The sequence below is a fragment of the Kogia breviceps genome, chromosome 2 (assembly GCF_026419965.1).
Source record: "Kogia breviceps isolate mKogBre1 chromosome 2, mKogBre1 haplotype 1, whole genome shotgun sequence".
Lineage (NCBI taxonomy): Eukaryota > Metazoa > Chordata > Mammalia > Artiodactyla > Physeteridae > Kogia > Kogia breviceps.
In genome coordinates this window covers 12,231,534-12,375,712 of record NC_081311.1, presented here as the reverse complement: position 1 = coordinate 12,375,712, position 144,179 = coordinate 12,231,534, and the positions used below count along the sequence as shown (strand labels likewise).

Sequence of the window (144,179 nt, the reverse complement as noted above, 5' to 3'; positions counted from 1 at the left end):
CTAATTCTGCTCTTTGAAAACCTCAAGAGCATTGGTGACCTTCTCAGCTAACAACCTCCTTCTCGGTGGCTTGTCTATCATTTCATCTGCACAGGGATATGCCTGGATGCGGTAGGGCCTCGGGTCACGTGGAATAAAGTCAACGGTTTGAGGAAAGGCACCACAGAGCCAGATCTTACAGAGGGACCGCAGGGATATGAGGGGAGTAAACAGAGAAGTCACGGCTATGTGCAGTGTCTAGTTTAAAAGACAGGGGAATGGTGTTCCCAAAGACTGGAACAGGTGCTGGTTGGTACTGTACTATTTCAGTTTTGTGTCTTCCATGTTCAGCACGGTGATAAGTACCTAGTAGATGCTTAATACATCTTTTTGGTTGATTCAATAAATAAATGAATGAAACTGAAGTCAGAGTGTGCTCTCAGGGAAAGTAAAGGATAAGTCAGGGGTCAAAGCCCCGCTTCTTTAGGGTTCTATTAGTCAGGGTTTGTAGGACCTTAACTATACTTACACCCCTACCCCCCTGGGCAGAAACCGTTCCGAGCAAACAACAAAGGCCTGGAAAACAGGACATGTCTGAGACATGCCCTAACCGCGAGCAAACAACTACGGCGGGGGGGGGGATAAGAATGATTAAGCCAAAGAGTTTAAAGGTCGCCCCAGCCAACCATAACTCATGTGACTCAACCCCCCACCACAAAAACACGAAAATGTAAAGTAGGCATCCGACAGCTAACCAATCAAGGAACTAGAGCCAAGACCCCCCCCCCCACTCCGGTAAATGTAAAGTAGGCATCTGACAGCCAACCAATCAAGGAACTAGAGCCAAGACCCCCCCCACTCCGGTAAATGTAAAGTAGGCATCCAACAGCCAACCAATCAAGGAACTAGAGCCAAGTCCCCACTCCGGTCCGGAACAAACAAACCAATGAGAAAAAAACCCTTGATATATCCACACTTTGCATAATGAAAAATGAAAGCTATAAAATGTATGTGATTCCGCTTGAGCGGGGTTCCTCTTCGGCCTCCTGCGTGAGGACCAAGGAACCCCGGTGCACCGGCTCCTAATAAACCTCTTGCGTGTTGCAGCGACTCTCGACTCTTGGCGGTTCTTGGGCGAGCTGGGATCCCTCGGAGACCGTTCAGGTCTAACAGGTTCAGTTGCAGATAACAATAAAAGCATTATAGCGAGTTGAAGCAGCAATGAATTTAATGCCAGGAATCGAGTGCTTACGGAGTCATCAGAACGGATGATAGAATCAATGATCTCTAGTCTGAGAAGAGATTCCCCAAAACGCACAGAACTGGTCCACCAAGGGCAGGGAATTGCTACTTCTGCTACAGTCAGGAAGCTGCAGCTGCAAGAAGCAGTTGCTGCCTGGAGGTCTACACCACCAGTGGTCAGGGGCCAGAAGCGGCCCCCAGCACTGCTGGCTGCAGAGCTACACCGTGCCTGCTGGAATCCTCTGCAGCAAACAGATGCTTAATGCAGTTCTGAATCCAAGTGTCAGCAAGTGCATCTGAGAGTCAACAGGAATCACTTCTGGAGCCATACCCCGCAGGGAGTGTGGGAAGTTCAGATCTTAGCTTTCCAGTCTCTGCCATGGAGGAAGTTATCCTAGATGGAGGTTGCAACAGAAGTCTGGGGGTTCAGATTCTAAAGCTTTCAAGAAAATCATGCTGGCCAGACAAGACACATCTCAGCCACACCTGCCTCTCTCTGCAAGCATGAGAGTCCTGACAGAAACAAAAATTGGAGAGGCCGGGCAGAGCCTGGGACAGGGAGAGAGGGGAGGAGAAGCCAGCAAAGGAAGCAGGAACAGCAAGAGTGGGCGTGAAGGGGAGAGAAGCCGGGAAGGTGGGCGTGGTCGGTGATCATCAGAGAAGGGGAGGCTGGTCAGTGGCCCTTGGATTTGACCCCAAGAAGCTCCTGTAAGATTTGAGGAGGGAGCAGCAGGGGAGAGATGGGACGGAGAAGATAAAACAACGGTGGCCATTTGGCAGGATCTCATAAAGCTGGAGAAGCACACCCCGAACCCTTCTGGGGGAAACTCACACACACGCTCAGAGAGACAAGTACAAGCACGGGGACACAGAATTAGGGGAAATTACAGCGTGAGGGCTGCACAAAGCACTCTATCTATACAGTGAATGCTCTACAGAAATGAAAGGGAAGCATGTGTGTTACCTGTCACACACACCAGTACAGATTTCAAAAACAAAACGTTGGGTGAGAGAAGCAAGAAGACAAACGACATGTACAGAACAATACCACTTATTTCATTTTTTTAAATGCACACACAAAGAGCACTGACCCTGCTTATGGACACACAAGCGTGTGCTCACTACAGTGCAGAAGGGTCCGCAGCAGTCTCGCTCGACATAACCGGGGCGTGGAAGAGTGAAAACTGGGAGGGATGGGACCCGACAAGATGGCGTCATTGCTAACGTTCACTGTTTTTTAAAAAAGCGTGGAAGAAAATAGGATAAGATGTTGACAGCTATTAAAGTGGTGACAATATGGTCGCTGATATATTCTTTCTGTACTTACTTTTCTGTGCAATTTAAATTTCTCACAAAATAGATTTTTTTTTTTTTTTAAGAAAAGGAGGTGGGTGATGCCGAAGTGGTTTTGCACATTTAATGCAACTCAGGGAACATTTGTTTCTCACTGACATGTCTGGATCCGGTGATTGCTGTCCAGTGGGGCCCAGCAAATCCTGCTTCTCCGAGGTTTAGGCAGATTGACGGGGCTTCAGGCAACTCATCTCCTCATATGAAGATGGAGTTTAAAGTCATCACAGCTTCCGCTCCTGGTGGCGCATCTCTCCCCAGCCCGCGAAGGCTCAGCTCCCCACCCCCTGCTCAGATGAGCAAGCCCAGCAGCCTGGGGGGCGGGGGGAGGGAGTGGACGGGAAGCCCAGCCCACTGCCCCCTCCAGAGCAGGAGGGAGGGACACCTCAGGATCCCTGGTCCCTCTTCAAACCCTCCCCTGAGCCCACCCCTCACCCTAAGGAGTCAGAGGGAGTCAGAAAAGGATGTAAGGAAAGCAGGAGAATCAAGGCAGGGAAACAGCCTCGCAGCAGACGGAGCCTCACCCGTGGGGTGCTCCCCACCTCATGTCTCAGGCTGTCTCCTCCACTTCCAGAAACTCTGCTCTCCTGGGCAGAGACGGAGCGCCCCCTGGCCGAGCACCCAGCAACGCCAGGCTCTGAGGCCGGCTGTCTCATCTCCCAGCAAGCCTGTGGGTGACAAGGTTCTCTGGTTACAAGCAAGAGAAATTAACCCTGAAGAATGAAAGCACAAAGGAGTCTATCGGAAGGAGACTGGTGAGCTCATGGAAGTGACAAGAAGGCTGGAGACATGTGCTCAAAAGAGGACCTGGAACCCAGGCAGATCCAGGGGTCTAGGAAGCAGCTCTCGCAGGGATCTTGTCAGGGCTTGGCTGCCAGGATGAGGGGCAGCGGTCATCCTGAGGCTGTCCCCACCTGGAGTCGCTGCGGCCCGGTCTGGTCACGCGATCACTATGGCCAGGGGAGTGCGGGACACCTTGACTTATGTTCCTCAGAGATTTCACATGGTGGGGAGGTAACTCCCCAAAAGTAAATCAAGGAGCTGTTACCAAAGCAGGGAAAAGAGACATTGAGCAGCCAACGAACAGCTCGTTTTTAGGACTGTTATAACAACATGCATTTTACAGATGAGTAGACTGAGGCCCAGAGAGTTTAAATCATTTTCCCAGGGGCACGCACTTACCGCAGAACTTTGATTCCAGCTCCGTCCTGTGGGCTCCCGAGGCCATGGCTCCCCACACTGTTCCCATGACTCCAGAGACCACAGCAAGTCGAAGGGAACAAGCATCGCCCCCAAAGTCAAGGCCTGACCTGAATTTCACCACCATACACCGGTCGTCTGAAAGCTACAGCTTCTCAGAATGTCCGTGCATTCTCAACCCAGAAGGGAATTAAGGCCATGACCAAGCTCAGGACGTATTGCTGTGATGCAGCACGCTGCTGGAATAATTGTCTTCTTACAGCAGGCCCAGGGATGTGATTTCTCAAACCACCTGGCTGGAGTACGTGACTGGGAAGGACAAATTAAGATGGCCCTGGAGAGGCTAATCAAATAATAAATGTCAGACACGCTCCACGAGCTCAGGTTCATGGAGAAGTAGCCCTGGAAGCTGTTAGGGACAGCTGAGCCAGCTGGGCCTGGGCACCAGCGCTTCTGCCTGCCCCTCTCTCAATGAGGAGGCACCGTCCTCCTGGTGGGGAGCGGGGGAGGGGGAAGGAAACTGGGTTCCCAATGGGAAGCTTTAGGCATAAATGAAACGAGCTTGTTTCTCTCTTGAAGGGCCCAGTTGATCATACCCGGGGTAAAACATTTCAGATACAATCTTGTCGACATGATAATAACCAGTATTTAGGCTGTGCTCTTCTCCCAGAGACACTGGGAAAAAGCAGGGATGGCTACACTTATACGAACATCTTCCATCAGAGAACTGCCTTCTGAACACGGAGCGGGCAGCTTGGGCCTGAATGTGTTTCAGATGAAGAGGTGGCATCAGGCTAAGTGTTAAGGGACAGTCCTCTTCTGCCTGGCTCCCTAACTCGTGCGTGCCTGCCTCTGTGTGTGTGTGTGTGTCTGTCTGTCTGTCTGTCCTACAATGCACAGGACAGCCCCGAACAAGAATCATCCAGCCCAATACACAACAGGGTTTCTCCAGCTTGGCACTGTGTCATTTGGGACTGGTTAATTCTTTGCTGGGCGTGGCCAGGGGCCTGTTCTGAGCATTGGAGGATGTCTGGCTACATCTTGGGCCTCTACCCACTAGATACAAGTAGCTCCCAACCCCTGCCTCTCTCCAGCTCCCTTATCCTTCCCAAGCCTAGTCCCACCAGCAACTCAGATAACCTAGGTCAGAAATTGCTGAATTGTGGGCCAAACTGGGCCTGTTTTGTTCAGTTCGCTAGTGTTTAATGCTTTTAATCAGCTACCTAGTGGCAGAACAAGTCAAATTTCCATCTCATCCTGAGAATTCATAAAGCGAGAAAAAAGCCGACTTTCCAGGCTGGAGCAGGGTGGGGAGCAGGGGCTCCAGGTGCCTTGTCACCATGGCAACCCTCCCTCCTGCCCACACTCACTTCCACTCCCCCGAGTGACGTGACGGCACCAGGTCAGCCTACGCGCATTTGCGGACGTGCTCGTGGTCGGTGCAGGTGCTGCAGCTGAGACCTGGAGCTCTGGGCATCTCTGGAAGACACCTCCTCCCAACCTGAGGTGGTCCTGAGCGTCAGGGGTTCCCTAATACCACTCCCAGCTCTCCTTACCTCTCATTCCAAGGCACCTCACCATTCCCAAGGCTCTCTCACAGTCTCGAGGTCATCTTCTTCATCTTTGTAACAGTCCCAGAAAGTGAGAGGTAAAGGTACAATCTCCCCCAGAGTACAGGAGGGGAAACTGAGGACCTCAAAGAGTCCTCATGTCACTACACCCAAGTGACCCCACATGCAAACAGAGGACCTGCTTGGAGCCCAGGGTTTGCTCCTTGTTATGAGCTGGATGTTTGGGTCCCCCCACCTGCCAAGTTCACATGCTGCAACCCTAGCACCCAGTGTGGCTGTGTTTGGAGGTGAAGCCTCTAAAGCCCTAATTAAGGTTAAATGAGGTCATGGAGGGGCGTCAGCTCTGATAGGCTTAGTGTCCTTATAGGAAGAGACACCAGAGAGGACCATCTCTCTCTCTCTCCCCCTCCCACAAGCCCCAAACGCGCATGACCATGTGAGGATCATGTGACAAGACAGCCATCTGCAAGCCAGGAAGAGAGTCCTCAAAGCAACCAAATCGCCCTTCCCTGGTGGCGCAGTGGTTAAGAATCCGCCTGCCAATGCAGGGGACATGGGTTCGAGCCCTGGTCCGGGAAGATCCCACATGCCACAGAGCAACTAAGCCCGCAAGCCACAACTACTGAAGCCTGCGTGCCACAACTACTGAAGCCCGTGTGCCTAGAGCCCATGCTCTGCAACAAGAGAAGCCACCGCAATGGGAAGCCCTTGCACCGTAACGAAGTGTAGCCCCCGCACGCCGCAACTAGAGAAAGCCCGTGTGCAGCAACGAAGACCCAATGCAGCCAAAAATAAAATAAATAAAATTTAAAAAATTTTTTTAAATCGTTTTTTAAAAAAAAAAAAAGCAACCAAATCTGCCAGCACCTTGATCTTGGACTTCCAGCCTCCAGAACTGTGAGAACATAACTATCTGTTGCATGAGCCACCCAGCCTGTGGTTCCTCAGCAGACTAAGATATGCCACACGCCATTTTATAAACTGCTTTTTTCACTTAATAGTGTAGAGTGGACATCTGATGGGGTCCTTCCCCGTAAGGGCTACCTTGTCACTTTTAATGCCTACGTTCAGCTTCTACTAAGCGTTTCTGAAATCGAGGCTATCGATGTGTCAAAGCAATGCCTTCTTTCTGTCTTGGGGCAGGGGCTCCCTGAGGTCAGGATCCTGAGCCTGGCTGAAGTGAGACCCAGGAAGGGCCAGGACCAGCCTCGGGCAGAGAAGTGAAGGCACCACCCGGATAAGACTGCCGTCACAGCGCCTCCTTCCTGCGGCCAGGGAGGGGCTCCCTTCTCCCCTCCCTCAACACGCCATCACTCTCAAGCTGCTGCCTTGGGAACTCGCCAGGCAGAGGTCGGTGCATTCTCAGCGTGACGGAGATAATGGTGCTGAGTCACACAAGAAGTCTGACTCTTTTTCAGCTCAGTTTTTCAAATCAGGGCCGGGAGAGCGTTCTCACCACCACCCAGGCTGGCTGCCTGCAGTACCCACCCCTCCCCTCCTCCTCCAGGCACAAGTCCCCCTTCCAGTTAGAGGGCATGAGAGGCCCGGCTCCATCCACGAGTGCTCTTGACAAGAGTCTGCCCGATGCTGAGGCAGGCCCGCTGAGCTCCCGGGCCACCTGCTCGCAAAGCCCTGGTGCCTATGCCTGGCCCAGCTGGGAACAGGGACCCTGCGGCCTCCAGAGCATACGCCCGGTGGGGGGAAGAAGAGCAGGCCAGGAAACATGGGATGCAGGCCTCCCTCCTCAAGCTGAGTCCTTGCGGTGTAGCTGAGCCGGCAGCCCTCCTCCCTTCCCTCCCCGGGGGCTGCCTCTAAGATCTCCCCTTCCTCCCGGTTCCCAAAGACAGTGCGAGGACGAAGAAACACTCCCTGAACAGCTGCTGTACCCAGGCATCACCCTGAGCCTTCCTCACTTGACGCTCAGCTTATCTCTGTGTGGCAGGTCCTAATGCTGTCCTCCTCCACAACGAGGGAAAGGAGACGCAGAGAACCTCGGGAGATTGCCCAGCGAGGAGGTGGTGGCAGTGGGCTTTGAGCCCAGCGCACCCACTCTAAAGCATGGTGCAGCAGGGCCTGGCCGGGTGGGTGCGGTGGAGGAGGTCCTGAGGGTGGGCGAGGGCAACGGTAGCCACGCCCCGATGCTGCTCTACGTAGGTAACCCACGTCTCACGCTTGGATCGGGCCCTGGTGGCCCGAGGGGGCTCCCCACGCTCCTTGTCAGCTCTCGGAGGGCTCAGGGCGTCGGGCAGACTTGCCTGGTGTGGGTCTTTATACACCCCTTTGAGCTCTCGTGCCCAGATGGAGCATCCGCTGCAGAGGCCCCCCACCTCCCACAGCTGGGCTGGGAACATGCCTGGCCCTGCCGCCTCCCCCAGCAGGCCGGCGGCCCTCAGCTGAAGCCCATCCCGGGAGCCTCCGCACCCCCTATCGGTCTGAGCTCAGCCACGGGAGGTACAGGCCCAGCCCCACACGCTAGAGGCTGCTCCATCCCCCAAAGCCCGGCAGAAGGTTCCTGCTCATTTCCGCTCCAATTTCCTGGCTTTCTTCAGTCCTTGACACCTGCTCGTCCAGCCTGTTCCTGGCAACCAGGGAGGGGGAAGGGATGACAAGATGTGAAAGACACCAGGAGACACTAGTCCAGCCCCAGCCCTCCATCCCCGAATCAGAAGGCAGGAGATCAGGTTTGGGTCTGTCTCCCTCCAATCCGGATCAGCTCTGGGGTTCAGCTGCCTCATCTATGCGACGGACATGAAAGTTACTGACCCACCCGGAGGCAGAGGCCTGGACCACAGGAACTCCCGAAGGTATGTCCTGCTCCCCAGCTGTCTAATGGGCTGATGCTGGGGCCCGGTACCCTCCCTCCCAGGTCACAAGTAGCACTGGGGATCTTCAGGTGCACAGAGAAGGCTGCAGGCTCTAATCCTTCTCCTGATTTCCAGGGCGGGGCTTGTCTGGCCAGTCTGTGATGCTGGCCGTGGGGTGGAGTTTCAGCAGCCCCTCCCCTGCTAAGGAGGCTTCCCCATGGTGAGGTGGGGCAGCCCAGCCGCACAGGAGGGGATGCTTCTCCTCCAGGTGAGAGGTTCACCCTTGGGCTCCTGGGCGCCGCCTTCAGTCCAGCACATGGTCCTTCATCACTGCAGGAGGATATTCTCCTTTAGGGAACAGGCAGCCAAGCAGCGGCAGACGCAGGCCTCTGTTCTCTGACCTCCAAAGGCCATGATGTGTTCAAGTTTAAGAAAAAGCCTTGGATCCTCCTTTCTCGCCACTGCCGCGGAGGGAGATGGAGAAGGAAACCCTCAGGGGCAGACAGTCAATGCCACTAGGGGAGTAGGCGGAATGAGGGTGCTGCGTCCAAACTCCTCCCCGGCCCCACCCTCGGTCTGGGCAGTCTGCCTGCTTAGCCAGGGGCCAGGCTTTGCCCCTGACTTGATAATGTAGGGCCTTCAGCACCTCTCTGGTCTGATGGCCTGGCTGTGCAACCTTGGGCAAGTTGCTTAACTTCTCTGAGCCTCATGCTTCTCAACTGTCAAATGCAGCATTTAGATTAAAAAGATTCTGTTTTCAACACTTTTAGCAGCAGAGCCCTCCAACATATAAGAAGTGAAGGCAGAGGCTGATAAATCTGGGGGGTTTAAGAACAATCGGGGGCTCAGCCAAAGGCCTATTTTTGTGGTTCCTCTCCCCAAGGCTGGCTGAGAGACTCTTCCATGGACACTAAAAGCAGCCCATTCACCAAGAATCATTTTGCCAAATGCCAAATCATCCGAAGGAATTGAAAACATCTTACATGAAGAATTAGCATGAATGCTAAAAATCTCAAATGCAATGCTGGTGATAGTCTTTCTGCTGATGAAATATCTTAAGCAAAAGCAAACTCTCCAGTAATAAGCTACTAAATATTGCCTTTACCAAATCAAACAGGAAATCTGATGATGTAGACAAATCGGTCATTTGGCAAATTGAATGGTGAGTTTTCTTAGAATTCAGATTCTTGGGCCTCACTCCAGACTCACTGAAACAGGGTCTGCATTTTTTTTTTTTTTTTTTTTTTGCAGTACGTGGGCCTCTCACTGTTGCGGCCTCTCCCGTTGCAGAGCACAGGCTCCGGACGCGCAGGCTCAGCGGCCATGGCTCACGGGCCCAGCCGCTCCGTGGCATGTGGGACCTTCCCAGACCGGGGCACGAACCCGCGTCCCCTGCATTGGCAGGCGGACTCTCAACCACTGTGCTACCAGGGAAGCCCAGGGTCTGCATTTTTAAACAAGGTCTCTGGAATAGTCCGACTTGTCTTCAAGTTTGAGAAATGCTAATTTAGAGCAATGATTTTCGGCCTTGGTTACACATTAGAATCATGAAATCATGATCTTGAAGAGATATCTGCACCCCCATGTTCACTGCAGCATTAATCACAATAGCCAAGACATGGAAACGACCTAAGTATCCATCATGACAGATGAATGGATAAAGAGAATGTGAACCATAAGAAAAGCAGGACATTCTGCCATTTGCGACAATATTGATGGGCCTTGAGGGCATTATGCTAAGTGAAGCAAGTCAGATGGAGAATGAAAAATACTGTATGATACTTATACGTGGAATCTAAAAAAGCTGAACTCGTAGAAACTGAGTATAGATTGGCGGATGGGGGAAAGGAGATGTCGGTCAAAGGGTACAAACTTCCAGTTATAAGATGGGTACGTTCTGGGAATCTAGCGTACAGCGTGGTGACTATAGTTAACAATACTGTATTGTACACTTGAAAGTTGCTGAGAGAGTAGGTCTTAAATGTTCTCGCCACCACAACAAAAAATCGTATGTGAAGTGATGGACTTGTTAACTACCCTTACTGTGGTACTCACTCTGTAATGTGTACATGCATCAGTCCATCACACTGTACACCTTAAACTTACACAATGTTGTATGTCAAGTATATCTAGATAAAGCTAAGGGGGAAAAAAAAGAATCATCTGAGGAGCTTTTAAAAACCGTCGGTGCCCAGGTGCCAGCCCCAGAGGGTATGGTTTCATTGGCTGGGGGTGAGGTCTGGGTTCCCTGTTTTCCAGCTCCACAGCTGTCTGGGGCCTATATTTCTCCACCTTCTCCTTCCCCTCTTGTCCTCCTGGGGACCTGGGAGCTCCAAGCCGTGGTACATGCTCTCACTGGGACCTGATTTCTATCATCTGAAGCTGACAGTCAGTCACAACAAGCCAACAGCCAGGGAGACACGCCCCTTTCAAAACAACCCATGAGTTGCGTCCCTGTCCACACCGCTTTTTAAGAGACTAATTCCTGGCAGGATAACAGTCCAAGAAGCAACCCCTGCAGATTGCAGATCAGTGAGACCCAACCAGGAGCTGCGCCAGCAGCAGTGGGGACAGAGGCAGGGCCAGCACTCACTGACCACTTACTTCCTGGCCTGCTCTCAGGCCCATGAGTAGGTCTGGAAAAGACATAGATCAGGCAGCAGCCAGGGCCAGAGAGAGGCTGCTGGGCTGGGAGAGAGAGTCATGTGGGGTCAGGGGAGAGAGCCAGAGCTGCGACCGATTTCAAAGCCAGGATTTTGAAGGCCCCTCGAGCGTCTACTTTTTTCAAGCTCTAGTACCCCGGCCTCACCTGGAGGGCTTCTTAAAATGCCAATTGCTGGCCACACCCCCCGAGTTGCTGACTCTGTGGTTCTAGGGTAAAGCCTGAGAGTTTGCATTTGAAACATTCTGAACTGACGCTGATGCGGCTAATCCAGGGAGAGGCTCTGAGAACCACCGCCCCCGAGAAGATACTTTGAAGCAGCCCCTCAAACACAGACTGCTTGGGCTTCCCTGGTGGCGCAGTGGTTGAGAGTCCGCCTGCCGATGCAGGGGACACGGGTTCGTGCCCCGGTCCGGGAGGATCCCACATGCCGCGGAGCGGCTGGGCCCGTGAGCCGTGGCCGCTGAGCCTGCGCGTCCGGAGCCTGTGCTCCGCAACGGGAGAGGCCACAGCAGTGAGAGGCCCGCGTACCGCAAAAAAAAAAAAAAATCACAGACTGCTTGGCGTAACGGTTAGTGGAGCAGTCTCAGGGGGGTCAACCAAACCTGGGCTGGAAGCCCAGCTCCACCACTTCCCAGCTGTGTGACCCAGGACAAGTTAACCTCTCTGTGCCTATTTTTCTTCGTGCCTATCTGCCAAGTGGAGCCAAGGACAGTAGCTATGCCTTAGGGCTGTGGCGAGGAGTAAGAGGAGGTATACGTGCAAGGTACCTGGAGCACTGGGTGTCGGCTTAGCGCTTCTTGCCTGAGCTGTGGCCAGGACGACTCCCGAGAGGCATGTCTATACCTCCTGTGAGCCTGGCCTCTTCCAGCGTTCAAGTGTACTTTTCCAAATTCTTTCTTTTAATCTTCAAAACAACACTTAGGAACAGATGCTAGTAATACCCACCCCCATCCTCAATTTACAGATGAGGAAATCTGCTCAGAGAGGCCAAGTAATAAGTCCAAGTTCACACAGCTAAGAAGTAGTGGGGCCTGTGTTTGAACCCTGGCTACCGACTCCCTTGCCCTCCTACCATCTGTTCAAAGGCACGGAACTGATGTGACCTCAGCCTGTGAAGCCTTACTGGGTACAAACACGTTGTGTCCAACGGGTCTTAAAACACTGAGAATGGCTCAGAATCTCCTAGAACATGGGGCCCTCCCGTTATCAGTACTTTCCTTGCTTCTAGAGCCGTGCTGCACAATACAGTAGCCACCAGCCACATTTGGCTACTGACATTTGACTTTCAATTCACTAAAATTAAATAAAATTAAAAATTCAGTTCTTCATTTGCACTAACCACATTTCAAAGGCTCTATAGCTACACATGACCAGTGGCTACCATATTGGATAGTGCAAATCTAGAATCTTTCCACCTTCACATGAAGTTCTATTGGGCAGCACTGCTCTAGAACCTTGATCTAATTATTCTCTGTATTTTCCTGTATTTTTTTTTCTAAATAAAAAGAAAAAAAGGAAGGGTGTCGGGGAGGAAGGGACAGAGGGAGGGAGGGGCACGAGTTGTGCAGTCTGCTCTGGGGGTCGTCTGTCTCCTGACACGGATCAGGCATTGCTGTGTCTCTTCCTGAGCTAGGCGAGTGGGAGGCTGTTCTGGGGAGGGTTAAGCAAGAGTCAGGCTAAGATGAGGAGAGTCCTTAACAGCCCCACAAGCAAGAGCCCAAATACTGCCTGGGGGAGATTAGAATCTCCACCAGAACAGATGAGAAGCCCATCCACCGGCCTCTGCTGGGACCAGACCTGCCTCTGCTGGTTTTCCGCCTGTCTGGCAGCCTGGCTCAGAGGGCAGCTGGGGGTGACAATGAGGTCTTCCCTAGCAATTTCCCCGTCTGAGCCTGACAGGAGGCCTTTGAAGACCATTCGTCTGCCGTGTTCCATAGCCCGCGGTAGGGCCACTTACCTCTCTGCGTGGCGCATGTCGCCGGCAGAGGGACACTGCCAACCTCTCCAGGGAATGGGGCGAAAAGGGTGGGATGGGGGCTTCCCCGGTGGCGCCGTGGTTGAGAGTCCGCCTGCCGATGCAGGGGACACGGGTTCGTGCCCCGGTCCGGGAAGATCCCACGTGCCGCGGAGCGGCTGGGCCCGTGAGCCATGGCCGCTGAGCCTGCGCGTCTGGAGCCTGTGCTCCCGCAACGAGAGAGGCCGCGATAGTGAGAGGCCCGCGCACCGCGATGAAGAGTGGCCCCCGCTTGCCACAACTAGAGAAAGCCTTCGCACAGAAACAAAGACCCAACACAGCCAAAAATAAAAATAAATAAATAAATAATAATAAAAAAAAAAAAAAAAAAAAGAAAAGGGTGGGATGGGACTGATGCTAGGGTCCCAGACATGCTCAGAGGCTCTGGGGCTCCCATGGGTTTCGAGGACAGTACCTGCAAAAAATAAGACACTCAACAAAGAATTGCTGAATGAACATCTACCTTGATGGGTGCCGATTCTGCAGCCAGACCACCTGAGATTGTACCCTGCTTGCTGGCTGTGCCACCCTGGACCGGTGCCTAACCTCTCTGAGCCTCCTAGAGCTACGGCGAGGATGAGCCAAGAACACGCAGGCAAAGAGAGAGCGTATGTAACGTGGTGCTCAAGAAATGGCGGCAGCTGTGATAAGGGTGAAAAGTCCACCTGCCCCTGGAAGATTGGCTTCCACCTAACGGGCCTTTGACTTCGGCCTGGTCTTATCATCATCCATGCTGGGTCAGCAGTGTGTCTACAGAGAGAATTCTAGCAGCTGGTACGGTGGCTTGACACCTGCCTGGGCTCTGCTCACCAAAGGTCCCCTTCCCAGTGCTCCCAGCGTCCTGCCTGGCTTGTCCGTAGATGCCGTCTGCACTCCCCAGCTCCCGCTCTACATGCCTCTCAAGAGCCCCAAGGGTGGGGGGGCACAGAGGGAGACTCTGCTCAGGCTCCCTGGCTCCCGGCCAGGCCCCCCCACCCACCGCCGCCAGGTGGCCTCAAATCCTCTCAGGGGCAGTGCTGCAGAGACAATGCCCCTGTTGTCTTCAAATGTCAGAACAACTGCTGCTGGTATTCAAGGGCCCTAGCCCACTAGCCCAGAACTCGGAGGTCACAGAGTCCACACCAGACCTGCCTTATTTCCCCTCATACCAAGAGGCCAGTGGACCCCCTTGAATAACAACCCTCCTCTCACCATCCCAGAATCTATCCACCAAGGCCGCGTGAGTAACATCCAGGGATGAGAGTTCAAACATCTCTTGGTTAATGGCTGTGGGTCTGCCATAGCCAAGAGGTAAGTTCTTTGCCTCCGGCGGGCAAGGAAGGGGTCTCCTTGCTGTTGCAGGCATTGCGTAGAGAACGCATTGACCTTAACAAATTTAGTGGTTGCAAGATTCTGTATTACCTCATCCAGGCTGGACTGAATGCTCTGCCTACCCCAGGCTCACGGATTGCAAAATACAATGGCAAGAACAGAGATCCTACCAAGCTCACTCCTTCCCCTGGATAATGAATGCAGCCAGGCCTGGTTGCCAGAGCAACCGTTCAAAATCCATTTATTTGAGGAAATTAAGAATCCTGTTTATGCCCATTAATCTATATTAATAAAGCGTTTGATGGCAGAGGGCTCTGGAGGAGGGGGTCCAAACCAAAGCTTCCTGCCGTCCTGTCCCGTCCCGTCCCTCCCCAGCTAGCTGGGGTAACCGCTCCACCCTAACGGGCCAGCAGACAACGGGCCCCCGGGGCTGAGGGGCAGCAGAGTTCACAGGGCTTGCTGGAGGGGGCCCCCAATCCGGGGAGGCTGAGGGCGCTCAGGGAAAAAACCATCACCACTTGCGGAAAACGTACCCTGCATGCTGGGCCCTCACTGAGGTGCTCAGCTCCTCCCAGCTGCCACCAAGGGCTCTGTGTGTAAACCTGCAACACCAGGTGCCCCCTCAGCCCCGCACCCCAGGTCCTGGCACCAGCACGGGTGCCCAGGGCACAGTGACGGAACTGAATAAAAAGATCAACTAAATCTGGGATTCTAATTTTAGCCCTAGATGAGAAAAGTTGAAAGATGACTTAAGAATTAGTCTTCAATTAGAAGACTTCATAGAAGTCCGAACCTTAGACTTGCTCGAGCCTGTGTCCCCGCGTGGGCTGGGCCCCACGCGCATCTGAGTCACCTGGAGCGTGTGGATGAAATGCAGGTTTCTGGGCCCTGCTCCAGACCTACAGAATCAGAACCTCTGGGGTGGCAAGGAACGATCCCCCTGGGCGATAGCTGTGCTCGCCCACGTTCAGGAACGCCCTCTTTTCACCAGTGAGAAGAAGAGGGGCAGCCAGTTGGCCAGGGGCCCCCAGTAAAGTAATGTCAGGAGGCGGCCTGGGGAACAGCTCTGAGAAACGCTGCCATTGCTGAGCGGGGAGAGGGGTGGTGGCCAGGCCTTGATTCTTCGGGAGGCAGGTAGATGGAAGGTTCTGGACCTAAGGGGACTTGGGCTCTCTGGCAGCTCTTTCAGCCTGGCAGGTGGAGTCTCAGCCCAGGGGGTCTTCGGGAAGGAGCACATCCACTGGGCTGGGCTCCGCTGCCACAGGGCAGCCACCGAGCAGCAGAGGTGACAGCGCAGGGAATGGCTCAGGTGGGGCTCTGCTTTGGGTCTGGCCACCTTGGCTCTGCCACCCAACAGCTGTGTGACCCTGGGTACTTCTCTGCGTCTCAGCTCCTCATCCAAAAATTGGGACTAGCAGCGGTTCCCGCTCCCTGGGGAAGCTGAGGGCGGGGGCGGGGAGGGGCGAGAGATGATGCAGCTGTTCAGTTGCGTTTGCTCTCAGGTCCTTGCCGGTCCCCCGATGCCCACCCTCGTCTCTCCCTGTTTCTGAGCAGACAAAGGGGCGGAGGGGCAGACGGGAGCTCCCACTCTGCTCCCAGCGCTAAGGCACCCAAACCTCCCGCCTGGGGGCAGAGCCCCATCACTTCCTTCCCGGTTCCTGGCCCCCACCAGACTCCTTGCTTGGGAAGAGGGTTCCCACCCTGCAGTTACGTGCTCACTCATGCGCTGTTTTAGTAAAATCACACCGTTAACTGCCCATCGGGATCAGTTAGACCGCAGCGAGACTGCCAAGATGGCCACTGCAGTTAATAGCGTCCCAGCTGACAAATGAGCCCATCTGGGCAGCATTTTGGGGGTAAATGATTGGTTTCTAGTGAGGGTCCTAAAATGCTGAGGAGGCTCAAAGCCTCCTTCCCAAACTGGGGTCTGCAGTGTGGCCCAGGGCTGAGAGCACAGCCTCTGGGGACAGACCCAGGTTGGACCATAGCTCTGTCCCCTAGTAGCTGAGGGACTTTGAATAAGTTACTGAATTTCTCTGAACCCCATTTACTCCATCTGTAAAATGGGGCTGAAAATGTTTGTAGCGCCCTCCTGGGCTGCCTTGGGGATTAAACGCCACAGTGTATGTAACATGCTTCACCCACGGCCTGACGACAATCAAGCTCAATAACTGAAAGCTACTGTTTCTACCCAAGGCCGTCCTTCCCGAAGCCTTGGATGCCTAGGTATGGAGGTACTAAGATGGGGCCGCTTCAGATTACCATGGAGATCCTCTAATCTAATCTGTAGAGGCTGCTCAGTGGCTGTTTATTGAGTTAAAAGAAAACAGGAATCTTATTTTAGCCCCAAGAAGAGAAAGTTAAATGGCCACTTGAGTAATGGGCTCTGGCCAGACAGCATGATAGTAACTGTGGCCGGCCGTTTCCAGCACTTACTATGTAGTAACTGCTTTCCCTTAAAGAAAAAGTCACTTACATTCACTATAATTGTAGCTACTTTCATTTTCCCCAGGACAATTACTAGCCCCACTTCTAGTACAAGCCCAGTGTATCTACAGGTGGGGAAACGCCGAATTGAGTCACAGCTCTAAGTGGCAGAGCTGATATGTACCTGCCTTCCTGGAACCATGCTCCTTCCTAACAAGCACTGTGCCCTGAACGTCAGGAGGAAAACCCAACGGCAGCTGGCACGGCACCAGTTCTCACACCTCTGTGTGTCCCCTGGGGAAGGGAACAGAGGGATGTGGCCCAAAGCAGCCCTCCAACATCACTTGCTAAGTGAGCGGACACCATGATACCACCACGGCAGGCGCCGGCAGTGTCCAGGTGCCTGGATGCGGCAGCGTCGGAAGGTGGTGGCCCTGTGGGAAAGTGGGGGCACTTGGATTTATCGCCAGCTGGCTCCCCAGGGCCACCGCATGATCGAAGCCGCCGCGGAGCCAGACAGCCCCAGTCGGGACCCAGGTCTGAGCCTCACGTGGACAACAGGGGTAGTAACGGTAGCAGAGTGAGGACACGTGACACCAAGTGTGCAAAGTGCCTGGCACAGTGCCTGGCACAGAGCAAGGGCTCGCTAAAGGGGGCTGTATTCCTCAGTTGGCCTCATTCCGAGAACAGACACCGAGGCCTTCAATTCAGCGTCCTGCTCAGGACACACTGAGGCCTGGGGCCAGTGGGATCTCCTTCCAGATCTCGCCTGGCAGAGAATGAGAGCGCCATTAGAGCCCGCTGTGTATGGGGCCAACGGTCAACAAACGGTGCCTGTCACCCGCCCTCTCCATCCCCCGCCGACCTGGCTCCCACTCTCCCAGAACATCACCTGTACTCTGAAGCCCAGGTGACCCAGCGCCCGGGACCCAGCCCAGGATGTCACGTTGCCCCTGTGAGCTCAGAAATGCTGTGATAGAAATATATACACTAATATGTACAAAAGAGGTAACTAATAACGTGCTATATACAAAAAAATAATAAAATTCGGAAAAAAAAGGAAAAAGAAAAAGAAATACACCTACCGCTGCCTGGAGATTGAAAATGCGTTTTTCACTGTCAGGCACCAGGGCAAAAGCAACTTACAAACGGTCAGCCGGAGGAGAGTGCGGTTGGAAGTGTTTTGCAGCTTATTAAACACTGCTGACCGGCGCTATGAGACGTGCAGTGAGTGTCTGAGGTGAGCCTACATTGGGGTTTCTCTGCAGGTGGGTGACCAAGGATGGGGGCTCTTAGGGACTGCGTGCCTGGTTACTCCACCCTGGGAACCTTGGATTTGGGATCAACTGAGACATCTCCCATTTCCCTCCAGAGAGGAAATGCACAGGAGGAAGAAACCGTCTCCATCTTTTAAATGTACTAATTTATTTGTTCGCCACTTTGTTTCAGAAAAGCTCCAAAGTGGGTAACAAAGACCTCATTTACAGGCAAGTGATCACACAGAAGCAAGAGCCTCCGAGAGATCTTCTGGAGGCCTTAGGGCACTTGGGCTGCAAGCAGCAAACACTGACCTTCACCCCTTACGGTGAAGGAAGGGTGGTCACCCAGTGGAAGGCAGGGCCAGCCTTCGAGAGGACAAGAGCCCAGCAGCTCCAGGAACTCACCAGCCTGGTCCCTGGGGTCTCCACCCTTGGGAAGAGCCAGCTCCTGCCCCTTCAGGCTTCAAATGGCTCTATTCAGGGCTTCCCTGGTGGCGCAGTGGTTGAGAATCCGCCTGCCGATGCAGGGGACACGGGTTCGTGCCCCGGTCTAGGAAGATCCCACATGCCGCGGAGCGGCTGGGCCCGTGAGCCATGGCCACTGAGCCTGCGTGTCCAGAGCCTGTGCTCCGCAACCGGAGAGGCCACAACAGTGACAGGCCCGCATACCGCAAAAAAAAAAAAAAAAAAAAAAAAAAGTTAAAAAAAAAATGGCTCTATTCACAATTCCATCTTCAGGGGAGAAAGCTGATTGGCTCAGGCAACATGCCCATCCAAAGCCCGAGGAAGGCGGGACAACTTCACGTGCCCGGTCCAAACACTGTGCTGAATGGGGAGGAGCAATTCTCTGAAGTAGATTACAGCAGAAGGGGAATGGAGACCGAGCAAACCCAAACAACGGTGGACCACCCTGAGCCAATCTCTTTGTTTTACATGAGCCTGGAGGTCAGAGTGGTTCAGTGACTTGCCTGGTGAATGAATGGTGGAGCCAGAATTCCCAGCTGGATCCCGATTCTGGGAAGAGGTTTCCCTACAACAGAGTCCAGCCTCCCTGAGTACCTTTGACCTTGGCCTACATCTCTCTCCCTCCAAACAGCAATGATTAGCCACTCAATCGTGTTTTCTGGGTGTGCTGGCAGGACAGTCATTTTAGCTTGGTGAGTGTCTCTAGCCCTGCTGACAGCACCCACTCTTGACAGACCCGTCGGGCACCTCTGTCTCCGTGTGCCCCAAATGTCCCCTCTTCCCGAGTGCTGGGGCACTAGGCCGGGGCTCTGTCTGCAGGCCCAGGGGCCACTCGGAGCTTAGGGGCAGAGAATGCTGCTGACACGGAGAGGCCCTGCAAGCTGAGGGCTCAGCACCCATGACGACGCTGTCGGTCTCGAGGTGGCTGAGTTCATACCCCTTGGACACACCCCTGCCATCTAGGCAGCTCCCACAGGACGAAAGGAGGCCCTGCTGGGCGCCCACTCTGTACCGGGCCCTGTGTTAGGGTTACGTCTTGAAGCCCTTACATCAGCTCCTGCCAGTGTGTGATCATTAAGGACCAGCTGCTTTGCGACGGCTGGCTGGCCTTGGACAGGTCACTTCACGCCTGTGCGGTCCAGCTTTCTCACTGGAAGACGGAGCTGTCACGGGTGTCAATTGAGACAGAGGAATACAGTGCTCCCCACCGTGCCAGGCATGCAGTGAAGACTCGGTCAACGTACCAGTGGAAGCAGTAACAGTAGTGGAAGTTGTTATTCTGAGACCTGAGGATGAGAAACATCGAAGCCATGGAACAACTGAAGGTGAGAGCACACTTTGCTTTTACAGTAGAGGAAACTGAGACTCAGAGACCTGAAGTGACCTACATGGGGACACATAACATGAAGGACGGGGAGCTACTGACCCCAAACGCATCTGAGTCCAGAGCTTATGTCGTCTCTACTGCACCACACGGCCTCTCAGAAGTCCTGGTCCATGTCTGCACTTACCCTCTAGTCAGTCTGTGTCTCCAGGTCCCCCAGGTATCTTGCCCACGAGAGCTCACCCTGGGCCAGGGCCCGAGATGGCCTAATGCGACTGGCAGTCCTGGGCCCTAAAAATGCTTCTACATCAACCCTCCCCAGAGCACCTGCCTTGCACCTGAATTTTCCCATTTCTCTTTCCAAGGCCCCCCCGCACCCCCGATAAGATGGCACCCCATAGTGGAAAGCCCTTTCAACGCCTGCTTTCTTCTCTTTGATCTCATTTCCTGTATTAGCAGATGGGTCTGGTGCCTTTAATCTTCTTGCTGTACTTGTAGTTCTGAAGTTATTCCCCACTTCACAATTGATTTAGCATGATTTTCGGTAGACTCGAGAACTCCAGGTCTGTGGGAACTTGGGAGGGTCTGACTCTAACCAGGTTATCCTTGGAAAGCCTGAGAGCAGAGAGTGTGAGGGACCCGGAAGAGAGGGGGCCCCTTCAGTGCCCGGGGACAACCTCCAGCTCGGAGACCGGGGCGCCCAGGATGTCAACTGCCCCTCCATCAAAACTTCCTCTGATGGGTTGCAATGACATTTTCTCCGAAGTCTAGCCAGTGATACCAATGTCAATCCAATTCTCTAACCCTGATTGGAAGCCAACATGTACCATCAACGACAGCAAGAGGATGCCATGAACAAAACACAAGTGATTCACACAACAGCTTGTGAAGCTCAGACCTTTCAATTTGAAGATGAACACTTTAACTCATCTCAAAACACACTTTTGATGCCAGAGCTTAGAAATGAGCCACCAGCCCCAATAGCCACGTGCCCACTGGAATTACTGTGGCTCCCTGTACGGCTTCTAAAAGAGGAATTAGAAGCTCAGGTTCCTGCAAGAACTATTATTTCCTGCCCCCTTATAATTCTGAGAAACCCATGGGATTAAAAAAACAACTCTCTTGGAGAAACAGTTTTAGATTTACATATGCAAGAGTTGCAAAGACCATACAGCGTTTCTATAAATCCTTCCCCCAGCTTCCCCTAGGGTTAAAACCTCACATAACCAAGGTACACCTATCAAAACTGAGAAATCATCATCGGTGCAACGCCATTAACGGAGCCACAGATTTTATCTGAATTTCTCCAGTTTCTCCACTCACATCCTTTTTTGATACCAGGATCCCACATGGTGTTTAGTCACTATGACTCTGTAGTTACCTTCACCTGTGACAGCTTTTTGGCCTTCCCTGGTTTTTCATGACCTTGACACCTTTGACGAGGAGCAGTCAGGTGTCCTGGAGAAAGTCCCCTATTTGGATGTCTGACTTTTCTCATGTGTAGACTGAGGTTATGGATTTGGGAGAAAATACCACAGAGGTGAAGTGTCCTTCTCAGGGCATCATATCAGGGGGTAGGATACCAACATGACTCATTGCTGGGATGTGAACCGTGACCACTTGGTTAAGGGGCTGCCCCCAGGTGTCTCTGTGATGAAGTTAGTATTTTCTCTTTTCCATACTCAGAAGCCAGTCACTGAGTCCAGCCCACACCCAGGGGAAGGGTAATTAAGCTCCATCTCCTGAAGGCAGGAATATCAAAGAATTTGTATACATGTGTTAAAATGTAACTAATAAATATTTGGGGGGGGGGTGGGATAACTTTGAACTTATGCAACTATCCGATTTCTCCTTAAACAACATCCATCCACTAATTTAGCATCCATCAGCAGATCTTGCCTATAGCAATTATTACTGTGGTTTTCTGAAGGGTTTTCTTTTTCCCTCATTCTATTCTATTCCCCCACTTCCCCATGGTTGGTTTAAGGAAAAAAAAAAAAAAAAAAAGCAAGGTATCCTAAAACGAACGGTGTGACTCCACAGTGCTGGGACTCCACAATGCAGAGGACTGACGATGACGTCATTCTCTTCCAGAAAATTGTAGTCTGTGTGTTCCCACAAGGCAACCAGACTTAGACTTTATTATCTCACATAAGAGTGTCTTTACAACATTTTATGAGATGGAGAAATTTAAATCCCCAAAGAGGTTTGTTGGTTACAGCAACATTTTAAAAAGTATTGTCAATATTAAATGTTATATTTTTTTATTGATAAAAACACAAACGTCTGCAATTTGCCAACCTTTCTTGCGGTGACAAGTCCCTGTCAGTAATATGCCATCAAGAAGGTATTTAAAAAACAAACAAAAGGGCTTCCCTGGTGGCGCAGTGGTTAAGAATCCACCTGCCAACGCAGGGGACATGGCTTCCATCCCTGGTCCCGGAAGATCCCACATGCCACGGAGCAACTAAGCCCGTGTGCCACAACTACTGAGCCTGCGCTCTAGAGCCCGCGAGCCACAACTACTGAGCCTGCGCTCTAGAGCCCACGAGCCACAACTACTGAGCCTGCGCTCTAGAGCCCGTGCTCCGCAACGAGAAGCCACTGCTCCGCAACGAGAAAGCCTGTGTGCAACAGTGAAGACCCAACACGGCCAAAAATAAATAAATAAAATAAATTTATGAAAAATAACCCACCAGACTTTAAAAAACAAAACAAAAAAACCCACAAAACACAAAAAGACTTTATCCGACCCTTCAAGGTAAAGATGATATACTATGAGTAAGAAAGCAGCTATTTTTCCTAAAGAAATTCACGTTAAGAGCATCTTAAAAATGGCTAGACATGTTTCCAGCTTTATGAAAATGTGTTGCCAAAAACTGTCACCTATAAAAACTCTCATAAGGGTCTTCCCTGGTGGCGCAGTGGTTAAGAGTCCCCCTGCCGATGCAGGGGACACGGGATCGTGCCCGGGTCCGGGAGGATCCCACATGCCGCGGAGCGGCTGGGCCCCTGAGCCACGGCCGCTGAGCCTGCGCGTCCAGAGCCTGTGCTCCGCGACGGGAGCAGCGCGTCCAGAGCCTGTGCTCCGCAACGGGAGAGGCCACAACACTGAGAGGCCCGCGTACAGCAAAAAAAACCACACCAAACACCTCATAAGTGCACACATCAACTTGGGAACTAAAATTCAAAAGTGAGTTTCAGTAGGTTTTGAACCCATTTGTTAACAATAAAAATACCACACTCGCAATTACTGAGCCAGAACAAGTTAGTGACAGTGAGAAAGATGGAAATTTATTATAAAGGTTTCAACAAACACTTTAAGACTAGTAGATGGAACTGAAAACTGAGTACTGCTTTTCAGAAAGCAGAGTCATCTGGATCCACAGATCTTAATGAGGTGGCTTTTTCAGCTACAATAGCCATTAAAAACTAGCATTAAAATAAACTTACCTTAGAATCAGGCATTAAGTTGTTTTTATCATTAAGGGTTAAAACTAGGAGTTTCAAAAATAATGAAGCATTTTTAATCATATGGCTCTCACTAAACTTTTCAAAAAAAGTAAAAGGTTGTTTTTTTACCACAATACACACAAAAAATATTTTAAAACATTTTCACCTCATCTTTTTTCTTTTCTATTTTTTGTCTTATGTGTATTAGTATAATGCACAGACATTAATTTAAAAATATATATGTATATACAAATACTGGGGGTGGTGCTCTACATAGTGCAGTCAGGTGACTGGTTTACACAGGGTTCTGTTTTCAGACCATTGCTTACATTCTTAAAACAAACTTCTCCCACCTCAAGAAAATATAAGTGCATCAGCTTCTAGATTTTATAACTTATTTTTCCATTTTTAGTCCATCTGGAATTTCTTTTTGGCAAATAGTGTGACTGAATTTTCTCCAGTTGTATCAGCACCTTTTACGGAATAATCCATCATGATCAGAATCATTTCAAAAAGCCACCTTTAACGTACTAAAACTCTTAAAAGCATTTGAGTCCTTCCATTTTAAACCATCTTCTATTGTCTATTTTTATACCAGTGTAAAAATTTAATTGTAATTTAAAAAAGTTTTCTTGGTACAGCAAGTTCCTCTTCTCTCCCCCCCTCTTTAGATGAAGACTTTCTCATCAGCTTATACTTCCATAGGAATTTTTAATTTATATTTAAAATACTTTGGGCATTCGGATTGGCTTTGTGCTAAATTCAGATATTAACTCAAGAACTAACACATTTACAACAGTCAAAATGTTCCTATTCTCAAATGCTTATAAGCCCACGTTCCTCTCCATTCTCACTCCCGTCTACCCCACTCCCAAGGAAACCATGAGCTTGAACGTTAATAATTCTTTCTCTACAGTTTTACTACTTATGAATCCCTAAACAATATAGGCTGACTGGACTCTTCCGACTTGCTTCTTTTTAACTCAACATGATTTCTGAGACCCATCCACTCTTGATGCACAAAGCTCTACGCTGCACTTAGGGTTCCACAGAATCCCACTCCGCACATATACTTCATCTATTCATTTTACTGTAGATGGAGAGCTGGCTCTCTCCTTTCCCTCCTTTTTGTTATTGCAAATAATGCTGTTGTGACCATTCCTGGGCGTGTTTCCTGGGTATATACACCTGACATGAGTTCCTCTAAAAGCAGAAATCCTGGGCTATAAGATACATTCGTTCAACTTCACTAGCTAATGCTGTTTTCCAAAGTGGTAGTACTGACTTACACCAAGAGTAGCAGATGAAAGTTCCTGTTCTCATAATCTCTCCAATTTTGGGTATTTTTTGACTTTTCCCCTGTTTTTTATTATAGTTGATTTTCAGTGTTGCACTACTTCTGATGTACAGCAAAGTGATCCATATATATATATATATATATATATATATATATACACACACACACACACACACTTGTTCATGTTCTTTTCCATTATACTTTATTATAGGATAATGAATATAGTTCCCCGTGCTACACAGTAGGACCTTGTTGTTTATCTATTTTATATATAGTAGTTTGTATCTGCTAATCCCAAACTACTAGTTTATCCCTCCCCACTTTTCTGACTTTTTAACTGTTGCCAATTTGGTGACTAGGAAATGGTATTATATTTATGGTTTCAATGTGCGTTTCTGGTTTACTAATAAGGTTGGACACCTTTTCATGTTTATGGGCCATTTCTGTTTCTTCTTCTGTGATATGCCTACTTGTGTATTTTTTGCCTACTTCTCTCCTGAGTTCTTGCTTTGTTACTGATTTGCATTCTGGTGCTTTTTTTTTTTTTTTTTTGTAGTACGCGGGCCTCTCACTGCCGCGGCCTCTCCCATTGCAGAGCACAGGCTCTGGACGGCACAGGCCCGGTGGCCATGGCCCACGGGCCCAGCTGCTCCGCGGCATGTGGGATCCTCCCGGACCGGGGCATGAACCCGTGTCCCCTGCATCGGCAGGTGGATTCTCAACCACTGCGCCACCAGGGAAGCCCCATTCTGGTGCTTTTTAACAGTTATGTATACATCGTGATTATCTGTATCTTATTCCAGTTCGGGCTTATTTTTTTCACTCTGTGGGCATGTTTGGTAAACAAAAGTACTTACTATCAATGCAGCTAAATTATTTACCTTTTAACTCATGGTTTGCACTTTCTATCTCCCTTCCCCAAAGTCATAAAAATATTCTTCTGTATCATCTTCTAAGTTTTACAATTTTAACTTTAATCCAGTAAATCTTTAATCCACTTGGGGACTGATTTTGTGCCTGGTGCAAGGCTGAAGTCCAATTCATTTTTTTCCTTTGTGAAGAATTACTGAAGCCCCATTTATTAAATAATCCATCCTCCTCCCCACTGCTCTGCAATGACTACCTTCAAAAAAATTAGGGGCTTCCCTGGTGGCGCCGTGGTTGAGAGTCCGCCTGCTGATGCAGGGGACAGGGGTTCGTGCCCCGGTCCGGGAGGATCCCACATGCCGCGGAGCGGCTGGGCCCGTGAGCCGTGGCCGCTGAGCCTGCGCGTCCGGAGCCCGCGCTCCGCAACGGGAGAGGCCACAACAGTGAGAGACCCACGTACCGGAAAAAATTAATAAATAAATAAAATAAAATCTTAAAAACATTAGGTTCTTGCACATAAGTGGGTCAGTTCCCGAGCTCTTTATTCCTGTCCATTCATCTACTTATAACCTCTGTGCCAACTCCACAGTGTTTTAATCACTCACAGTATTCTACAGTAAGATTTATACTCTGGTAGTGCTAGCTCCCCTCACACTTCACCTTTTTTAGGAATATCTTGGATATCCTTGGTCCTTTGCTCTTCCATTTATATGTTAGGATCAGCTTGTCAAGTACCACTGGGATTTTTTGCTGGAATTACTTTAATCTATTAAAAAATTTGGAGAAAGAGTTGAGACCTAGATGATCTTACCCATCACAGTCTCTCCATTTATTTAGGTCAACAAAGGTGCTTTTTAAAAATTATCATTTTCTCATTAAAAGGCTTATGTACATTTTATTAAGATTTTTAGGTACTTTATGACTTTTTCGTTCCTACTGTAAATTCTATTTAATAACATTAAAAAAATTTAAAGCCATTACTGCTTGTGGCTGCTGCATGAAAATGTAATTAACATTTGGATATTGATTTTGTTCCAGCAACCTTGATAAACTCATAAATCTTCTAATTTGCCTTGTAGATATTTTGGATTTTCATAGATAATCTGATCATACAAAATTAATCTGTTAATAAATGGAGTCATATTAACTGATTTCCTAACATTAACAAATCTGCATTCCTGAGATAAATCCAATTTGGTCATCATTCATCATCTCACACACACACACACACACACACACACACACACACACACACACACAGTTTATCACTGGTACAGAGGTGAAGATGGACACTCATCCTGAGGGCTAATTGACCGTGGTAGAATACTGAGTGTCGTTATCATTTATGAGGCATCATGAATGTACTGTAAGCAAAACCATATATTCTATATTAAAACAAAGTTCTAATAAACCAGGTATCGACATAACAAGGCTAAGGACATCTGTACAAGATTTATTTCATTAACCACAATGTTATCAGAGTGATGGTATGCACCCTAATACAGAAGGAGTGATTCGAAATCCATCAAGAGTTAAAGGTCAGCGCCAAAGTCAGTGGCTTTGAAACTCCAGTCAATAAGAGTTTCGTCCATCACTTTGTTTTTCTTTGATTAATAAAAGAGTTGACGTACAGAACACCCTGTTCTAAGCTCCACTATGCTTTCCGACAAACAAGGACCACCAGGGACTAGACTTCATTGCTTCATCCTTGCTCTGGCTACGCTGGTGGGTGGCAAAAGCCTCTTGTCTGCATTTAGCCTCCCGTTTATTCTTAAGCATTCCCGTCTCCAGCCACAGCTCCCCACAACATCACGTCTGAATCGCACAGGTGTAATATTGACAAACAGGACTAATGAGAGCAATTCAATTGCCATCTGTTTAACAAAACATACCCTTCTAAGAGAATATCCAGTCTTACTGTGTTTAGTACATAGTCACAACATTGAAATGACATGTGAGAATCAATACAAAATATTTATTATTTTTTTCAAACCACAGAATTCACCCCAGAGCCACACCATAAATTTCCCAGAATTGTAAGCCATTAACATTGCATTTCTAAACAATGCAATCCAACCAGAAATGAGATCATTTCCAATCAGCAGGGGTACAATATATACTAGGGTCCTAGAAGAATGTATCTCTGACTAGCATTTTCTTTAATTCTCCCACAGCCACTCCACCAACATCAGTAGAAACAGTATATGTACTTGTGCCACTTCGCTCTGGAAAGAGGTTCAAAATAGTCAGTAGAGGTGGCAAAGTGTCAATGACTTAGTTAAGAAACAGTGGGGACAGAAGAGGAATCATTTCCTTTGGAAAGAACAAGGGTCCTTTCATATATCCTGGTGGCCAGAAACTGGGGCAAATTTCAACAAGGTAATGAAAATAACAGCAAAGCCATTTCTCCACAAACTCCTATGACCTGTATTTTAACTTCTGATAAACATGAACTTCAACTTAGCAATCTTACTGAAAACAGTAATCACAACCAAAAACGTCCTTATAAACCTCTTCTAGGTGTCAGTCAAGGGATTCATATTCCGATCTTAAATTTTCAAGTCTCCTTAAGAGGCCTAGACCTGGGTTAAAGTAAACATAATACTCTGAAGCTCAAAGAGACACCATAAAAAAAAAAAAAAAAAGAAAGAAAAAGAAAGAAACCCAAAACATCGAAACAATGACTGGATAGCTCATGTAGAGGTTCTGTTTTGTTTAATTGAAAAATTTTTTTAATATCTCAGATGAGTGTATATTCATAAAACAATGTTATCTAATAATAGCTGCTTTATTAGACAATTGAATTTTAGCTCAAGGGCAATCAATGCCTCTTGCATAATAATCATGGAAATAATAAACTGCAATAAAACAGAAGAAACATAGAAGAAAACAGAGCTAGTCTCAATGAGAAGATGACAAAAATCTGGAAGGGTTACCCTGGGAGATTAAACAGGCTTATTTAAATACTATGATACAAGTGCTCCTGTTCACTTTTTAACTCCAGAAACCAATCGTGTTTGTCAGATCACCATTACCTCTGCAAGTCCATGCGCACAGACCACCACTCTGAAGTTCTCCTTTCGTGCTGAAAAACTTTCAAATCCCTTGTTCGGTCAGTACAGAATATTGCGAGGTGATGCATGTGCAAACTCTTCCTGAGGAATTCTTTATGTGTGCAAATTTGCAACCTGACAGAAAGCATGGCATGTAGCACGGGGAGTGACAGCTTCATGGGGCTTTAGTGCTGGAGACGCACGTGTGGTGTTTAACAACCACGAGGCATCCGGTCTCCCGCAGTCTCACTCACTCACAAATTGGCTTTCATCCCATGCCCCTAAGAAAGGGAGGGGAACCTCCTCAAACTTGCAAAAGGGACAGGAAAAAAAGTAACTTTTCCACAAAATTTAATAATGCACAACTCATGCGCCCAGGTTTTTGTTTCTTCTCACTTACTCTACCTAAGAACTAGTAGATTAAGAATCACAACACCAGGATTTGCTCTCTGTCCCATAGAAAACAAAGCAGTTGGGTTAGGGTGCAAGCTGTGACAACAGACGATATGAGATGACACTGTTACTGAAGCTTAACGCCAACCTTTAAAATAAGCACCGTCTCGCAAAACAACGATCATCTACTGATGTTACGTGTCATCATTCTAAGGCGAGTGAATTGGCTTTCTTTGGAGGGTCTGGTTTCAGGCTGCACACACACACTAGTCAGTATGGCCAAACCAACTGCAGGTGTTGACTCATGAGACAATCAACCTGCTTTACAATTTTCCGCCTTCGATGATTTGGACCCCACAAACAGCCAGTGTTTAACTGGAGTGCAGAAACTATACACTGTACTGGCAAGAAGAATACAAGTAAACACGAGAAGAAAATACTTTTAGGCAAACAGTGCTTAGTCAATACAAAATGGAAGCAAACCTTATTCCCCTCATGTTGCAAACTAAGACCTTTGTTAAGAATCCCAATTAAATAAGCAAGGTCAACAATGACTTAAAGGAATAGTTTCTTCATACTGCAATGTACCTCAAGGGGCCAAAAATGAGTAAGAAGCAGGTCGAATGCACTGGGAGAATGTGTATATTCTTTCTACAGTGCCTTCCAATCACAGCTTTGTGCCACTAAGCCCTCACCCGCAGCAAGCTGCAGCCACTGTGCAAAAATGTACAGAGAAACTAGCTTCTGCAAACTTTACTCTGCCCACTTTGTTAACACATACGTAATAATAAAAATAAGACAATATAAAATATTTCTCCATTAACTTAATAATGCAAAAAGCATCCAAAGATTTTAATGCCTATCCACGTCCTAATACAATGCTTTTAGAAGGAAAGTTCCATTGTTGGCCAAAGAATACGCTCTTCCCAGAAAAAGCATTTGGGTATATTACTAGGATACTGAAGAATTCAGCCACATTTAAAGAAACATTCCAATTTCAGTTCTTTCAGAAATATTATTAAAACCGCTCAAGAGTTCAGTTGCAGGTGTTATTTATAAGCCTGCAGCAAGCATTCCATTGAGTAAAGTAAAATTTGAACTTCTTGATAAAATTGAATTCTTCCTTGATCTCAGAATGTTACTGGTGTAGCAAGTCAAACTGTACAGGGCACAGTGAGAGCCTGTATATATTCTCACAGTAATTCAGTGTTTCTCAATATAACCCAAGATGCTCACAGAGTGAAATGAGCCCAATTCACAGTCCTCCTCAAAATCCACCAACCCTGGTTGACAAGTACTTAAAAAAATAAATCTGCTGACCTTACTTTTACTTCTCTGAATACTCATGTTACAAACAGAGGACTTCTTCTATTAGATGACTGACTTGCTCCTAACACTTCAAGCTCGCACCCCAGCCTGCTCCCCCAACAAAGGACCGAGTGAATTGGCAGAGACAACTCTACAAACAACCTGCAAATCAGAAGCGTGATGGCCGGTACCCCTGCTGTGTCTTCTTTTTTTGCCCCTAGTCCTCTGAAGAGGTAAATATTAGTCTAACACAGCTGACACAGCCAAAGAGAGTCAAGCACATGCTCAATTTAGATTTAAGCAAAACTGAGAAGAAAAATGTTTTTCCCTTGCCGCATCTTTCTATTTTACTTTGCCTTTCAAAAACAACTTAGAACTAAGTAGCACTGTGGGTGTATGCAAACAGAAAATATAGCTTGGCCACAGCCGGAAGGGGGCCTTAAAACAGCAGTGCTACTTTTTCTCTATTATACTTTAATACGATGTTTTAAAAGATGCAGACTACAAATTTTTTTTAAGTACTTATCTCACCCATAAAAATGAAATCGATCAGGAATCCCACACCATTGACTATGTTTGAATTTAATTACCGCATCTGCTTCCTACAGCATCACAGGAATCAGCTTTTACCACTGGGTAATTCTCAACAGTATTAAAAAGGGAGCTTTAGAGCTAAAGTACCGGCCAGCCCTAAACTAGCGTAATGCCAACACTCCAGCAGCCGGTGAGAGCGTGTTAAGTGGCGGAAGGAATGGAAATGGTAGAGTTGGTCCCCAACATTAACATGAACAAGCCACAGTGAGGCAGGAGGAAGTCTGACCAACGTGCGACATGCTTCTATTTTCCCACTTATTTAGCATCCTGCTATGAAGTCACACCTGACATCTTGGCAAGTTAGTCTGTGATACCATCAATTTTTTCAGGAAGCATTTGTGAGTTTGATAACATGGTCACAGAGCTGCAAAGTGCACAAAGCTCAAGGCACAGAGTAGAAAAGAGTTGAGAACTGATGGTGCGGGGGTGGGGTTGGGGGGTGGGGAGAAGTTATATTGTAAGCAGAGTTAGCATCTCCCTGAAAGAAGACTTTCTAATGCTAAACAAAGACCAACTCTTTTAAAGGGGGTTGTTTTGGTTAGGGGTGAAAAATACTGTATTGTAACGATCTGCTTGATTTTAAAGCAAAAGATATCTTGCCGTGTGAAACCAATATGCCAAAGTGCCAAGTCCGCAAATGAACAAAACAAGTGCTGTAAAAAAAAAATAAAAAAGATTCTTCTGCTCTTATATTTTTGGAGGAAGCTGCTGACTTTGGCTGCTGGATCTCACTTAGCAATGGTCACTCTTCATGACGCTTGTTCCTCACGGAATCTGTAGATAAAGTCATTAGAAGATTGTCCCATTTCAAAATCATCCCCAAGTCTAGCAGCAACTGTTTTGTTTTTGTTTGTTAGTTTTTTGTTTTTTAAAATTACAAACCAAAGTAAGAACTCCAACATCCTTTTCCAAGAACAGCTTGGTGACAGAGCTCCTGAGTGTCTGCAGGACCCCGCTGTGCTCTGCATACTGTCTCTGCAGCTCCAGTGTGTCCTCTTTTCAGGAAGGAAAGTACATTCAATACATTCACTATCTGTACCCTCTGGAACTTGCACATGCTGATGAGCTGTCTGAAAAAAACATCAGAAGAGTTAAAGTATCAACAGCAGACAGCATTTGATAATGGTAGGAATCTGTTTATTTGACACATATTTCTCACCCCTCTCCCAATCCCCCGAAAGGAGATCAGAGAAAACCTCAAAACCATGTGGTTTTGCATGAAGTGAAAGGGGACCAAATCATCAGGAGCTGAGTCTGGGCCCTTATCTCATTCTAGTGGAGACTAAAGAACTGGCAGCCTCTTGACAACTGCCTGAAAACTGCCACCAGCAACTGGGCTTCAGAGCTGCCACAGCTTACAGAACAGTCTGACCCTGACTGTACACAGTACCCTTGGAGACCACCATCAAGAACACTGGATATCATTATAGCCAGAGGCTGCCTTACATCACAAAACCATCAAGGATGGTAAGGAACATCATTACTTACTATAAGCCAACTCATCCCCAGCTCTCTTCCGGGACTGGTCACCTCTGGGGATTAAAAAAAAGAAGAGGGAGTCAACAGAGCCCACGGACGGCTTCACACAACAAAGCAGGAGAAATGAACTGGCTTAATTGAAAATGGAAGTAGAGCAGGGATTTCAATCCTAACAATCTACTTTAAAACAGACATTAAACAGTAGCTGAGTCATTTATAACCTGAATATTCTTAGCTAAAAGGTGCTACCTTTTAAATACAGAAAGCTATTAAATGAAGGAAGGACCATCTATAAAGATGGTTTGCCCTGGGTCCTAGAAGTCGATTGACTAAAACATCTTTGAAGACAAATCTGGGCTCTACTATCGACATCCCTGGTGACCTGCATATAACAGGGCCAATTTCAAACATGGAATGGAAAAATTCAAAATCTTCCGCTAAAAGCCGTATTATGGGACCAAAAACTGCTTAAAGCTTTTTAAAAATCTCATAATCTTAATGGACATGAATACCCTTCTAGCAGACAGAAGAATGTGAACCTTTACAGAGAATAACCAGCTCATCTTAAACACCCACAGAATTTCTAGTTCCACTTTAGAGATAATAAAATAGAGGTCTGATTAAGTCCTATGCTTTCTGTAAATCTTATTTTTGTCTCTCCAGTTTCTCAGACAAATGACTAAAATGCTTAAGTAATGAGTAATAATAACCAATCCACTAGCTTTTTCTTCCCTGGTCTCTTAGCAACATCTACACAGTTGACCTCTTCCTTTCTGAAACACTCCGAGCTCTGCCCACTCTGTCCTTGGCCACTTTTTCTTCACCACGTAAAATTCTCCTTCGTCTAGGACAGCAGTAACACCAGTCCTGTGACTTGAAATATGATCCATATGCCATTGGCTCCCAGATTTCTATCTCCAGCTCTGATTTCCTCCTGACACTTCGGACTTGTAGGTCCAACTGCCTCACAGCCACTGTCACTTGGATGACTTCTATCTGCTGCTAAGTTACCATGGCCAGAATGCACTCCATCTCCACTCTTTCCTCAGACTTCCTCAATACATCACACCACCACCTGTCCAATTACTCAGGCCAAAATCCTAGCTCATCCTTGATGCCTCTCTTTCCCTCACTCTGGAGCATTCTGTCCCAGCACATAATCCAAAACCAACCACTCCTCAGCCCCACGGCTACAATCCCAGTCCAAACCACTATCATCTCTCCCCTACACCACTGCAAGAGTCTTAGTATTAGTCCAGACAAGAGCCAGAGCAATCTTATGTAAAAGCATACATAAGATTATTTCATGCCTCTGATTAAAGCCCTTCAGTGGCTTTCCATCACAGTTTAAAAAAATCAATTCAAATGGTGGCGCAGTGGTTAAGAATCCGCCTGCCAGTGCAGGGGACACGGGTTCGAGCCCTGGTCCGGGAAGATCCCACATGCCGCGGAACAACTAAGCCCGTGCACCACAACTACTGAGCCTGTGCTCCAGAGCCCGCGGGCCACAACTACTGAGCCCGTGCACCACAACTACTGAAGCCCGCGTGCCTAGAGCCTCTGCTCCGCAACAAGAGAAGCCACTGCAATGAGAAGTCCATGCACCTCAACGAAGAGTAGCCCCCGCTCGCCGCAACTAGAGAAAGCCCACGCGCAGCAATGAAGACCCAATGCAGCCAAAAATAAGTAAAATAAATATATTTATATTAAAAAATTCACTTTCCCAGTCCTGTGAGATATGGCTCCTGCCTACCTCTCCCAGCTCATTTTCTACCCCTGTTCATTATACTTCAGCCACTCTGGCTCTCTTTCTGTCCCTTGGACATGTTAGCGCTTCTGCACTTACTATTTTCTCTGCCTGCAACACTCTTCCCCCGAGTTAGCCACACGGCTATCTCCTTACAATTTAGCGGGAATTCTCCTCCTCAGGGGCCTTACATCACCAGGTTAGCTGGAACAGCCCCTCGTGCATGCCTTGGTCACTCACTCTCTATCCCATAATCTGTTTCATTTTCTGCCTAGCACTTATTATTACTTGAAATAATCTGTTTACATGTTTGTTACTTATCTCCCAACAGCAGAGCATAAGCTCCATAAAAACAGGGACTCTGCCTGTCTTGTTCACCCAGTACCTAGCGCAGCGTCTAGCACATAGAAGAAAATACAAAATAATTGCTGAATTAATAAGTGAATAATTCATAAATAGCCTCTACAGATGGATTAAAACGCTGCCCAAGTAATTATTTCATGCTTTTGTGTAATCCTCCAGATTACCAAAGTTTCCCACTTTCTTTCTCTGGTTACACTCAAGACCAGGACAGAAACCTCTTGCTGAGCTGGGTGAGGAGTCTTAAGGACCGGCAGGAAGAGAACACACCAAAGGGTCTCTGCAGGGTTTTTCTCTAGGCTGAGCATTTGGAGAAAAACAGTACAAACTAGCTTTAGACAGCCTAAAGGGCCCTAAACAGATCCGCCTTAATACCGCTTTTAAACACCTCTATTGTTAACACAGTATCTGGCCAAAGCCCGCTGAGAGTCTCACACTAGTATCATCACAGTACCATTCACCAAATATTCTGAAACAAGTAAGTTAATGCTGAGCAAAAAGGAAGATACAGGATGGATCTTGTATCTGGAACCTCAACTTCTACAGACAGCCTTCATTCCCACCCCCCATAATTTTTTTAAAAATGGAACATGCAAAAATAACAGGAGAAAAATGCAGATGTGAAAACAACTGGAGGCATAAAGAATGTAAATGTGGTGTATGCATGCGAGAGGCTGCCAGAGATATTACCTAACGATGCCACAAGTCTAGAAAGCTGTAAGCTGCGACCCCTGCTACTAAATGAAAAAGCCCCAATCCTGGAGCGACCCTCTCAGCTAAAAGACGAATAGTACTCCTAACAAGGTTCTATCTTGTTCCAGAAATCCAGGTAACAATCACTCAGCAAGAACATTTTACTTGCCTTTAGAAGCTGTTTGGTACATACACCCTTTGAAGAGGCCCACAGGCTGGTCTGAACGAGGATGCTCCCTCTGAGGGCCTGCATGCTAGAAATTCCCAAACGAGCTGATCTTCCATAATGTAATCTTTGACAACGAACACCAACCTGCCCTTCCCCCAATAAGCAATTCAATTATGCAGGTAATACACAAAAAGAAAATATTGCTCTTAGCCTGTATGCTACTTCGAGCTTTGAAATAACTCCACGCTATATTTCCATGAACCTAAAGATGGTTCACATAAACTCCAACCCAAACGAGAATCTGTCCATTAACTGCAAAAGAGGATATATTTGACAATATTCACATATTATTTCAAAACATTTCGAAGACTTTCTCTGTGCCATCCACATGAAAGCTGTGTGCTGCCTACTCCCTACATCACATAAATGGAACACAGCCTTAAATAAAAAAATAGTTTGCCAAGCTGAACAGGAATCATGTGATTGGCTAGACACAAACCTCAAAATGACTGCTCATATCAGGATAGCCAGTAAGAGAATTTTTGTTAGATAGCTTAGACTATATTTTTGCATCATTGGACATCATTTCTTCCAAAACAATCCAAGCCAAATAATGCTCAAAGGCAGCATCAAGTTTGGCAGGGCAGAATATGGAAGGTCCATATACAAGTGCTGGAAGCACAGGCAAACTGTCTTTAGCTGCTAAGTATATGCTGCGGGCACACCCTTTCTGACCAGTCTGAGCCAGCCCAGCATGAGTCCAGAATGTCAGGTCAAGTGGGGCCTACTCTGTGCAAAGCACCCATCAGAAGAAGTCATGGGGCAGCCTTGAATCCTCATAGTAAATGTATAATAATTTGTTAGCTTAATTCTAGAAATGGCTCAATTCAGTTTGTAAAATAAAACATTTTAATTTTATCAAGTTTTGGAATACTAGCATTTAAATTTCATATGAAAGAATTCCACTAAGAGAAACAAAAATTCATATTTACACCAAAAATTCAAGGCATTTCCCTGAATATGACCACCTTGGCCTTGTCAGAACAGTGCTAGGCTAGTCCTTCAAAGGCAGTGTTAAATGAGACTATTTATGGAGTCAGTCATCCCAAGCAACTACACACCAAACGGTCCTGCACCCTGTTCTCTTATTCCAGTTCCAAAATTAGGATTACAAAAATATCTCTGGATATGTTTAAATAGTTCCATACACTCTTCTGGAAGGTGAATTCAAGGTATTCAGAGAAATCTACAAGAGCTATCTTCTTACACTGCTTCACAGAAATAAAAGTTTTCAGAAGGCTGTTTATTTGTTAAAGGCATCAGTAAGCTCATCTCTAAAATTAAAAGCAAACATTCAAATAAAACATGAAAAAAAGCATAAAAGACTTCAAAATTATGGTGAGCCTAGGAAAAAATGTAAGAGGTATACTCAGTTTATTCTGCATTTATTTAAAAACATTTAAGGAAAAACTTTTAACTATAATTCAAAATACATAAGCCATACAGAAAAAAAACCTGATAAAGTTAGCTACATAAAGTAAAAAAAACTTCTGCATGACTTCAAATAAAACAAAAAACCACCATAAGCGAAGTCAAAAGAAACTGAGAAAAATAACTCTTATCTTGGGCAAACAATCAATCTCCTCACTATAGAAAGAGCTCCTAGAAACCAAGAAGACTAACAATCAAATAGAAAAATGAGAAAACCAGAAACAGTTTACAGGAAAAGAAATACAAACATATGAAAATATGTTCAGCCTCACTCATATAATAAGAGAAATACAAACGAAACCAACTCTGACTAATTATTTTTCACCTGCCAGACTGGCAAAAATTCAAAGTGTAACAACATACTCCATAGGCAAGGCCATGAAGAACAGGCACTTTTAAACTTTGCTAGTGGATATGCAAAATGGCACAATCCCCTATGGGGGGCAATTTGGCAATTTAATCAAAATTACCACTGCATTTACTCTTGACCCTGCAATCTAACTTAAGGGAGTTACTCTCCAAGCATACTGACAAACAGGTACAAAGTTACACACGCAGCGCTCTCTGTAACAGCAGAAGACTGGAAATAATTCAGGTTGCCACCTACGGGGGACAGGTTAAATAAGTTATAGTACATCTACACAATGCAATGTGTAAGAAAAGAATAAAAATAAGAATATATACTGTGTTCGCTTATATCTGTATATAAAATAAGCACTGGAGGGAATCATAAGACACTAATAAAAACAGTTGCCTAAAGGCTGGGAGCAGACAAGGAGACAGGTGGGAGTAAAACTTCTCAGTATGTACTTTTTATACCTATTTTTTAAAACCCTATAAATAAATATATCAGCTCTTCAAAAATGAACACGTAAAATTACTATAGCATTAAATGGCCTCATTCAGTGTACGAGGATAACTGTTAGAAATATTACAATTGATGTCAGAAGACCCCTGACCACCGGACATCGGGGAGAGAAGTCAGCTGTTTACATGCAGAATCTCCCTCTGGCCTTTCCTTGCCATAGGAAAGGCAGGGTTAGCAGGCCGGTCTACGCAGCTTCCCTGTGATGGCTGACTGAGCCTTTCCAGTGTGAGCTGCCAGTGAGGCAGGGTAATGACCCATGGATTACTCAGTGCTCCCTCTAGCACATGAATAAAGATGCCACCAGGACAAAGAGGGAATAAATGCCAATCCATGGGCCAACAGAGAACAAATGATCTGCTTTCTTTCCTAACCTGTGCTGAAATTAGAAACTTAGGAACAGTGATCTCGATCAAGGCTGGTATTCTGAGATTGAGCATGGCCTCAGAGTCTATGAAAGACAGTGTCCATCCTCTGCCCCAGACAGATAAGTGAGTCAATACCCAACCCACTCCTTGTGGTCACAACTATGCCTCAGTGAGGAACCCAGGTGTCTTCATTTCCACAACTTTCTTCCTTTAATGTGAGGGATTCAAATAAGAGAAGATACGTAAAAGTGCTAAGTAGAGGTCCAGGATTATGAAAATATAAAGTACTACTTATTCCAATAAAGATATTTTAAAAATGAAAACAAACAAAAAAAAGTACTACTGTACCCTTTAATGATTTGGTGACAGAACAGGGTGCTTTCCCATAGGGAATCACAAATTTTTTACATAATTTTGGTTGAAAATATGCACTTTGAAACATTTTCTGGGATAAAGCCCTGATACTGAATTGCAAATTTTAGAAAAATTAGCAAAGTGTTTATAGCAAAATCAAGGGAGGGTGGACTTCCCTAGGGGCACAGTGGTTAAGAATCCACCTGCCAAAAAAAAAAAAAAAAAAAAAAAGAATCCACCTGCCAATGCAGGGGGCATGGGTTCGATCTCCGGTCCAGGAAGATCCCACATGCTGCGGAGCAACTAAGCCCGTGTACCACAACTACTGAGCCCACGTGCTGCAGCTACTGAAGCCTGAGCACTTAGAGCCCATGCTCCACAACAAGAGAAGGCACTGCAATGAGAAGCCCGCACTCTGCAACAGAGTAGCCCCCGCTTGCTACAACTAGAGAAAAGCCCGCACACAGCAAAGAAGACCCAACGCAGCCAAAAATTTAAAAATAAACAGGAGAAAATTTTTTTAAAAATAAAAAATCAAGGGAGGCAAATTTTGTGGACACATATAAGTGATAACCTACTTTTTAAGAAGAAACAACTAGAATATAGGGGAAAAATGGAAATATGAAAAACAGACTCTGAAGGTTCTTTACCAGGTTTAGTTACAATATCATTTGTTAGTTTAGTCATAAAATTATTTGCTAGTTTAGTCATAAATGTACATTATAACCGATCATAAAATTTCTACAAGGTTTTTCCAAATATTCAAAACTAGTATAAGCGGATCAGAGTTGGAAGAGCTCTTTGGAGGCTGCCCAGCCTAACTGCCCACCCAATGAGAAATCTCTTCTTCAAACTCCACTTAAGTGAAGAGCAGCTCCCATAAAAACAAAACCCAGCTTCAGCACTTCCACAGAAGGGAGCTCACCACCTCTCCCAGCAACACCACCTTGACTCTCGCACAGCCGTCTCCCATTCTAAGAATGCTGGCATCCTTCCCCTGCCAAGCCAAAGGAAATGGACATACTTTGTCACAAAAGGAAAAGAAAACTTGCCTTGTAAAACCATTCTGTATAAGTTCTCTTTGAAGTTTCTGATCTTGAGCAGCATATTCAGAAAGTTCAGACTCCACCGCACGAGGGAGAATGTTTGGAATAAATTTAGAAAACAGAGTCGGAGCCATCTGAACCCACTCTGTGAGGGAAGGAAAAGATTCATTAAGGAGATCGTATAGACAAATTAAATTAAATAGAAAAGGGAAAGTTTTCTTCCCAAAGAACAAGATTATGTATTAAACCAAACTTAAAATGGGGAAAAAAACTAGCGCAACCCCTTCTGATAAAGAGGTTAAGTTTCCTTTCTAAATAGAATTGACAGAAAGTGGATATTTTTATATTTTTTGTGATTTAACAACATTAACAAAAATCCCTAGAGGATTTTGGAAGGAACCTTATCAAAAATTCTAAATATGGAAGAAAACATGAATGAAATAACCAAAGAATTCTGAGCAGGAGGGGCCTTGGAGGGAAGGAATTTGGTGGAAATACTTAGCCCTATAAAGCATTAATTAAAACAATACACTGGCCTAAGAATTGAATAGTACATGTGGTAGTAAGCAAACATATAAAAAAAGTACCACAAAAATGTGGAGGGAGATGGGAGATGGGAGAGATAACTGGTAAGTACTTTAAAAATATAAACCTACTTTGACTCACATTAAATTATAGCAAATTAAACATATATAACAGTGAAAGAAAACAGAATTAAATGGTTATCAAATTATTAAGGAAAAGATAAAAGATCAACAGAATAATCTACAGAAAAATAAACATTCATGCATCAAAATAAAAAGACAAAGAGAAGTCTAAGGAAAGTATCTGCATCAGACATGACAAAGAAAAATTAGTATCTTTATTATAAAGCATTTTAACAGATCAGATACTCTTCCCCTACTCAGTGAACACTAAATATAAATACTGCCCATCTCTATGCCCTTTTGGATTCTTTTAATCGAGCCCTTTCAAATATTCCCTTTTGGAAAACATCTTGGCTGTATATATATACATATATATATATATATATATACACACACACACACACATCTATATATACATATATAGATATAAACCCATAAAATGTCAATGCTCTATTTAATCTAGCATGTGCATTTAAAAAAATTGTAATCTAAGTAAATAATTCTAAATCTGAAAAAAACACATTTAATGCTATGCAATGCTGGGTCATTGGCAAGTTAAAAAAATAAAATGCCCAAAAGAATAGCTAAATTAGAGACGGGGGAAAAAAACCCAAAAAACCCACCACAAACACCACCAAGGCCAATCCACTCACCCTTTGTACAAACTCATGTCAAAATGTTCTCAATAGTGTCTCTCCTTCAAGCTCAGTTCAAATATGGCTTTAGAAAGAGTCTCAATTCAGTGCCCTGGGGAACCACTAACCCAGCAGTCAGAGCTGGCAAGGAGTCAAACCAGTCTGACATTTTATGGAACACCAGGCAATCATTAAAGTAAAGACAAAGAAACAATGAAAAGTATTATGTATTAAATGAAGAAGTGCAGGATGGGATGATGGGAACTCTTCCTAGACTGAGCTTCTAAAGACTAGGTAGAAACACATCTAAATCATAGATGTTATCACAATCTCCAAGGATTAGGGCCCAGGAATCTACAGTTTAACAGACTTTTTTGGGTGATTCAGATGCATTCATTATATAAAACTCAGCATTTAAGAACTACTGCGATGAAAGAAACTTTTACATTTAAAATTCCGCTTTTAAAATATTTTAACCTTAATCTGTCAGGTGAATAAATCTGCTTTAACAAACTAGGAACACAATGGGTAAGGGCAAGACAAGTAAACGTCAAAATATGTTTAATAGTATCTCAGAAAATAGGACAGCAAAAGGCTAGTCTGTGATAAAATCCACCTTTTCAAAAGGACAGTTCTCAAATACAGAATTCTCCTCACAAGTAGTATGAAACCTATTACAAGAGCTCAAACCTGGATAAAAATAGCATTTAGATAAAGAAGTATCTATAAGTTTTTCTACCCTCAATGACTAGTTTTATTCTGCAATTTTGTTACTTATGATAAAAGCCAGAGCTGATAAAGCTGCCCACTTGGGAGGGAGAGTTGAGAAATCTATCATACTGTATTTGGATGTCTTCCAAAAGAGAAAAAAAAAAAAATCATTCATAACCCAGCACTAAAAGAAAAACTCATGAGATATTTTCATCACATTTAGTAAAATGAAATTCAAAATTTTAAGAAACTGGAAAAATATATCAGTTTATTGGACACAAGCAATATTTTTGCTACTTTATATAAATAACTACTTTATAGGAACAATTTGTCTAAAAATTATGAAGAATAGAGCAAGAACTGATCCAAATTTAACTAACATTGCATTTGACTACTCTAGAAGTCACTAACTGCTGAAAGTAGCCTGAGAAAGATGGTACTTCTGGGTATCACAGTCTACCCCTAGTATCATTTTAAAATCGGTTTCCATTTTAGCAAGCTAAATTCTGATATATCTTTTAAATTAAGTAAGTAAACTATCCAGACATCAATTAAAATAAAATAACTACTGGACCCAACTGAATAGTAGTAACAACAGTTAATATTAGCATGCTCATTACGTTATCAGGTACTATGTTAAGCTCTTTAGATCACGTTTTATTTCATTCAATCAAATGACAAAAGAATTTCATAAAAAGATAACTGCTGTCAAAAAAGCAAACCTTAAGTTTCTACACTGAAAAATGATTTTCTACTGTGAACTTCTGCAATCTCTCTCCTATGGACATTTTTTAATTGGCTAGACAACTATGATAAGTTTGAGGCTCTGGGTTAAAAACAGAAAGATACATACAAAAGCATCTTGAGAGTCCTTTAAATTCACAATGTTTTTTTTTTTAAATTAATTAATTTATTTATTTTTGGCTGCACTGGGTCTTCACTGCTGTGCGTGGGCTTTTCTCTAGTTGCGTCGAGCGGGGGCTACTCTTCATTGCAGTGCGCGGGCTTCTCATTGCGGTGGCTTCTCTTGTTGTGGAGCACAGGCTCTAGATGCGTGGGCTTCAGTAGTTGTGGCATGAGGGCTCAGTAGTTGTGGCTCGTGGGCTCTAGAACGCAGGCTCAGTAGTTGTGGCACACGGCCCAGCTGCTCTGCGGCATGTGGAATCTTCCTGGACCAGGGCTCAAACCCTTGTCCCCTGCCTTGGCAGGCAGATTCCCAACCACTGTGCCACCAGGGAAGTACCACAATGTTTTTATTATAAGACAGAAACATTAAGATAATTTACAAACCATGCCTTTGAATACAGTGATCTTTGATTTTTGGTTCTGCTCTTCTATCTTTCTCCTCAAACTATCCTTATGAAATGACTGTAACTTTACCAACACTTCTAGACTCCTTGTAAGTTATATAATAGGCCTAACAAGATGGAGTTGTGAATGTGTATGCCCGTGCATATTTGCAATATGGGGTAGAAGTGAAGAAGAAACTCACAACAAAAAAAAAGAGATTAATGCTAGACATAAGATTTGACTTAATCTAAAGTGTCTCCTACAAACTATTTCTTGTATTCCCCAGACTAGTTGGTTTTCACTAGCATAGAAAGATTTCCAAGTGAGGTCCTGAGTTTACATTTCACAATGATGAGTATCTACTCAATTTTTTTGCTGTAACAAATCCAAATACCATTAGGCCTCAGAAAACACAAAGAAACACTGTCCTCTCGCAGATAGAGCTGGAAGTGCCATAAGCAAACAAACAAGTCCAACCCCTAAAGAAATGATGAATGTTTACCTGGTCTGAGAGTGTACAGGCCTTTCACAATATTTGCCATAGTTGAAGGTGTGACCTGAAATGGTGTTGACTGGGCTTCTAAAAGTAAAGCTGAAATAGAGAGAAAATGGGTTATAAAAATGATACAACACTTTATTGATTGTCAAGGTTTCACTTTCTATCACTATTTCTCCCAAAGACTGAAGGGTAAACAAGGGCAAGAAAAGAACAGCCCAAGAGGGCAAACCAAGTACTTGTACACTAAAGATTTTTTTTTAAATCCAGTGCAGCAGAGCTCAATCTAACAAGTAGATATGTGCGTATCTGTTGAAACATGAACGGAAATGATTCAATTGATGGAGGTTCTGAAAATAAGTAAAGCTTTCTAAAAGCAACAGTATTCATGGTACTTAGTGAGTGAGCTATAAATACTTCCCATTAAGTTCACGATTCAAAAGATTTACATTTGGGGAATGAAATATTCTCTAACTCCCTCAATCATTTCCCTTTCCCCCAAATCACCCATATAGTAGGCTCTTGGAATTTTTCTGAAAGACATGTTATTAGTAATTCTAGTAACTGAGATCAGCATCAGAAACTCACTTTCCCAAATGCTACAACTGCAGGTACTTTTTCTTACTAAAGGTAAAGGCAAGAGATCACACTGTCTAACCATGTGACCCTGACTAAACATGACAACAGAGTCAGTTTTCTTTTAGGTTATCTATGGTCACACAAAAATCTTATTAAAATATGCTAAATGGATACAAATACTTCCTCCTCTAGACAAAACATATACAAACGAACTCCATCATTTAATGAATATGACACATAACTACTGACTCAAAACGGCTCATTTTTAATTCATCTCTCAAAGACCTATAATTTACTAATAACCAAATACCCATGAAACTTGGCATAATTTTCATCTAAGCCAGCTTGTAAAATTATATAAGTTGTTTTCTTCTATCCCCACCTTTTAAAAAATGGAAACACCATCTCACTTGGCCAACAATGATTTCTGTAGTTTCAAACATGCAATGTGAGTTACATTTTCAATGCTAGGCATTGCAGAAAAATGATATTTTAAAATGTCATGTTTAAAAATTGAAATTCTAAATTTTAGGTTCTTAGAGGCTCCTCTATTCAAGGTTCTCTCTAATTTCAACATGTACCCCAAACCCAGGGTCTATCTCTATTAATCCATCTTCCTCCTACTTTTTGACTGATCGTTTGGTTTTCAGTAAGTGTTGTTTCCACTAACTCTTCACGTTCAATCACACATTCATTATGTGGTCAAATATATACATTTGCAAACAACTTCTACATAACTATAACCACCTATGTCAAATTTGATAGCTATAAGGAGATGATAAATTCACAGGTTAAGTTATACATAAAATGTACATAAATTAATTTGGGATGAATTAACTGAAAAATAATCACATTCAGTAACAAAAGGTAAGGTTAAGAAGGTATAACGTTTCCCTAAAATCCTCTCCACTTAAAATTCGTTGTAGGAAAAGTCTTTAATAATAAAAAGTAAAACTTTCTGGTTGAACTCCCCTTTTAAGGAAAAGAAAATGGGAATTTGAGGGAGAAGTAGCTTGAGAGAGGGAAGAAAATACTTATTGAGCATTTAACAGGTGCTAGGTTAATTACATATGTTTAATTCCCATACGCTTTATTTAATTTAGGATTTACTTTCTCACAAGCTTAATTGTCATCTACCTTTTTTTTAGTACAAATAAGGAAACTGAGAGGATACTGTGCTACTGTTTCAAAGATATTAACATTACATTCCTTCTAGAATTACCAGTAACAAAGTTACGGATGAACTCCTCAATATTTCTCCCAATGTCAGAGAAAAAAAGAAGGCAGCAAGTATCATGCCAGATATGAAGGCACTGTCCAATGACCTGGCTGCTCCCAGCTCACTGGGTGATCTTCAAGTCACATTTTCAATTCCTCAGTGTCTCTCTACAGAATTGGGCTTTATGATCGCTATAAGATTCAGAAGACATCAACACTGGGGTTTAGATGCCAATGCTCTATGATTCAAAAAAAAAAAAACAAACCCCAAACACTGCTAGTGTTACGTCATCCCTGTAAGTTTAATTACTTACGCATTAGGCTGTAAATGTGCTTTTCTGCAACATGTTCCGTAAACAGCTTTATAAGGTCATCTTTTAAGTCTCTGTTAAGCTTGGTTTCGATGTAAAACTTATTCTGAAAAAGAAAATAAGTTATTTTTCAGTGCATCAATTAGAGAGAAATGATTTGTCTAATGAAGTGAAGCACTAAAAAATAAATTATTTTAGGAAACAATTCATAAAGGCATAAATTAAAACATAAAAATCCAACATCAGAAAACAAAAGCCCTGCCACTATTAGTTACAGTCTTCCTAGCATGGGGTTAAAAGCACATAAAGATAAAATGCTATAAATCATACAAAAGAACATGGGAAGATACTCAACATTAACTAGACAGGGATGCAATGGACCATATTGTATGACAGGCACTTAATATGCCCTTTTAAATGACTACATCATCATCTAAAGGCAACACCAGGAAACACTAGTAGTGAAAGGTACCCTATATATCAATGATCTAGACTGAAAGCATGCAGTGGGCATGTACTGGTTGACTCCCCTACATTTCACTTTAATGATTAGTCTAAGTCACTCAGCTTATGGCACTGCTTAGGGATGAACGACCTTTGGTTCAAAGGTAGACAAGTGATCCAAGGTAACCCAATTAGACTAAGGGAAACCTAGGCTTGAGTAAAAATCATCTTACAACCATGAGGAGAACAAGATGAAACAGATGTGTAAAGCAAAGAGACAAAAAACAACCTGAGACTTTGATAACATTGCTGAACCACGGATTCAACCAACCCGGAAAACAGCCGATTTCTGGAGTTTTATTACAGGAGATAATACCTTTCTCATTTACAAATCACTTTGAATCAGGTCTTCCGTTTCTTGCAGCCAAAAGCATCCTAATTAGAATGGCTGGCAAGTAAAAAAGATTGAATTTGTTCATGTTTAAATGTTAACTCAATGCACAGGAATGGAAAATACAAAGAGGGATGAATGTCAATAAGTTGGTTAATTGATTCTCTCAATTCTTAACATGTTTTTTTCTCTGTAAAAAAAATCATAAGGGGCTTCCCTGGTGGTGCAGTGGTTAAGAATCCGCCTGCCAATGCAGGGGACACGGGTTCAAACCCTGGTTCAGGAAGATCCCACATGCTGTACAGCAACTAAGCCCGTGAACCACAACTACTGAGCCTGTGCCCTAGAGCCCGTGTGCTGCAACTACTGAGCCCACGTGCTGCAAATACTGAAGCCCGCGCACCTAGAGCACGTGCTCCGCAACAAGAGAAGCCACTGCAATGAGAAGCCCGTGCACCACAATGAAGAGTAGCCCCCTCGCCACAACTAGAGAAAGCCCACGCGCAGCAATGAAGACCCAATGCAGCCAAAAAAAAAAAAAATTATAAAACTGACATGCACATGATTACAAAATAAAACCACACAAAAGGGTATGCAATAAAAAGGAGTCTCCCACAGCAGACCTTCTGTCCCATTCCTAAAGTCCCATTCTACACTGCGAAAACTTCTGTATATTCTTTCTAAAATGTTCTTACATTTTTTTGGATATGCTTTTTTTTTCCTCTAAAATGAAGAAAACACTTGCTAATGAAGAAATATAACACACACTGCTTTACATCTTGCTTTTTCACCTAACATTGTATGTTGAAAAGATTCTCTCCAAAATAACATACAGACATGTCATTATTATTATTATTATTATTTTTTGTGGTATGCGGGCCTCTCACCGTTGTGGCCGCTCCCGTTGCGGAGCACAGGCTCCGGACGCGCAGGCTCAGCGGCCATTGCTCACGGGCCCAGCCGCTCCGCGGCACGTGGGAATCTTCCCGGACCGGGGCACGAACCCGCGTCCCCTGCACTGGCAGGCAGACGCTCAACCACTATGCCACCAGGGAAGCCCATGTCATTATTTTTAACTGCGTATTTTCCTACAGTAAATATCCTCCATAAATTATTTAAATAGTAGTCTCCCACTGATAACACAGATTCCTCCCAATGTTCTGTTTTATTCAGTAAAGCCTATCTTATGGAGAATAAATCATTTTGAAGATTGGTATTACACACATAGTTCATCTCTAGGCTACAGAATGTAGGATCAACCTCAACAACCCATTCCCTAATCTAATCAACAAAGAGAAAGTGGGACAATGGTTTCTAAGGGCTCTTCTGTTCAACAGGAACACTAACATTAAGATCCAATAGCTTTATATGTTTAAAAAGTGGGGATGGGGAGGTGGGGTGGGGGACAGGGCGGGGACACTTCAACAAAGTCAACAGACTACAAGACGTACTCATGGCATTATTCTCCAAGTGAAAGAGATTATCAGAATGAAAGCAAACTTCACTGTTTTACTTTTTATGGAGTTACTTCCTTGGCATTTATTATACATCATGTTTTTAGATACATGTCTTAACTCTCTATTTTCTGAAGGTAAGAAATCTTTCTGATATATCTTTACTTTCCAAGCACAGTATCTTCCATACGGCAAAAACAAAATAAATAAATGTTAATTGGGTGACTGCGGATTATTAATGCTTAATTGTCTTTTCAGCAATGGTATTTATGGAATTTTAAAACAGTGAAAGGCTAAAGAAGTCTTCTATGCCAACACTATCAACATTGCTGAAACAGATTAATTTCCATTTCTAACATAATACATAGTAAAAGAGAAATAGAATATGCTTAACTTGCTGCATCTATCTGCACTTAGACCAATAAACCGAGGTATTTGGAAAGGGGAAAGAGCTCTAACTTACCATATATATGAAAAGAGGCACAATACTCTGCAATGCTCCCATATACTGTCCAAGAGCTATATTAAATCTTTCAATATAGAGATCTGGAGGGCTGGCCTGTGAAAAAGAACATAAATGTGATCATTCCAGGAAACCAGGTATAAAGGTCTTCAGGCACAATCTAAAATGCAAACAGACTTAGAACTCAATCAAAGTTCACACTGAAATTCACAATAATGAAAAAGAGGAGGCTTATATCCTGAAGTTTAGTTAAGATTTCTATCTCTATTCCAATATCTGCTATGCAAAACTGAGGGTTGATTTAGCTGCCTTTAAAATGTGTGTAACCTTACCATGTCAGTTAAAAAAGGCTTGCTCTGTTAACAAGTAAAAAGGTGAATTTACACTTAAGATAAATGATATGATTTTTTAAAATCACCACTAAACTATAGACATTTACTATGGGAATCAAACTATATTTGGGCTTGCAACAGGGGGGGAAATTCAAGGAAGTGATATAGACTTAATATACTATGAGAATGGCTGTTGATATGTTAGAATTACCTTAGGCATAGTAATATTCTAAGTTGATACTAACTCCGTTGTACCACTCCTGTAGCTAACCAATTATAAACCTATTGGCTAGAAAGCAGGACTCAAATGGTCCATATACATCTGAAGCTCTGGAGAGCAGTTAAAATAAATATAATACACGACTGGCATTTAACTCATTGTTACCAAATACCATGTCATAAAGCCATCAAAAGAGAACACTTCCAATTTAACTGCACGTTGTGGAATGAAAGTGAATGTGTGTGTTCCCACACACAAATCCCTATGTTAAAACCCTAACCAGTGCAGCTCTATTTAGAGTAAGGAAGTAATTAAGGCTAAATGAGGTCATAAGAGTAGAGCTCTTATCCTACAGGATTAGTGTCCTTATGAGAAAAGACACCGAGGGGCTCATTCTTTTCCTCTTCCTCTCCCTCCCCTCCCCCAAAGCACACTGAGAGGGAAGGCCAGGTGAGCACACTGCAAGAGGATGGCTGTCTACCAGCCAGGAAGAGAGCTCTCATCAGGAACCAAATCAGCTGGCACCTTAATCTTGGACTTCCCAGCCTCCAGAATGGTGAGAAATAAATTTCCATTGTTTAAACCACTCAGTCTGTAGTATTTTGTTATGGCAGCCCAAGCAGACTAAGACACGGTTTTACAAAAACGTATCCATGTACTATTTCATTTTATTCCCTAAAGCTAAATTAATTAAGTACCATTATAATGTTGAAGAAACAAACAAATGGGCAAGGATTTGCCTAAAATTAGAATGACAGATCCAGGTCTTCCAGCTATGAATTCATTCCTGGGCCAGGGAGTTGGGGGAATGGGCATGGTACAAAAACATCACACAAACAAAACTGATTCCACACAAGGGCTAACTCATGACAGTCTCATCATCTGACCACCACATCATATACACAAAGCCTGGCTTTCAAACAAGTATATAAAGAAACACCACGTTGAAAGACTCCTAAATATTAAATTTAAACACTGAAATTATAAAACTATTTGAGCTAAGCTGTTTTAGAACTGTCCAAATAGTCCAATAATATTTTAAAATAAAATTTAATTCATTTTTTTTTTAGTTCTTCTTAGAAGCTTAGATATGTGCAGTGAGCTGTCCTTACTTTTAATTCATCTTTCATTACTGAGTTCTTACATACAGGTTTGGTGCACACTAGGTGCTTTTTTTTTCTTTTTTAACATTTACTTTTCTTAGTCCTCCTACTGCAATAAATTAAACGTTATTTCCATTTAATATCTGAAGCAACTGGGGCTCAGAAATATTTAGTCAACTGATTACAGTGCTACAGCTAATAAGCCCAAGAATTAAGACTAACCTTGGGCTTCCCTGGTGGCGCAGTGGTTGGGAGTCTGCCTGCCGATGCAGGGGACACGGGTTCGTGCCCCGGTCCGGGAAGATCCCACATGCCTCGGAGCGGCTGGGCCCGTGAGCCATGGCCGCTGAGCCTGCGTGTCCGGAGCCTGTGCTCCGCAACGGGAGAGGCCACAACAGTGAGAAGCCCAAAAAGACTCTAACATTGCTCAAACTCAGTCCTTCCAACTATTTATAATCAATTTTTAGCACCCTGAAACTTTTAGAAGAAAGTCCAGACTTCCAATTTAGGCCACTATCTACCTCTCTGCTTTCACATCCTGCTCCTTCTCCCATGTAGCCCAGCACAGACAGTCATCACATGGTACTAACAGTTCCCAAACAATGTCCGTGTGCTGCTTAGGCCTCCTTGACTGTATCTTCTACCTGACGCCTTCTATCACCACCATCAACCACAGACCCACCCTGGCTAACTTCTCCTACTCATCCTTCAAGATCTGTGTCACTTCCTCGAAACTGAGATATACAACCCTTCAACAGGGCACCACCACACTTATTCACTTCTCCACTGGGTAGTCTCTGTCACTAAACTTTCAGCCCCTAGAGGGCAAGATCTGTGTCTTATCTTTATATCTCTAGTGCAGACCACAGAACCCGAGCATAGTAGGTATAGATAAGTGGGGTTTTTTTTGTACTTAGGACAGTCTTGCTTAAATCTAAAGCTGTTTAAATCTAAATCTAATCTAGCCTTGCTTAAATCTAAATTGCTATTTTATCATTTAACAAGGTTATATGACAATTCATTTAGCCCTCTGAATTTCAATTTCTATACATATAAAAAATAAGAAAAACACTAATTGTGCTATTTCCAAGATGTGCTGAGAATCAAAGTAAATAACGTGTGCTTAGAAAAATGTCAACTATTACACATGCACATGCAAGTAGCAAGAGTAAACTCCTTCATGAATTAACTACCTATTTGTTTAATACTTAAGAAAAACCTATTAACATTATTAAAGGCATTCTTTGTTAACAAAAAATTGGGGAAAATAGTTCCACATTATGGGCAAACTTTTCACTATAACTAATGAATAGAATCACATGTAATATCTTTCTCTAAACTGCTTTGAAGAACTCTGGAAATGATATTTCAATATTCAAAGAAATAAATCCTAGAAGCATGATATGAAAAAAGAAAATCTGAAGAGTTTTTGCATTAAAATAATTTTCCTTTTTCATAAAAGGATACTTTATCTATCCAAAAGTTAAAAGTACGAACATTGATCAAAAGCCACACTTAACAGCAGACAGAATAAATAAAATTGAATTCCTTAGTTATTCTTTTTCAAGACTTCCCAAAGCCGCAAAGGTTGAGTATTAAAAAGTACTTTTTGTACTGAATCAAATGTCAGAACATTTACTTAGCTTTTTTACTTCCACATTACATGCAGCACTTATTCAAAACCTCTTAAATGACAGACTACAAATTATAATCGTCTTCTAAAATAAATCCATGCTCTTTACTAGAAACCTAGAAATACCTGTTAGTAAAAAAACTAATCGAATTGTTCCTCCTTAAAACTTAAGTTCAGTATACTTTGGATTCCATTGGGGAAATTGCTACCTAGTTGACTTACATAATTTCACCATGAATGTATTTGGATTGGACATTAAATGAAATTTTTTACCCCTAAAATAAGCAAGCTTCATTTTCTTCTCAAATAAAATAAGAAAAAGCAATTGGCCAGAAAAATAACCATTACTCCAAACATGCTCCAACTTCTCGTAACAGACTTAGATTCCCTGAAATTTGTAATATAGCTGGTAGGAATGTTTTAATTTCTTCTTCTTCTTTTTTAAATCAGTAATTCATTCATCTGGTTTAAAATTCAAAAGGGTTTAGAGTAAAGAATTTACCTTTCATTCCTTCCGCATTGAACAAACCAACACTTAATTCCTTTATAACCTTCCAGAAGACTTTTACATATATACAAAAAAATAAGAATCCCATTTATATCCTTTTTCACACAAATGCTAACTTACAATTATACTGATCTGCACTTTTCCTAACAATGTATCTTGGAGACTGTTTTATTCTAGTTTCTCAAACATTATGATATCAGGAACCCTTTATACTCGTAAAAATAACTGGAAATTCCAAAAAGCTTTTATTTATAATGTAGGTTGTATCTATTAGTATTTACCATATTAGAAACTAAAACTGGGTTTTAACACTATATATTAATATATTCTAAAATGACAATAAGATCATCACATTTTAACAATTTTAATGTTAAATATTTTATATTATAAACTAAGTTATATGTAAATAACTATATTTTCCCCAAAAATATTAGTAAGAAGAGTGGTATTGTTTTTACAGTTTTGTAAGTCTCTTGAGAGTGGCTTAATAGAAGACAGCTGGATTCTCATATCTGCTTCTGTACTGAATCAGTTGTGATGTGATGTTTTGGTTCTAAATGAAGAAAATCTACCTTCACACAGATATGCAGTCGGAAAAGGAAGGCATATTTTAATAGACTTTTTAAATAATTGTAGATATTTTTCTCTGAAACTTGACAAGTGGTAGTTTCTTAAAGGTTAGTTGGGATATGAAATCTGAAACTATCAATGAATTCTTGATACTCTATTACATTAAAACCCATTGTTCTATCTTCTACTTTGAATGGGTCTTTTACAGATACATTTTATAGCATTAAAACTGGTCATTTGAAAAATACTGACTCACTGAATTATGTAGATCTAAATGTTGACACATTTCACTATACACATCAAAATAATTATCACCATCTATCTCATCAGAAAAGTCTTTTTAAGTATTGGGATGTTATCAAGATCATCATTGTAGATACAGGTTTTCCAAAATTCTAATTTTCACTTCAAAGCTCAAATTTTATCATTGGCAACAAATACCGTCAGTTGTTTTCCTTGAAGTGACACACTTCTTTCATTTTTCAGAAAATGTCTATTAAACACCAGTCTAAATAACCAGTTTATCAGTCATTCTTTTAAATAAAAGGAGTGTTTTATAGGGGAAAACACTAGCTTAATAGCTGGTTTAGCTCAAAACTCACAGAACCACAGAATGCTATTTCTCAAAACAATCATTGTTACTTTAGTATACAGCTTTCCATTTCTTCACAAAGAATATTTTTCTAAGTATACGCAAAGTCACAATTCAATAAAATTAATATTTGTCACTGCTTCATCTAGGACATTCTTAAGTGAAATGCTTTTGTTTTCTGCTGTGAGTTTGTAGAAGTGAAGATTCATGCTAAGGCTACCCACCATTGCTTCTGCACCATCAGACCAAATATCCACATAGTGAAAAGGGAAAATAAGATCTTAGTAGTATTAGAAAAACAGTTTTGCTTTTACAGACCCCCTGAAAAGATTTCAGGGACCCTTAGAGGTCCTCAAACCACTTTTTAAAAGAAATCTATTCTTTTAAGTACAATGTTTGAATGTACTATTTATTTAACCAGTCCCCCATTTGATAGCTTGTTGCTAATCTTTTATTACCACAAGATGTTGCAATGAATTACTTCATACAGATGCTATTTTGTAGAGAGTAATTTTAAAGAAAAATTAAGTTTAAAAAAAGTAGAATTAGATGATAATCATGTATCATCATATAAAAACAAAATAATTTTGGTACTTAAGAGTTTTATAGAACCAATCTGCTAAATATCCCTTAAAAATATATATACATATACACACACACATATATATATATATTTGCTTGCTAAGTATATTCCTTAATTATCTTTAATTTTGAAAGCTAGATAAGGAAGCTTGGTCAGTTACTCTAATTAGACATATATTAATTTTTAGAACAGCATGACTTGTTTAAATAATTTCACTAGCCAACAGACAAATATACTATGCTCTAGGTCGGTACTGCCCAATAGAACTTCCTGTGATGATGGAAATGTCCTATATCTGCACTGTCCAATATGGCAGCCGCTAGTCATGTGTGACTACTGAGCACTTGAAATGTATTTAATAAAACTAAGAAAGTGAATTTTTATATCATTTTAATTTTAAAATTACATGTGACTAGTGGTAACCAAACTGGACACTGCAGATGTACAATACAAATAAGTTCCACAGTTTCACAATTCTATCCCTCCTCTTCTATCTACACCCTATCCCCATCCTACCAAAATGAAACATGAAAAAAAATTAAGAATATTTGCTTTTATGTTCACAAAAACGTTGTAGTTGTCTTTAAATAAAGAAATGACTTTCATATGTTATAATGAAATAAGGAGGAAGAAAAGACGGGAAGGAGGGATCTAATAAACATAACAAGGCCACTAACATATATCTTTGTGGAAGTAACACATGTTCACTGAAATTTTTAAAATTAAAAAAGCAGTTATAGGAAAACAACCACTACCAAGAATGGTAGATAACTACCATCAACATTTTCTTCTGTTCGTCTGTGTGTATGTTTTATAACAAATATGGAATTATTTTGTAATCTGCTATTATCAGTCAGCTATATATATCATTGACACCTCACAGACCAAATGTATTTCAACAACGTTATTATAATGACTGTCTGGCCCCACCATTGTCTACTTCATCAGTCCCTCTTCATTAGATACTTAAAACCAAGCTCTGCTGTCTGCATTATCCAGGTTTGCATGGTACTTCTACTCCAGATTAGCACTTCAGTGGTGCAAATGTGTTGCGTGTCTTCAGCAACAATACAATCTTACATTTAAACAAAAAATGACACCACTAGCTGCTTGAGAGAGACCAGGTTCGGGAACTATGGTACATTTGCCTAGGCCAGTGAATTTCAAAGAATGCTGCTCTCCAAGTCACCTGAAAGGCTTGTTAATGATGCAGATTCCTTTGCCACGAAGTCCAGACTCAGAAACTTTCCAGAAGTGTATATTTTTAAAGAGAACTTCAGGGGATTCTTTAAACAGCTGCCCCAGCAGCTGTTAAGCATTTAGAAGCCTGTACCTTAGACCACTTCAAAGGAAAGAGAGGTGCTCTATGGGAAGGAAGTCTAGAGGATCCAAGAGAGGGCAGAGCAGTAATTACCCACTCTACACAAGGCATTTATTGCATGACAATAGTGACACTGTAGCTACAAACTATACTGGAATCAATAAAAATATGATACACTAACATTTTAATATTAGTGTTAAGACTATAGGTGAATTGTTCTTTTTAATTTAACAGCTTCTTGATTATTATCAACTTCAGTGATTATGAAGTTATTAAAGTGCACCAGTGAAGTTCTAACTCCACTTAGAATGCAGAAAGCCACCAGAGAACATCAGTCCTGCCCTGATGATAAGAAAAAGCTAGTTAACCTACATAATCAATTTTCTGAGCTCATCAGAGACCTGAGGTCACTACATTTTACAACTGCCATGTCCAACCAGGTGAACTGCATTCCAAAGAGTTACAAGCTCTTCTAAGGAAAGAAAGGGCATGTGAACTGTTTCTCTCTGGTGATGGCAGCCATAAAAGCTGGTACAAGAACAACAGAAGCTGAAATAAACCATTAAAGGCCAAGTGTGAACTAGCAGTATAGAATCCCTGGGAGGCTCAACACAAGGGCAGTCCATACCTACTCCCCAGCTCTTTTCCATGGGTTTCCACTGGGCCTTCAAAACAGATAATTGAGGGCAGTGAAAGAGATCAGAGAGCCACCTTCTATGGCACAGATGTGCTAGGCCTGTCAAGGTTTGAGGGTGGGGCAGGAGTCCCTAAAGAAACCCATGCACACTGCAGGCCCGGCACGAGTAAACAGCTGCTGATTAGCTGCCAATGGAAGACATGAATGAAAACTGCCTGTGTGCCGGACCCTACTCACCTACAAAGCAAAAGCCATTTGTTGAAGGGAAGGAGTAAGAGATGCACCTGAACCCTGGTGACCCTTCTTTTACCTGAGGCAAAAACTGTCTACTGTGGGGGGATGGACAGGGAATCCTCTAGCCCTCCTGTCACAGGCAAAGGTCAGCAATCACCCGGGAGGGGGCAGAAAATCCACTCATGCCCAGGTTTCTGCACTACTACAAAACAGAAGCATCCTGCTGCTGAGTGAAGTGCAGGAAACTTGCTCACTCTTAAAGCCCCCCATGGATGCAAGGCGAAATCTGGTTGCCACAGGGTGTACGGGACAGCAGGCGCAGGGGTGGGGAGAAAGCAAGAAACCCTCCGGAGCGCTAGACCAGGGGTCAACAAACCAGGGCCTGCAGGCCAAATCTGGCCCACCACCTGTTTTATAAATAAAGTTTGACTGGAACACAGTCATGTCCATTCACGTATGAATTGTCCACGGCTGCTTTCACGCTGCCAACAGCAGAGTTAAAGATGCTGCAATAGAGACCACAAGGCCCGTGAGGATAACTACCATCTGGCCCTTGGCAGCAAAAGTTTACCAACCCCAGTTCTAGACCTTGAACTGAGAAGGAAAAGGCTATCTGCAAATGGGGTGAGGAAGAGGGAGATAACACTGAGAAAGACCCACTTCCGAGGGTTCAGGTGCACGGGGACCACCTATGACTGAGGCAGGAGCAAGAGAAACAGTGAAAAAAACCCAAACCAAAAATCCTGCTCCCCAGCCCCGAAGCCTTGCACCAAATAACAAGCAACAGCCATCCACTCACTGCTGGGAGAGGGCAATAGTGCAAAGAAAGGCCCCTGCCACAAAGGAGGGCCCGCTAAGGGCTGAGGATAGAGGAGGAGCACTGAAAAAAACCCCTCCTGATTCACACTACGAACAGAGCAGTCACTGCCCACTGCTAGAGAATCTGAGGCCTTACTGTTTATTGAAATGATAAAACGCAAACCCAAGTCAACTACTAATACGACTGATTCAACTCCTCACACCAACAGCCCGACAGAAGAGTGGCAGGCCCATAACTAAGCGTAAATATTATTTATGTCAGTCTCTACTGATGTTTTTATACAATGTCCAGCATTCAATTAGAAACACCAAAAAAGTAAGAAAACACACCCACTGTCAAGAGTTAAACAGTCAACAGGCCCAGACACAGAGATGCCCACAAGTTGGAACTATCATACAGAGACTTTAAAATAACTATGATTAATGTATGTTATGACCCAGTAGAAGAGGTGGGCAACATGCATAAAATGATGGGGAATTACAGAAGACAAATGAAAAGTTTTTTTTAAAAAGTCAAACAGAAATGCTAAAAGTTTTCAAATAGTTCCTTCATAATCTTTTAACATTTTAATATTTATTCCTATATTACCAAGTATGACTTCGGCATTTTGGATACGATACAAATGGAGCTGAATGCTCTCTTAATATTATTTTCTGAATCAAACTGGAAATTACTTTAAAAAAAAAATTTGCTTCTACATGACTAACTTTAGCAAAAGTGCATAGCGTGTAATATACTTTTAGTCTAACCAACTTATTCCATGACTTTCCAGAGCAATACCACTCTGCCAACAGACAGATTTATCCAGGGTCCAGAAGCAACACTAATTACACCTAAGGCTGACAGAGATGTTACATAAAACTGGAATTTCTTTCCAAATAGACAAATACATACATCTGGCATTATATTCTCATCCATTCCCATTCCTGCTGCGTAGATATTGTTTCCATAGTAAAGTATCCAAAAAACGGTAAGTTACGTAGAAGGTAAATGAATCTCGGGAGCTAGTAAGAACTATAATGCACATATTTGATGCTCCTAATATAAGTTGTAAGGATGATTTTCTAATTAAAAGCAACAATAAAAAAGTCAAAGTGAGTCTAAAAGACAGTAGAAGACATTTCTCTCTTAGGTCTCTTAACTTTCAAAGTTAACTGCCACCATCATTATTATTACAATTATATGGAAATTTCTCCCCCCCCCCCTTATTTCTAAGATAAGACTTTCCTCCTTTTCCAAATACTATTTGGACTTGAACACTAAACATAATTAAAGCCAAGCCTCTGTGATCCTGGATTCCTTTAGCTTATCCACATAACAATGAGATAAGCCTAGGTTCTAATCTCAGCTTTTTAACTGACTAGCTAGGTAACAAAAAAGTTACAAAAGGTTCAAGATTACTTCATTAAAGAGAAAATATCCAAAGTCAGATGAACTAGGATGACTTCTCAATTTCCTATATGCCTCATCTCTTTTACCACTGAGCAAAACTTCCAATTTAAGTACATAACTCTGTCTCAAAACAAAAAGTTTGTTTTAAGAAGAGTACAACTCCTAAATGTACTCTTTACACTCTGATAATAAACAACTGCAAATAATTATTCATTATTTAAGTGATTTGACTCTCCTGCTCATCATAAATTCAATTTCCCGAGTTAAGGATGCTGTTTTAACTGGAATAAGTAGATGGTTTTAATAATCTCAGCTGTAAGGCAAGCATATGGTTTTTATTTTTGTCAACTAGTAAGTACTTTTACTGGATCTTTTTGGGGCCTGGCATTATGTTAAGTTCTATAAGGACACATGAAAAGAAAACACAGACCCTGCCTTCAAAGGATGGTAGTAAACTTATTAGAATTATGGTCTGAATGGAAGCCTGTAGACTGATAGAGGGTTAAAGCATCTCACTGGCAAATTCTCTAAGAACAACTTCGTTATAACAACTACTTTAAGTTCTACTTTGGACTTAAAAATAGATCTCCAAATAACTTATTCAGAAGGACTTTCTGGGGACTCCCCTAGTGGCACAGTGGTTAAGAATCCGCCTACCAATGCAGCAGACACTGGTTCGAGGCCTGGTCTAGGAAGATCCCACATGCCGTGGGGTGACTAAGCCCATGCATCGCAACTACTGAGGCCTGTGCTCTAGAGCCCACAAGGCACAACTACTGAGCCCGTGTGACGTAACTACTGAAGCCCATGAACCTAGAGCCCGTGCTCCACAACAAGAGAAGCCACCGCAATAAGAAGCCCGCGCACCGCAACGAAGAGCAGCCCCCGCTCGTCACAACTAGAGAAAGCCCACGAGCAGCAACAAAGACCCAACGCAGCCAAAAATAAATAAATAAATTTGTTTAAAAAAAAAAAAAAAAAAAAAAAAAAGAAAAAAAGAAAGACTTTCTGTGAAGAGATAGTTACCAGTTGGCAGTGATATTTACCTTACTTGAAATCTATGTAGAAAGGATAACAATGTTCTCACTATCTAAAAATCTTCCTCACTATAGCAAGGAGTAAACAGCATTATTTTGGGAGAATGAAAGATTTCTTTAAACACACTTTGTAGCTCAACAGATACAGAAATTATAGCCTTTAAAAGGTATACAAGCTTGGGCTTCCCTGGTGGCACAGTGGTTTAGAGTCCACCTGCCGATGCAGGGGGACACGGGTTCGTGCCCCAGTCCAGGAAGATCCCACATGAGCCATAGCCGCTGAGCCTGCGCTCCGCAACGGGCGAGGCCACAACAGTGAGAGGCCCGCGTACCCCCCCCCCACCCCCCCCCAAAGGTATACAAGCTTTCAAATGACTGCATACAATTAGTTGAATTATGCTGCCACCCACTGGACAAAACACAAATAGCAAAGCAATCCTTGGCTCATTTTAAACATGAAGATAACCTGGTTTCATCTGTGGGCAGTTTGGCAATAAAGCTTTTACAGGTAATCTGGGGTCTATGAAGACTGAGTCAAAGTTAACTCATGTTGACTTTGATTATGATTTAGTTTCTACTGATTTCCATTATTAATTGGTTTGAGAGTCAAATTATATTTAACTCAACCAAGATATATTTAGCTTAAAAGACATTAAAATTACTCTAAATTCATTTAAATGAATGGTTTAAACGCAATTAGTTAACTTCCTTTAAAATAGCTGACAAATACTCATTTAAACTATTCTAAATTCTGCCTTATTTGAGAATAAAAATTGCACCATTTTCCTTTTCTGCTTCTGTCTTTGTGGTCTCTCCTCCTCAGGACCCTGCACTCAGCCTAGTATTATCAGTGCTGTTCCTAACATTTCAATGTTATTGTCCTGGCCTGGGAGCCAAAATCTGTTTAAACACCGTTTCTTGGTGGTAATGTACAGTGTAAGTTCCAAACCACTGACAAAGAAAGTGTTGGAAGAAACACACTTGCTAGTGGGTTCCTGACTATAAAGCTACTAGATCAAAATATCAGAGTATTTTTATTTGGCCAAAGTGAAAATATACTCTCTCAATTTGATAAAGTATATTAACATATACAATAAATTTATCAACATTACTTGGGGAGAAAATGCCTCCCAACTGCTCTAGTGGATTCCGGATTCAGATGTACACAAAAATAATCAAATTGTCTAAGTGTCATTTAAAACAGTTTTAAGAGTAAAGGATGTTATATCCATGAAGTTCAATTATCCAAATGGTAGTGGGATAAAATAGAACCTTCTAAGTATTATCAATTCAAATACTGATTTTACCAGTCAACTCCCCCCGCCAAATCTCAGTGACTTAACAAAACAGAGCTTAGATAAATGAAATGTGGTATAACCAAACAATGGAATGTTTTTCAGCCAAAAAGAAGAATGAAGTATCATGCTATAAACATGAAGGAACCTTGAAAACATGCTAATAAGTTAATTAAGCCAGATACAAAAGGTCACATATTGACTAATTCCATTTCTATGAAGTGTCCAGAATAGGCAAATCCACAAAGTAGATTAGTTACGGCCAGTGGCTGAGAGGAGGGGAGATTAGTGGGTGGCTGCTAGTAAGCGCTGGCTTCTTTCTGGGGTGACTAGAATGTTCTGAAATTAGTGATGATGGCTGCACAACGTCATGACTGTACTAAAAACCACTGAGTTGTACACTTTAAAAAGGTGAATGTTAGGGTATGTGAATTGTATCTCAATAAAAAAATAACAAAAATTTTTAATGTGTTTAAAAAGAAAAAAAATATATAGCAAAGTTTTTTTCTCCCACGTTACATGCCCATCTTGAGGGTCTGCTTCATGTTATAAACACTCAGGGACGCAGGTTAAGGGAGCCTCTACCACCTAGAACACTTGGCAGAGAAAGGGAAACATGGAAAATTGCACTGCCTATCTTAAAGGCTTCAGATCTTTGGGTATATACCTCACCAAACACACTTCTCTTTCTCTTACAATTCACAGGCCAAAGCACTTGACCAAGTCTAACTTCAATGGGATAGAGAAGTACACTCCTGACTTAATAGCATTAAGACCAGCATATTTACCTAATGAGCACTTAGTTCAATACCACACAGGCCAAGAGAAACAAGTAAGTCAGGATTCATGCCCTTAAGAAGCTCCCATGGGCTTCCCTGGTGGCACAGTGGTTAAGAATCCGCCTGCCAATGCATGGGACACAGGTTCGAGCCCTGGTCAAGGAAGATCCCACAGGCCGCGGAACAACTAAGCCCGTGAGCCACAACTACTGAACCTGCGCTCTAGAGCGCACAAGCCACAACTACCGAGACTGCGTGCTACAACTACTGAAGCCCGCGCGCCTAGAGCCCCTGCTCTGCAACAAGAGAAACCACCACAGTGAGACCCGCGCACCGCCAACAATAAGTAGCCCCCGCTCACCGCAAATAGAGAAAGCCCAGTGCGCAGCAACAAAGACCCAACGCAGCCAAAAATAAATAAAATACATTAATTTATTTTAAAAAAAAAAAGAAAAAGAAGATGCAGCTCCCAGTGTTGCAAAGGTGACATCCTGCTGGTAACTAAATATATGCCAAGTGCTAAACTAAGTACTCTAGCAGCAACACAAATAAAGTGCTACAGCAGCAAAGAAGAGAAAGTGGTTAGTTAAGCCTACTGGGAATAGAGAAGTTAAAAACTGGGAAAACTCTAACAGACAACTAGAACACCCCCTCTGCAGAAAGGGAAGGGAGGAAAGAAATAGTGGCAAAAGAAACTAAGAATATACACAAAGATAAAATGACATCCTCTCCCACATTTAAATTTTAAAAGCAAAATACTATTACACTATCTTGCTGAGTTCTGGTTGTAAAGAGCCTTGAAATTCTTGTTAAGGAGTATGGTCTTTGCTCTTTAGGTAAAAGGAGAGGCAGAAGGTTGGGAAAATGAATGAAATGACATGCCTAAAAAATAAACAAAATGAATTGAGGGAAGGTGCAGGGTCAAGATACAAACTAGAAATCTTTTTCTATTGTTCAAGAAAGTATGAATAAGGACCTAAACTAGGGAAGTAGCAGGGGATAAACTTGAGACATTTTACAAGGGAGAAAATCAGCAAGACTTGTGACTCATTTCATATCTCTATCCTACGACTCATCACATTTCAGTGGATTAAAATGATCAATGCACATTTCCCCGAAACAGTACAAAGAATAAATCCATCTTATTTATCACTGTACCCTTTGCATCTAGCACAATGCCTGGCACGTGGACACTAAATGTTAGCTGAACTAAAATAAACATTCTAAAACCACTATCATTCTCCTTCCCTCTCTCAAGTCCCCACGATCAACTTCTAACAATTCCACTGAAACCAAAATGATCTTTAAATCCTCTCATCCCACCTCTCTTCCAACTTAATTATTGTCTTATCTATCCTGTTTCTTTGATCTCTGCAATGTGCCCCAGACATCTTTCTCCCTTTTCACTGCCAACAGGTTCACAATTTCTTATCCAAGATTCCTAGGGCCAGATGTGCCATAATTCAGAGGATTTCAGATTTAGAAGGTATTATGGTACATATACCATATACTATGTAAAATACCCAGTAGAGATTGGGAATATCAGCCCATTGATATTTCTGGGAGAATATACATGAATGTTCCCAACTAAGTTCCTTCCTCACATGAGTTTAAATCAAGTTTTACTCCAAATGAGTTCTGGCACCAAACTTAGAGGGAAACAAATCAATTTTCAAAGCTTTTTTTCTATTTTGGAATTACAGATAAGGGACTGTGGACCTGTAATTCACCTAGTCTACTGTAAACACATCTCATTCTTTCTTACTCCAATCCATCTTGCATCGATCTTCCTAAAATGTTAACTCCTGGCCTTTAAGGGCTTCTACAATTCGGTCCCAATCTGCCTTTTTCATCCTTATCACCTCCCAATCTCCCTCAAATACCTCATATTCTATCCACATAGGACCACTCCTTGTTACCCAAACATCTCTTACCCATAAGCCTTTACTTATGGAAGTTCTCTCAGCTCAAAACACCCCCTCCCCAAATATCATTTGTTATGACTTTTTTTTTTTTTTTTTTTTTTTGCGGTACTCGGGGCCTCTCACTGTTGTGGCCTCTCCCGTTGCGGAGCACAGGCTCCGGACGCGCAGGCTCAGCGGCCACGGCTCACGGGCCCAGCCGCTCCGCGGCATGTGGGATCTTCCCGGACCGCGGCACGAACCCGCGTCCCCTGCATCGGCAGGCGGGCTCTCAACCACTGCGCCACCAGGGAAGCCCCCATGACATATTTTTAACGCCGCCTTCCTCTTCATTCCTCCACCTGTCTGTGATCATTTCACCTTTGGTCTGACACAGCACTTTCTTTATTCTGCTTTGTACCACAGTTCCCTGATATTTCTTATTGTTCCAAAGGTACACTAGCAGAGATTGTGACTTCATTCTTTTTTGGGGTTTCATTTGTTGTTCTTTGTCTAATTTCTTGAGATAAACGCTAAAGCCACTGATGTGTTAATTTCTCACTATGTGGAGCTGTCTGTTTCTCCTTTTGGATCTGTTGATTTTTCTGAGTATTTCGGGTCGATACAAATTTAGAATTATTACCTTCCTAGTAACTGAACGTTCTGTCATAATAAAAGGTTCTCTTTATATCCAATAATACTTCTTGCTCTGAGTCTGCTTTTTATGATATCAATGTAGCTATACTGTTTTTCTTTTTGGCTAATGTTTGTATGGTGTATCTTTTTTTTCATCATTTGCTTGCAATCTTTCTGTCTCCTTATATTTTATTTTTTATTTTTATTTTTTTTTTGCGGTACGCGGGCCTCTCACTGTTGTGGCCTCTCCCGCTGCGGAGCACAGGCTCCGGACGCGCAGGCTCAGCGGCCACGGCTCACGGGCCCAGCCGCTCCGCGGCATGTGGGATCTTCCCGGACCGCGGCACGAACCCGCGTCCCCTGCATCGGCAGGCGGGCTCTCAACCACTGCACCACCAGGGAAGCCCCCGTGACATATTTTTAACGCCGCCTTCCTCTTCATTCCTCCACCTGTCTGTGATCATTTCACCTTTAGTCTGACACAGCACTTTCTTTATTCTGCTTTGTACCACAGTTCCCTGATGTTTCTTATTGTTCCAAAGGTACATTAGCAGAGATTGTGACTTCATTCTTTTTTGGGGTTTCATTTGTTGTTCTTTTTCTAATTTCTTGAGATAAACGCTAAAGCCACTGATGTGTTAATTTCTCACTATGTGGAGCTGTCTGTTTCTCCTTTTGGATCTGTTGATTTTTCTGGGTATTTCGGGTCGATACAAATTTAGAATTATTACCTTCCTAGTAACTGAACGTTCTGTCATAATAAAAGGTTCTCTTTATATCCAATAATACTTCTTGCTCTGAGTCTACTTTTTATGATATCAATGTAGCTATACTGTTTTTCTTTTTGGCTAATGTTTGTATGGTGTATCTTTTTTTTCATCACTTGCTTGCAATCTTTCTGTCTCCTTATATTTTATTTTTTATTTTTATTTTTATTTATTTTTTTTGCGGTATGCGGGCCCCTCACTGTTGTGGCCTCTCCCGCTGCGGAGCACAGGCTCCGGACGCGCAGGCTCAGCGGCCATGGCTCACGGGCCCAGCCGCTACGCGGCACGTGGGATCTTCCCGGACCGGGGCACGAACCCGTGTCCCCTGCATCGGCAGGCGGACTCTCAACCACTGCGCCACCAGAGAAGCCCTCCTTATATTTTAGATGTGTCTCATGTTAGCAGCATTTAGTAAGGCTGCAGAATGTCATTCAGTCCAATAATTATTTACTTTTTTAATGCAGCATTTTGTCTTTAACATTTCATGTAATTGATACACTGAAGTTTATTATCTTACTATTTTTCTATTTGTCCCATCTGTTCTCTATACCTTTCTCTATCCTTTCTTGACTCCTTTATTTTCAAATTATTCCATTTTCTGTATTATCTTGTTAATTACACTTTTTACTATTTTTTTAGTGATTACCCTAAGGTTACAGACTGCATCCTTGTCTTACCATAGTCTGAAATAAATGAGTACTTTTACCTCTTCCTCAACAATGCAAGGGCCTTAGAACATTTTAAATCCTTTTACCTTCTTCCATCTTCCATGCAACTGTCATGTGTTTGGGTTATTTATATTATACCCTATAAGACACTATCACTATTATTATTCTACACTTGCATATTTATCTTTGTTTTCCTTCATTCCTACTGATTCTCCAAATTTTCATCTAGGGACACTTTCTTTCTAGCTGAAGAACATTCCAGTATTTCTTTAAAGTTAGAGACTACTGGTGATGAATTCTCCCAATTCTTTTTTTTTTTTTTTTTTTTTTTGCGGTATGCGGGCCTCTCACTGCTGTGGCCTCTCCCGCCGCGGAGCACAGGCTCCGGACGCGCAGGCCCAGCGGCCACGGCTCACGGGCCCAGCCGCTCCGCGGCACGTGGGATCCTCCCGGACCAGGGCACGAACCCGTGCCTCCTGCATCGGCAGGCGGACTCTCAACCACTGCGCCACCAGGGAAGCCCTCTCCCAATTCTTGACTAAAAAATGTATTTCTCCATTTCTCTTGGTTTTATGATCACCTCACCTCCTAATATAACTACATATTTCTGACTGAACGTCAGACACTGTTTATGAAATATTATGGAAACAATTTGATGTCTAGAATAATGTTCTTTCTCCAGGAAGAATTTACTTTCGCTTCTGGTAAGCAACTAGAGGAGCTAGCAAATCCAGACCATCTTAATCCAATCAGGAATCAAATGCCAGCTACAACAAGCTAGTCTGTAACTTATTATTCTTACTACACCTGGGATGGGATCCTTTAGGTTTGGTGGGACCTGACCTCCAATTTTTATTACTCTATCCCCATCAACCCATCAGAGCTCTATTAAATTTCTCAGCCTAGTAGGCTCCTCTTCCAGAATAAATAGGTGCCTCTAGTAGAGAAATGGTTCAAGTGCTAGTCTCCCATCTCTGGATTTCCTTCTTTTCTCAGGTCTTGGTCCTACAATTCTTCATTTTTTTATTAGCTCCCTGGACCATTTAAAAAATTGTTCTCAGCAGGAGGGTTGGTCTAAAATTATCTAGCCTTATCAATCGTATGTCTACGGCTGTACCTAACAGAGTACCTTGCATAGTTATATAGGAAAGAGCTAGCTGTGTTAGGTTCCCCACTAGGAAGCCCTGTAACCAGTCAACCAGCTCAGTTGTTTTTATACTGTCCAAGAAATCAACTGTGATTGAGAAAAGCAACAGGGAGTCTTTAAGGTTTGGGAACAAGAAAGTATGCCCATCAAAAATTGGCATTTTTAGAGGATTAGTCAGTCAAAAGAACAGACTGCAGAAAGGCAGACCAGTTAGGAGAGCACTGCTCTAGTGCAGGCATGAGCCAATAATAAGAAAAAAGATGACAGCCATGGGCATGAAAGGGGACAGAAGCAAATGAAATTACCGTATTCTATCAACCTCGACTATCACCTGGAAATAACAGGTAAGGGAGAAAAAAGGAGTCAAAGGTGAATATAAAATATCAAGCCTGAGAGTAAAACTGATTTGAGAGAAGAGGAATTTAGATTCAGACATGAATATGAAGTATCTGTGAGAAGAAATCCAAGTTGAAATGTCCAATAGGCATTTGGAAAAGCTGGTTTGAGCCCCCACCAAAAGTACAGTGATTGCTAAAAGTTTCAACAGAATTTGCCAAAACTAACCAGAATATTGTTTACTGAACTAATAAACCAATTTTGGTATATCAAAAAATCAGAACTGGAAATTCACATTTTGAGGCTCTGGAGGCATGGAAAAGGAAAATAAAATAGAGGTGTTCATTACCACATTTAAAGAACAGAGGAGTGAAGCACAAGCGGAGAGAACGGTTTAAAAAAAAAAACTAACGCAAAATATATGTCACAGTTCAAACAATCTAGTAGTAAGTAAAAAGTATAGATATACACGTAATAAAATACAAGAGTAAGCAGAATACTAAGTAGGTTTAGCTATATAAGTAGTTTAATAAATTTAACAAAAAAAATTTTTAAGTTACTGAAGTGGTCGAAAAGTCATTGTTTCCAAAATGAAAACATTATTTATTTTTTTAAGAGAGGAAGCAAGTTAGATTATGTTGTTATATTAAAGCATTTAGGTTCAACAAATTAAAATAATCTTTTACAATCTCTAAAAACCAGTATTCTCTAGCTTTTAAATCAGTAACTGGGGAACAGGAAACATGATTTCATATACTCTTCAGTCCCTCCAACACTGATATGGCTTTTGACAGAGATAAGTAAGTCACTCTGGGCCATGTAAACTATACACACACACCAGTAGCTATTTTAAGATGCCCTTGAGAGATAAGAGGCTGATGCCCTAAAGGTTCAACTCATTGATTTTTATCAACCCCAACAGTAAATTTCTGATTTATCTGTCAAATTCAACTCATCCCACACTCCTGTTTTAGCTCATAATAACAATATATCATTACTAAAATCAGAGCTGCAACTGCAAACAGAACACTCCACCCCAAATAAAACTTTTCTGGCTCATGGGGTCTGGCATACACTCTTGTTCTGTCCCCAGTGAAAACTGCCCTTAAGGTCTCTATAAAGTAGAGATTACACCAAGATTATGCCACATACTTGCAACACTGAATAAATTAATGTACTGGATCAACTGAACAATGAATAAATTCATTGCCTAAGCACCTAGAGACAAAGATTAGCGCTCACACAAGGCTAATTATGCTACTCTCCCCACTGGTCAAATTCGATGCTGAGCATTCACTCAACATTTGCCGAGCTGTAACTGTGCCAGGCACTAAGGATAAAAACACAAGCCCTCAAAGGAGGACAGAGCTGTGAGGTGGCCAGACATGGACGCAAAAACAATACAGAGTTGTTATTGCCAAGACGCTACGAATGCACAGAAGAAAAAGTTCCAATGGCCTTTTTGTCTGTTTGTTTGAGGGGAGTGTGAGGGTTCCAGGAAGATTTTACACAGGTGGACACAAATGAGTTTAAGCCTGAGAAAAGAATGAAGAAGCATTTGCCACGCAGGAAGCAAAGAAAAAATATCTTAGAACTGAGCTTAAAGCAACCACATGTTTCAGTAAAGCCACTTCATTTTAACGGTGAGAAAATTCACAAGATGATATTAGCGTGTTTAATGAAGAGGCACGCAGTTGCTGAGTGGCAGAGTTGAGACCAGACCCCAGGTCCCCATGTTTTTATCCACTTTACCCTGCTATTTAATAATGGTTCAAGTTTACACTCTTACAAAAAAGATCATTCCAAAGTAAGATTTTTTTTTATAGTCCCATATTGCTGAACTCAAAGTAGGACATGTATTGATTCTAAAAACAAGCTAAATTCCCTGGTTTTACATTGTATATTACCTTCACATTTATCAATATGGTTTTTTAAATACTAGCATCAAAAGAGCTATCACCCTTGTCTGAGTTATTTTTATAAGAATTATTCCTGGGCTTCCCTGGTGGCGCAGTGGTTGAGAGTCCACCTGCCAATGCAGGGGACACAGGTTCGTGCCCCAGTCTGGGAAGATCCCACATGCCTTGGAGCGGCTAGGCCCGTGAGCCATGGCCGCTGAGCCTGCGCTCCGCAACGGGAGAGGCCACAACAGTGAGAGGCCCCGCGTACCGCAAAAAAAAAAAAAAAAAAAAAAAAAAAAAAAAAAAAAAAAAAAAAAAGAATTATTCCTATTATTAGTATAAAGCAAAAAGTCTTTAGTTACCTAATATGCCGTATTAGTAAATGGTAGAGAAAACAGGCACTCTGAAACATACAGAACCAGTGGGAGCATATAACTTGGTACAACTTTTGTGAACCACAAAATATGGACATAGTAAATGACATGACATGACAGCAGACCTCGGAGATACTGCAGGTTCAACTGCAGACCACCACAATAAAGCAAATATCAGTAAATCGAGTCACATGAATTTTTTGTTTCCCAGTGCATATAGACGTTATATTTACACTATACTGTAGTCTAAAAAAATCAATGTACATACCTTAATTTTAAAATACTTTATTGCTAAAAAATGCTAACCGTCACCTGAACCTTCAGCAAGTCACAGCAGTAATATCAAAGATCACTGATCACAAATCACAATAACAAATATAGAAATAATGAAAAAGTTTGAAATATTGCGAGAATTACCAAAATGTGACACAGAGACAAGCAAGCAAATGCCATTGGAAAAATGATGCCTAAAGACTTGCTCAGCACATGGTTGCCACAAACCTTCAATTTGTAAAAAATGCAGTATCTGTGAAGTACAATAAAGAGAAGCACAATAAAACTTACAATATTGATTATTCACTGTAGCACTGGAAGTAACCTAAATATTCATGGATTAAAAAGCGGTTAAATAAATTGAGGTACATCAATAAAGCAAGGTACAATGAATTATTATGCATTCCTGATAAAGAATAAACGAGCTCTACACACAGTGACAGGGATCATTCTCCAAAACCTCAGAAACTTACTCTCTGAACCTCAGTGACTCTCAAGTATTAATACCCTGTGCAGCCCATCCTGGGCAAGTTAACAGGTTACCTTTGTATTACTGATAATTGATCAAGCAAATGTATGCCAGAGAATGTAGCCAAGTGGCCTTCCAAAACTGCCAATTAGATTGAGCTTGATAACACAGTACTATAGTGCCCTCTAACTTTAAAAAATATTTTACAGTAATATTCTAATCGTAAGAATGAAATGTAGTCATATAGTGCTTATCAAATTAAGTACAAGAAAAAATTCTACTCAAGCAGAAACTGCAATATGACAAATAACTAGCAAATCACAATTCTATCAGTCAAATTAATGACTCATGTGTGATGGCAAAGCATACGTGTAAAACATAATATAAAATTTCCAATTCACATTTCATAGATAACTTTTATAAGCAAGACAAGTAATTATTTTATCCTTATAATTTTTTTTTTTTTTTTTTTTTTTTTTGTGGTATGCGGGCCTCACTGTTGTGGCCTCTCCCGTTGTGGAGCACAGGCTCCGGACGCTCAGGCTCAGCGGCCATGGCTCACGGGCCCCGCCGCTGCGCGGCATGTGGGATCTTCCCGGACCGGGGCACGAACCCGTGTCCCCTGCATCGGCAGGCGGATTCTCAACCACTGCGCCACCAGGGAAGCCCTATCCTTATAATTTGAATTGAAATGGTTCGCTTTCTGTTTTAGAATATTTAATATTATTTCAATAATAGCAAAACAGTATTCATAAAACAATCCTTTTTGAGATGAGTTCTTTGTTGATCTAATGAAATCTCTGGTACACCATGCACCCCAAAGACCACCAAGACTTCAGGTTAAAAAACCAGCTCAAACTCGGACTTCTACTAGAAAAGCTTTCACTATCCAACAGAGAGTAAATATTTATAAACATTCATCTGCTATACATTTCATTCAGCAAGTGATGCTTAGATGTATGAGATACTGGGCAAGGTACTAACAGCACAATAATGAAAACAGACATGCTCCTCTGCCCTCTCAGGACACAATACTGGGGCGGGGAATGTGGGGAAGGGGAACAGCTAAACCAGAAATTACACAATGAACTACCATGAAGTACTGGGTGTTACAGAAGCACAGATGAGGGGCTCCCAAACCTGACTTGGGGAACAAGGTATCAGAGAATGTTTCCCAAAACAAATGATGTCTAAGTGGCAGCCTAACTGTTAAGTTCACACTGACAGAAAAAATAAGAGGGCAGAAGAAAAGGAAGAATGTTTCAGGCAGTTAAGTTAACATGGCAAAAGCCAAGATGTGAGATAGTACCTAAAATGTTCAAGGAACTGACATAAGTTCAGTATGCAGGAGCAGTAAGGTAAGACATCAGGCTGCAGAAAATAAGCAGGAGTCAGAAAGTGAAACGCTTCCTAAATCATATTAAGAAATTTAGACTTTATTCTAATAGGAATATGATAATCAGAGTTGTACTTTAGAAACAGTCACGCTGATTGAAACGCAAGATTCTAGTTAGATGTGTTAAGACTAGAGGCAGAACGCCAACTAAGATGAGCATTTTAGTAAAACACTTGAAATGATATGGCCTGGACTGGGTGGTGGCCAAGTGGACAGGAGCCAAGAAAGAAATAGAACATAAATAGGATTCAGCAGTAAATCGAACGCGGGGATTCAGAGAGAGGGTAGAGTCAAGAATAAGTAAGCAAATCACTCAAAGCTACAATGCACAGATCTTAGGTTTCATCTATGATTTACATACAATGCTTAGCACTAAATACATTTGTTAAATGAATAAAGGTTTTGTATTTAATGGCAAAAAGATGAAGAAAACAATTTACACTAACAACAGGAAAAAGATATATCTGGCTATGATAAACACAGCTCTGGCTATACTTCAAGAAAAAAACAAAACAAAACAAAACAAAACACAAGGTAAGTGAGGAGAATATCCATATAGTAACCCAGCACTTGCTAGAAACTGTGGCTATTTCAGAATTGCTGGAGCCCTTCCTAATTGTGGTGTGGACCCTGGTGATCTGCTGCTGAGTGACTTTTCTGCACATCTTGTAACTTCTACACCACAACTAAAATGTGATCTGGTCCTGGAATAAAGATAGCACCTGACCTTCAAGCACTGGAAACTTTACTGAGGCAGGGAGGGGCAGAGTAGGATCAAGAAGCCAAGTGCTTCCTTAAATAAAATATTTCCTGCAACTTGCCCCAGATTTTACAGCTGGGATGATGTCCATCTGTAGAGGGTTTATCAACAAAATGCTGACTTCAGTTGTTTATATTAGCAAATATTAGAAACTGGTAGGCAAATAACACTTCAAAGATAATAATTTTCAAAAAAGGTCCAGAAAAAAATTAAAATATACATGTTTATAAGATAAAAGTCACCAAATACTGAGGTTAACAGAACAAATAAGGTTTTACATAAAAGAAATATTGCATGGTAATAAACAGAATTAAAGTCGGAAATACATTTAATCCAAAAATGTCCAGTTTATGTCAAATTTTCAAATCTATTCCAAAGATAAGACAATTTGATCAATATTCATCTATAAAATATTTATAAATTTATATCATAACCAAATGAACAAGCCTCCAAAGGTATACTATACAAGCTAATTCCAACCAGTCAGAAGATCCCAAAGAAGCTAAAATCAATACCATAAGTTCTTTACCTGCAGCTCCTTTGAGACTCTTTCTAAGTGATTAGTTATCTTTTTAATCAGATCACTATACATCTGTTCCGAGTGCTGCTGGCATACACATTTATACACACAACTGTGGGGAGGAGGGGAGACAGAAAAACCAAGTTAATGATTTTAAGGTTGAAGCACTTAATTCAACCTAAGATTAAGGCATACCCTCAACATGTAACCACTGGTCAAATAATTAATTCAGGACTCAAAAAGTGACCAAATGCAGCTCTTAAAACAAAAATTTATCCTGCCCCAATCAGTGTTCATATGGAAGAGACATTATCACCAGCTACAAAATAATCTTTTTGAGTATTCTATTAAATTTTTTATCAGTATTAGATCATCTAATACTGGGTGATAATCTGAGAGTCTGACTATGATAACCACTTATAAGCCAGTTTCTCTCTCGTTTTAACAAATGTCAAAGTCAGGAGGAGGGAGAGACAATCAGCAGAAGGTCTCTAACTGGCAAAACACGTTCGCTACATAACCTGGTGCAACACTTGTGCAGACAAGCACAGTCTCACTTCCTCCTCCTGTGGCTGGGCTGATCTCTCACAACCCACCCCAGTCCTCACTAATTGGCTACTTCTATATACCAGCAGCTGGGAAACAAAATAACCAAAGACAGTTAAACTCGTGTGCCACAAACATCAACAGATTAAGCTAACATCTCCCTGTGATACTAAAACTACATATTTTTTGCCTTTTTCACTGACCTCTATAATTTCTGCATTATGTATGGTGGGCGTGGGCAGGCTGAGGTAGGATTAACACTATCTTCATTTGAAAACCAATTCTGAAGCAAAAAGTATAAATCAAACCCCCAATCCACAAGTATGGAACTATAAATAACTTACAGAGCCTTAATGCAGGTATCATATACTATATGCATACATACTGTCATAATTCAAGTTGTTGTGAACTTCAATATACCCTCTAAAACCCAAGCAAATTAAATCTTGACTTACCTGTATATCTGTTCATAGGATATGGGGATATAGTCACCAGGACTCTGAGTTAAAAGCTGATCTATGGCACCATCCAATTTTGGCCAGTATGTGCTCTTATAATCTTCAATAGTTATAACATTCATTACTAAAAGTAAAAAGTAAAATTAATATTACTATGTGCCACATGTAAAATAAACACAAATCAATTTTGCATTCTCAAATTCCTCCCACTTACTCTCTGATTTTACATTGACACTGTGTTACCTAAATACAACTCAATTATTATCCCATTTCCAATTTCAAAAATCCCAACCTGGCCAGGGATTTTAAGCAGCCATTAATTATGATTTAAAAAAAGAATTACTATGAATCTGTTCATCTTTAAAAATAAAAACAAAACAAGCAATTGTCTCTGGTTCCCCTTCCCGGTTTCCGTTATCAGTGGAGAGTTCTTAACATGCACTGACCCTCAAATACACATTGCCAATGATGTGACAAGATGGCCTATGCATGAACCACGATAAAGTTCTGGGAAACTATGACCTCCAATCAATCTTTACAGACAGCTCTGGGAAATCTACCTAGGGAAAGGACTATGGAAATTAAATTCCAAATGCTACGGTGCTAAAAACTCACAGAGATTTATCGCACCACCAGAACCTCCCGGACGTGACTACAGCTCTGACTCAGGCTCTCCCTAGCCTACCCTTTAGAAAAGCCCAACAGAAAAAAAAAAACGTGGATGAACTGGTGCCTTACACTGAAGGCGCACCTCATTCTTAATGGCTGCCTCTTATTCCTCCATGATAGGTTTAATAAAGCATTTGTAACAGGTTGTCCTAACAACTGTGAAATCCAGGGGTGATGGGTACTTCACAACAATGAAATGCTAATGTTAAAAAGAGCTACCCAAAGCACCTAAGATACCCTGTGTCTTATGAACCATGGTAGGAGCTAACAACTACTAGATCAGCCATTTTACTGTTTATTTTTATCAGAAACTCAAGAGCAGAATGTTGACTTCCCCAAGAGCACACGGCTAATCACTGGCAGAGGTACCAGGTAAAGCAAAGCCTTGACCTAGCATCTTTCTATCACACTACTGATTTCCACATTTTAGTCATACAGGTTCAAGACGTTTCTCATATCTATGTGCCACCTATATCATGTTTGTTCAATATTTTCTTTAAATCAGTTCACTTTTTTTTTGCTTAAATATATTTAAAGTACACTTGAGGAGTGAACTATTGACTTACACAACACAGAATAATCTTAAATGTATTCTGCTAAATCAAAGAATCAGACCGAAAAGGCTACATATGGTAAGACTCTCACTTATTTATAAAGGCATAACTATAGGGAGGAAAACAGATCAGTGGTTGCCAGTGGGACTGGAAGGTGGAAAAAAGGACTGTCTGCAAAGGGGAAGCAGGAAGGAATTTTTAAGACAATGGACTCTTTTGTACGGAACCGCAGTATCCGATACACCACTCCACGCATTTGTCAAAACCAAGAGAACTATACACTAGAAAAAGTACATTCACTGTATGGGAAAAAAAAAAATTTCACCCAGAATGTAGTCGTAAAGATGGAATGGCAAACTGTGGCAAATGAATCAAATTTACAAATGAATCACATAACCCACACTAAAAAAAAAAGGGGGGGGGGAGAAAATGGAGAGGAAAGGAATGTTTTGACTACATATAAGGCTAAAAAAAAAAGAACTGTATATGCGTGTGCACATACAGGCACATACACAAAAGGGAAAAGGAGGCCAGATGCTGGAGGGCCTTATGGGCAATGGAAAGGCTTTGCCTTTCACTCTAAGATGAGGACATGTGGAAGGTTTTGAGCAGACAGTGATGTAATCTGACTTGATTTTCTATGGATCATTCCAGCTTCTGTATTAGCAATAAACTAAGCTAGAAGGCTGTGAGATGATGGGGGGTTAGAGCAGGTGGTAGCAGTGAGGGCAAGAGGAGAGGTCAGATTTTGAATATATTTTAAGGTAGAGCCAACAAGATTTGCTGATGGTTTGGATGTGAGAGGTGAGAGAAGGGTCAAGGATGACTCTAAAGTTTTTAGCCTTCAGCACCGAAGGATGGGGTTGCCGTTGACTGAGATGAAGAGGATGTAGGAGAGGCTTAGCACGTCTGGGAGTGAAGCTGAAACTGTGGGTACCCCACCCATTTACAGTGATCCACAAAGGCCACTGTCAACACCTACCATTATTTGCCAGTGTTCTCTCTGGCTGCTGGCGTTGCTCTGCCTGAAGGAGAGGCAGGTTGGAAGTTCTAGAGAATTAACACCCCCAGGAGCCACCATCAAGTAATGACTAATGAGAACTCAGTGTAGATACCCAGCGTCTCCCTTGACTCTGGGTGAGTATGCACCGACTCCCAAGTCCCCACTGGGATTCCACTCCAGTCGCTGCACTGCTGCCTTCTTTACGGCTTCCTTACCATCCCTGTCTCTGTCTCCACACTCCTGCAGGTGCTTCCCAGAATCACCCCCTTGTGCATAAAACTACTCGCACTTAAAACAAAATAAGAATTGATCAAGAACAGAAAAGTAGTGTCATTTGCTATATAGAAATAAACACAGTGTTATTAAATTCTAGCTAGGTCCTACTGCCTTTAAAGGTTCTGAGTGAAGCTTGCTTTCCCTGTGAATAAAGGAGATCGGCAGATGCTGAGAAGTGTTTCACACTAGCTCCAAAATACCACCTTTCTGCTTTCAGACAGATTAAAAAAAAAAAAATTTTTTTTTTAAGTAACCGAGAAACAAAGAACTTTCTCACTATGTGATCCTAGGTTATTGAACCTCCTATCAAGTGTTTATCAGCTAAACCACATCATACACCTGCTCTATGCCAAACGCTGGGAATTAAGGTAAGTGACAAGCTCAGAAAGAAAAATTCAAGTACTGAAAGCCAAGAATGAACACACCAACGCCATTAGTTCCTGGACCACTTGGTTCAGTTAACTCCACCCTGCACTGCAGCCGGGGAGACACCTGCTTCCCAAGCACACATTTCACACTTTGGCAAATCTCCAAGTCAAAGACATGACAGAGGAAAAAGAACCTAAGATGTGAAGTCCCGCAGATGTAAGGACAGAAAGAAGTTCCACAGAAGCAATGATTTCTGATGCCTCTCAGGTGTTTTTCATGTGGCATAAAACAAACAAACAAACAAACAACCACCAAAACCTGCTCTGGTTTTAAATATCTTTGAAAACAGACTTTCAAACCAAAACGAAAAAGGCACAAGTCACAGTAGAGAATCTTAAATCCTATTTCCACATCTAAAAAGAAGCTATATTCCCACATATATTTTGCTTGAAAAACAACAGAAAACCAATTCGCTTACATGCTAGCTATTACGGAGTGAATGTCTGTGTCCCCCCAAGACTCGTGTTGAAATCCTGACCCCCAATGTGATGGCATTAGGAGGTGGACCCTTTGGGAGGTTTGTAGGTCATGGGGGTGGAGCCCTCACATGAATGGATTTAGGGTCTCTAGAGAACTCCCTCACGCCTTCTGCCATGTGAGGACCCAGTGAGAAGATGGCCCTCTATGAACGAGGAAGCAGGCTCTCTCACCAGACTCTGAATCTGCCAGCGCCCTGATCTGAGACTTCTCATCCTCCAAAAGTGTGAGAGCTAAATAGGCCACGCAGTCTATGACAGCCTGGTACAGCAGCATGAACAGACTAAGACACTGGCTAACATGACTTTCTTCTCAGGAGCCACCCAATCTTCACCACAGTAGCAAAGGAAAGGAGAACACAGAGAAGCATCTGCAGAGCCACAGGGAGTTTGAAGAATGAGTACTAGTTGGTTATTCATACACTTAGCCAAAGATTAGGAAGGTTTTTCATACCAATCTGTGGTCAACACTTAAAATGACAGTCCAGGAAGTTTTAAGATATTGAATTCCTTGCTAATCTCAACCCAATCTCTGACTTAAAACAAACAAAATATATTAGCTGTTCGGTTTATCTAACACTTGACACGCACAGCCTCAAAGTGTGTGTGTATGCGTGCGTGCAGCACTGAATTCTAAAACTAGATCCTCTAGCTAGAGAAATGTAATCAATCGCTTTCAACTTTGCCCACAAAAAAGTTCAGACTAACCAAAAAATAAATGAAACATGGAACCTAAATAAAAATGAAATTACCATTAAATAACTAAATTTTATCTAGGTTAGATTTTCCAGCTTGAAAAAAAATGCACTATTTTTTAAACTGTTTAAAGAAGGTATTCTAAACTCAAATGCTTACAAGGCCCAGGCCATTAACATAAATGAGTAAAACAGGCCTGGTATAAGAATAAAAAAGCAGTGAGCATTTCAATGAGCTGGAGAATGCATATGCCCTCTAGAGACATTCAAGTTCACAGAATGTAAAAACCCTCAGGTTGCCCTCATAACATCACGCCACAAGGCTTAAACCTTGAAACACGTAAGATAACAAGCTCACAAAGCCTCAGTTCTATTGAGAAAGTACTACAACTGACCTTTACTAAAATAAAGTGAAATAAAATCTAAAACACATGGAATAGCTGGAATCTAAGGTTCAGGAAATACTATCAGGTTGCTAATAAATGAGAAACTATTAGGGATATGTATTTCATACCAGGCAGGAATAAATACATTCAACTCTCATACTTTGTCATCCAAGTAACTTACCAACACTTGACATATTATGTGTTTATTATCAATCTTCCTCAAACTAGACATAAGCCCCTTGGAAAAGGAATTCAGTCAGCACTAGAGCACCAACTCCAAATTATCATATGATAGGTATTCAATAATGTATGTGAAGTAAATTAATTTAATGGAAGTCAAAATAAATGTTTAATATAAAAACAGTCCAAGGCATACTACTTATTAGTAGCTCTGGAATTAAAAATTGAAGTGCATTTGGTTTCACACAGGCTAAAGCAAACCAGGTAAGCCCTACCAGATATTCCTTTTGAGTTTTTTCCTTGTTATTTGTTTGTAAGGGGAGGATATATTCAGAAGCTATAGCAGGTATTATTAATTCATTCTTGGTCTACTGCAAAGACTGGCCACTACCTACTATCAGTGGCTCTCAAGATCTGATACCACAGCAGCATCAGCATCACCTGGAAACTTGTTAACTTAATGTAAATGCAACCTGCCAGGCCCCAACCCAGACTTAGGGAGTCAGAAAAGTGGGGAGCGTGTAACACATGACACAGAAATCCATTTGAGCCCTCCAGGTGATTCTTATGCCTGCTACTTTGAGAACCACTGCCTAATGCTCCTATTCAAGCTCAGGACAGCCAAGGGTCACAGATGCTCCTCTGTTCTCAATTGCTAGCACATGGTTGTTGGTTCAGAACAACTCGAACCGGAGAGTCAAATAAAGGTGTAAATGTAGCACAGAAAAAAATTTAAAGGGCAGCTAGGAACTGTTTTATGTCAAAAAAGCATTAAAGTTCTACTCTGCCATGTCCCTTCTCCCACCATAAAGGCCACTTTCATTAAGAATTGGCTCCTTAAGAAGAATACAGTATTGGCAATTATGAAATAAATGATTAAGCCAAATTAAACAGGCTAAATTGTGTCTCAAACATAGTGACCTTTTAGATTAATTGTAACTAATTACAATTAGATAATCTGACAAATGGATTGGAGAAAAAAGCTCTGGGCTTTCCTTTTAACTCTGGCTAGGGTATGTGATCTAAGAGAAAAATTAGGACTTCTTGTCACAGCAAGCCCATCTATCAATAACAATCTTGTGTGGTCCAAAACATTACCACCTGGTAGAATATTACTCTCCCTCCAGCACAAGGGGATGTCTGAAATCTTTCAAGTAATGGACCGAGAGAAGCTGAAGGCCAAGAACAAAGCCTGCAGAACCGGGAGAAGCCTTTGGGAATAAAGACAAAATCAGTCAGAGTGGAAGAGAATCAGAATCAGAACAAGGTTGTGTAGTCTAACAAATAAATGGAGTTTTACTCTTTATTTAAGAAAAAACAAAATCCCAGTTACTTATTTCTCTCAAAAGGAAAATAATTTGATCCCGGCAAAGGAAAGAGTAATACTTAGCTGCTCCTAAGAGAACTGCCAAGTTGGGAAAAATAATAGTAATAGAAGTGACCAAATCCTTTAAAGATCCTTTTCCACATTAGGAGGAAAAAAACAAAAGCTGTGCCAGCTACTCGGGTATATTTTGATTCGCCAGTAAAAGATGATAGCTAATGTTAAGTCCTAATGAAGCAATTGTTTCTGAAGTAAGCTAAAAACTTTAAAAAGTTATATGCTCTATGGGGAGTTTCTAAGTTTTAAGTTCTAAATTGCATGTGTTTGGGGAGTTTCTAAGTTATAGGGTTTGGGGTTTAGGGTAAGTTACATTTATATAAACAAATAACTAGATAACATTTTGGTCCAGATAAGGCTTATAACATACTAAGTATATGAAACCACATAACCTGCTTTGCCTTGTTTCAAATGACATGTTTCTTTCCCCCAAACACTGTAAAACTTGTACAGAAACCACACTCCACTGTTGTTTTACTGCTTAGAAATAGACACATTTCTCAAATTGAGGAAAAGACAGTAGAAACTTCCTTCATCACAACTATCTTAAAAACAGAAAGTAGCTGCAGTGGCCTACCAGCAAGATTGAAATCCATCAATACATTACTTTAGAATAGTTACTGCACAACATTATTCCACAATTACAACATCACACTTGAGCCTGTGACACAGTTCTCACTATGAACATGTTATGAAAGTATATATATGAAAAGGTCAAGTGCTATCAAAACATCCATTATGGCTCCAACTCCAACTAATCCAAAATCTCACAATATTCAAATAGAAAGTATTGGCTCAATTGTGATTACATATGTGCAAACCATGCTAACTGCACATCTGCCATAGTATTAAAATTCTGTTTTTCCTGCAAGATTTAAACAAGTCAAACTCTCCATGGCATTAAGACCAGGAAAGTATCTCTGAAGTAGTAGCATAAGGCAGTGTGTGCTGAGGTGGAAACACCAATAGATGAGCTAATCTTGCCCTGCAGGACCCTGAGAAGTTCAGGACCTAAGGACAGGATACAATGAGCGAGGTTTAGAGGCAGAGAGTTGGTGGCTGGAGTGGGAAGGATGAAGATTGGTTGCAAGTCTGTAGACTAAACAGTAAAAAAGAGAAGAGTTATTCTGCACAGAAAATGAAAGGTAAAAGCTCGGGACTCCAGGACAGATACATGGTGGGTGGGTGGGTGGGTGTGTGGGAAGCACACGGCTGGCAGATTTAAGTAAAGTCAAAAGTCAAAATAAGAAACGTTTAAACATCTAACCCTGCTCCTTTTCTTTAATTCTAGAATGCCATTGGCCAGGAGAAGTGTCTTTACTTCCTGCTCCACCTACCCAACCCTACCATTCTCCCAGAAAGGAAGATCCTTCCCTAGAGAAATAGAACAGTCCCAGAGAAAAGACGTGATCACATACTATTTGGCAGTTCCCCAAGAAATAGCAGCTTTGCATCCAATTAACCCGAAATGAAGCCCAACACTTACACTTGGCAAGGTCCCTTGTAAACACAGAACTACCAATTAGCCTTCTTCACTTTTATTTTTTTTAAATTTTTTTGCTCTTTTTTTTTTTTTTTCCCCCAGTACGCGGGCCTCTCACTGTTGTGGCCTCTCCCATTGTGGAGCACAGGCTCCAGACGCACAGGCTCAGCGGCCATGGCTCACGGGCCCAGCTGCTCCGCGGCATGTGGGATCTTCCTGGACCGGGGCACGAACCCGTGGTCCCTTACATTGGCAGGCGGATTCTCAACCACTGCACCACCAGGGAAGCCCCTTCCTCACTTTTAAAAACGAACAGACAGCTAAGGATCACCAAAATTTGCAAAGTCTCAGACATCAGAGATCAAAACAAACAAAAATTGCAAAGATAAAAGTAAAGATAACTAAAAGAATAAAAGAAAACTTTAAAAAAAAACCCTATAATTACTATGCTGAGAAGATAAAAATTAGTAACAGTAATGAAAAAGGAGAATTCCAAATGCTCTTAAAATTAAAAATATAGCCATTGTTAAAAATCCCAAAGAAGGGCTTCCCTGGTGGCACAGTGGTTGGGAATCTGCCTGCCAATTCAGGAGACACGGGTTCGAGCCCTGGTCCAGGAAGATCCCACATTCCACAGAGCAGCTAAACCCATGCGCTACAACTACTGAAGTCTGCACATCCTAGAGCCCGTGCTCTGAAGCAGGAGAAGCCAGCACAATGAGAAGCCTGTGCACCACAACAAAGAGTAGCCCCTGCTCGCTGCAACTAGAGAAAGCCCGTGTGCAGCAACGAAGACCCAACACAGCCATAAATAAATGAATGAATGAATAAATAAATAAATAAAAGCATTTATCTCATCATAAATGCCTTTATCATTAAAAAAATCCAAAAGAAAAAAGTAAACATCTAGAAACTCTCCCAGAACATTAAGAGAAACAGAATATACTAAAAAATAGTTAACAGACTTAGAAGATCAGAACAGGAAATTCAACATTTGACTACCAATAATTCCAGAGGAAAGGGAGAAGAGAGAAAATGTAAAGGGAGAAAAACACTGACTTACTAACCTAAGAAAACATCCCAATAATTTTCCAAAGGGAAAAAAAGATCACATGCAAAATAACAAGAATAAAAATGGCACCTGAACTCTCCACTGTAACACTGCAAGCTTAAAGTCAACGAAGCAACACTTTAAAAATTATTTAGGGGGCTTCCCTGGTGGCAGAGCAATTGAGAATCTGCCTGCCAATGCAGGGGACACGGGTTCGAGCCCTGGTCCAGGAGGATTCCACATGCTGCAGAGCAACTAAGCCTGTGCACTGCAACTAGTGAGCCTGCACTCTGGAGCCCGGGGGCCACAACTACTGAGCCCATGTCCCACAACTACTGAAGCCTGAGTGCCTAGAGCCAGTGCTCCACAACAAGAGAAGCCAACGCAGTGAGAGGCCCGCGCACTGCAGTGAAGAGTGGTCCCCACTCGCTGCAACATGCAGCAATGAAGACCCAACGCAGCCAAAAATAAATAAAATTTAAAAAAATTATTTAGGTAAGAATTCTATACCCAAACAGTCAATCAAGTGAGCATTTTTATATATTCAAGACCTGATATTATTATCCATACACATTTTCCAAACAGACTGCCTGCAGATATGTTCTGTACATACACACACATACATGGGAACACACCAGTAAAAAGAAAGACATGAAGTGAGGTGGCCAAGACAGCAGAGTAGGAAAACCCTGAACTCACTCCTCCTCCCATGGATACACCAAAATTACAGCCACTTACAGAGCAACTATCTATGACAGTGGCCTAAAAACTAGCAGAAAAGATATTCCACAACTGCATACCTAAACAAGGAACCATAATGAGTTGAGTAAGAGGGGTTGAGACGCAGTATTGTCAGGACTCATAACTCCAGGTCAGCGATCCACAAATAGGAGGAATATCACGATCAAGGAGGTTCTCCCCAAGGAGTGAGGACTCTTTCTGAGCACCTCATCAGGCTCCCCTGCCCAGGGTTCCTGCATCAGAAAGATGAGCGCCCAGAACATCTGACTTTGAAAACCAGCAGGGCTTATGTCCAGGAGAGCCAGAGAGCTGTAGGAAACAGACTCTGCTCTTAAAGGGCATACATTAAATCTCACACACTTCAAATCTCAGCACAGAGGCAGTAAATTGAAAGGAGCCTGGGTAAGACCCATTTGCTGATCTTGGAGAGCCTCCTGGGAAGTCAGGAGGCAACTGGAACTCCCCCTGGGGATGGAGATGCTGGCAGTAGCCATTTTGGGGAGCTCGTTCTACCAAGACAACACAGCACTGGCAAGTGACATTTTGGAATCCTCCCCCTAGCTTATTAACACTGGGAGCTTACCCGCCCACCCTCAGGCCAGCCCCAGCCTCAGTGCCAGGCAGACAGCTGGGAAGCCTACCCTGCCCTCCAGTAGCCCGGCAGCCACTTCATGAGGCAGGGCCTCACAGCCAGGTTGGGGGCCAGCCCCACCTACCAGCACACCCACCACAGCAGCCCTGCCATAAAAGAAGGGCACAGGCAGCCCTGCGGGGGTACCCCTTGGTGACCAGAAGGGAGTGTGCTATTGGGACCCATTGGGTGTCTCCTACATAAGGCAACTTTTCTAAAATTGGGAAATGTAACCAACCTAACACAGAAAACTGGGCAAAATGAGCAGACAGAGGAACATGTCCCAAACAAAGAAACATGACAAAACCTCAGAAAAAGAATTAAATGAAGTGGAGACAGGCAATCTACTCAACAAAGAGTTCAAGGTAATGATCATAAAGATGCTCCCTAGCTCAGAAGAATGGATGAACATGGTGAGAATTTCAACAAATAGTTGGAAAATACTGAGAACCAAACAGAGCTGAAGAATACAATTAACGAAAATTAAAATTACACTAGAAGGAATCAACAGTAGATTAGATGACACAGAGTTAACAGATTGTGATCTGGAAGACAGTAGTAGAAATCACCCAAGTTGAACAGAAAAAGAGGAAAAATAATTTTTAAAAATGAGGATAGTTTAAGAGACCTCTGGTACAACATCAAGCATACTAACTTTACAGGAGTCTCAGAAGGAGAAGAAAGGGGCAAAGAACATATTTGAAGAAACAATAGCTAAAAACTTCCCTATACTGGGGAAGGAAACAGACATCCAATTCCAAGAAGCACAGAGACTCCCACACAAGTTGAACTCAGAGAAGTCCATGCTGGGGCTTCCCTGGTGGCGCAGCGGTTGGGAGTTCGCCTGCCGATGCAGGGGACGTGGGTTCGTGTCCCGGCCCGGGAAGATCCCACATGCCGCGGAGCGGCTGGGCCCGTGAGCCATGGCCGCTGAGCCTGCGCGTCCAGGGCCTGTGCTCCACGACGGGAGCGGCCACAACAGTGAGAGGCCCGCGTACCGCAAAAAAAAAAAAAAAAAAAAGAAGTCCATGCTAAGACACAGAATAATTAAAATTGCAAAATTAAAGAGAGAATCTTAAAAGCAGAAGAGAAAAGCAACTAGTTACATACAAGGGAACTCTCATAAAGACTCACAGCTGACTTCTCAGCAGAAACTTTGCAGGCCAGAAGCAAATGGCATGATATTTGCAAAGTGATGAAAGAAAAAACTTACAACCAAAATTACTTTACCTGACAAGGTTATCATTCAGATTTGAAGGCGAGATAAACAGTTTTACAGACAAGCAAAAGCTAAGAGTTCAGCACCACTAAACCAGCTTTACAAGAAATGATAAAGGGGTTCTCTAAGCAGAAAAGGCCACAACTCAAAATATGAAAATTATGAAAGGAAAAATTTCACTAGTATAGACGAACATATAGTTAAGATAGTAGATCAGCCACTTATAAAGTTAGTAGGAAGGTTAAAAGACAAAAGTAGTAAAATCGTCTAAAGCCACAATAAATAGTTAAGGGATATACAAAACAAAAAGATGGAAAATACAACATCAAAAACATTCAACATGATGGGGGGAATAAAAATGTATCGTTGTCAGAAGGCATTCAAACTTAAGAGATCATTAACTGAAAACAATCACATATGTATATATGTTGTACCATATATACAGCTTAAGATACGTGGTCAATAATATTGTAGTAACTTTGTATGGGGAGAGACGGTTACTAGATTTATTGTGGTGAACATTTCATGAAGTATGCAAATGTCAAATCACTATTCAGTACACCTGAAGCTAACATAATATTGTACATCAACTACATTTCAACTTTTAACAAAACTTTTAATGAACAAATAAAAAGGAAGACATCAAGTAACAATCATTCCATCTGTTGGGAAGTCCATGAGTGGGCCCTAAGAAATAAACAGAAACAAGATTAACAGCTCCACAAGCAGACAAAAAGAAAATACTGATTAACTGAGCATTTCAAAAACACCAGTGACCCGTATATGGTAGATGTGATAAAGATGTTGAAAAACTTTAAGAATCAGTTTTTCAAAAACTATGCAAGTATAAACAAGGCAACTTAATAGCAGAGTTCTATGTGAAAGAAAATGTAATCTGAGTACACTCCTGGCCCTTCAGTGAATATTTAGTTGTAATGTAAATATGGTTTATTTTGAACCAAAAATTTTGGTATTTAAAGAAGAGGTAAGGTGTTAGAGGTATAAGAGAACTAAAATGTCGTGGAAGTAACAGGTCAACGGGTAATATAAAACTAACTAATTAATCAATAACAATATTAACACACTAAAATGTGTGGATAAATACCAGAAGAAGACAACTAAATCAATTAAAAATAATTGACTTTGGGTCACAGGTCCAGGAATGGGAAGGAACAAGGGAAGGAATCACTGATTTTCATTATATATCTTTTCATACAGTTTAAGTTTTTAGAGTACAAACCTATATAAAAGCAAAGTTCTCTGTTGTTTTGTTCTAAGACCAAAGAGTTTGGTGAAACTCAAATCCTCAGAGAGGGAAAAACAAATCTGGTGAAACTAAAATTTTGTTTCAGTACTTCCAATATTCTAAGGCACATGAAGTGAGAAAGCTCAGTTTACCCACTGACTACTGGACCTCTCCACCCAAATGTTCCACAGATAACTTTTAAAAGACACACACACACACCCCTACCTACACTACAGGCCTACCATATCCTTATCCTCCCTTCTTCCCACCCAAATTTTACAGACTGTAGTCCCCAAATGTTTCCAAAGTCGGAAACCACCTCTCTTCCAATGCTTGTTCAGGCTGTCATCTCTTGCCTAGACTACAATAATTAACCCCCCTAACCAGTCTCTATGCCTCCATTCTCTCTCCTTTCTAATCTATATTAACATGCTAAGACAAATTTTACCAAGTTGACTCCCTTAATATACTTCAGTGGCCCCTATTCCTGCAGAAGAAAATCCCGTCTCTAACCTGGCATGCCCTTCGCATCTAGAACTTTCTATCGATCTAGGTTTAATTTGTGCCACTCCCTCCTCACACCCTATGTTCCTACAATAATTTCAACTCTGGGTCTTCCACACAGGCTTCTCCCTCTGCAAAGGAAGTCTTTTCAAGCCCAACCTTGCCACCTCAGTCCTCCTAACAAACTTTTATTCATTTTCAAAGATTCTTCTTCCCTCTATGCTACCATGTACATACATAACTTTACCACAGCATTTAATTATAATGTATCACAAACTAAACTCTGTCTCATTCATCACCAGAGGCTAAAATATTACCTTGGCATACAGAAGACGATAAATAAATATCTGTTTGGATAAAATGCCATTCTAGTCAGCACATCTGCAACTACAAATTACTTATCTATACTCTTAACTACAGAGGTTAATAGCCAAACAACTAGAAAAGTGGGAAGAAAAACGGAAGGCCAGTTTTCCCTGCCAAGGCATATTATAAAAGAATATCCACAAGCATTTTTTATATAGCATTTAACAGTTCACAACTTGATTATATATGGACTGCGGCTTACAGAGTTACAGTTTAAAGAGAAAGTAAACAGCATTCATTTTCTTTAGGGATTTGGGACTGGGCCTTACATAAACATTACAATGGCTTTCTCTTACAGTTTCATCACCATCACTTTGTGCAATTCATGTCAAAAAATGGCAAGACGAGATCCCCAATGAAATCCTGAAATTTGGACAACTGATCGATACCATAGTGATGCTTGCTTGCTGCAGCACAACTCCACTAAGCTGGAAGGCAAGAAGATACCAAATAACCACCACGGATGCTGCAAACAGTGCATATTTTGTTTGTTTGTTTGTTTTGTTTTTCTTGTGTTACGCAGGCCTCTCACTGTTGTGGCCTCTCCCGTTGCGGAGCACAGGCTCCGGACGCGCAGGCTCAGCGGCCATGGCTCACGGGCCCAGCCGCTCCGCGGCATGTGGGATCTTCCCGGACCGGGGCACGAACCCGCGTCCCCTGCATCGGCAGGCGGACTATCAACCACTGCGCCACCAGGGAAGCCCCAAACAGTACATATTTTAAGGCTTGATCCACTTGTAAAAGAATCAACCAATCTGGAAACTGGCAGATAGGACCTGATCAAGTAGAGCAACTTTATTTAGGATTTAGTAAAATCAGTTAACACTTTCACTAAATTCAAAAGTCAATTTTAACATACTTCTGAGTCATTAATTTTTAAAAAAGAATAATTTCATTGAGTTCAATTAAAAAATACTGTGAAGCTTTTATTCATCTGGAGAAGCTTTTGGTGCACTGGATTCATAATTATCCTGAGATCACGGCACAGAACCATCAGTCAAGGCAAGCCCCACCCACCCCCCTCCCTCTTTCCATCTAGCCATTCAGTGCCTTTTATCCTCATGCTCCAGTCCCACCTGCCCCAACACATTCAGACAGGGAACCATTCTAGCCTGTTTAATATATCTGGAATATAAACAGATGTGACATATGCTACATCTGAGCAGAGGCTTTAAAAGCCACTGTGTGTTGCTGTCCACTCTCTTCTCTTTGTCTCTGCCAAGAGTGACAGGACCCAGAAAAGAGCTGCGCTTCAGAATGAGATGACATGTGAAAAGCCACAACCAACTGTCAGCCACTAAACATAACATGAGCAAGAAATAAGCCTTTGTTGGTCCATAAGCTCCTGAAATTTGGGGGTAATTATCAAGCTGACTAATGTGCAATGAAAACTTGAACTAAATAATTACATTTCCCAAATTACATTCCATCAATGAGATACATCTGAATGTGACTTGGAAGGCCAAAGGGAGACAAAGGACAGATTATTGCTGCTGGTGGTTCTGGCAAGTAAGGTTAGAGACGTCAGAATTTGTGGCAGCCAAACTCCAAGTTCCAGTGTCTGGTCACCAACTTCAAGGATGAGGGAGGCAAGTGTGACGATGTCAGAATGGCGGTGGTGGCAGCAGGAGCAGCAGCCTGCCCTCTGGAATGCAGCTTTAGTCAGAGAGCTGACTTCATACCTCTGACCTTTGCAAAAATTTACAATGGACCCAGTTTCTGCTATTAAATCTACTGTTGCTTTAGATAACCTAGAGTGCTTTCTTGCACTGAACTGTGACTGATAAAGTATTTGGTACCAGAGTAGTTACAGGACACAGACTCTTAAGAGCTAGGAACCTGGCTTTGGTTTTCCAATCTACTTGGATTTAAAGGCAATGATGACATTGCCACCATTAGATAACATAATACTAATAGTACATGGCATGTAGCAGCAAAGAATTACTTATCATCTGTAGATACCTGGAATAAAGTTCCTGAAGAAAAGAGCATGGCAGACTGCTAAGTGTATTATGATGGAAATAAGAAAGACAAGGACTGTGGAGTGGGCTGATTCTGAGACAGGTGAAAGCTTTAAGAAAATGATTAACTCAATAAACAGAGGACCAAAGAGCATCCATGAATGCATAAAAGAACCTCTGAATTCTTACAGGCACAGGGTTGATATAGCCAAAAATCAAACAGAGATTCTGCAAGTTACAGAATTACAATATAAAAATAATTCAAAGCCTAGACAGATCTCTTAAGTAAAAGTTAGAGCACTGATTGTGAAATGATAAGACCCTGAGGCCCGAAATGGGGTTAGTTTGGTGGAGTTTGATCAACCTGAGAACCCTAACCTCACAAAACTCACTGAGCCTTCCATACCTGAGAAGCACCCCTCCCACCCAATATGAGGCTAATCTTTACTTGACTGAAGCCCCTGCTCCCCTGCTGTAATATTACCTGGAGCTTTGCAAGGGAATGCAGATTCTCCTCATGCCTTACCTCCAAGCAGCTCTCACCGCCTCTAAACCTCCAACTATTATAAATCAAATTTCCCAGGAGACGAAGCACCAAATCTAAACAAACAGGAGCCAGCCTTCATTCCAAAAGAACTACAGGCATACCTCATTTTATCGTACTTTGCAGATACGGCGCTTTTTTACAAATTGAAGTTTTGTGGCAACTCTGAGTCTAGCAAGTCTATTGGTGCCATTTTTCCAACAGCATTTGCTCACTTTGCATCTCTGTCACATTTTGGTAATTCTCACAATATTTCAAACCCTCTACCAGCGAAAAGATTATAATTTGCTAAAGGCTCAGATCATATTTAGCATTTTTTAGCAATAAAGTATTTTCCAATTAAGATATGTTCAATTTTTTTTTTAGGCATAATGCTATTGCACACTTAACAGACTACACTATACTGTAAACATAACTTTTATACACACCGGGAAATGAAAAAATTTGTTTGATTCACTTTATTGTGATACTCACTTTACTGCAGTGGTCTAGAACAGAACCCATAATATCTCTGAGGTACACCACTGTGGACTTTCAGAAGACTTGAAGAATTCTAAAGACTGAAACATAACTTTAGGTAAGACTTAAGTTATCAAAAGGAATACACTGGGCTTCCCTGGTGGCGCAGCGGCTGGGAGTTGGCCTGCCGATGCAGGGGATATGGGTTCGTGCCCGGTTCCGGGAAGATCTCACATGCCGCAGAGCGGCTGGGCCCGTGAGCCATGGCTGCTGAGCCTGCACGTCCGGAGCCTGTGCTCCGCAACGGGAGAGGCCGGAACAGTGAGAGGTCCGTGTACCGCAAAAAAAAAAAAAAGGAATACACTTACTGAAGATTCTTTATTCACTGCAGTATCTCAAGAAACTAGATATGGTTATAACAATTTGCTCAGTTAACTGACTGAAACCTGGACTCAATGACAGTCTATGTTAAAAACAGTTGGAACTCTTGCTGATTAAGAGTGAATTAACAACAGATTAGACACCAGAGACAACACAGCAATAGAAACTACCTGAACTGAAGCAGAGGGGGGTGAAAAAGCTGAAAAAGAAAATGAACAGAGCCTCAGTGATTTAGTGTACAATAACAAGTGGCATAACATATATGCAACTGAGGGGCATGGGGCAGTAATTCTGAAAAAATATAAAATGAATGATAATGTTCCAGATTTGACAAATTCTAGAACCCCACAAATCCAAGAAGCTCAAAGAACACTAACAAGAATAAACCTCAAGAAAACTCTACCACAAGGAATATCACAATCAAATTAAATTTGATTTAGTGAAAGATAAAGTGAAAATATTAAAAGCAGCCAGAAAAAAAGGACACATTACTAAAGAGGAACAAAGCTAAGAATATTCAGACATTTATTAAAAGAAATAATGCAGGCCAGAAGACAAGGGAAAGACATCTTTAAAGTATTGAAAGGAAAAACAAAACAAGATTATCAATCTAGAATTCTATATCCAGCAAAAATATCCTTAGATGGGCTTCCCTGGTGGCGCAGTGGTTGAGAGTCCGCCGGCTGATGTAGGGGACATGGGTTCGTGCCCCGATCTGGGAGGATCCCACATGCCGCGGGGCAGCTGGGCCCGTGAGCCGTGGCCGCTGCGCCTGCGCGTCTGGAGCCTGTGCTCCGCAACGGGAGAGGCCACAACAATGAGGCCCGCGAACCGCAAAAAAAAAAAAAAAAAAAAAAAAAAAAAAATCCTTAGAAAATGAAGGTAAAATGCTTTTGGGGACAAACAAAAGCTGAATAAATTCAAGGCTAAATCCCTTGTCAATTTTGGGCACTGCAAATATCATCCCTAATTCTTTCACTTGTCTGTCACTGAATGAAAACCTTTAATTTTTATACAATCAAAGTCATTGCTTTTTCACCTTTATAAATTGTAGGAGATAAAGCTTTCCCTAGGGAAAGAGCTTCTTCAACATTGTCTTCCATTAATTTTATAACTTTTCCTTTCACATTTAGATCTTTAATTATCCATAGTTCATCCTATCTGTGGTGTTAGGTTTTTCTCCATTAAGTGAGCCACTCTTCCTAGCAACATGACTCCTTTCCCTGATGATTTATGATACCACCTTTATCTTAAGTTCCTGAACATATAGGTAAGTCTCTGCTCTCCAATTTGTTCCCCCAGTGTATTTTTTTTTTTTGCGGTACGCGGGCCTCTCACCGCTGTGGCCCCTCCCATTGCGGAGCACAGGCTCCGGACGCGCAGGCTCAGCATCCATGGCTCACGGGCCCAGCCGCTCTGCGGCATGTGGGATCCTCCCGGACCAGGGCACGAACCTGTGTCCCCTGCACTGGCAGGCGGACTCGCAACCGCTGTGCCACCAGGGAAGCCCCCGCAGTGTATTTTTTATGTTCTTGCACTTATACTAGTTTTTATTACTATAGTTTTGAAACAGCATCTTAACCTCTGGTAAGGCAAGTCCCCACGAAAGCAAATCTTTAAGACTGATTTAGCTATTCACAGACTTTATCCCACCTGCCATATAAATTTTAGATCAGGTTATTGAGTTTGTCAGACAAACCAACTGGAATTTTGATGGCAGTTTAATCAAATTTATAGATTAAAATGGAGAAAACTGACTTCCTTACAACAATAAGTAATCTAATTCCAAGAGCATGGAAAGTTTTCCCATTTATTTAGGTCCTCTTCTAGCTCCTTATTAAAGTTCTCTCTTTAAAGATCTTATGTACTTAGGGTAATTCCTAGAGACTATAGTTTTCTTGCTATTATTGTATACAATATTTACATTTTAAAAAAATTTATTTTATTTATTTTTGGCTGTGTTGGGTCTTCATTGCTGCGCGTGGGCTTTCTCTAGTTGCGGTGAGCGGGAGCTACTCTTCCTTGTGGTGCGCGGGCTTCTCATTGCGGTGGCTTCTCTTGTTGTGGAGCACGGGCTCTAGGCGTGCGGGCTTCACTAGTTGCAGCGCCTGGGCTCAGGAATTGTGTCTCGCGGGCTCTAGAGCAGAGGCTCAATAGTTGTGGTGCACGGGCTTAGTTGTTCCACAGCTTGTGGGATCTTTCCAGACCAGGGCTCGAACCTGTGTTCCCTGCATTGGCAGGTGGATTCTTAACCACTGTGCCACCAGGGAAGCCCTACAATATTTACTTTTGATTACCTTTACTAATTGGTTATTGCTAGTGTAGTAAGTGCTACTAACTTTCGTAGGGTGATCTTAAGTCCAGTAACCCTGCTAAATTCTTACTAGTTCTAATAGCTTCTCTTGATTCTAATGGTTCTTCTAGATTGAGTTTTATTGCTTCCCTTCTTATCCTTATACTTTTAATTTTTTCCCCCTGTAGTGTTCATCAGGACCTTTCTTTTTCTTTTCTTTTTTTTTTTAGGACCCTTCGTATCATGTTAAACAGTAACAATGACAGAGGGCATCCTTATCTTGTTACTGATCTTTTTATTTTATTTTTTGCCCGTGCCACATGCAGGATTAGTTCCCCAGCCAGGGTTTGAACCCGTGCCCACTGCAGTGGAAGCGCTGTCTTAACCACTGGACCACCAGGGAAGTCCCTTGTTCTGATCTTAAAGTAAATGTATCTAAAATTTCTCTGTTAAGTATTATTATTTGCTGTAGGTTTTTGATAATGACCATCATTTAGTTATCCTGCGTTCCACACTTGCCAAGTTTTTATCATATGGGTGCTGGATCTTATCAAATAATTTTATGGTATCGAAATAATGATGACTTTTCTCCTTTAGTCTATTTTCTTTTAACTTTTTAATATGGGAATTTTCAAGTACATATACAAAAGTAGAGAGAATGATGAACCCACATGCTCTCTTTAGTCTATTAATAAGATAAACTACATTACCAGATAAACAGATGTTGAACCACACTTACATTTCTAAAACAAACTCTACGGATCAAGATTCTTTTAACACATTGTTGGGTCAGAAGAGCTAGTATTTTGTGTAGGATTTTTACATTTATGCTAATAACTGAAAACAGATGTATAACTTTCTCATATTAACTTTACCTAGTTTTGGAATCAAGATTTCACTAACTTTATAAAATGAGCTTGGCATCTCTCTCTCTCTCTCTTTTTCCTATTTCCCAGAACAACTTTTTTTTTTTTTTTGTGGTACACGGGCCTCTCACTGCTGAGGCCTCTCCCGTTGCAGAGCACAGGCTCAGTGGCCATGGCCCACGGGCCCAGCCGCTCTGTGGCATGTGGGATCTTCCCGGACCGGGGCTTCCCTGGTGGCACAGTGGTTAGGAATCCGCCTGCCAATGCAGGGGACACGGGTTCGAGCCCCGGTCCGGGAAGATCCCACATGCCGCGGAACAACTAATCCCATGCATCACAACTACTGAGCCTGCGCTCTAGAGCCCTTAAGCCACAACTACTGAAGCCTGTGTGCCTAGAGCCCGTGGTCTGCAACAAGAGAAGGCACCGCAATGAGAAGCCCGCAAACTGCAACAAAGAGTAGCCCCCACTCACCGCAACTACTGAAAGCCCGCACACAACAACGAAGACCCAACACAGCCAAAAATAAATAAATTTTTTTAATAAAATAAATAAAAGCTCATTGCACCTCAATTATAAGACTATCTTCATCGAGGGTTTTGTGTGTGTGTGTGTGTGTGTGTGTGTGTGTGTGTGGTATGCGGGCCTCACTGCTGTGGCCTCTCCCGTTGCAGAGCACTGGCTCCGGACGCACAGGCTCAGAGGCCATGGCTCACAGGCCCAGCCGCTCCGCGGCATGTGGGATCTTCCCAGACCGGGGCACGAACCCGTGTCCCCTGCATCGGCAGGTGGATTCTCAACCACTGCGCCACCAGGGAAGCCCATCCAGAGTTTTTGAAAGAGGACGTTTTACTATTTCAGTTTTAAAATATTTATTAGTCAGCTCGGGCTTCCCTGGTGGCGCAGTGGCTTAAGAATCCGCCTGCCAATGCAGGGGACACAGGTTCGAACCTGGTCCAGGAAGATCCCACATGCCGTGGAGCAACTAAGCTCATGCGCCACAACAACTGAGCCTGAGCTCTACAGCCCGCAAGGCACAACTACTGAGCCTGTGTGCCACTGAAGCCCACGCACCTAGAGCCTGTGCTCCGCAACAAGAGAATCCACCGCAATGAGAAGCCCACGAACCGCATCGAAGAGTAGCCCCCGCTCGCCACAAATAGAGAAAAGCCCACACGCATTAACAAAGACCCAAAGCAGCCAAAAAAAAAATAAAATAAATTTTAAAAAATATTTATTGGTCAGCTCAAGCTATCTACTTCTTCTGTTACCAACTTTCATAGTTCTTAGTTTTCTAAGAATTTACACATTTCCTCTAGGCTTTCAAATTTATAAACCCATAGCAATTCATAAAACTCTTCTTTTCAACACCTCGTTTGTACCTATTTCCCATTTATCACTTATTGTATTTGCATTTGAAAAATGGAGGTCCGTTTAGCTTATTTCAAAAAACAATCTTTTGGTTTGGCAAATCTTCCTTTTGTTCCTAATTTCACTAATTTTTGCTCTTAGCTGTATGCTGTTTTTTGAACTCTTAAAATGAACTTGGTTGAAACACTAAAGCAAGCTTCCTTCAGCATTTAGATAAGTCACCCTGCCTCTGTGTCCCAGGTCTGGTTTCACTATAGACTTCAACACACAAACTGTACAATATAAACACTATTTTCATGTACCCATAATGCGGAAAAAATCGTAGACAAATCTTACCAACCATACCTACATATGAACGTCTCTGACTAAAGCAGTATCTTGAAGGCAAATAAATATTATGTGCTTGTTCCAAAAAAAAAAAAAATTGTGTAAAGCTATGACTATATACATCTGAACCAAGACAGATATTTTCTCTGCACAGCTAATTGGACAATTACTGGTACAGCTTGATAAAATTAGCAACTAGAAATGAAATCTCCAGTTGCTTTACCAGATGCCATTCAAAACTCGCAGTTATTAATAGGAGAGAAATATCTCGCTGTGACGGTCAATTTCCACCATCACCAGCCCCCCAAAACACCACTTAAAGCAAATGCACTTTTCTTCCTAGCTGTGGAAGCATACATCCTTGGTTGGAGATAGTTTCGGTTACAAAACCGATTTCAGTCCTAAATCTTTCTACCTGCAGTTGAGCGTTAAGGCAGATCACTAACATAAAAGTTCAACATTGAACAGAATCTTAGATTTGGACACATAGCGAATGGCTTATTCTTATGACTGTAGACTTTGAAACAGTAATTTTATACATTATTCGCTTCAAAACCGATGTCGCAGCTCCCACTAAGCTGCTGTTACTCAAGAAGCAACTCATACATACATTTCCCTACCGGGATGCAGAAGGCGTGCACTGGAGAAGGGAAAAAACGAAGTGTAGATAGAGGTCAACTTTCTAATTCCTGACTTGTTTAACGCAGACTGGCTAAAACCACAGAAACACAAGTGGCCAGATTTCTTTTTCCCCTGGTTGCAAAAAAAAACCCCTGAAGGCCTCTCCCTAACGAAACTCGGACAGCCTTATTTTCCCTTCACGTTTGAGGGTGAAACTTAAGGGGGGACGGAGAAGAAAAGAGCTTCCTGATGCTGAGAGATAGCCAGTCGTGATACGGCTCGCGTTTGTAGGAGAACTTGAGGCTGTGTGCGTAACCAGGCTGCTCTTTTAGGCCAGGTAATACAAGAAGCCAGGGCCGCTCCGGCGCCGGCCGCGGACACCAAACGGCGGAGGGGGGGAGGGAAGCGGGGCGGGGGGGAGGGAAGCGGGGAAGGGAGGAGAGACCCAGGCCTGAAACAAAGGAAGCGGGATGGCCGAGAGGGAAGGATTCGTCGTCCGGGTGGGGAGGAGAAAAGCCAAGACTGCAGACCAAAGGCTGGACTCACAGAACTTGGAGGTGGAGGTGTTGATGTTGATGCTGGAGCTGGGGGTGGCGGCGGGGGCCGCCTTGGCCACGGCGGCAGCCGCGTCGCAGCTTTTCAACATCATGATCACCCCATTCGGCTCCGGCGGTGGCCCCATCGGGAGCCCCTCCTTGGGGCCTTTCCTGTCCACGGAGACCGCAGGCATCGCCAGCAGCTGACCCCCCGGAGGCTCTCGGGCAGGGACTGGGATCGAAGAGGGGGGCGGAGGGGGTGGGGGGGGCTGCCGGAAGCCGTCCACGGCGGCCTCCCAGTTGTTGTGGTTCTGGTCGTCCATCATCGCCTCGTAGCTGCCCCCCTCCTCCTCTTCCATGCTTTCCTCCATCCTGCAGGCCCCCAGCACCCGCCCGCCTCACAGGCACCTGCCGCCCGTCTCAACCCCGGGCCGGGGGGCACCGCAGCCTCCTCGAGCTCACATCGCCGAGGGCTGAAACGGGCGCGGCGGGGAGGGCAGCGGCGCGCCGGGTCTCTCAGTCTCCGCCGGGCCGACTCGTAGAGATAGGGCTGACGGCGGTGGGCGCTCCCGGGCTCCAGTCCGGGAGAGGCAGCCGTAAAGCAGCAGCGCCCCTCACGACATTTTACAGCAGCTTCCAACAGGCAGTTGGAAAGGGCAGCCGGGGGAGCGGCCAGGAGGGCACGTGGTGCGAGGAACCAGCCGCGAGAAAGCTAAGCGAAAAGGGGCGGGAGCTGTGAGCCACCCCAACGCAGTACAGCAGAGGTTCGCCCCGCCTCGGCTGGTCCCAGGCGGAGAGAAACTGAGCAACCAGTCCCGAGGAGCATTCGTCGACTCCGCCCCCGGCCCGGCCTCACGTGATAAGGGAGTTTGGCTGCGCACGCGCGTTTAGAGTTTGGTTACCAGGGCTACGGGGAGATGAGCGGGTGACTGAAGACGTGCTTAAAGCCTGGCCCTCCTCGGTCGGTGTTCCCCAGGCTTCCCGTCTCACCGGTGTTTTTCTTCCGCTCGCCCGATTTACAGGGTTTCGCACTGCAGAGGGCCTTGCAGCCCCATCTTTTGCTTGACCACGGAGCTAGGGGGGCAGTAGAAGCTCCGCATCGCACATTATAAACGGGTGGGACTGCCCAGGGCGACCCTTGGCAGGATTGCTCTTGAGCCTCAGCCCACACGACCCAAACCCTCAAAATCGAGGAAAACAACCGAGACGGCAGAGTGGCTTAAAAAATAAATGTGTGGGGCTTCCCTGGTGGCGCAGTGGTTGAGAGTCCACCTGCCGATGCAGGGGACACAGGTTCGTGCCCCGGTCCGGGAGGATCCCACATGCTGCGGAGCGGTTGGGCCCGTGAGCCATGGCCGCTGAGCCTGCGCTCCACAACCGGAGAGGCCACAACAGTGGGAGGCCAGCGTACCGCAAAAAAAAAAAGAAAAAAAATGTGTTTGAGCTATTCAAGAGCTTTTTTAAAAGTTCCTTAACTCCTCCGTACACTGAGGCCAGAAATTTTAAACTTAAAAATGTCACTCTCCGTATGCTGTTTCACAAATCTAACTACAAATTTGAGATTATGTATGAGAGCCTTGAGGGACAAGGAAGAAAGATTATGTAACTCATAATTTATTTGATTCCTCTGCAATAGCAGTATATTATACGAGAATAATGAATCTTTATTTCTACAGATATGCAATTAGTGTGAAGTGAAGAATCACTTCAGTCCCTGAGAAATTGTCTCCGATATACTTTGGTGTCCACATTTGTTTCATCTTCTCTACACATATTTTCCCAATATGTTCTGCACTAAATTAAATGTTTTGACCAATCACTTAGAATGATTTAATTTCAGACAATGCTCCGTCATGTTAATTAATGGCATATATTTTTTGAATCAGCACATGGTTTTGATTCTCTGGGCCTCGAACCGTACTAATTTTCTGGCCGTGGGACATTTGGGGAATATGTAAATAAATTTTTTTCAGGTAAAAGACACCTGAGTGAAATGCTGAGGAGGAAAAAAAGGTAACCTTAGAAGTCTATGCCCTGCAAGTAAAGAATGTAAGAGGAAAGACAAATTACAGTCTTTTTCAGACAAACAACCGCTGATAGTTTGTCCTTAATAGACTTCTGAGATGGGTGGGTGGGTGTGACTAGATAACAATACACAAGATATGAGAGTCATAAATGTGTCTCTTATAATATGGTCACAAAATATATGAAGCAAAAGTTGACGGAAGTAGATGAAGAAAGAGAAATCTATCATCAGGGTAGGTGATTTTTACATGTCTCTGTATCAGATTGCAGTGGGCTGATAAAAAGATATCTCCAGTGTCTTAATCCCTGGAAACTATGTGTTACTTTATTTGAAAATAAGGTCTTTGTAGATGTAATTAAAGATCTTGCGATGAGGAGAGCTTCCTGGATTATCCAGGCAGAACATAAAACCAATGGCAAATGTCCTCTTTAGAGAAAGGAGGAGGAGATCTGAGACAGAAACAGAAGAGGAGAAGGCAGTGTGACCACAGAGGCAGAGATTGGAGTGATGCTGCCACACTCCCACACCACATGCCTACAGCCACCCAAAGCCAGAGGAGGCAGAGAATGAATTCTCCCCTAGAGCCTTCAGAGGGAAGGCAGCCCTGCCAGTGCCTTGATTTCAGACTTCTAGCTTCTGGAACTGGGAGAGAATACCTTTCTGTTGTTTAAAGCCACCCATTTGTGCTAATTTTTTAACAGCAGCCACAGGAAACTAACACACAGATCAAAGGGACCAGAAAATCTTTAAGGGACTAGAGGATTTGAAGACCACAATTACCAAGCTTGATTTAATGAATACATATAGAATATCGCACTCAACAACTGCAGAATATACTTTCCTTTCAAGAATATGTGAAACATTACAAAAATTGAACATACTGGGTCATAAAGCAAGTTTCTCAACATGTCTAAGTACTGGTATCATAGCAACCACATTCTCTGCCCACTGTGTAGTTAAGTTAGAAATCAATAACCAACAGACAGCTAGTAAACCACCATATTTCTAGTCTTCCAGTCAACATACAGGTCAGAAAATCATGATGGAAACTAGAAGACATTTAGAACTGAAGGGATTGGTACTATCACAGCAATATAACTTCCATCTAGTAAGGCCCTACTGCAGGGGGTTTTACCCAGCATACTGGTGAACACTGAACCCTTTACATGTATACTGCCAAAATAATCAATATAAGACATTTATTTAAACTGTAATTGGTTAAACACACCATTATAAAAAAATCTGTATTTAGCAGAATGCATATATATGTAAAATATATGTGTAAGTTTATTTATGTAAAGAGAAGACTAATTCAAAACATCAATAGCAATTATCTAGGGCTAATAGGATTATAGATGGTTTTTATCCTCTTCGTATCTTTCGATCTTTTCTATATTCTCTACAGTGAGCCCGTATTATTTTTATAATCAGAAAAACATTCTTAACCTTAAAGTTTAAAAAATAAAAACAATAGTAAGAATGTATAAACTGGTATTCTGTACATTAAAATATTTATTTTGGCTTCCAGAAACAGAAATCTCAAGTAAAAAATTGTTTAAAAGTCAAGGCTGTTCATTGGCTAACATACTGATAAGGTCTAGGAAGGGCAAAGGTGAGGCGTGGTTCAGTCAGGTCTCCAGCTCTGTTCTCTGCCTTGTTATTTGACCTGATCTCCTCTTTTGCAAGCTTCATCCTTATCCTCAGCATACTTCTTTTCCAATGTCTCATGACTCATTCCTGAACCAATCTACATGGCATTTATGCCTGAATTCCAGAGCCATTTACTGGAAAGGGTATGGATTTATTCCTGGAAAATGAGGCCCACCCCTGGTACTCAAAGTGGGATGCAAGAATAAAATCTGGGGTCAAGTAGGGAGGTTGAAATGGGTGCAATGCCCGTTATAGGCCCGAGTACCTAAGCCCCAAAACCTATCCATTACATTACCTCATCCCAACCCCCTCATAAATATCTCCCTAATAAATATATGTATGCAAAATTGTGTATGTTCTTATTAGAATCAAGAAAGACAATTACAAAATAAATATGTTGCTAATTATCTAAAATAGTTAACATGGGGGTGGAGGTCGTGGCACAGAGATTTTGTCACTAAGAATTAGTCTTTGTTTATTATGGCTTTAAATACCTTTATGTCGCCTTTTCCACAGAATATTTCATTACAGTCGTTCAACATTTTTGAACGAATAAATGCATGACTACCTTAAATCTACCTGAAATCTTATTTTATTTCAATAGTCCTTTTTTCTTTAGTCAACTCTTCAAACATCATCTGTATGATGAGAGATACATTTTTCCTAAGAGAAAGCAAACATTATTGCCATTTTTACATCTTTTCATCCTAATTCTTGCATTGTTGGAAAGAAATGAAATTGCTCAGAGGTGAGCAGGAAGAGGAAAGAAGAGATGAAAAAGTATATGAAAAAATCCACAGACCGTACATGCCTCCTTTAAGTAGTCAAATCTGAACTCATTGAATCAGACAAGCTGTGGTAGACCACATACAGACCTATAGACGATGTTTTAATTTTAATTATTTTAATTTCTATTTCATTTTAAATTTACTATTAATTTCATGAAGGCATTAGCACAGAAAAATTTAAAACACAACTTCGATGGAGACAGAGAAACTATATTAGGATAAAGAAGAATGAATACATTTTTGATAATCTCCCTAGGAGATTACAATACAGCATTTGACAAAGAAATGACTTGTGAATGCATAAGGCAGTTGGAAGTCTAAAGGCAAAGCTATTGGAATGATCTCAGTTAGAAGGTAAGAGGATTAGAATTATGTAAATAACTCAAGCCTCAATAGCTGCACCCTGAGATCACTGCTTACAGTGAAGATGTGTAGCCACTCGGGGGAGTGTTCTCTATTCGATATTTCTTTCCACGTTGGATCTTGTTCCTTCCTTTTATATCTTAGCATCTGAATCCAAATCCCATCCTAGCAGGGGAACAAAGATAATGATGTAGATTCTTTCTGTAAACCTGATGAATCTAGAAGCTGAAGGAAAGGACGTCAGGCTGAAGGAGGCTGTAGGATCAAAGCTTTCCCTACCAGCACCCTGTTGCTGGCCTATTCCTTTCACTCAGTCATTCACAAATATTTCTGTGTTCAGGCACTGTGCTGGGGCTACAAGAGTCAACACACAAAAAGGGTTTCTGCTCCTCATGGAGTTTCCAGTCCTCTGAAGTGTCCAGATTTAACAACCACAGGAACCAAGGCCTGACAAGCACCATAAAGGAAAATACTGACACCAGGTGCTATGAGAGGGCATAACAGAGAAAGTTAATTTACTTTGGGTGATCAAGGAGAATCGTCCTGAAAAAAGTGTACTTCTGCCAAGAGAAAAGGATGGGTAGAAGTTAGTCAACAAGTTAGGGAGAGAACTTTCCAGGCAGAAAGCATTTGACATCATCTAGGAACTGCAAGAAAGGTAATGAGACTCTAGTGGCGTGAAGGAGAGAGAAAGGGATATGGCATATGGAGGAAAGGTAGGAAATAGCCACGTTATGGGTACTCTTGTAAGTCCTATTGAGGATTCTGTGTTTCTGTTTGAATGGAAAAGAGGTAAGGAAGTGCTGTAAGATGTAACTTACATTTTCTAGGAGCATCTCACTGCCCTGAGGGGAGTGGCCTATAGGGAAGGAAAGAGTGGAAAGAGAGACCAATTAGGGAGTTAAAGCAATACTTCAGGAAAGAGATGATGGTGGCTTGGACTATGGGGACGGTAATGGTCATAGAAAGATGTGGTAGACTGCAGGTTTCTTTGGGCATTTAAAAAAACTATTTATTAGTTTTTGGCTGCGTCGGGTCTTAGTTGAGGCATGCAGGACCTTTCGTTGCGGTGGGACCTTTCGTTGCAGCGCGCAGGCTTCTCCCTCGTTGTGGTGAGCGGGTTTACCTGCCCCGTGACATGTGGGATCTTAGTTCCCTGATAAGGGATCAAACCCGTGTCCCCTGCATTGGAAGGCAGATTCTTAACCACTGGACCACCAGGGAAGTCCTTCTTTTGGCATTTGAATGGACGGGACTTGACGGGTTAAAGTTTGAAGGTGAGGGAAAGAAAGGTTTCAAGGATGACGCAGCTGCTCTGATATAACGATCACGTTTCTCTAAAGCTGAGGTTTTGTCAGATGCGTGCAATGGAAGGGGAGTTGGATTAGTTATGAAAAAGATGAATCAGCCATGGGCTTCAAGCTGGATAAGAAAATAAAGACAGATGGGGCAGATGGCTAGAGAGAAGGGAGAGTTGTTTATGGATGAGAGGTCTCCATGATGTCGAAGAGCTACAGCAAGGATGTCTGTCCTTAAGAAACCAGCACGACAGACGATAACCAAAAGGTAGAATGTTTGAATTAGCGCGTCAGTATTGCTTCTCCCCACCCCACATCCTCAAAACAGCAAGCAACAGCTTCTGGATGCCATGAAGGTTTCTGGGTGCCACCTACACACAAGACAGTGATATATCAGAGTGCGAGGAGGATCTGAGCAACCAAAGCACTTAATCGAAAGAGCAGACAAATTATAACTCCTGAGAGCCTTTCCGCGTGACATTAATGCGATAGATTCTTGCATAACGAAGTATCATCTCCCAGCTATGCCAAGTGTCCATTTTCGTGTTCTAATTCATAGTCTTGGAGCTACTCCCTACGTTAAAGCAATTTGATTTAGTTGAGACAAGATAGATGACGTACACTTGAAAAGTTAAGTGAAACAATACAAGATCCTCAAGTATGAGTGAACTGTAGTTTTTAGTGGAAAATAAAATTACTTTTTTGTGTATTTGTATTTGCACTGTCTGCAGGTGTTTGCTGTGAACTGCTGCTTACAAAAGAAAACCATACACAGTTGTTTGAGTATTTCACTTTTTAAAGCATTAATATTTTTATTTTTCAAGAAAAATTTAAGGGATACAAAAATGTTTGCACGACTGCAGAACGCCTTGGACGAAATTTCCCCAAACTAGTTTTCTGGAGACTGTTTTTGGCCATTATTGATCAAAATGCAATCTGAAGAAAGATTTTAACAAATTAAATAACACGCTGCCATCGTCAATTTTCTTATTCTAGCTCAGCAGTGGGGGGAATTTGAAAGGAAGATACTTTAAGATAACGTATGGACAGCGCGGCGTGGCCGGAGGGAGGCGAGTGCCCCTTGTGCACGTGTGCAGAAGAGGCTGCACAGCGCGGCGGCCGGGACCTACCCCCGCCGCCTCCGGAGACGCGGGGCCGCGCTCCACCCCCGCCGCCTCCGGAGACGCGGGGCCGCGCTCCACTCGCGGCCTCGGTCACCCGCTCAGCTCCCTGCCCGAGGCGAGGAGGCCGGCTTGCCGGGTTGCGTGGCCCGAGCTCAGGGCGCGGAGAGCTCAGGGCGGCGACAACAACGGCGTTGATATGGGGGTAACAACGGCCTCAGCTGGCGGGGAAGATGAAAGGCCGGACGGAGCTGGGAGATGTGACACTACACAATATGAAACAGCTGAAGAGATTAAACCAGGTCACCTTTCCAGTCAGCGACAATGACAAGTTCTATAAGGATGTGCTGGAGGTCGGCGAGCTAGCAAAACTTGCCTATTTCAATGATATTGCAGTACGTGCAGTATGCTGTAGGGTGAATCATTCACAGAATCAGAAGAGACGTTACATCATGACACTAGGATGTCTGGCACCATACGGAAGGCTAGCGGTAGGAACTAAAATGTTAAATCATGCCTTAAACATCTGTGAAAGAGATGGCACTTTTGGGCTTCCCTGGTGGCGCAGTGGTTGAGAGTCTGCCTGCCGATGCGGGGGACACGGGTTCGAGCCCTGGTCTGGGAAGATCCCACATGCCGCGGAACGGTTGGGCCCGTGAGCCACAACTACTGAGCCTGAGCGTCTGGAGCCTGTGTGCTCTGCAACAAGGGCGGCCGCGATAGTGAGAGAGGCCCGCGCACCGCGATGAAGAGTGGCCCCCACTTGCCGCAACTAGAGAAAGCCCTGGCACAGAAACGAAGACCCAACACAGACATAAATAAATAATTTTTTTTTTAAAGATGGCACTTTTGACAACAACTATCTGCATGTCCAGATCAGCGGTGAGTCTGCAGTTGACGCCTACAGAAAGCTTGGCTTTGAGATGACGAGACAAAGAAGAACTACTGTAAGAGGATAGAGCCCGCTGATGCTCACGCGCTGCAGAAAAACCTCAAAGTCCCTTCGGGCCAGAACGCAGATGTGCAAAAGACAGACAACTGAACAAATTACAGAGGAACTTTCTTGCACTTGCTGGTCACCAAATCAAAGAGAGGCCCACTGATTCCCCCCCTCCCTTTTTTTTTTCTTTTAAAGCTTTCCCCCTTCCTTGTTCTTATGTTTCTTCCTTTCAAAACTTCCTTCCCTTTCCTCTAAAAGTTTTAAACTTTAAAGGACTTATTAATAGTGTTTGGATTGTTTTCGTTTTCTTATTTTTTTCCCCACATTTGTTTATTTATTTATTTTTGGCTATTGCTTATCTGTTGAAGAACATCCCAGATTTGCTTACACTCTGTGCTTGTGATATTGAGTTTAAGGATTTGGGGGTGGGGGAATTATTAAACATATTTCTTCTATTCTTGGAAAAGTAGAAGTCTAGAAGTGTTAATAATGCAAATGTCACTGTGACCTCCTCTAGTGACAGGACTGGTTTATGCCAGATTGTTTTCTGGCACGTAGGGAGTGGCTTTGATGGGTCGGTAACTTTTTGTAAGATAGAAGACATCTGAAATTTTCATATTTTCCTCCATAATCCCATCTCCAATATTTAAATTTTTCTACATTGCCAATACTGGTGGACCAAGAAATGTTTTTATTAGACTTTAAAACAATGCACAGGGTTTGAATTTTCTGTCATTTGGCTTTAAAAGGAAGGTTGCTTCATAATATTTATCCTCTTATGTAAATTCTGGCATAAAAGTTTCATCTCTTCAAATATGTGGAACAGCAAAATTATTTTACACAATGTTTATGCACATTTTATAATCTTAAGTTCTTATTTGAGAATGTAAAAAAATACAAGGTACAATAGACTTCAACAGTCTTAGCTGAGTGCCAAGAATAATATAGAAAAGGAAGATAGCTGATAAATGAGTTTATAGGGTTGTAATCTTAAGATAGTAAACATGTAGAAAGACCATGCTGGTTTCTTGGGTATCAGTTTCTTAAGCAGTCCAAATAAGCTTAGAAGAAAAGTTTAGCATTAAGCACCTTTACCTTCATGTATAAGCTTCAGCTTGCTCTTGCCAAGAGAAGAGTGCTTGAGTTACAGAAGGCATAATTAGTTTGAAAATTCAGCCTTTTTGTAAACTGCACATATCAAAATAGATTTTGATATGACATATCAAATAGATTTCAACTGCACATATCAAAATAGATTTTGACATATAAATGACTTTTGTGAGATGATACTGCCTCTATTTCTAGAACCATTTCACCTGGACTATCTAGTCAGTCCTATGAATATGTCCCTAAATGTGGTTAATGAAAACCGAATAGCTGCCTCATGACAATGAAGTACATATTATTTATGGAGGAAAAAATATTAAATTTTGAATTGAGTGTGTAGGCTCCCTGTCATTTCAGTGTTTCTTTTTTTTTTTTTTAATTTTTTAAAATTTATTTATGGCTGTGTTGGGTCTTCGTTTCTGTGCGAGGGCTTTCTCTAGTTGTGGCAAGCGGGGCCACTCTTCATCGCCGTGCGCGGGCCTCTCACTATCACGGCCTCTCTTGTTGCGGAGCATGGGCTTCATACGTGCAGGCTCAGTAATTGTGGCTCACGGGCCCAGTTGCTCTGCGGCATATGGGATTTTCCCAGACCAGGGCTCGAACCCGCGTCCCCTGCATTGGCAGGCGGATTCTCAACCACTGCGCCACCAGGGAAGCCCCTCATTTTAGTGTTTCTTTTTCCACATTAGTCACTGTATTTAACCTAATGTGTAAGTGTTTGTAAAGGGTGAATTGTCCTATATCAAACTTACATAAAATAATTCCATACACTTATGGAGGAGGAGGATGTAGAAGACGTACAAGCTGGGCGCTAGTTCGTGTGCCTGTGAGTCAGTAAAGATTGAAATAATGTCCCACGTTGAGTCGGTTATTTTGAAATATGATAAAAATTATCGTTGAGGTAAAACAATTCTATTAACTGGAAGATCACAGGATATATCCACCATATTTTTCAGGGCAGATAGTTTTTTCTGTGGGGCAAAAAAGGTAAAAATTATATTGTATGGTAATTGTATTTAGGTTCCAAAGAAAAGAATCTGCAGAGAAATCTATGCAATATATAATTTGTCCAGGTTAGTTTTCATTTGCAGAAAGAATTCTGAACTATCCCCAAAGTACTTTACTCATCAACTGAAAGTCCTCCAAAGAAAGAACTATTGGGAAACCATGACATATGGGGTGGAAAAGAAAAAGCTCCCTCAGTTTTTTGGAGGGAATAACTTTTAAAATACTTAAATAGCTGAGTTTACTTGGTGCAGTTAAGATTTAAACTTGTTGATTTTAACATGGCTGTTATATCTGAAATAAACTTACATGATGTTCTGGTTAAAAAAAAAAAGATAATGTATGAATCTTGATCTTGCTTTTAAGAGAGAGTGAAACTCATGATATTGGTGAAAGAAACTTTCATAATGAAATTAAAATATTTTGTGCTATTTTCTGTAAAATAATTAATGATATACAACCTAACCCCATCAAAATGTTATAAATTAAACATGATGAATTAAACTCATGATAAATCATGATCACAGGAACATGATATGTTAGACTCACAGCTCATTTCCAATCTAAGTATTGCCTTAAGAATTTAATTGGCAATTCCAGTTGTTCCAACCTCAGCCAAACATAGTTTCTTCATTTTGAAATTAATGAAAAACACCAGAATGTCCCCAGAAGTTTGTCTAAGTCATCATTACTGTCAGTAGAACACAAATTATATGAAAGTCTTGATTATAACAGCATAATTAATAATTCACTTGAAGGCAAGAAGATTAACTTTCATGGAGTAAATATAATTTATGAATTTTGTATGAGTTCATTTTATTACTTATCCAAATAACAAGCTCATAGAAAGAACACCCAGCCATACACAAAAAATAGTTAAATTCGGTCATCTTTGAAATTTTACCATCACTTTATACATTTTTTAATCTTGTCATCATATAAAGGTATATTTCTCAAGGAAAGGGGATAGTATATGTGTTATTTAACATTCTGTTAGCTGGATGGATAACATGTCAATATTTGGAAACAGAGATGAGCCTTCATCTGTACTCTTGCAGCGAATATCAGAAATGGGCCTGGTGAGGTGGCCAGCGACATACAAAGCTAGAGGGCTGGAAGGGCCATTTGCACAGATGCCGGTGTTTCCCTCATGGGAATGATGGCAGGGGCTGACATGGAGATAACGGGAATCTGGAAACGAAAGTGATGGGAGTGCTAATGACCAGGAGGTGGTCACTCTGAGGAGGTGGGGTAGAATACTCCAATGGTGTGAGCCTCAGTGGAGCTCACAAGGGGCAAGGGAAGGAATGGAATGGAACAAGGAGGACACCAACGCCACCTCCCCATCAGAGGAACACAGGTAACAAGAAATGTGTCCCGGGCTTCCCTGGTGGCACAGTGGTTGAGAGTCCGCCTGCTGATGCAGGGGACACGGGTTCGTGCCCCGGTCCGGGAAGATCCCACATGCTGCAGAGCAGCTGGGCCCGTGAGCCATGGCCACTGAGCCTGCGCGTCCGGAGCCTGTGCTCCGCAACGGGAGAGGCCACAGCTGTAAGAGGCCCGCGTAATGCCAAAAAAAACCCCAAACAAACAAAAAAACCAAAAACAAACAAACAAAGAAGAAATGTGTCCCTTTGGGAGGTCACAGGGAAGCTGAGCTCAGGGGAGAACAGTCTGGGTTAAGGCAATGACGTGGAGGGAATATTTGAAGCAAAAATACATGAAAGAATATGCTGATCATGGAACAAGTATTCTAGAAGGCACAGTGAAAGGGATTATGAAGGAGGAAAGGGGTGAAGGATTGTGTCAGGGAGAAAGAGTACAGAGAAGTTTGGAGATGAGAATTCGAAGTTTATTAAAAGTTATTGCTTGCCCCTAGAGTGATAAAATGGCATTGAAAGGTCCAGTGCATCCAATCCCGATGGAGTCTTAGGGGAAGGGAACATCTGGTCCTAACATAGGTCAGCTGGGGCCTGGAAGTAAGGGCCTTCCTGGGATTGAAATTCAGGACTGGCCCTCCGCCATCAGCGAGCACCAGCAGGTGCCATGGACATAATAAACATGGTTGGCAGCGGTGAGCACAAAACACCTGGTTCTTCATGGCCAATCAATCCAAGCAATTCTCATCGGCATTCCAGGTGGTTGGACCAAGATGCGTCATGATCTGGGGGCCAGTACTCAATGGATTAGCCCTGGGCAGGGCCCAGAGCCTTTTAAAGGCCACACTGATCATCTGGTAGCAGCCGACATCCATCTTGTCATGTTTAAGAAGGGACAGACATAAATGAGCCTCAACTCCATCTGTTTTGCACACAACTGGCACTTTCATACATTATACCCCAAATTGCCTCTCATATTCTAAACCCAAACATTTCCTGTCAGCCAACTGGTCAGTTTGGGCAGCTCCCTTTCATTATCTGGTCAACAGTATACGTTTATGAGAATTGCATGTTTTTGCCATATTGTTCTGTAAAAATGAGTGGAAAATGGAAAACTGGGTGAACTGATACTAGTGATTTTTAGAAAGCTGTAAAGTTAATCCCGTTTAGACACAGATGGAAATGATTAGGAGTGCCGCAGGAAGTCTAATCCCTACTGGTCAGTCACTGGACTTCGGCCAGTTACTCACGTGTTTGATTGCAAAATAAAAGAACAAAATGAAATTCAAAAGGCAATAGAATATCATCAAGGAGTGTTAAAAAGGACAATCGCGATTGGGGGTTTTATGGTATTTTTAGCTTTCTGAGAATGGAACAGCCGTTTATAACTTTGTGGGTCCAATGTTCAACTTCATGCATACAGTTGTCCCAGCATCTCGAAGAACACGTTTTGTAGGGAAGCGGAGGCTGCCCGGGCTGTCAGCAGAGATTCAAAACGGAAACCTCTCTCCTGGAGCGCAGTGTCTCCAAGGTGATCACTTAAGCATCATTCTGGAGACTTGACAGGAGAGACAGGCAGCCTGGTATGGCAGAACACTAGAGTTTGGGTCAGAAAGATAACACCACCTTAGAGGGAGCATTTCCTGAGGTGCTGAGGGCCAGTGCCATTCTCTCTGATACCCTCTTCCCAAGGCAGAGCTCTTGATATTCCCCTGAGGCAACGTGGGCAGCTTGGACACCCTCATGGCCATATGCACGTCTCTCTCATCCTCCAGTCAGCTTGCCTCCCCCGTCATCTTCTAAACAGTCCTCTCTTTAACCACTCTTTTTTTAAACATTTATTTTTGGCTGCGTTGGGTCTTCGTTGGTACACCCGGGCTTTCTCTAGTTGCGGCACGCGGGGGCTGCTCTTTGTCCTGGTGCGCGGGCTTCTCACTGCGGTGGCTTCTCTTGTTGCGGAGCACGGGCTCTGGGCGTGCGGGCTTCAGTAGTTGCAGCACGCAGGCTCAGTAGTTGTGGCCCGAGGGCTCTAGAGTGCAGGCTCAGTAGTTGTGGCGCACGGGCTTAGTTGCTCCGCGGCATGTGGGATCTTCCCGGACCAGGGCTCAAACCCATGTCCCCTGCATTGGCAGGCAGATTCTTAACCAGTGTGCCACCAGGGGAGTCCCTCTTTAACCGCTCTTTTCCATCCTTTTTCCCTGCCTTGCTGTGCCTTCTATTGCCAACGCCACCTACAAGCAAATCTAAAGCTTAGCCCTCAGGAATACAGAGATAGCGGACAATGGATGGAAAGTCAAGAAGCAATGATTTGCAGCTGGATTCCCTTGATCATAATATTGCAGACCCAGGCTGAGTCCAGCCAGATCTTCCTAGGACGTGGGCACACTGGCTCCAGGCAAGGACAGTTGGTAGCCTAACCAACAGCCACTCCCTCTCCCCACAAGTCTACTAAGTGGCTGGCAGGTATCAGGCAACCATGGGCTCTACAAAATGAGTCTTGACTTGCCCAAGCCAATCATGGTGATTCCTTAGGAACAGTGGCTGACTTAGGAACGGGCCTGGGTGGCAGTCCTGCCAAGGAGTCATGATTAATCTACTGGAGACTCAAGGGATGCAAGGAAGGCATGTCCTCTTCTAGGGACATGGGAAAGCTTGGAGATGCAGCAACGGTCACACAACCACAAACTTGAGGTTAGAAGCCAACATGGGTGAAATGAGTAGAGCAGGAAGATGGAATGAGCCTGGGTGTTTCGACAGTAAATTAACTAACCCTGGAACTGCCTTACCTTCATACTTCTTATCACGTGAGACTTTAAGTCCCCTTGAGGTTCGAGCCTTTTTGGGTTGGATCCTCTATTACATGCAGCTGAAATCACCCTGCTACACCAGCTCAGTAACATCTGGTGGCCCTTGTCATCGATGGGGTACCAGGTCCAAATCTGCACCAGGCTGGGGGTGCCCTGGGAATTTAGTCCCATTACCACCACCCTAGACCTGTGGGTAAAATGCAAGTGAACAAGTGGGAAATTATATAATGAACCTTCCTTGAGGCCAGGAAAAGTGTCAAAGCACTTTACAATCAAATCTAATTGAAAACAGCAGCTCTTTAATCTAAATTTTCAACATAATCAGCCTTCTGGTTAACTAATTATAATTAAATTAGATTGGCAGTGTATTTCATATTTGCTAATTAAAAGCACCAAAAGAAAAAGCTGCATTTGGAAACTACTGTGTCTCTTCATTCCCGATGAGGACCAAGAGTGACAGGAAGCTCCCTGGGCTGTCAATTTGAAATCCTGCCTCTGCTCCAACTGGCTGTGTGACTTTAGGTAAGCCCCTTAGCCCCTCTGAGTCTTCTTGTTTGCAGGATTCCAATCAAACACAAAGTGTCGTCGTTGATTCATTTTACCTGTTCTTGAGCATCATGTAACTAAAATCACAGACGATGCACTTTTTTGTGGGTCTAATTAGAAACCTACTACAATTTTTCAGGGTATTTTATTGCCAAGAAATGACGAGCCCAAACTAGCAAAGATTTTGACTGTTCAAGCATTAAACCACCCTCAGGCCCCAGAGATTGCACAGGCAGGAAGTTGGCTTGTGCAAGCTGTACAGCTTCTAAGTAGGGCAAACTCCCCCAACATTCACTTTATTTTTTAAAAAATTTATCTATTTTTGGCTCTGTTGGGTCTGTTGCTGCGTGCAGGCTTTCTCTGGTTGCGGCGAGTGGGGGCTACTCTTCGTTGTGATGGGCAGGCTTCTCATTGTGGTGGCTTCTCTTGTTGTAGAGCACAGGCTCTAGGAGTGCGGGCTTCAGTAGTTGTGGCGCGTGGGCTTGTGGCTCGTGGGCTCTAGAGCGCAGGCTCGGTAGTTGTGGCGCATGGGCTTAGTTGCTCCGCGGCATGTGGGATCTTCCCGGACCAGGGCTCGAACCCACGTTCCCCTGCACTGGCAGGCGGATTCTTAACCACGGTGCCACCAGGGAGGCCCGACATTCACTTTAGAGGTGGCCCAGGAGATAAAAATCAAGGAGAAATCGCCCAGAGGGTGGAGTCAGCCATAAAGAACAACGGACCAGGTAGCTCCTCCCAGAAATCAGAATAGTGCGTAATGAAGTAACTTCTCCACCCATGGGCCCACCTTCTCAGTGCCTTCCCGGCAGGAGCTCATAATCGCCAGGGGCCAGGAGCTGCTCCGTAAGCCAGCCTTCCCCTTTCTGAATACAAGTTGGTACTGCAGGCATGCTGTTTCTGCTCTACCTCTGTGTATTGGGTATGGAGGTGGGGGGATTCAGATAACTTGCCCTTTTAGTTTATATGTCACTAAAGCAAGAGAAGCCACATCCAAACTCAAGGGAGGACCGCACATCCTCAGCAGCTGGCATTATCTTAACTAATTCCTGAATATCCAGACCTCACTGGCTTCTTCGTTGCCTCTGAAATCTTAAGTGCCACAGGGCCCACTCCATCTATCACCTAGAATTATCGCCTTGTGTGGCTGGTTCCCTTTCTAGTGAGTGTTTATCTCATCTCTGCAGGGACAATATGGTGCCAGAGTTTCATGCCTGGGTCAGAACCTGGCACCCCCACATGTTATTTTTGTGATCTCAGGCAAATTATACAGTATTTCAGGGCCTCAATTTTTTCATCTACAAAATGGGTAGAATAATTGTACCTACCTCAGAGTTCCTGCAAGTATTTTATATATATACATATTTTAAAAGGTAATGCAGGCAAAGTGCTCAGTAGCGCTCCTGATACACAGTGAGGGCTCTCAATTTCTACGGTTCCATCTCCCTCCTCAACCTTGCAGTGCATGGGGAGTAGCAGACGTGATCATTGAATCAGTCTGGTCCTCAGACCTTCGGATGAGCAGAATCAGATGAGGAGCTTTGGGAAAGGTTCCTGCCCTCTCCCCCATGCACCTGGATCAGAATCCCAGGGTTGGGCTTAGGAATGTAAGATTCTAATCATCAGCCAGGTTCGGCACCCTAGGGGAGACCCCACCGGGCTGGCGAGGAAGTGGGGAGAAAAGGCCAACCGCGGCCTGATATAGTCATCCCCCTGCAGCCACAAGACTTCCTCCTCCCTCATTCAAGCCCTTGCTCGAGATCCCTTCCTTGGAGGGGTAGCTGTCTCCCTCCATCCCCTTCCTCGTCCTTCGTAGCACTTTTCACTACCCGACCTGGAGTGTGTGTTTATTGTTGATCATCTGTCTCCCCGACCCCTTGAGGCATATGGGGCGGTGACTAGCATATACGGTGAAGCACAGAATGAACCAGCCTCTGTTGAATCTCCCATTCCCATCCCTTAACAAGGTGTGGGGCAGATCTCAGAGCTTTCAGGTCCCTTTCCTTATTAAAACCCAGCCCAGTCTGGTTTAGAGCTCTAATCTGATTCCAAGGTCACCCCTTCCCCATCATGATTGGACTTGGGGCTCTGGGGACTTGAAAGGGGACAGGCAGTCTGCTTTACACCTCCTCCCCCCGCCACACACCTGAGAGTGAAGGGGAGCCTGGTGTGACTTGGAGATAACGCTCCCCTCCCTCCGGTTGTCAGGGGTTGGGGGCTGGGAGTCAGCGATTCAAGGGAAAGGGGTGGGGGGCACATCTCCTAGTGTAGCTGGCGCTTTGCAGTCCTCTCTGGGTTAGTAGGTGTCGCTGGTCTGGCTGACCCTCTTGCTGGGAGCAGCTTCTAGATGCCAGGGCCTTGGGTCGCTGCAGGCGGGTTCCCCTGGATGTTCCCGAGCGAGCAATGCAGTTCTACTCCACCACACTTAAGCTGCCCCCACTGGCAGTTATACTCACAGCCTCTTGCTACTGGGGTCCTTTCGTCTGGAGGCAGCCACCTCCCACTGTGTCCCCTGGACGCCTGAGAAACTCACTCACGTGGGTGTTCGGGGCACACATTGGTAGACAGGCACCTGCCCTAGTACTGCCGTTTCTCTCCAGCCCTCTTCTCCCCTGCTCAGTGGGGCTGATCTGGAGATCGGCACGTCCAGGGACTGAGCATATCCGATTGGGATGGAGTGCCCCACCCCAGTCCCCATGAGAGAGTCTTCTGCAACCCTTGATTGCACAGTGAGGGCAGAAACACAAAGGAGCAACCGCCCTCCCTCCACCACACCTTGGGGAGGAAAGGAAGCTGCCCCTTGTGACCCTCCCTCACACAGCCCAATACGGTGACTCTGTGTCCTCATCCATCTTGGGCCCAGAGCCACAGGACAAGTCCCAGTTTACAGCCTGTCCAACAACCAAGCACTTCTTGATCTCCTGATCAGAGCTTCCAGGTTTGGAGGCCCTGCCAAGTGCAGTGAGTTCATGAACCTTGTAAAAACCAGGCTCCTAACAGAGCCATGGGAATAAAATTATTGGTTCCTCCCTCCCTTCCTTCCTTCTTCAGTTCTCCAGGGGCTGAGGAATATAAACTGACTTTTTAAGAAGTGACCCTTAACGAAAGGAGCAGGATCTTCCCTACTTCCTGATGGCTAGAAGGTGGACCTGATGGACACGATGGCTGGAGCTACAGCAACTATCTTGGGCTATAAAGTAGACTCTACATGATAAAGATGCCAGAGCCAGAGAGTAGAAGGAGTATGGCTTTTTCACAATCGTGGAACTGCCTTTCCAACCCTGGGCTATTTGGGTCTACTTACATAAGAGAGAAACATACCTTATTATATTCAACCAATCTTTTCAAACTTTCTTTCTCTTACAGCCAAAACTCATGCAGATAGTCTGGCTCTAAGCTTGAAGTCTCTCTTTATTGGAAAAATTATTTTCTTGAGATAACCAAGATTAAAAGATAAATGCAAAGGAAATGACTTTTGCATTATGATTTGCTATTCTTTTTTTTTTGCGGTACACAGGCCTCTCACTGTTGTGGCCTCTCCCTGTGGCTCCGGACGCGCAGGCTCAACGGCCATGGCTCACGAGCCCAGCCGCTCTGCGGCACGTGGGATCTTCCCGGACCGGGGCACGAACCCGTGTCCCCTTAGTCGGCAGGCGGACTCTCAGCCACTGCGCCACCAGGGAAGCCCTTGATTTGCTATTCTTTAAACATGTTTGTGTGCTACTTAACATTACTTCTCCTGCCATGGGTGGTACCTGCCTCATGCTTTAGAATAAACTCACAGATTCCAAAGTCAGCCAAACCCAGGTTAGAATTTGGTTTCTAAGATTTCCCCAGCTGTGTAACCCTGAGCAGGTTACCCAACATTTCTGAACTTTAGTTCCCTGTCCTATTCAATAAGAATAATAGTCTGTCTTGAAGAGTTCACCTAACAAATTTTTATTGAACATCCACTTTCTGCATGACATTAAGCTGGAGATATCATGGAGAGAAAAACAAGGGGCTTGAAGTCCAGTGAGGGAGAGATGATAAAGGAAGCAAATAAATAAGCAAACAAAATAATCACAGTAACCAGTTTACCGTAACGGAGAATAACAGAGTGTGGGAGCCCTGGGAACTGGGAAATCCTCCCTTTTGAGGGCTAAAAGACAAACCTCAGGTAAAGCTCTGAGCGCACGCACTAGTTACTATTATAGCCCTCACCTGGGATCTTCCACACCTGCTCCCCTCACGGGGAGTATTAACAAAGCCAAAGACCAGCCCCATACCCCATGTAGCTGTGCACAGCTCCTACCAGGGTAATCCAATCTGCGCTTTTTCTGTCCATCTGAGGCTGGAGAGTCTGAGGCTGGAGAGACGGAGGCTGGGTAGAGGGCTCACACAGACTGCCAGCAGGGAAAGCTACTGGCTGCAGACCCTGCGTGGCACAGACCCGCCACTGAGCTGGCTTTGTCCCTGTGCCTAATGGGCACCACCTGGGTCCCAGGAACGGCAACTGGCGTCAATTAGTTCTCATTGAGCCCAAGCTGGAGCAGCTCCCTGGATCCCCTCCCGGTTAGTGGCATCGGGAACCGCCAGCTCCTGGGCCGTGTGTCGTTTACTCCTAACAGCCTCCATTGGTGACCTCTTTTCCATCAGGCAGGACCCACCAGGGCCGCAGCTGTCATTATTATGAGAAACCTGGTTCTCAGAGCTAAGCGATCAGACCCCATCCACCACTATGTGCCTGGATGCGCTGGGTGTGTGCACTGTGGACGACTTAAGCAACAGAGGGACTCTGAAAATTCCCTTTCTGGCTTTCCTCCTTAGAATTTCAGGCAGTACAGAAAGATAGATAGTCCAGAATTGGAGGGACTGCATAGAGCCTAGGCAGGTACCCTGAAAGCAGACCTGTGGGACTCTTCCTCAGCTGTTTCCAGGTGCCTGGTCTTGGGCAACGTACTTAACCTCCCTGCGGAAACTGATACCCTGATATGTGGTGTTAATATAACCACACATAGGGGGTGATTCAGAGCTAGAACAATCTGCTTTTTGAGACCCTTTGCAACCTATACACACACACACACACACACACACACATTTTTAATGTTTATATTCACCTGAACATCCCCAAGTTCTTTTATAGTCTAAAGAAAGGCTTTGTATCTTTAAAGTGCAGTTTAAAAACAAGAGTATTGTTAACGTTGCCCTTAATTTTCTTTTCGACAACATTTTGTTTCCCCGTGTGGTAGACTGCATCAACTTGTCACCCTTCCCTGCATCCAGGCCCTCAGCCCTCTGCTTCTGCAGCACCTCCCACTAAATGGGTGGAGCCTCGTGATGTTGAATTGGGTCATGTGACCTGCTTTGGCCAATGGGATATTAGCAGATACCATGCAAGCAGAGGTTTGAAACAGGCTTGGTCTCTGGGGCTTGGGCCCCTGGCCCTCTGCCACCTCCATAGGAAGAACATGCTGGTCACAGGAAGAGGATGAGAGTCAGCTGGAGCTGAGCCGCCCCAGCCAAACAGTCTAGATTAGACAACCACCAGCTGACCCACAGACCAATGAGTTAATTATTTTTCAGTTCCTCTGACATTTTGTGATTGTTTGTTATGCAGCACTTTTGTACCAACAGTTGACTGTCCCACCCTTTGATTTCAGAATTTCAAGAAATTTTTCATTACCATGAACGTATGATTATTAATGGCAAATTCTAATGGTTGTCTACCCAAATCCATGTCCCCTGCCATTCTTTCCCACTGGTAGAGCCTTGATTTTATTTTCAGGAGTTCACCCTATGCCCATCTCAGACAAGGTATCTTCTTCAACCTCAAGGGGCAAATCTCCATTCATCTAAGCCAATTGTAGTTTGCTGGCGATTGGTTTAGGAGAGAGCATATAACACAGTTACGGCCAGTGAAATGTGAAGAGGCTGCTAGGGGCTTTCTGAAACGGCTTCTCTCCTCTTTATAAGAAACTCATGAGATGATGCCTCCTTTTCTTATGCCACTAGACTCTTAGAACTGCTGCCGCCATCTTGGGACCATGAGGGGAGCTGACAGCAGGACAAACCAACATTTTGAAGAGGACAGATTGGGAAAAGCCTGTGTCCCAGATGTTACTGAGTAGCCATCCCACAGTGAGTCTTTGGCACTGCCCTAACTCTGGCCTACTTGTTATTTAGGCCGCGTTTCCTTACAGTTTCTGTCCCTTACAACTCAAACCTTCCTGATTCAGATGCTTCCTCAGAAAAGGAAAATCCAAGTTAAAGAGAGGGATGTGTTGATTTTCTTTTCTTTCGTATGTTTTTATCAAGTGATTAATCACTGGGGCAAGGCCTCTCAAAAAATCTTTAAAAAGGAGCTTACAAAACGTTTGCTCCAATAGATGTCTCCGAAATTTGACTTTAAGGGGTGTCACCACGTCTACAGTATGTTATAAAAGGACTCCTGACCTCACCACATGAGTCTGTGCTGCTTTGCCCACTGATGTGAGGACCCCCTGAGGACAACTTCAGAAGCTTGGGCTGACAGGTAAGTGCAGGAAGAATTTCAACAAGCATAAGGTTCTTTGGTGATGGTTCCCCCTTCCAAAGAGAGACTCACAGGGGTGAAATTGACCCTTTTAAAGTAGTGGTAGCTAAATTATAAAAAGCAAATTCAATCCACAAACATGCTCTTTCTCTAGCACAACGAGCCTGTGATACATCTGCTCAGTATGGTACATCTCACTGCAGTAGACGGCACCTTCAGAAAACACATTAAAATGTCATTAGATTTTATTTAAACTTGCTGATAATTTGGGTAACTTGATTATCTCCCCCTCTTCCCATGCTGTGCTCAGCAGAAACCAGCTCATGCCAAATTATCATTCATTTTATTAGAAAACTTCAGGCGACTCTCTGGACTTGACGTATTTTCTCCTGCCCTGGGGCCACTGCCCTCGCTCTTTTTCTCCCCTGGAATATCTCTCTCCCACTCACTGCCTGGCAAACTTCTCAGCATCTGCCAATGCAAAATTCGAACATCAATTCCTCTCTGAAGTTTTTTGTTTTGTGTGTGTGTGTGTGGTACGCGGGCCTCTCACTGTTGTGGCCTCTCCCATTGCGGAGCACAGGCTCCAGACGTGCAGGCTCAGCGGTCATGGCTCACAGGCCCAGCTGCTCCGCGGCATGTGGAATCTTCCCGGACCGGGGCATGAACCCGCGTCCCCTGCATCGGCATCTCTCTGAAGTTTTGCCCGGACCCTTGAGACAATGCTGCACAAGGCGTGAAGTCAGGCCCAGCTGATTTTGGATTCACTTCTGTCCCCAATTAACTAGGTGACCTCAGCCAAGGAGCCCAGCTTTTCTGAGCCACGTCTTAGCTTCCTCTCCTTGTAAAATACGTATCCTGATTGCCCCTACCTCTGGCTTGTGCCGGGAATGAGCAGAGCTCATCAGAGAGGCCCTGGCACAGAGTAAAGGCTCAATATGTTTTGGCTGTTGTTACTGGATACCTTCCTACTGAATCGTAAAGCTTTATAGCCAGAAGGGTCTTCAGAATAGCTCTTCTCAACTTTCGATGTACAGCGAATCACCTGGGGATCCTGTCAAAACACAGGCTCTGATGCAGCAGTTCTGGGGCGGTGCCTGAGATCTGTGTGCATTTCTTATAAGCATTGCAGATGCTGCTGGTCCCAGAACCGCACTTTGATGAGCATGGCTGTACATGACATTGAGTTCCTGCTTGCTTTAGAGAAGAGGAAGATGAGGCCTGAGAGGGGATGTTCCTAGCCCAGCGAGATCTAGAAGGCTGCCTGGCATGGTGGGTTCCACTTCTTTCTTCCCACACCTGAACTCTTCTCTCCTTTGGCTCAGCCCAAAGCTCAGTCCAGGCTCCTCTGCACAACTGGGAAGGAACCAACTACAGAAAACATACAGAGCCCCTGTTCACAGAAAGTGCTGGAATCTACCAGTCCCTGAATGCAATCCTTTTGGGAGGGCAGGACTCAATCCTAAGGAAGATCTGACAGTTACCAATCTTCCATCATCCACAAGCCCTGTTGGTGTCAGCAAAGGTTTTCCCATCAGCTGCTGGGAGGAAGAAGAAATGGAAGCAAATCGGTATGCCAAGGGTTGCTTATGCCCAAAAGGCTACGAGAGTCCAGAGACGTAAGTACCTGAAGAACATATATCAATTCTTCTGCATTATAACAATAATGATTTCAGCAATTCTGCTCATTTTCTATCAAAGCACAGCCAGCAAACTCCCTCAGGTCTCTGTGCTGTTTGCTGGCGCTTGTCTTAGGAGAGTTGACAATCTAGTAGAAGGAAGAAGAAGTGATACAGATAACTAGGAAACAAGATGAAGGGTGGCTCCTGCACTAAAGGGGCAGGAGAATTGCTGAAGGAAGGGAACACGAACTCTGGTCTTAGAAGTGGAGCACCACCCTTCAGGCAATTTTCATAGTTTCATGGCCCAGCTTTCTCAACTTTCCTAGGGATGTCTTGAATAAGGGACAACTTGTCTAATTTAAAGAGTAAATGAATAGGAAATACTGTATATAGGCAGTCCTTTGCTTTCATAAATATAAAAATACGTATGAAAGTAACTGTATAGAAGCAGAGCAAAAGACTTACACATTATAAGTAGTTGTTTCATCCCAAATGGCACTGTAGGGTTGGGTAGGTTGTGCACTGTGCAAGGGCACCTGGCCAAGGGGGTAAGTGAGGACTGAAATCCAGCTATGTGCCCTGGTGCAGGACTGTATTTATCCAGGAAAAAAAGGAGTCCTTTTTTCTGATTTGCACAAGACGCCATGTTGGCTAGAAGTGGCCCTGATTCTGAGAGGTTAAAAAATATTTTAAAATTCCAATCAAATATTTATAGCACTTTCATTCATGATGTTCTTTTCCTTTACCATTGAGTCTATAGTAAACCACATTCCCCATGGGGGCATATGTTCTTATGTCAGAATGAGACACAAAGGGCATTAGAACACCTGTTTGTCTGTGGACTCAGGCCACATGAAGACAAACTCTTCGTTAGAGACTGCCAGCTCAGTCCAGAAACTGAACACCTACTATGTGCTGACACTATGCCAGGCCTGGGGAAAGAGCAGACACAAAGTGCAATTTTGTCTCTTTTCCCCAGGAACAAGATAAACATAAATAATTCTCACAACTGTAGACCAGGGGGAAGTGCTAAAAGGGGTGGGAGTAGGCTTCCCTAGTGGTGCAGTGGTTAAAAATCCGCTGTCAATGCAGGGGACACGGGTTCGAGCCCTGGTCTGGGAAGATCCCACATGCCGCGGAGCAACTAAACCCATGCGCCACAACTACTGAGGCTGTGCCCTACAGCCCGTGAGCCACAAGTACTGAGCCTGCATGCCACAACTACTGAAGCTCACGTGCCTAGAGCCCGGGCTCCGCAATAAGAGAAGCCACCACAATGAGAAGCCCCCGCACCACAACGAAGAGTAGCCCCCACTCGCTGGAACTAGAGAAAGTCCGCGCACAGCAACGAAGACTCAATGCAGCCAAAAATAAATAAATAAATTTATTTATTTATTAAAAAAAAAAAAGAGGTGGGAGTAACATGGTCTCTGAGGAAGGGAGAGATTCTCTATGGCCAGAGGGACTGGGAAAGCTTCCTGGAGGAGGCCGGAATTGATCTGGGGAATTGAACAGTCCAGAGGGGCCATTCCAGACAAGACAAACAACTTGAGCAAAGATTGGGAAGCAAAAGAAAAGTGAGCTTGTGCAGGGAGAGAGGAGAGGCTGGGGCCCAGAACACTACACCCTGTGGAGGGCGTGCGTGGAGGGTATGAGGGGAGGGAAAGGTGGGCAGGAGAGCCAAGAGGTCAGAGCTGACAGCAGAGACGGGGGCTGGCCCTGAGAGTGCTGAGGGTCAGGCGTAGAGATTTGTACTTAATTCTGTGGACAGTGAAGGTTTTTGAGTCCAGGGTAAAAGGGTCAGAGCTGTGTTTAAGACTCACGTTGATAAATGAACTTATTTACAAAAGAGAAATAGACTCACAGTCATAGAAAACAAACTTATGGTTACCAAAGGGGAAAGTGGCAGGGGGGGTAGGGGGTGGAGGATAAATTAGGAGTTTGGGATTAACAGATACACACTACTATATATAAACTAGATAACCAACAAGGACCTACTGTATAGCACAGGGAACTATATTCAATGCCTTGTAATAAACTATAATGGAAAAGAATCTGAAAAAGAATAAATATTTTATATATATATGTATGTGTGTGTGTGTGTATATATATATATATATATATATATATATATATATATATAACTCAATCACTGCTGTACCCCTGAAACTAACACAACATTGTAAATCAACTGTACTTCAATTAACAAAAAAAATTTTTTAAGATGCATGTTGATGACTGCCTGATTCGTAAAAGTCAGTGTCACCTCCCAGAAACATTGGAGTGCCTATGGGGTGGGTGCTGGTACAAAGGGAGTGCTGGCTTTGCAGAGGATGCAGCAGGGCAGCAGGACTGGGCTCTGGGGAACATGGGTCTGCTGGGGTCTTTGTCTCCCTGCTCACCTGGAGCTAGGATGAGGATTTCTGCCTCTCTGGCTTTGAAGCTCTGCACTTCCCTACCAGTTGCTGCTCTAGAATATTCGGCTCAGCCGCCCAACCCCCAGAATCAGCTCTCCTGGTCATCCGGTGACAGGTAACATGGAACAGGCAGTCCAGGACCTCAGGCAGAGATGTTACCAGGCACACAAATGAACTTCAACATCACTCACTTGAAAAAACAACCAGAAAAGCAGATTTCCTGTTTGCCACTCTGAAGCAGAAGTTTCTTGTAACTTCTCAAAAATGTCAGCCCTTGTGCTGGCTCTTCTCTCCCTTAGGAAGCTGCAGCCTCAGCACAGCTGAAAGGGTCCCTTTATGCAATTGGCATCAACTACATTCAGCTTTTTAACAGCTGATTCCAGCCAACCATCTCCTCTTCCTGTTTCCAAGCCCGAGAGTATTGCAGAGATTAATTAGAGAGAAGCTGTCTGCAAGAAGGCAACTACATTATGAGTCTCTGGAGAGCAGGGCCCCTGTCTAATTCAGCCACTCGTTCCATAAAACTTATTGGATGTGCCAGGCATTCTTCCAGGTAATAGAGCAGACTGGTTCTGGGCACAGACGCTGGGGCCAGACTGCCTGGTTCCTGCCTCAGCTCCATCACTTACAAGCTGCGTGACCTTGGCCAAGTTAATTAACTTCTCTGAGCCTTAGGGATAGTAATATTACCTACCTCATAGGGTTTTAAGGATCATATGGTATATATATAAGTTTAAAGGATCATATGATATATATATAAGTTTCTGAGAACAAGGAATGAGAACATATATCCACACAAAACTTGTACACAGATGTTTGTAACAGCCAAAAGGTAGAAACAACCCAACTGTCCGTCTGAAGAATGGGTAAATAAAATGTGGTACATCTATACAATAGAAGATTATCCTGAAATAAAAAGGAATGAAGTACAGACAAATACAATAAGGATAAGCCTTGAGAACATTATGTTAAGTGAAAGAAGCCAGTCACGAAGGATCATGTATTATATGATTCCATTTGTATGAAATGTCCAGAACAGGGAAATCTAGAGAGACAGAAAGTAGATTAGTAGTTGCCTAGGCAGGGGGAGGGGAGAATGAAGAGTGACTGCTAGTGGGTGCAGGGTTTCCTTTTGGGGTAATGAAAATGTTCTAAAATTGATTATGGTAATGGTTGCACAACTCTGTGAATATACTAAAAGCCACTGAATTGTTTACTTTAAATTGGTGAATTGTATGGTATGTGAATTACGTCTCACTAAAGCTGTTTTTAAAATGTCTTAGAACAATGCCTAACACATATTAAGTACTAAGTGTTAGCTAGTATTATTTGGTGCTCGGAAAGTTAGGAATGTGAAAGATGAGCAGAGTCTCTGCTTCATGAAGCTTGCGTTCGTGAAATTCACTTCTGCATGCGGCGCATTGTCAAGCACAGGGCTGGCACATAGTCGACGTTCTCCATTGTCTGTTAGGCTGTGTGCCTTCTGTAAGTCCCACCATGTGAAGGGGTGACTTGTGATGGCTGGTCAGGGCTGTCTGCCCGGCCATTCTTGTCCCATATCAAAGCCCACCCTCTCTCTCATGGTCCACATGGTCAACTCAGCAGCCTTCCTCTGGATCTTCTCAACTCCTGACCTGGCTTTGTCTCATGCTCTTAGAAGTCCTTGACCTCTTCACTTCCTACCCCACCCTTGGACTTGACAATGCCTCTGCTTCTCTGGTTTGGACCTTAAGCTCTCAGCGACAGGCTCCGGTCCCCCATCCAGGGGATGGGATGGTGCCAGTGACATGGGGCCATCTCCTTCTCAGGGCATTGCCAAGGTTCCAAGCACACCAGTTCTTGGGACATTTCACCAGAGGGACTTGAGTGCAGAGGCAAATGAAGACTTCACCCCCCAACAGCCACAGCCAGATTCACACGGCCAGGCAACCACAAAGCTGCATTCCTGGAGAGGCGCAGGGGAGCAGGAGAGACAGGCTGTGCTCTTCCAGAGCAGCAAGGCGCTGCTTCCAGCCCCACCCAACCACGGCTTTCCACACAGGGTGACCAACTCGTCCCAGCTTGCCAGGGACTTCTCAGTTCTAAAACTCAAAGCCCGGGCTTCCCTGGTGGCGCAGTGGTTGAGAGTCCGCCTGCCGATGTAGGGGACACGGGTTCGTGCCCTGGTCCGGGAGGATCCCACATGCCGCGGAGCGGCTGGGCCCGTGGGCCATGGCCGCTGAGCCTGCGCATCTGGAGCCTGTGCTCCACAACGGGAGAGGCCACGACAGTGAGAGGCCCGCATACCACCAAAAAAAATAAAAATAAAAAATAAAAAAAATAAAACTCAAAGCCCCACTTCCTGGGAACCTCTTTGGTCCCAGGCAAACTGAAGTGGTTGGTCACTAGTTGCACAGCTCAATGGGTGGGAGTGTCCCCTGGGAGTCAACGACTCCTCCTCCCCCTCTTCCTCCCCCTCCCCTCCCCCTCCCCTCCCCCTCCTCCCCCCCCTTCTCCTTCTCCTCCTCCTCTTCCTCCCCCGTAAAAACTAGGGTGGAAATCATAATGATAGCATCAGGCTGAAGACAGCAGGCGGAGCCAGCACACACGTCACCAGAGGCTGTGGAGCCACCCACAGGGGGCAGGGAGTGGGAAAGCAGGGGAGCTGCAGGACAGCCCATGGTGCCCATGTACCACCAGCCTGCTGGTCCCAAGGGGAGAGGCTTCCAGAAACGAGGAAAAGGCAAGGAGGTCAGAGTGGCAACTGCATTCCAGGAGAGGGCTGGGCTGGGCTGGTGCATCCGATCTCCCAAGAGCCCCATAGCAGCTCCAGCGTGTCTGCATTGGCCACCTTCACCCCTTGTCACCCCTGGTCTGTGCCTCTGCATCACACACCTGCCTGGATGACAGCAGCCATCCATCTTCCTGTGCAGGCGGCAGCAGTCATCAGGTGGAAAGAAGCTGGTGGAGCAGAGACAGGCGTCCACAGCTGCAGGCGGAGGCCGGCGTGGCTGACTTCTAGCACTGTGGGTTTAGGGATAATGAACATCACCCATGGGAGCCAGACAGCAAAGAGCCCCTGAGGCGTGGCCTCCCTCGTCGTCTCTCCCTGCGGCATTTTCTGTAGCCGGCCTCTCAGTCTGGGAGAGCCACGTCACAATGTGTGAATTCATAATAGGCCAGAACTACGGGACAAGCGCCCAGGAAGTGATCAGGGTGTGTATAGCATCTCCCAGCTTCATCAACACCCTCAGCCCCACATCACACCAAGGAGGGGCTTCTTTTTTTTTTTCTTTTTTTTTTTTTTTTTTGTGGTACGTGGGCCTCTCACTGCTGTGGCCTCTCCTGTTGTGGAGCACAGGCTCCGGACGCGCAGGCTCAGCGGCCATGGCTCACGGGCCCAGCCGCTCCGCGGCATGTGGGATCTTCCTGGACCGGGGCACGAACCCGTGTCCCCTGCATTGGCAGGCGGATTCTCAACCACTGCACCACCAGGGAAGCCCGGAGGGGCTTCTTTGAGTTTCTTAGACCCTTTTTTAAAAAAACAAGTAGTCCTTGACACTTTAGTATGAAGTCCTGCAATCAAGTGATCAGGTTCTTCCCTCCAAAGCCCTAGGTGACACCATCTCTACGTGTTCTTGAATAGTAGTTTTTTGGGGCCTGGGAGCTCTGGATAATATGTTGGGGAGGGGGAGCTTTGTGTAGCCAGGATCGTGTGGTGGGAGAGACAGGGTGCTGAGAGGTGCCGTCTTCATCTCTTCTCACCCAATTTTTCCTCCCTGCTCCCCAAGCTGGAACGCCCATGCAGACTCAGCACTACCCAGGTCTGAGACCATTCTGACGGGCAGCAAGTGTCTTGGCAGCCTGAGTAATGCCAGCCCAGCCCCTGGGGCTGGGGTAAAATTCTACTGCCCATGGGCCTAAGGCTTCTATAGCCAGGTCACCCTGGGAGTCAGAAGCCTGCATGGGGACCCATGAGTTGACCCAGCATGGAGGACAGGATCCTAACTCAATTTCCCTACCCAGCATTCTGTTGCCCTACAGACCTCAAGCCCAGCTCGAATGCCCCTTAGTCTGCTGAGCTGGGGACCTAACACTCTGCTTGAGTTTTTCCAGCCCTTCCCTAGGGGCTGGAGCCTGCTTCCCACACTGCCCAGAGCTTGCCATTGGACCCTGGACAGCTGGCCTTGCCAGGACCACACCTGCCCCGTTCCCCTTGGTCCTGGGGCCGTCTCCCTTCTCATGAGCCTGTCGGCCACATGGCTGTGGCCCCAGTCGGCCTCACACTTGGGCTTGTTTCCTTTCTTTCTCTCTTTCCATATTCATTCAGTGCACTGGAAGGTGTGGTCCAGTGGCTGGTCAAGTGGCCACTGCCTTACTGAGGGCAGAGAGGAGTCAAAAGGGGTCAGAGGCAGGAAGCGCCCCGTGTCCCTGAGGAAGGCAGGCACCGCTACTCCGGGGAACCAGGGAGAGGGGTGTGAAGGGGAGCTGGGAAGAGGCCCAAAGCAAATACAGACACAAATATGACAACAAAAAAGGACTGCATGTGGGGTAAATGCCCGAGCTCTGGAATAAGACTTCCCAGGTCCAAATAACCTATGTGATCTTGGGTAAGTTACTTTATTTCTCTGAGTCTCATCCGAATTTCCTCATCTGAAAAATAAGGATACTAAAACCTTAAAGGTTGCAATAAGAATCAAGTGAGAAGCATATAGCCCATGCATGGCATACAGTAGACACTCTAGAAATAGGGGCCATTATTTTATTGGAAAATACATACAACCAGCTTTGGTTATAGGAACACCACCTCCAGGAAACTCTTGAGGCTCTCTTTCAAGTTTCTGGAGTACTTTGCGGGGAAAGAAAGGGCAGAGGAGAGTGTAGGGGATGGAGGGGGAGGCAAGGAAGGGAATAAGGATAATAAACAGGGACGAGCACGCATTTTGCCCCTCCCTGGGGCGGGGCCCTATGCTGAACCCTTGGTATACTACACCCCATTCTATCCACCAAGGAGCCCCCAAAACGGAGACATTCTTGCTGACCCAACAAAACAACAATCCAACCTTAGTCACTGACCAGTGAGTTGCCCTTGAGTGTCTGATGTGGGGACATGCAAGGCCCAGAAGGAAAACTAGTTCAGGACTGGCCTTCAGTGACAGCTCAGATCCAGGGATTCAGCCGCATCAGCACAGACAGTAATGCTCTTTTCTAGGGCCGAGGGGCTGTGAGCATCTGGACATCACACTTCCTTCCCCCAGAACAGCAGGTGAAGCGAAAGCTTTTTCCAGGTACAAAGCAGAAGCATGAGCAGTGCCTGTCAAAGGGGAGGTCACACACTGAGCTCACATGCGGGTTAGGGACGTGGCATCTCCAAAGCGTAGCCTGTTCACTGTGCTCGGTCACAGGGTAACCAGTGGGGCACGGGTTCTTCAATGATCTGCTTGACTCTCAGTAAATGGCTGTTTGCCATGGCAACGGGCACCGTGGAGACTCTGAGCCTGATCAGATGGGAATCAGCTCTCCAGGGATGACTCAGACCTCTTTCTCCTCATTGTGTGGGGCAGGCTGTTCACAGAGTGAACCCAGGGGCTGGGGAGAAGCCCAGAGCTCCCCATTTCCCCTTTGTAGTGGCAGCCCGTATCTCCCTGTTTTCTTTCTCCAGGAGATTTGGATCAAGTGATGACAGAGTGAAGAGAAAAGAAAAGGCAGCATAGAATCCGGTCAGACCAGCCCCTCTGAGAATTCACTTTCCACATCCCACTCCCACCAGCAGAAGTCAGGAAGCCCAGAAAAATGCTATCATCTCATCCTTAGCTGAGCCAAGCATCACTTCTACCTGAATGATGGGACTTTCCAGAATCCCTTCATCCATGCACCCATTCCACGAGCAGTTACTCCACAGATAAACACAGACACAGCCCTACCTTCCAGGAGCTTGCAGAGCTCCAGGGAGGCTTCCAGAGCCTCAGCGGCGGGAGTTCAGCTGAGTACAGCCCCAAAGAGTGCCCACAGGGAGGGATGGAGTCCTAAGAAGGTAAGGGGCCCCTACGCCAGGCTCCCTTCTCTATGGTTCCCCCCATCTCATAATGGTCAAGTCCATTCTTCCAGTGAGTCAGGCCAAATCTTGATTCCAGACCCCTCTCCTCTCTCACACCTCACGCCCAACCCATCCTACCCGCCCTACTGCGACCGTAGCCTCTTGGCCGGTTTCCCTGTTTGCCCCTCATTGCCTGTTCTCCACGGGGCAGTGAGGGCCAACCCTTGATCTGAAGTCAAGCTGTGCCCTCCTCTGCTCAAAACTCACCACGGGCTTCCCCTCTCACTTGGGGGGAAAAGCCACATCCATGGATTCAAGGCTCTGTGTGATCTGCTCACTGCTACCACTTAAACTTCTGCCACCACCGGCCCCTCCTCCACACTGCTCCAGGCCTGCTGCCCCTCTTGTCATCTCTCCTCAAAAAGCACCTTCTCTAGGGCTTCCCTGGTGGCGCAGTGGTTGAGAGTCCGCCTGCCGATGCAGTGGACACGGGTTCGTGCCCCGGTCCGGGAAGATCCCACGTGCCGCGGAGCGGCTGGGCCCGTGAGCCATGGCCGCTGAGCCTGCGTGTCCAGAGCCTGTGCTCCGCAACGGGAGAGGCCACGGCGGTGAGAGGCCCGCATACCGGGGGGGAAAAAAAAAAAAGCACCTTCTCCCAGAGAACGTCCCCAACCCTCAGTGGGAGAGGTTTTGATGCTCGTCTCGATAATTAAAAAACGCAATCATGGGGCTTCCCTGGTGGCGCAGCGGTTGAGAATCCGCCTGCCGATGCAGGGGACACGGGTTCGTGCCCTGGTCCGGGAGGATCCCACGTGCCGCGGAGCGGCTGGGCCCGTGAGCCGTGGCCGCTGAGCCTGCGCGTCTGGAGCCTGTGCTCCGCAACGGGAGAGGCCACAACAGTGAGAGGCCCGTGTACCGCAAAAAAAAAAAAAAAAAAAAAAAAAAAAAAACGCAATCAGAACAAGGGACAGCCCTCAGCTGGCAGCACCCACCAGGATGCTCAGCCGAAGCAAGCGCCTCAGCCGAGGTGACACGTCCTGCCCCATACAGTTCACATCCAATGACCGATGGACGTGGGGGCACAGAGACCTGGCCCTCTCGCCTCAGACTGGAACAGCCCTCAAGCGTCATCCCAGCTCAGAACTGCCCGCAGATCGGCTGAGGTTTCTCGTGAGCCCGCATCACTGCTCAGCCCATCCTGCTTCCTGCCCCCTCCCCCATCCTCCTACAGGTGCAGAGCTACCCACCCGACAAATGGCAGCATCGGGCTTCATGAAGCTGTTTTTTGTGTGTGTGTGTGTGGTACGTGGGCCTCTCACTGCTGTGGCCTCTCCTGTTGTGGAGCACAGGCTCCGGACGCGCAGGCTCAGCGGCCATGGCTCACGGGCCCAGCCGCTCCGCGGCATGTGGGATCTTCCCGGACCGGGGCACGAACCCGTGTCCCCTGCATCGGCAGGCGGATTCTCAACCACTGCGCCACCAGGGAAGCCCATGAAGCTGTTTTAATGTCCCGCCACGTGGGATTCTTCGGCCAGCCCACCAGTGGTCAAATCCCAGTTCCAGCCCTCACCAGCCGTGTAACTTTGGGCGAATTCAGTAATCTCTGTGTGCCTCAGTTTCCCTACCTGTACAACAGGGTGATAATAGTATCTACCTCATAGAGCTGTGTGACAATTCAATGAGCTAGTACTTGTAAAGCCCTTAGAGCAGTGCTTGTACGTGGTAAACGCGGAAAACAGAAAAACATATTAATATTTCTTATTGGGCTTCCGTGATGGCGCAGCGGTTGAGAGTCCGCCTGCCGATGCAGGGGACACGGGTTCGTGCTCCAGTCCGGGAAGATCCCACATGCCGCGGAGCGGCTGGGCCCGTGAGCCATGGCCGCTGAGCCTGCGCGTCCGGAGCCTGTGCCCCACAACGGGAGAGGCCACAACAGTGAGAGGCCCACATAGCACGCACACACACAAAATTTCTTATCACCCGTCCCCCAAAAGCTCTGTGCTCCAGAGCACAGACTCCCCCCCCCCTTCGCCCTGTTGCTGGGGAGCTGACCCCCATGAATGGTTAGGTATCCAGCTCCAACAGCCTCAAAAGGCCTAAGTTTGCAGGTCCACAGCCTTATGTGACAAGAGAAAGGGGTTGGTACAAGGTCAAGGCTGGGAGTCTGTTCTTCCATAGATGAGGGGACAGGGTTTGCCCCAGGCTGTTCAGTCCACTCACAATGGAGCTGGGGCAAGAATTCCAGAACATGGAAGCACCACCACCACGGATAAAAGCTTAGGCTCTGGTTCAGCCCTAGGTTCCAGTCCTGACCCTGTCACCCACATGTTCTTTGGTCACTTATTTCTTATGTCTCTTGGTGTCTGCATCTAAAGCAGGGCTATCAGTGGTGCCTGCTTTTCTGTTGCAAGAATTGAACGCATTCATGCCTGTGAAATATCTGGCAAAATGGCTGCTTAACAGGTGGTGATACCCTCCTCCTACTCCTGTATCAGTCAGTTATGGCTGCATAACAAACACCCCTAAATTTCATGGCTTAATACAGCAACACATTGCTTTTGCACATGAAGCTATAAGATTCTTGGGGTTTTAATTCCTGCCATTCACTCCCCATCCACTGAGATAAAATAAGCAGAATAAAAGAAACACTTAAATGTCCCAGCTCTTCCTCCATGCCCAGAAGGGATGGCTGGTGCCCATTCAAAGCGTTCCTTCACCAGGCAGAGACCTGGGCTGCAGGCTCATCTCTTGGCTTCAAAAGCCGGGGCTGTGCAGACAGTGGGACTGGCTGGAAACTGGCCAGGAAAACGGGTCAGCGACCAGCAGAGCAAAGCCACCATCTGCCCACTTTGGGCTCAAGGGGCTCAAGCCACTTTTCTAGAGTGGATACAATCCAGTTGTCACCTGGGCTCTTTCTGCCCCTTAAAATCCAGACAACGTTGCCTCAAATCCCCTCCCCCATCCCAGCCCTGAGCCCCCCAAAAGCATTACATCCCCGTAGTCACCCCGGCTCTAATTCTTGCCTCCCCTGAATTCCTGTTTTCTGCTCTACGTTCTGTGGATGGTTTTTGTGCCCGTGTGGCCCCCCAGCCACGGGGCCCAGACCCACCAGGCCGAGAGAGGGCAGCAGTCCACACTGGCGATTTGGAAACATGAAAGGCAGATGGGTCCACAAAACAGGTTTAAAATTAAATCTTGGATGTGCTTGCTCTCAAACAGACCCTAGCTATTTCACCAGCCTGGCGGCCAGCATCTTCCAGGCTGCTCAGGCTCCTCTCGTGGCTGGCTCCCCTGCAGCTGCAAAAAAAATCCCACCCCTACTTTATAGTGTGGAGGAGCCCAGCCTTCTCCAGCTCCAAACAGCCCCAGAACCCCTTTGTGTGTCCACCGCAGCATGTCCTCGGAACAGTACCCCGTCCAGGCGACCTCTGCCTTTCTCCCGTCCCACGTGATACAGACGCACATCCGCTTCCTCAAGCAACTGGGAAGCATTCCCCTCGCTCCCCCTAGGAAGACAGGCATCTTCGCGTTGGCTTGGATTTGTTTTATGATGATACTTTTTCCATCCTGTGGAGCTGGATCTGCCCTCATCCAGCCCTGTTCTCTCATCTGGCCTGACCTATCTGGTTCTCCAGCCCAAAAGGACTGGGGGTGGGTCTGGAGGAAGAAGACACAGGCCCAGGGGGTACTGGATGTGTTTGTGAACTGGCCTCTCTAGCACGATGCTTGACGCCATCAGAGGATGACATGAACACCGATCACAGCCCTGACGGGTTAGGTCAAACCATTTCACCTGAACAGCCCAGCCTGTGGCTCAGGATGAGCTGCAGAGTTCCCGTCTGTGTGGTGGCCCCACTCCTTCGCTCCTGGAAGAAAGGAAGGCTGGGCTGCTAGGACATCTGCCGGTTCGAGGCCACTGAGCAGTTCCCTCCCAGAATACCCTGGCCTGGGCCTGTGGACTGCACATGTCTACCCACACCTTGCCTTTGCTTGTCCTTTGCAAGGGATAAGTGCCCAGCTGGCAGGTCCCTGGGTTTAGTCACAAGGAGAGGAGAAGGACGGCTGGCAAGGGGTCAGGAATAAAAGCAGGTTGGCCCGAGCAAAGGCAGGCCACGCCTGGAGCCCTCCCCACGGCCACGGTCAGGGTGCCTTTGGCTGGCCTCCCCCTACTGCTCCGTGCCCAAACCTCCCAGGAGCTTTTCACCCTCCGTTAGCCACCATCTGGAGGTGTCACTGAGAGCCTGGAGGGTGGCCAGGAGCTGGCACAGGCTAAGCACAGAGATTTGCTGGCCTGTGTGCTGGGCCTGGCCCCGGGGACCTGGGCTCTCTCCTGATTCGATGATGATGCAGTGGGGGGTGGGGGTGGGGATTCAGCTGCACCGAGAGTGGTCCCCCAGGGCCAACAGATGGGCAGCCCTGGGAGGAAGCCACATGGCAGGGCTTGTTGTTAACTGCAGCTCATCAGGTTTTATCATTAAGATGCTGCTCCGCTGGCGGGAACACACCTGCCCCCAGCAAAGGCAGCCTCCAGAAGCACCGATGGCTCTGGGAAGACTTTGGTGGGAAGGCTGGAGCCATGTGCTTGTTCTTGGGGCTGGGTACCCTCTCCCAGGCCTACCCCCCTGTGCTTGGGGGGGGGGCCTTAAGAAAACGTGGAGGGCGTGTGCATACACTGAGCCTGAGGCCAAGGAGGTCCGGCATCCCGCACCCCCAGGGCCAAGACACAGGCAAGGCCAGGTGTCTCCACCAGCAACCTGTGGCCCCCAAGGTTGGACTCTAAGGACCAACCATCCCAGGAGCCAACAGACTTTGTAAAGGCCTAGGTAGTAAATAGTTCAGGCTTTACGACCCAAGAGGCAAAATTTGAGTATACTGTGTAGGTACTTGCATAAATATTTAAAATGTAACCACTTAAAAATGTAAAAACGATTCTTAGTTCACAAGCCATACAAAACCAGGCCGTGGGCCAGACTTGCCAACCCTTGGACACGGGATCCTGGGCAAGGGATCCAGCACGAGAGGCCACCTACAGCTCTCCTCCAAGGCAGAGCCATGTAGGTCTGGGGCTAGCCAAGCTCCACAGCCCCTGTGCATGGCTACCTTCGCTGCGGACAGACTGTGTGTGTGTCGGTCTCTTCCCTCCCCAGCCCTGGTCTGCCACCTGTGCCATGCTGTGGCCTCTCTCCCCACCCGGGGCCCCACTTAGTCCCACAGGGCCCCCGAGCTGCAGCGTGACCGTCCCGACACCTCCCGGTCCTTACCGGCAACGATGCCCTACCTCAGGGCCTGCCGAGGCCCCCAGCTGTGCCCAGGCTGCTGTGGTCGCGATGCCCCCTCCCCTGTGCCATGTTCGGTGCCGGGCTAACACTGTCCTCCTGATTCGCTCTCCCTTAGGTGACTTCTCTCCCAGCAAACTCCTTAGTCCATGAGACAAACACACTTTTGGTAGCTCCAGTGCCTAAGCCCAGCCGCATCTGAATCTACTTAGCCTCGTGCTAGGACCCTGGTCTTCTAGATTATATTGCCCACTCCGCCCCATCTTACAGGGAAAAACTAGCAGAAAGAGGCCTGGGGGTGGCACCGGACAGCCTGGGTCAGAGCCCTGGCCGCAGGACCTGGGGGCCAGCCGCTCAGCCACAGCTTCCCATCTGTGAAATGCAGTGATCGCCGTGCCCAGCTCAGGTGCCCATAAATCAGACACTCACTGGACGAGGAGGGGCCCAGCATAGGGCGTCTATGACCTGGAACATGTGTAGTCTTCAGCAGCTGCTTATTGGACCTGCATATAAAATTGAGGTCCAGAAACTGTTTGAGCTGTGGAGATGCCGGTGGAGAAACAGCCGTGGGAAGGCAGAGTGCAGCTGCCCTGAGGCTGATGAGGAGGGAGCACAACCAAGGCTGAGATCCGAACGACCCCACTTCATCTCCCAGGGCGGTGCCTGGTGGTGCAGCGCACAAAAGTGGCGGAGGGGGGCGGGGAGGCCGGGAGTGGGCAGATACAAAGGTGGGGGAGGGGGGCGGGGAGGCAGGAAGTGGGAGGATACAAAGGTGGGGGAGGGGGGCGGGGAGGCAGGAAGTGGGAGGATCACCTAACCACCAGTCACCAGCTAAGGTATCTAGACTGAGAACGGCATCCTGTGCCCTCACAACCACCTCCGTCCCTGAGTGGGAACACGCGCTTTCCCTCACCTGCGCCTGGCCAAGGCCGTCGCCGTCAACCCAGCTTCAGCTGGCCTGGCTTTGGCTGCAAGTAGCACCTGAGTGAACCAGGCCTAAACGGTATATAATGAGAAACCTGGAGGTAGGAGGTTCCAGGGTAGGTTCACAGATCTATAACGTCTGGGCTCCAGGTCACATCCTCCGAGAGTCTGTGTTGTCGGCCTCGCCTGCCTGGTTGCAAGGCAGCTGCTGCGGGCATCACTTCCCCAAACAACTGCGTCCCAAGACCCGAAGCTGGGGGGCGGAGGCTTCTCAACCATATCAAGTCCTCAGGAGACTTCCCTTAAGTCCTATTGGCCAGAACTGGGTCACATGTCCAGTCCTAAAGCAATCGTTGGCGAACAGGCGAGAGCCGGGCTCCAGGCTGACCCCCACTGAGTCCACTGCCCCCCATCCCGAGCACAGCTGGGACTCTGTAGGAAGGAAGATGGTGGGAGTGGACATGCGGTTGGAAACCAACCGAAGTGCCAGGGCTCGCTGGGATTTTTGTTTTTTAGCTTCTGCGTTATTTTTAACTGGAGATATTATACTGTCAAAACAAGTGAGTCACCATGCCCTTCTGACTGAAGCCTGGTGGCTTATTAATACTGCCATCCAAATTCCCAGGGAGACACATATGTCCGGATGGGATGAAGCAAGGAGATGTTAGGCTGCCCTTGGAAGGGTTTGATGTCATCGCACCAGGAGCTGGGACTCCGGGTTAATGGAGAGGGGCTGGGCTGAGGACCCACGTGTTGGGATTTGGTAATGAACGGCTTCCATTCATTCACTATGTGACAGGCACTCCATTAAGACATGAGGGAAACAGTCCATAAAATATTAAAAGGGGGTAAAACTAATTGAATTGTCCAAATACTCCACGGGTGGTCCCAACAGGGAAGGGAGCCTTCTCCTGGCCCCTCCTAGACACTGAAATGGTTCAGGATCACCAGGCCAGGGGACAGGTTACCAGCATTCTGATTCCAGATGACCACTAGCTCGGCCTCAGTTTCCTCATTTGTAAAATCAGCCTTTGGTGTTAAAGGTCAAGATCCTTGCAGCTCTGATCCTCACTAACTGCAACCCTGAACCACAAATGACAAGCAGGACCCAGAGGTTTGAAACCAGCAGATCTCTAGACTGATGGAGGTGATGTAGTGGTGATGGAGGTGATGTAGTGGTGATGGAGATGGTACCTAGCACACTGAGCACTTGTTGTATGCCATCATTGTCCTCACATAATACCTCATTGAATTCCCTCAATGGAATAGTTATTACTTTTATTAACCTCATGTAACAGACGAGGAAACTGAGGCTTAGGGAGGCACTCGCCTATGTTCACCTATAATGGACGGAATTGTAACCCTCCAAAATTCATATGTTGAAGCCCTACCCCCAATGTGACTGTATTTGGAGATAGGACCTTTATAGGGGTAAACAAGGTTAAATGAGGTCATAGGGGTAGAGCCCTAATCCAATAGGGTAGGTTTCCTTATAAGAAGAGGAAGGGACAGGAGGGATTCGCACACAGCAAAGACCACGTGAGGACATGGAGAAGGCGGCCATCTGCAAGCCGAGTAGAGGGGCCTCGGAAGAGACCAATCCTGCTAACGCTTGAGCTTGGACATCCAGCCTCCAGAATTGTGAGAGAATAAATTTCTGTTGTTTAAGCCACTCAGACTGTGGAATTTTGTAATGGCAGCCCAAGCTGACACATCTCCCGATGGCAGAGCCATCCCTGAAACCAGTCAATCTGACTTCAGGGCCATGTCCATAAGAACCTCACCATCTACACGTTGACTCTGATTGGAGAGGTGGGTAGTGGGTCTCCTTATGACTGGGCCTGTGGGTACAAAGTATACAGATTGCGAAATCTCACCCCCTTCCCTCATATTCTGCATAACAAAAGACAGTCCATTCAGGACTAGCCAACACCCATGTTTTGGGTAGAAATGGTCCCAGTGAAATACAGGCCAGTGCTCAGTGGGTGGCTAGAACCATCTGGGTAACCTGGGTCATGCCTCAAATGGCTGTAGGCACCAAAGAGATTTCAGTCAGATTTTAAATGGTATCACCACCTGCTTCCAGGAAAGAGTCCTTGATGCTGCCCAAGTTAAATGGATCTGAATTGTAATCCTGCCTTCCCTAGGTATGGGACCTTGGGCAAGTTACTTCACCCCCTGAGCCTCAGTTTCCCCATTTGTCACATGGAGATAATCATCCTGACGGCAGCAGTACCGTGAGCATAGAGAAGTCAATACATAGGAATCCGCTTCACAGATGGTCTTAATTCAGTAGCACCTAACCCGAGGGACCACCTGAAATCCTTTAGCTTCATCAAAGCAAAATCCTCTGTTACACATCCCCTGGCAGGCAGCCGCCAGTCTTTTCTGGAAGGAGTTGGGGATAAATTATAGATCACAGTCTTTTGGATCAGCCACTATTCTGGTTCTCACCCCCTTGTGGACAGAGGTCTGGGAGGGTCCCCTCAGAGTGCTGTTCATGGCCCTGGGGTGGGGGTGGGGGTGGGGATCTTGCTACCCCTGCACTGTCTACCTCCTGCCCCTAGCTTTCCTTCCCCCAAGCATTTGCTATGCTCCTTGGGCTGGGGGTGAGGGGATACCCTGGAAGGACTCCCAGAAAGCTGCCCACCCATTGGAGGGCCACAGCCTGAGCCCCAAACCCCAGACCCTCTGAGCATACCCATTCCATCCCCTGGGAAAGGCTCCATCTCCAGAGACCTGGAAGAGGAGCCCAATGCCCTGAGGGAATTTTGTGTCTAAGATTGGAAGGCTGCAAGAGGCCAAAGTGAGAGCAGCCCTGTTTTCATCAGCAGTGTCTGCCCACCTGAGGGGACTGAACAAGATTCCTCACTTCCTTCCTGTGGCCACTCGCCCTCCCCACTCCACACACACACATCCCAGCCGTGTCCCCAAGACCCACCTGCACTGGGCTTTCTCTCCCTTCCCCGGCCCCTCTCTGAGGAACCCCCAGCCAGGGCAGGCCAAGCAGCCTGTGGGTAGATGATGTCCAGGTCCAAGCATTTCTCCTCCTGGGAAATCTGGGATTCTGCCTCAAGAGCAAAGGGCCTGGAGCCAGCCAGCCAGGACTCCAAACGAGTTCCGCCTTTCCAGCCTCGTGACTTTGGACAAGTTACTCCCTCTCTAAGCCCCGTTATCCTCGTCAGTAAAAATGGAGATACCCCAAACACCCGTTTCACCAGGTGGTGAGGATTAAATAGTGCATGAAACATGAAGAAGTAGCACAGGGCCTGGATGCAGGGCCCGGGCTGGAGTGGAACATGCGAGGTAGCCAGGGCACAGGATGCAGGGGCCCGAGAGTGAGGGCACCTTAAATCTCGTGGCCTGGCACCTGGCTTACTTAACTGATAATGAGCAGCTGAAGCTGAGAGACACAAAAAGCCCCGAATCGGCCATTTGCATCGGTCTTCACAAAGGGTAGGAAGACGCAGGGTCCAGCCTGCAGAGGGTGCAGTCCCTGGTCTGGCTCCACTTCCTCAACTCTCCTCACATCTCTGGGCCTGTTTACACATCAGAGATGCTGAGGCTCCCACGGTGGGTCCCTCCCCACCATCCCCATCCCAGAGCTGTGTGGGGACCAAGCGAGATCAGGGAGTGAAAGGGCTCTGTGAACTAGATGGACCAGACCACTCAAAAGACAATGCTCACATCAGGATGGTTAGTATTACGTTCTGGGAGGATTTCTCCATTCTCCCCACCCCAGCCCACCCCTCAGTTCCCCTCCCAATGAGCTGAAAGTCTCTACAGTTATTTAAAGCCTCTATTAAACATATTCAATTGCCCCTTGATTCTCTGGTTTCACGTCTTTTCCGAGGAAAAGACAGCAAAAGTATCCAAAAGATGAGTTGGTAATAAAGTGCTCTGTAGCAAGACTCATTCATCTCCCCTCCATTTTAATTTTTTAAACAAAACCCACAACTCACCAGCCACCACCTTCAATGAATTAAATAGGAAGGAAAACTAGAAAACAGCTCGGATTTTAATCAATATTCGCCTTGGCCATGAAAAAAAGAGGTTCCTTCTTTTGCCTGTCTCTAATCAGGAGTGTTAATTATCTTGCTACATGCTAGCAGATTAATTATGAACTAATGAAGTTAAAGGAGGTCATTTGTTAAGGAAAACTGATTACATATTGTTAGCTCTGGGGGATTGAATGGAAAACCACTGTCATGAAAACAGCTTTAACAATTAGACCCGATATTTGATTTGTGAGGTTGCCCAGCTGAAAGGATGACTCACAAAGGCACCCGCAGCCTGCCATGGGGGACCTGAGGGACTTTGGACCACAGGCTGCCGTCACTATCACCCCTCCACTGCACTCAAGTCTTTCAAAGATCTGCTCACATGTGGGAGCCCTGTAACCTGCTCTAGGTGGAAAGATATTAACACAAGAAGAGGTTTCTTTCCTTGGGGTGTACGTGTAGAAGCAAGAGAGAGAACGCTAGGAGAAATGTAAGTGATTGTGAAGACAGAGAGTTGGGGGAATGTGTGCGTGGGGGTGTGCACGCGTGCAAACACGGAGCAGGCTCCAGCCCATGGCCCTACAGCATCAGTGTCTTCTCAGCGGGCGACTCCAGGGTAGCTGGATGGAAAATGCCCTACTCGCTGGGGAACAGAAGAGGAGCCCTTAGCAGCTCTGCCCTTCACGTGGGGTTCCAGATGCTACCTTGGAAGCGGCAGAAAAGCTGAGCGGGAAGGCAGAATGTTCGGGCTTGGTCACGTGTTGGTTATCCAAGTCAGGCGGACAAGCCAAACGGAAGTGAATGACCGACTTTCCGTGTCCTCCCAACCGTGAGCCAGGCCCGCAGTGCATGAGAAGAAGCAGAATATGAGCTCACTGGTTCTGAAAGTTCATTCAAGGCCTTGACTGCCATGCTAAGTGAGGCAGAAATTTCTTGTTGTCTACCAGTATTCATTCTCCTGTTCTTCCCTAGAAACAGAACTCTTGTTTAATTCAAAGTGGCAATGTGTCCAGCTAGAAAACTACATTTCCTAGCCTCACCTGCACCTGAGTGACTAAATTCTGGTCAATGAAATCTAAGCAGAGATTACTGGGTATGACAGCTGAGGAGAACAGAAAGCTGGGTGCACATTTTTGCAATTCCCTCTTCTTCTTTTCCCTGCCTGGAATATAGACATGATGGCTGGTGCTCCAACAATCATTTTGGAGCAGAAGGCAACTTGAGGATGAAAGCCACTCACTAACAAGGGTGGAGCAGAGAGACAGAAGAAGTCCCGGTCTCTGATCATTGTGGAGCCCCGCGTCAGCCCTGAAACACCATCCTCTGGACTTGTATGTGAGAGGGAAAACGAAACACCTGAGGTGATGTGTCTGCGCTCTGGTTTTTATTGCAGGGCGGGAGGGGTGGGGTGTGGGGAGGCTTGTCTCTGCTCAGAGTGGAGTACTATTTCTAAGTCATGAAATGAGGAATAGGGCCATCTCAGCACTGGCAGTGGGTAGCCCCAAAGGTTTGATTCACTCAAAGTTTGTGAGACTGGAAGAAGCAGCACCTACTTATGAGGGAGCAACCACCGTGAAAGCGGGGAGCAGAAATCTGGCCGTGGTGACTCCGCACCACAACACGTTCTAGGCACGCTGGCCCTGCTCTCCCTCCTCTCACTGGCTCAGAACATTCTAGCTCTCCTGAGGTTCAAGCCCTATTGTCCCTATGTGCTCAGGTAAATGGGACCCACATGGCCTTGGGGTTTGGGTGGGAGCTGGGCTGCCAGGGCCCTCGCTTCCTGGACCTCACCCTCATCCAGCTCTGCTTGGCAGGCCCTCCCTCTGAGGCCGCTGACCAGTGAGGTGGGCTCCTTCCAAGTCCCAGAAGTCTGTCCATCTGACTCGTCAAGAGTCAGGCCAGGGGGGCTGCTGTCAGGAGCGCCCTATGTCTGTCTAATGAGCTGTTTTACATTATCTTTTTCGTACTAGGTCGGTAATATCGGTATGTGTTTTGTGCTTACAGCACGCTTCAGTTGAGATTGGCGACACACTTCAAGGGCTCAATAGCCACAGGTGGTGAGTGGCTCCCGTATGGAACAGCACGGTTCCTGAAGATTTGGTGGGAGAGCTTCACGTCCTCAAAAATACAAAGCACTTTGTGAATACAGACATGCAATTACAAAGACCAGCCTGGGCTGAAAATGCCTTTTCTCCTAATCCTCAACACCACTTGATAGCATCAATTTTAAAAAAATTGTCCAACTGTTTTATGGGGCTTCCCTGGTGGCGCAGTGGTTGAGAGTCCGCCTGCCGATGCAGGGGACATGGGGGTTCATGCCCCGGTCTGGGAGGATCCCACATGCCGCGGAGCGGCTGGGCCCGTGAGCCATGGCCGCTGAGCCTGCACGTCTGGAGCCTGTGCTCCGCAACGGGAGAGGCCACAGCAGTGAGAGGCCTGTGTACCACCAAAAAAAAAAAATTGTCCATCTGTTTTTAATGAAGTGTCTTTGTTTGAGTTTGCCCTTCCCTGACCCTGAGGGAAATGGCCAAGTCCATTTTTATAGGTTGACTGCTAATCACAGCTGTCTTCTGTGAATTGTCTTAGCCAGACCCTTTGCCCATTTTGTTTTTGTTTGTTTGTTTTTTGGCCGCACTGTACAGCCTGTGGGATCTTAGTTCCCCCACCAGGGATTGAACCTGGGCCCTCGGCAGTGAAAGCACAGAGTCCTGACCACTGGACCGCCAGGGAAGTACCCTTTGCCCATTTTTTAAGCTGGGTACTGTGACTTTTTCTCATGGTATATTTTGAATATTCTTTGTCAGATATGAAGAAAAAGTTTCCTCTGGTCTGCACTTCACTCTATTGTGCCTTCGTCAATGTGAACACTTTCTGGTTTTCTGTAGTCAAGCATGTCAGTCTTTTCCTTGGTAGCACCTGGGGTTTGTGACTCTGTGAGGATGGCTCACACTCCCCAGGATGACAAAAATATTCTCCTATATTTTCTGCAAATATTCTATGCTGGTTTTTTTGTTTGTTTAGCTCACTGCTACATATGGAATTTATTTTCACCCAGCACTGTTCCGAGCACAGCTTACAACATGTCAGCCCTTGGCGCTTGTTTGGGGAGGGAGGAGCTCCCTGGAAAGGGCCTGTTGGGTGAGAAATGCAGAGAGCTGCACTTGAGGGACAGGCAGGGCAGAGCCGCAGCGAGGGTGGGGCGCGGAGGCTCAGGCCTTGAGCCCCTCAGACCTCTCACCCCATGCCACAGTCCCTAGAGGGGATCCCCGGGCAGACTTCCTAACTCTGCAGAACCTCAGTTCCCCTCTATAAAATGAGGATCTTCGTGCCTCGTAGCACATTTGTGGGGATTCAATTGCCTCTCTGTGGCTCCCTTTCCTTCTTTCTAAAGGGAATAAGACAGAATGAAGTAAATGAGAAAGAGAAAAACAAATACTGTATGCTAACACATATGTATGGCATCTAAAAAGGCAGTACTGAAGAACCTAGGGGCAGGGTGGGAATAAAGATGCAGATGTAGAGAACGGACTTGAGGACACGAGGAGGGGGAAGGGTAAACTGGGACGAAGTGAGAGAGTAACATTGACATATATACACTACCAAATGTAAAATAGGTAGCTAGTGGGAAGCTGCTGCATAGCACAAGGAGATCAGCTTGATGCTTTGTGACCACCTAGAGGGGTGGGAGGGAGGCTCAAAAGGGAGGGGATATGGGGATATATGTACACGTATAGTTGATTCACTTTGTTGTACAGCAGAAACTGACACAACATTGTAAAGCAATTATATTCCAATAAAGATATTTTAAAAATAAAATAAAGGGAATAAGAATGTCCCTCCTCACAGGGTTGTGATGAGGATAAAGTTAGCTAACACTCAGTGTCTTTCAACAGGGGACAGCATTTCTCATGGTTCAGTGAGTTGACAAGGCTCAGCTGGGCGGGTCTCACTTGGTGTTTCATGTCCTTATAGTCAGATCTTGGCTAGCTGTGGCCACCTGCAGCTTGGCTGAGCTGGGTGTCCGAGACAGCTCACTCACAGGGCTGACAGTGGATGAGACTGATGGTGGGAGTGGGGGTTGCTTTATAGAGGTGGTCAGGGAGGGCTTTCCTGAGGAGGTGACATTTTAGCTGAGGCCTGAATGGTGAGGAGACAGCCATGCAGATACCCAGGGGAAGCCTGTCTGCAGCTGAAGGAACAGCAATTATGAAGGCTATGATTCCAGGACCTCGGCTGGGAGATCTTAGCCCAAGCGGCAGGCGAACCCAACTGGCCAGAAAAGGAGGCAGCTGGTGCTCTCTGCTTGGGAGTGGGCTGTGCAGAAGGAAAAGAAAACACGATGCAGAGGTGGGTGGGCAGGAAGCCTGCCTAGCATGAGGCTTGGGAAAATGAGACTGGGGCCAGGATCCTCCTTCATCTGGAAAACTGCCTCACTTGTTCAGTCCGGGCCTTCTAGCTGAATTAGGATATTCCCCCCATTTCTCAAGTTTTATTATTGCCACCAGCGACACGTCAGTGACAGCTTAGCCCAGCAGAAATAGCACGACTGGAGACAGAATGCAAAATAACAAGGCACCTTTTATGAAGCGAGCCCAGCAGGCGCCCTGAACACCCCTCACTCTGTTCCGTTCTCTTTGACATGAAAGCTGCACTAAGGTGAGTTTACCCATCAGATAAAAAATAATTTGCTAAATATCACAGTGGAGTTATTTCTAAGTGGCTTCCTGGCTGCTTCTCCCAGAGCTCAGCCCACTGGCCTCCCGCCAAGCTAGCACCTGGCAGGTGGATGAAGGCAGGTGAGTCACAACTTCCTGGAAAACTGTGTTCTAGACAAACTCCCAGAGGGCAAAGGCCATGTCCAACCAGCTCCTCCGGCAGCCTTGTCCACTGTGTGCTGGGCCAGGCACACAAACTGCCACTGGAAGAGAGGTGGGGACCTACAGGCTCCCCCTGGGTGTGAGACCCAGCTTCCGGCTGTGCCTCCTCCCAGTTCAGCCCAGTTCTGTGCTCCCAGGGAGCCAGGACTGGGCTCAGGAGATGAGGAACGGGAAATCGTTTCTGACTGAATGTGTCTCAAACTGTGACACATGCAAAAAGTCACCTAAGATCTTGCTAACGTGCAGGTTCTCACTCAGCAGGCCTGGAAGGAGCCAAGCCTCTGCTCTCTAACAAGTTCCTGGGGATGCAGATGATGCTGGCTCCCAGCCCACACTCTGAGTATCGGGGAGGATCCGACCCCGTCTACTGCACTCCCCGAGTGGGCTTTGGTTCAAACAGAAGATATCCCAGCAGGGGCTGGCAGATGCGGAAGGGGGCAGCATGAAGCAATGAAAATATGAGAGCTTTTGGGGGTCAGGCAAATGGTCACTTCATCTGTCTGAGCCTCGGTTTCCTCAGCTATAAAATGAAAATAACTACAGTACTTCACTGGAGTTTCTGAGGAAGCAAATGTCCTAACATTTATAAAGTCTGAATTACTGTTTTTGAGCAATCAGAATATCAGAGATCAATGCATCTGCCTACAGAAGTGCATTTGACCAAGATGGAGTAAGGATTTTTAATACCATTGGACATCAGGTAATGATGGACAGTGATCCTGAGACTCAGGAAATAAACAAGATAAGACCTCCGATTGCCCTAGCTTGCTGCCTTCAGAAAGTTTCCAGAGGTGGTGCAGAAAAGGGAAACCCAAGAGGAGCCCAGTGGACTCTCTGAGTTGAAGAGATGGAGCTGAGAGTTGGGGGAGGTCCATGCAGCTAGAGGTCGAAGGACAGGGTCCTGGAGAGAAGAGAGCTGTGCAGAGGGATCTCCAGACGCCTGCAAAGGATTGCCTTTGAGTATTTGCTGGGACTGATCAGCTCGCTCAGGTGACGAAACTACCAACTGTCACGGAAAGAACCTTCCAAAAGGAGGGCCAGGAACAGTGCCTATTCCCACCAGCCAGACTGGAAAACATGGACATTGAGTATTCAGAAAGGTCTTGCCTCAGTAGTGGAGAATAATTAACCCCAGACAGCACTGCTCTGGTCCTGCCTACCCAATCCTGAAGCAAGACCCAAAAGAGTCAGAAGATGATTTAACTGCATCCCAGAAAAAAGCTCAAGAATTTAAAAATATCCAGCACGCAACAAGGTAAAATCACAATATCTGACATCCAGTCAAAGATGACTAGACATGCAATGAAGCACAAAAACATGACTATAGTGAGGAACAAAAAGCAATCAACTGAAGTCAACCCAGAATTGACACAGATGTCAGAGTTAGCACACAAAGACATGAAAACAATTATTATAATCGTATTCCATATGTTGAAAGCTACATAAAACCATGGAGAACAGTTTTATTTTTTTTAAGATGTATTATTTATTTATTTATTTATTTATTTAATTTATATTTGGCTGCATAGGGTCTTAGCTGCAGCACACAGGATTTTCGTTGAGGCACGTGGGATCTTTCTTTGTTTTGCGTGGGCTTTTCTCTCTAGTTGTGGCATGTGGGTTTTCTCTTCTCTAGCTGTGGCACACAGGCTCCAGGGCACGTGGGCTCTGTAGTTTGCGGTACCCGGGCTCTAGTTGAGGCGCACAAGCTCAGTAGTTGTGGCACGCGGGCTTAGCTGCCCCGCAGCATGTGGGATCTTAGTTCAAACCCTCATCCCCTGCATTGTAAGGCGGATTCTTTACCACTGGACCACCACAGAAGTCCCTAACCATGGAGAATATTTTTAAAAGACCAAAATCA

At 44.7% G+C, this 144,179-nt stretch overlaps 1 protein-coding gene and 1 pseudogene across 3 annotated transcripts; one reads left to right on the top strand and one right to left on the bottom strand.

Annotated features, from left to right (window-relative positions):
- Positions 1–27,183: 27,183 nt before the first annotated feature.
- CACUL1 (CDK2 associated cullin domain 1) lies at positions 27,184–96,446 on the bottom strand. Of its 3 annotated transcripts, XM_059052478.2 has the most exons (9): positions 95,655–96,446; positions 72,993–73,119; positions 72,001–72,103; positions 47,788–47,883; positions 45,039–45,141; positions 42,934–43,023; positions 39,155–39,293; positions 32,065–32,108; positions 27,184–31,646 (listed from the first exon to the last, which is right to left on the bottom strand). In XM_059052478.2, the coding sequence occupies exons 1-9, from the start codon at positions 96,013–96,015 to the stop codon at positions 31,606–31,608; spliced, it is 1,104 nt and encodes a 367-aa protein (XP_058908461.1). In that variant the 5' UTR covers positions 96,016–96,446; the 3' UTR covers positions 27,184–31,605. The 3 variants fall into 3 exon arrangements, with proteins under 3 accessions (XP_058908461.1, XP_066880647.1, XP_066880648.1); XM_067024546.1 differs by lacking the exon at positions 39,155–39,293 and having other exon boundaries at positions 95,655–96,260; XM_067024547.1 differs by lacking the exons at positions 27,184–31,646; positions 32,065–32,108; positions 39,155–39,293 and adding an exon at positions 40,977–42,364 and having other exon boundaries at positions 95,655–96,436.
- A 6,552-nt stretch (positions 96,447–102,998) lies between these two features.
- On the top strand, positions 102,999–104,027 carry LOC136793677 (N-alpha-acetyltransferase 50-like; annotated as a pseudogene).
- Positions 104,028–144,179: the final 40,152 nt, after the last annotated feature.

Coding starts and splice junctions, on each gene's coding strand:
- CACUL1 (XM_067024546.1), bottom strand. CDS start 96,015: ATGGAGGAAAGCATGGAAGAGGAGGAGGGGGGCAGCTACGAGGCGATG. Junction 72,104..72,992: donor TCCTATGAACAGATATACAG/GTAAGTCAAGAT, acceptor TCCTCCCCACAG/TTGTGTGTATAAATGTGTAT. Junction 31,647..32,064: donor TGGGGATGAGTTGGCTTATA/GTAAGTAATGAT, acceptor TGTTTTTTTCAG/ACAGCTCATCAGCATGTGCA.